We start from the raw sequence: 106,865 nt of genomic DNA, 5'->3' as shown, positions 1-106,865 counted from the left end.
TGAGCTGTCCCCTGGGTGCTGGGCCCGAGCAGTTCCCCTCAGCCACAAACACGAGGTGGGCAGCGGTGAGGCTTAATGCAGCACCAGAGTCTGTCTCTATCGTATAAAACAGTGTGCGGGCGGAAGTTTGGTGGTCTAGGAAGCCAATGACCTCGCTGAAGATGAGCTTCCCACTGCCGTCATCATTCGATGCTGCCAAGACTCGTTCACCCAGCTGCAGATCCTGCATGACCTTCCTGCTCCCATTCTCCAGAATGACCAGAGCTCCTCCCGGAAAACAGCCACCTGTCTTTGCAGCCACAGAGTGTTCTTATAAAAAAAAGACAGACACATATTTAGAAATTTGTATGATACTCCTATAAATCAACACTTTGGCTCAAGGATGCTATAAAAACCCTTCTTAATTTATTCTAAGCTCAAAGAGCAATCTGTTCCATCAAGCAATGTTTGTTAATGTAAGCATGCTGTGATACTGAAGCACACACTTCACTCCGTCACTGTCTCCCTGATCCTCTCTCACTCGTTGCAAACACGTTAAAAAAAGCAATAAAATTGAAAGTCAGATACAGTGGCAAAACAACGTTGTGTGCAAGCAAACATTTTAAACGCCATTCTTAAAGCTAATGAGTTTTCTCTTTTCACTCAACTTGAGTCACAGCATAAAAATACAATATAAGCTAATAAATAACTGCAAGCCTTTAACACAGACTCTGCTTCCCTCCTACAGAATTTACTGTGTCAAGCTTTGCAAGATGCTATAGAGCCGACAACGAGAGTCAAGTCTCCGTAGAGCTGAACACAAATATTTGGGAAAGGTGAGGACCAAGGCCAGGTGATAAGACATGGCTGAGATAAGAGATCTTAGAAAAGGAACAACGGAATAACCGTCTGGAAAACAAAGGAGCAGGTTAATCATCTCAAAAGCACTTTAGTAACTTGCTCTACTTTTAACATTCTGTCTCACTGAGTCTCTCACTCTCCCAGTCTGCCCTCTGCCCTTTCCACACCTACATTATAGGACCCAAAGGTACACATTATGAAACTCAGTTTCCACAACTACAAAGGGAGAGATTTAGAGGTCAGTGTGCTTTTACTGAATGAGTAAGAGGAATTCTTTTAATAGTTTTTTCTATATCACATCACCACAGTTCATCTCGATAGCATACAGTAGGTTATACTTTTTTGTAAATTTTTCAAAATGTTGCAGTTCAACATATAAAAATAAAGGATAAAAGCTAACAGACCCTACAAAAATCCTGTGCTGTGATCATTTTTTAGTAAGCATCATAGTTAAGATCATAAATCCAATCCAATATCATAAATATTTGTTGTACTACTCAAAAATCTTTTAGTTCAATATGAAACATGCAGTGGTACTGCTCCTTGCAGTGGTAAGGCAGAACACACCTATAAAGGACTTTGATAAGGCAAGCGCAGACAACAGGGCTTGCCTTTGTTTGCACTCCCTATCAGAGTGATAACAAAAGTGCTTCATAAACGTCCACACACAGAAGTCCCATTCCTCAAAAGGGGCCCAAAAACTGACACATTTTTTCAAACTTAAGTGTTGCGCTAACACAAAAAAGTTATAGGACATAGGGTCAAGTTTTGTGTGTATGTGTAAAAAGAGTGTAACAAGAGGTCAAAATCTATTCATGCAACTTTGTTTCTGACTGAAATGGATAAATCACCCATTTCAGTGTCACAAAAATATACAAATAATAAAAGTATGGGACGAGAATACACAAGTAGATGGGGAATTAGGAGACAAAGTGCCTTCCTTACAAAGTTAAGAATTAGCTCTGATTAAGTCAAATATTACTCACAGTGTACAAAAGATGATTTTGATAACACAGACAATAGAAGAGTTATAACTAGAAAAATTCCTCTCTTTCCTTCCTGGTTGGTAATTTATTCCCAGATGACATGAGTATAGGGAGGTGTTTATGGCCTAATGATGTGGTCTGTTACCCGGTCATCACCTACCATCCAAGTCTCCCACTTACCTCACCTACTAATGAGAAAAGATCCTAATCCACAACCGGACACACCTGAGCACTGCTGCTGAACCGGTCACACCCATGAGTCTATCACTACAATCGTACGTGTTTCTTTCGACTGTTGTCATTGAATCTGGTGTGTGTTTGGTCGCGTAATATTAGCATGACTAACAAATCGTGGATGTAAATGCAAATGAAAAAGAACACTTTCCAGTTCACAGCCAAAATGAGTGAAAATCATTCAACTTCACATACACAGTCCAGGATTTTCTAGCATTTTGTGTATTGTACAGTACGGATTTCACCAATTAGCTGCCTAGTAATTAAGTAAAAAGTGCAATTAGGACTCTTGTTACAAACAGGTGCTACCAAGGTTTACTTTAACTCTCATCTAAGAAATCTGATTGCTTTAACATGACAATTTCCCATTTATAAAATATTATTGATTTTTTTTATCTTAAATCAATACTACAGTACTGTTTCTAATCTAAGAACTGCACAAAATGTGATATTTATATGCCCTTGCCAATCTTGATAGAGTGAAGTGCGAAGTCTTTTTCCTACCTGACTTCACGCTGCAGTGTACATGTGCTTTTGACTCGTAGTAAACCCAGTCAAAGCCAGCCTCAACCGCCAATCGTGCCAGCATGCCGTATTTATTACGGTCACGGTCAGAGGTGGTGATGTCCACTGCTCTGCCTTCATAGTGCAGCGATTCCTCAAGGTGATTCCCGTCTTCATCCCAGCCCTCAGTGACCCTCAGCTTCACACCTGGCCACATGTTCATGACGGAGATGGCCAGCGAATTCAGCTTGTCCTTACAACGCTGCAAGATCAGACATTTCACATCAAAATTATACACATAAAAAGGCAAATGCAGCTTTCTGAAAACTAGAGCACTGCAGGTCTGTTTCATCATTACTAATACTAAGCACTGGCCTAGTTCTGTCCAGATGAAAGTGTATGGATAGTGCAAAGGCAAATTCTGGATGCAAAAAAAAAGACAGTCATTAATGTAGCAGTATATATTAGTAACTTCATATTTGGTTTTAACAAGGAAAAAATTAGGGACTATAACACAAAGAAAATACATCTTACAGTAACAGAGCAAAATACATTGACACGCAATCAACAAGTGATCATTAAAGCACAAAGGTAACTGTCAGAGATGGTCAAAGTTTATGATCATAGAAACACATAGAACATGGCCTTTCTCCAACAAATGAAAAGTGTTCACGTAGGATTTATTTGCAGACCTTTCATACGGAAACATTATGCAAAGTATTTTAGAAACATCTGCACATCTTTATACATGCTCTCTAAATGTCTAACCTAAAATAGACATTTATATCTCTATAAGAAATATTATATCTCTATAATAAATTCCACTGAAGTCAATAAGTAAATGTCTTCATTCCTTATCCTACTCTTCAGAGAACTGTACTTCGTTTCTGGGTTAAATCTTTGTGCCAAATGCCAAGCAGTTACACATTTTTACTTCCTCAAACACCTGAGAAAAACCACAGTGTCAGGATGATTTCATCAAGGTATAACAGTAGGTTTGTTTTTCCCAAAGACATTATTTACAATGTCACACATTTATTAGTTCATCATTTAAAAAAAGGAACCTAGGAGTCTGTTAAAAAATACTAACCAAAAGTTTTTTGCTTTTGACATTTTAATCACATTTTCGAGTTTTTATATTCCTTGTATATTAGTCATATTTTTATTTTTATTATAGAAACAAGCAGACACTGCCAACACACAGAACACAAACAGGGCAGCCTGCTATTTTCAGCAATATTTGTTCTGAAAGCAAAAAAACCACAAAGACTTTTTTTCAATTCTTGACGTAAATGTCGGATGGTTTACGGTTTCTAAATAAGGCATATAAGATGCTCTACAATGTTGTGTGTAAAGGTGTTTTGATCGGTTAGTGTGCAGATGAAGTTAATACAGGTTTTTATTGCTAAAATACATGTCATGGAAAAGCACCTGTTACGCCCTTACAGGTGACCAACCTACTTAGGTATACTACATAAAATTCAATAAAATCACTTAAAACATAATCAACATGGATGCATTTAAGGACAATAATAATGAATGTGATGTTTAAGCAACTGCACTGGTTATATGATACTCAGCTATATTGTTGGTTTCAACCTCCTTTTACATGTGGTAGATATTTGAAAATTCAATTCCATGTAATTCAATTATGTTTATATATAAAGTACTTACTAAACAAATAAACAACTGTAAATATTGCCTGTAAGTCGTGTTAATGAATTAATTCTTCCTGTTATAACGCTACAACTACATAAGTAATAATAGATATAAAATAATAGATATAGTTTTTTCTGATTGCAGGTTAATTGAGCACAACCTTTGAGGGGAAGCATTCAAGAGAGTAATCTCAAATTAAACTATAAACTAAATTAGCTTATCTATTGCAGCCACACGCAAAGATTCTAATGTTAACAGTGCAGGTGTTTACTCAGTAAAGGAGATTTGCAGTGTAAAAGTATGAAGTCCAAAAAAGTACTGTAGTACTTAGTGAAATATAAAACAGAGACATGACGCCTATGTTCCACTGAAAATGACAGCTCTGGTTTTGACTGCTTTACTGGTGCCCATGGTGCCTAATGAACACCGCGAATGAACACGAGTCAACGCTGTGACTGTGAATTCAGCACAGGGGTTTTCTCTGTACAGAAGCAGTGTTCAAAAAGATCAATCCTCCTTTAACGTGGCCCAGATGAAAGCAGCGGCGATCGATTGCAGCGCTTTACTAAAGCCTTAAACGCGGAGCAAAGGGCGAGGAGAGAGAGAGAGAGAGAGAGAGAGAGAGAGAGAGAGAGAGAGAGAGAGAGAGAGAGAGAGAGAGAGAGAGAGAGAGAGAGACGCGGAGCGGTGCGCGGCCGCTCCAAATGCGCCGTGTAACCGGATCCCCGGCGCCGAGCGCATCTCCTAATGGGCCCGTAATCGAATCGCTTACCTGGGTCATGAGTCGGTCCGCGCCCGTGTTCTCCTCATCCTTGAAGATGATGTCGGGGTTGTAGTTGGGCGTAAGCTCTTTGAAGCGCTCTGAGTTCCTCGTGATCTTGCCCTCTAGTCTGCCACTGGCACCCAACGTCTTCTCGGCCACGTTCGGGCTGAAGTGTTTGTAGTTGAGCGGTGTGAGTTTCTTGGGAGGCCGCCGCTTGCCGTAGCCCCTGCCCGGGCCGCACGCTTCGCTCACCGGGGCGCAGATCAGCGCGCAGGCGACCAGGAGCCCCAGCACCGCGGGAACACGCATTACCCCCTCTCAAAACAAGAAAGCCCCCAAACACGGAGTGCTACGGGGGCCACGGGTCAAGGGTGAAACTCAAACTGTCCCCCTTCCTCCGCACTCCCCTTTTAGCTCCTTAATCCCCCAAAGGGGGTGAATAAATTGAGGGATATTTAATTCCTTATTCCTTTTATCCTCGTCATCGTCTGTGCGTAAAAAGTACGCGCGGTCTACGGCGAGGTTGTCATGCGTCGCAAGGGGCAAACGTCAAAACAAAGCAAGATCCAGTGGTGCCGAGAGGACAGTGCCTCTCCATACGCACTGACGATAAACAGCGAAATGAAAATGAGAACGAGTCCATTTATTTAGGGAATATACGGGAGTCCTGGTAAGTCCGTTTATTTAACTTAGCGGAAAGATTCGTAAAGCGGTGCGCAGTGACAGACTGCTAGGGTGCACAGTGAAGACTGAGAGCCGGCTGCTGAGAGGAGAAATCCTCATGTTCTGCGCTCGTCTTTGCTTTCTGGCGTACTTCGTCCACTCGTCTCTGGAGCAAGAGTGATCAGTAAAGAAAGCTGTAATGACCGCGCCCTGGCGCTCCTGCACTCCTACTCCTATGCTGCCCGCCTGCGCCACTCCTCCTCCCCCGCGATATACACCGGCTCTGCCACGGACCGCCGACTCGGCCGCTCTGACACACACACACCCACACACACACACACAAACACAAACACTCGCGCGCACACACGCACACAAACACGCCGCTGATGCAGCAGGACTGCTGTTGTTTCCCCACTTTGTGTACTATACCACAGTTTTTCCAACCTCTACATTGATTACTGAAGTGCACTTGGTTTCATGCGCGGATCGGCGCGCAGTGTTGTGGCCCTGAGTCACCTCAAACCTCAGACTAACAGCAGCCTTCGTTTCCTCCTCCTCCTCCTACACTGACCCGGTGAGCGTGCGCACACGTGAGTAGATATACAGACTGCATACACACACACGCACATACACATATTGATTGCAATAATCAAAATAACGAGGTCCAATTTTCATTTCTAATAATTGTATATGTATTTAAATTAACCCATTTCTCCGTGCTCTATGTCACGAGGTGACAAAGTTTGGGTATAAGCAGACTAAGGGGTTGCACTATTCAAATATGTGTAGGACATGAATTGTTTCTTGGGTGGAAATTTATGGCGACATAATTATATTACTGTACTAGCTAAAGTACAGCATTCATTATGGCGATTTAAACAAAGTAGGACTGATTCATTAAGTCTACACGAAGTCTGCATACACAGGATTAATAGACCTCTTAAAGATGTGGTTTGAGGTTAGAGCAAGGGTGTAATTGGGGTCATAAGGCTGATTTACCCTTACCTAATGTCACCTATGTGCTCATTACTCTATGAAGAATGAATCTGCCCTTGTGTTCAAAGTTTTAAAATGGGAACAGATTAGGTTACTTTATATTTCTTACCAAATAACTTGCAATTCATAGAAGCAGCATTCATACTCTGTAACATACCTCTAATTTGCCAGGTTAACAATCTACATTCCACCAGCCCAGTGTAGCAAAGTGCATTTAGCAGTTATCCACAATCTCCAAAGTGATTGCATACAATATTGTTCTGTCTTTGAGACTGAGAATACTGTCTAATTTTATCTTCCGTCACAGGGCTGCAGTCTGTGCCAGGCAGTACTCAGGTGATGGACAGTGGCACGACTCTCCTGAGGGCTCCACTGTTCTAATTGCAGATGGAGCAGGTAAGGGGGAGAGGGCAGAGTATAATTAGGAACAAGCTTTCACAGGCGCAGCTCTTATTTTACCGCACTGAGAGAGAGAGAGAGAGTGAGAGAGAGAGGATGCTCCACTTACACAGATGGAGGACTGTGTGCCTCTGTCGATGAGTCTGCCTGTCGGTCGGCCGGTGGCGAAAGCCTTGAGAAAAGCTAGATCTGTGACACTTGCACTCTGTTAGCTCTTTCTTAAACGAGCAAGAAAAACAGCCGCACGTCTTCTAAATTAGCTCCTCAAATATTTGCCAAAAAGAAGCTTGTGGTTTTGTGCCCATTTCAAAAGCAAATTTTACCAACGATTGCGGTCTGGCATTGATTTATATTTTTTATTATTTGTGTGGATAAAGTATTTTGGTTCACAGGAGTATTTAATAATATGATATTTTGGTTCTGTTTAGGTCTGTCTGTCTTCATACGGGACAGAGAAGTAAAGAGTAAAATCAAGCATTGCTATCTCATTCTCATTCACCCTGTCACCAAAAAAATGCTGTTAACTTGTAAATAAATATTGATATATTTATTGATAAAGATTTCAATGTACATTTGAACATCTGGATAAGGGTGTCTGCCAAATCCTTTAAATGTAAATGTAAGAAAGACTGCTAACTCATTTTCATTTGCTCATTCATCAAAAAGACTGTTATCTCATTTTCATTCATTCTTTCACCAAAAGAAAGTCTGCTATTTCATTCTCAGTCATTCTTTAAACAAAAAGCTCTTCGATCTTATTCTCATTCACACTACCACTGATGTCTTTATACTTCTGATCCCTAATAATAAATTGTTTCTTCAATAAATGGAAGTGGTGTTAATTTAATTTTAAATGCTTATTTTCTTATCACATATCACTGCAGCAGAAGATGCAACATGAAATATGTTTGTGAGAGAGACTTGGGTGAAATAAAAGCAGCTTTATCATATATGTACATAATGTATAGAACATACGGATGAAATCGTATGGCAGATAAAACTGTAGGTCACATACACGCGATTACAGAGTGTGTGTAGCCTATGGAGTGTGACCTTGTTCTTTCGGGTGAAATACATTTAAGTGCATAGATGCCTGATGCCCAGCCTATTGAACTTGACTGCTGATTGTACTTAAGATACTTCTGATGTGTTTATATGCAATCAAAATTCCCTTGTAGCCTCAAGAGGAAGAGCCCACAGCCTGAATGGCTATTAGTGCTACAATGGTCACTGAGCATCAGGCATGCAAGAGAAGCAGACTATTGATGTATCAAGAGTTATTAATTTTCCATTGTGAAATGAGAGGACATGAGGGATAAACCAGGAGGAGATGGGGGCCTTTCACATATCAGCCAATCAGTGACAGTAAAGTAATCGAAGGGCTGTCACATGAATACTAGAGCTACACAAGGACTTAACCCGCAAAAGATATAATGCGGGAGAGGGGGAGATGGGAAGAGAAGGAGGAAAAAGAGAAACAGGGAGAGAGAGCATTGGTGTTTTTCTGGTATTAAATGGTAAACAACTCTGTTTTTAGTTGTTTTTATACTGCAGGACTGGCGTTCTTGTGGGTTGCGGTGGGATTCGGTGTTTCAGACGGCCTTTCGTTCTCCTCAAGGTAATAGTTGCTGCTTTCTTGCCCTCACCACTTCCTGCTGTCCCCAACAGCCTTATAGAGAACTAACTCTCTCTCTCTCTCTCTCTCTCTCTCTCTCTCTCTCTCTCTCTCTCTCTCTCTCTCTCTCTCTGTCTCTCTCTGTCTCTCCCCCTCTCTCTTTTCCTGTCCCTTCATACTAGGAGCCTTAATCACAAATTTAAAGGACTCACTCTGCATCAGTTAATTCATACTGAAATCGGTGCAAAGGTTAGAGGTTTTCTTGGAGCAAAACCAAGAGATGAGACACATGTCATAGATTTTCTGCATACAGGAAGCATAATGTCAGTGACTGATAATTTTGTTCCCTCTCCAAGCACTTGGGCTCCCTGAATGGCTGAGGCCATCGTTGGAGCGAGCAAGGAAAAAATAATACCAGAGATGTCTAAAAGCAGAGGCTAAAAGCGGCCTGAGCTAGCGGCCTGCTAAAAAAACAAAGCACTGCCCAGGGGAAGAGCAAAGGGTCGGGCAGCGTGGTCCAAACTTGCCACAGCCGCGTCTCTCTGCGTAAGTGCTCCTGCCAAATAGCTGTAATTGAGGCCCAAAGTCCAGAGCCCTGAATAACTCAATGCATCAATGGCAGCCTGTGAAATCTGCCCCCTTGCTTTCTCTTTCTGTTGCTATACCTTTAGATTCACCTTCACATTTTTCTTTTTTCTTGTTACCCAAAATCCTTCCTGATCTCTGCTGGCCTAAATCCTCTCGGCTAAATATAAGACCGTTATTAGGCAGAGCAGTTAGGTACTGTAGTGTCAGCATTTAATTTCGAATTTATTCTTCAAAACTCTTATTGCATCACACTAAATATCGGTCCATTCACAAATTAACTTAAATTTAGATGTAAAGTTTAGACATCTCTCCCGAAACCACAAAGTCATTTAAAGTTGAAACAGAAGGAATCATCAGCATGTCAGCGAAGTTGTTTATGAATGTGAGAGGATGCTCCCAGTGTTTAGGACAAATATGCTGACTCTAGCAATAAATATGGAGCTGAACTGCATATTGCACATCTTTGCCTGCTCCTTGCTCCTCTGGCTCCGTCTTTCAGGCTCTTGAGGCCTGGCCTTTTTTTTTTCGTTCCTGCACGTATGCCACAGCTGTGGTCGTTGTGGTGATGTTTCACTGCTCAGAATGGATACACCAGCTCAAAAACGTTCTTATTATATTTATATTTTACTACACCGCCACTGGCCCTGCCAGTTGTGTGCTGGCTAACAGCCCGTTTTCTTTAACTAGGCTGTGACAATATGGTTAAAACAGTTAAATCCTGAGGTAACATAAACAATGATGGGCCAGCGTTAACATAAACAGCCTATACAAAGTCTGCTTATGGAGTGAAAAAGGAAGGAGACGATAATGGAAAGAGAGGGATGAGGAGTTGTCATGGTGATTACTGAAGCATAGTGATTGTTTTTTCATTTGGGTTTGGGGTTTTGGGCGGCACATGTTTCTCCACATCCATCTCCACAGCAGCTGTCTAGGGCTGTTTCGCACATGTACTTGAATAGAAGCTATAACATGAACGCTATACAAGTAATTTCCTGTGTGTACTAATAGAGGAAAGTAGACAGGGATGAGAGGATGTGAGAATAAAACAGGAAGTGAGAAAAAGTGTGTTTATGGATAAGACAGAAATGCATAGGAATCATGGGACAGATTTGATGAGGTCGCTACTCCTCCCTTCATCCCCGGCCCATGTCAGCTCGCTGCTAGTGAAGCGTGGTGTGTGCACTTGCGCACACTTTCCGCTAGCTTGTCCCCAGCTCCAGGCAGGGACCCTCTAATTAGGGCTGTGGGCAGGCTTGCACTCTTTGAAGCCTGCAGCAGAGCAGCTAGCCACAGCCGGGGTGACAGCGGCATCCCGCAGAGGATCACGAGACAAGCCCATACAACATGGACACGCAGGACCCATTCTCTTCTTTTCTCTCTTGCTTCTCTCTCATTTGTTATATCCACCATGGAGCCTGGAAAAGGTTAAAAACATCTAGCACATATGATGAATTAAATGACTGACACATGGAGAGGGCAGACAATTTATCAGACGAGACTGTACCTGAATGATGAAGTCATGCGCAAAGGTTTTTTTTTTTGGTTTTTTTTGTTTTGTTTTTTTTTTTTGGAGGGGGGGTGTGTTCCTTCAGATGCTTCAGTTGTTTTATGTGAGGCTCAGAATCTAGCAAACCAATTAAATTAGTGAATGAACACCCTGGTCATTCCAACTGGTATTTTGTTTATGACTGTAGCGCTGAAAAATAGTAGGGCCTTTTCTTCTAATTTTAACTTTTTCCGCATCTGTTTTCAGGTCCACTCACTCCCTTTCTCACCTATATGTAGACGAAGGCTCACAGCAGGGCAGTATAGCAGATCTGACCACAGGTAAACATGGCCACACCACAAACGTGCTCACCTAGCACCATAATGGACAAAAATACCGCACTGCAATGAATGCAGTCTCACATATCATCAAGGGGAATGCTTGAAGAAAAAGTTCTTAAAAGCAGCAGACTGACTGGAGTTCGTTATATCATCCAGAAACCACAGTCTGATTTATAGCTGATAGCTTTTCTGTCATCACGATTTGTGTGTGCTGTATTTGTACCTCAGCTAACAGATATGTGTTGTGTTTAAATTAGTCCAAAGCTCTTTCAGCTCATGTAGAATGCAGAGGTGAGAAAAGAAGGCCTGGTTGAGCACTACTACGGGTCAAAGAGCTGCGCTATGGTGATTATACTGAACAGGATGTTTACAGTAAGGTTATATTTACCCTAATGCTTCGGTTTATAGATTTCAATTCGAGCAGAGTTATAGTCAGTGATTTAGGTTTCATGAAAAGCACATTATCACTCATTCACTTAGCCAACTACTTTAAGCACATGACAGCCATCATTTTAAATTTTGAGCTTTTAATGCCTATCTGTTCATAAATGACTCAGGTGACAGGACAATTTACAAAGTTCCCGGTAAATATCGGAGGATATCTACTTTTAGTAATTAGAACGTTATTTCCACATATAGACATGGGTGGAGGGTTTCAGTGTGTACTCACAATTGAAAGTTGAAATCCAGAGTAGGAAGGAAATTGAAGTGGACTCATTGAACAAACCTCATGTTCACAAAAGATTAAAATCTGAAGGAAGTAATAATGGCAACTCCCACACAGCGCCAAAAAGCAAGAGCTGCTTCTGGTGCAAGCTAGCGTGTGCTAAAGACCCCACCTCAGCTCAAATTTGTCATCAATAGTGATTTAAAGCAGACAAGTGCAATCAGAGACCAGCGTCCAGATGCACCATAACCAAAACACTGTACTCTGATCTTGGAGTTGACGTGTCAACAGCTGGTGCTCAATCACGCTACTTCAGAAGAGCAGAATTCATTGGATTGACTTCCTAATCAGTGGAAATAATAATGCCATTGTCTCCTAAGCTTTAATCATCATATACACTATCTCTTTAGAACAGCCTTTCCGGGACATAAATTAGACTTCTGTAAATTAAGAGAAAAAGAATAAAAGTACAGGAAGACAAAAAAGGGATAAAATCAATGAGAGAGAGAGATAGAGAGAGAGAAAGAGAGAGAGAGGAAAGGCAGAAATATCCTGACACTTAATATGGTGGCTGGCATGTTATGGAAAGCTCTTGAAATGAAAGGTGTAGTCTGAATGGGCGAGTGGAGCGATCAGGGATGTTGTGTGAGCAAAAGCCAGGGTTGCTCACCATCGCTCAGTGCCACGACCCAAAAGCGTACATTCCCACAGCCCAGAGCACCACTTTAAAGAGCACCAGGCCCGCTCTGGTGCGCCACTGCTCAGCCACTCCCTCAGCTCTGAAAAAGCAAATATCAATAAATTCATTATGTACTTTATATTTATATAGTTGTACTCGTGAGCTTTTATATAATTATTTGCAAAAGTTTTTGATATTTTTAGAGAAGTAATGGACTTTGCAAGACCAGTGTGTGTGTGTGTGTGTGTGTGTGTGTGTGTGTGTGTGTGTGTGTGTGTGTGTGTGTGTGTGTGTGAGAGAGAGAGAGAGAGAGAGAGAGAGAGAGAGAGAGAGAGAGAGAGAGAGAGAGAGAGAGAGAGAGAGAGAGAGAGAGACAGAGAAACAGAGAGACAGAGAGAAAGAGAACAAGAGACATGGATGGAGGATAGAAGAAAACTTAAGGTCAGTAAGGCCAGATGTGATAGGAAAATGATCACACCAGCTCAATGCCCAGTTGTGCTGGAACAATCCAGTCTCAAAGGTGTGTTTTCTTAGTGTTATAACTATATTAATCTATCTGTGTACCACTGTTCAAATCTATTATTTGATGCCTGTGTTGTATATAACACAATAAGATGAGAGATACAATGCACATATTTTTATATTAAGGAAGCTCTGCTGACCAACCACGTCCAACATTTTTTTTGGCTTCTCTTCATGTTTTTTATTTCTAAATGTTTATTTGACAAAATCCTGCCCAAAAAGGTTGCACATGAAGCGTTCATGTAAAGATTCTTGGTGAAACCACTGAAAGTTCAACCCTTCTAAATGGTTGTTCCAAAATCAAACAAGTTGGTGGTTTTTATTTGACAAGTTCAATGTTTTGTTTATTTAAACTGGATGTTTTATTTGACAGGCTAAACAAAGATCCCTCGGACCTCAGAAATCACCAAACCTCCTGAAAAAAAAAACAGAGAGAGCCCAAGCAGTTTAACCCAAGATTTAGTCTGAGCTGTCCTACAACTCCAGAATGGACAGGTTTTGCATTACCTGCACAAGTTCACATGACAGAACAGCTTGAACATTTATTGACTGAGTGTCTGTAAATGTTTTACCTGAGAAATAAAAGGGAAGTGAGGAGAGAGAGGAGAGAGAGAGAGAGAGAGAGAGAGAGAGAGAGAGAGAGAGAGAGAGAGAGAGAGAGAGAGAGAGAGAAGGAGGTAAATAGAATGTCTCCTTTAGCCTTTTATTCCCGGATCCTTTCTCAGCTCCAGGTCCACTGAACTCTTGTTGCAACACAGTCATGAAAAAAGCAAACAAAAATTTACATATCTCAAGTATGATGCTGTGTTGCCCCCATTTCCTATGAAAAAGCAGCTAGGTTAATTAGTATTTGCCTGATATGAAACCGAGTTGTCTTAACTTAAAAGGAATACTGACTGTACAGCAGTGCCATTATGAAAAATTACAAAAACTGTTACAAGTTAGTAGTGATCTCTATACCTTAAAGCTCTGCATGCTTGTGCTATTTCAATACATTCTGTAGACATAAGACAAAGGCTGCAGAATATATCAAAAACTTTCAAAATTCAAAAAGCAAACCCTGACCTTTAAGATACTGCTCCTTGACCTGTATGAACATTGTTTCTACTGTTAACAGAACCTAGGCCAAATGATTAATCTGAGATTGTAGCATTAAGCAGCCTGGTAGGTGGATGTAGGAAATTCAGTCTGCTTGAACACAGAAACGTGGCTCCATGCTCCCAGCAGGGGTTCAGTCTTGTCGGGCAGTGGGCATGGACATACATGGCCATGCTTTTTTATTTTTCATGTATTTATTGTGTGGGCACACAATTGCTGCAGGTTACTCCCAAAGATAAGTCTGCCTTTGTTTTGGTTGTATTTCATATAACATAAAGTGGTCCAAGTATGAGTATGCTGTATATATAGTGAGGGACAACAGGGTGTAATGATATATTGTGTGCGTTTGGCTTTTACTATGTAGGAATATTGTGTGAAGTAATTTCTTACCTCCAACACATCATGTCTGTTTAGATCTTATGTGTATGAGTTCAAGTTCATAAAACAAAGAAGAATATTTAATTAGTATTTAAGAAGTTCATCGAAATTGAATCCCATGAGTCCTTGACAGAGCAACTCTGACAGTAGCATGGACGGGGGCTTAAACAGTTTTGCACGTTTGGCTCGCAGGCTGTGGCACTGTGGGGCTTTTGTGTGCTGTGTTTGCTTAAGCCGTGCTGCTGAGACAGGAAGTGTGTGGAGTGGAGACGGCTGAGGTGCACCAGGAGTACAGCACCCTCAATGGGGTTGATGCAGAGTCGACATCACTGGCAGGATGAGGTGATAATAGAAGCTGATTGATTGCACTCATACACCTGTCCTGCACCTCTAGATCTGCTCTATACAGCATCAGCACAGGAGGGTGCTACCATGGGAGCTGACATACAAATAAGGTGGTCATTTTTGGTTTTTACTGTGGTAAACATGATCTGATCTTGTTGTAAGGGTCATAGGCAGGGCTTCCAGATTTTAAACAGAGCAGTATTGGATGTACTGGATCAGTCATGGATCATTTTGTAGCTTCCCTAATGCCAATTCCAATTTCTTTACCTGTGGAATTCTGCACACTACAAAAGCGAACAATCCTGTTCACATTCTCCGTTTTTTGCTTTTGTTCTAATTATCATAATTGGTTAAAGTGTAACTTGCCCCTACTGTATGATAAACAGCCTAAAGGGAAATGCTTTTCCGGACCAAGCTGTAACTCTAGCCTACAAAGAAGTCTGGTCTAATAAAGGGCAGCCAGATTGTCCACCCATATCCCTTCTTATATTGTGTGTAAGAATAAATTTGCAGCCCTGTTTGGGGAGAGGGGTTCATTGGTGTCATATGAGAACAGTGCAATGTTGCTGAAAGGCAGACCACAGTAAACACAGATCTGTACAGTCTTCATAAACACTGCAGTACAGCGCAGAACCGACAGAGAAGGGGGGACCATGTGGTTTTGGAGGGTGTTGGGGTTTAAAACACCCAGCCTCTAATCCTGACACACTGTCTCCACCAATTAGAACTCCTTCAAAAGGGGAAAGGGGAGGAAAAAACAAAACCAGAAACCCAGTGAGAGCATATTTAGTAACAGTTTGGCAAGCTGTAATTACATGTATGGCTAACAGAGAGATTTAACTACTTTTTTCTCATTGATTGACAAGGCAGAAGGGAAAAGAAAGAATTGTGCGTGCCGCTCATGTACAGAAGTATTTTCATCATGACATAATGTCATATCTACAAGCAAACTGATTCTTACATGGAAGAAGTCACATATGAAAAGCACTTTTTGAACATCATGAAGTGAAGTACCATTCATGTAAACTGTAGCACTTGCTGAGTAATATTTTAAAACTCACTAATGTTTTCAGGGCAAACCAGGAGCAGTGTAGAGGTCAGCAATGCAGTGGTAAGGGATAAATATTGAAGTTAACAAAATTAAATTTGCCTTACCTTGATCAGGTAATCTGAATTAGAAAAGCTAGCTGTTGACATATGCCCCACTGGGGTGAGTCATTTTGAGGGAGTTATAATTACCACAAAGGTCAATATTGATCTTTACAGCAAGAGGTGTTAGCTGGAAATCTATTCCTACTCATGACAAACACTCAATTTCAAGAAAACAAAAATTGGCTTAATTTAAGATATATTTACTCATTCATTTCAAAACAATCAAAAAACTCTATCTATCTATCTATCTATCTATCTATCTATCTATCTATCTATCTATCTATCTATCTATCTATATATCAATAAATAAATAAATAAATATATAAATATATATATATATATATATATATATATATATATATATATATATATATATAATATGTGATTTAGAGTGATTCTTCAAAAAGTAGAGGTAGTCAAATGCTTATTCAATGACACATTTTATTTAAAAAAATATAGAAATAAATAAAACCAGCCATCCAGAGGCAAGTGGGCAGTGAAACCCAGACATTTGGAGATAACATAAGGAAGAAATCTAGGTCACGCATTGCTGCGACACTGTTTCAACTGACCTTGCCTCTTTGCACGGGTGGGTAAAGTACACAAACTCAATTCACATCAAAGTATTAGTACTTTGATGTTTTTTTTTAAAGGAACACTTAAGTTTAAGGAACGGTAGTCCTATTAAAGCAACCTGTAAAAAATTGTATTTCAGGCAAGCTCCCCTATTTCTCTGGCATGGTTAGTCAAACGTAAAAGTAAGAAAATATGATTGATGATTCACAAAAAAAAAAAAGGTCACGTCACTGTCAGGAAGGCAACACACAGTAAATACTGAAGTGAAGTGGTTTTGACTACTTCTTGGCATACCCTTATGATGCAAAGTCAGAATAAACTTCAGGAAGAGTTTCAATTGTTGTCGGTCATTTTACTGCACACTGTCATTGAGTCAGTGCTTTCTCATAAGTGATTAATCCCACAGCCAAACTGTGCAGATTACCGTTCTCATAAACACATTAAATCACCATAAACAGCATTAATCACTGACTTGCCACCTCCACACACACACACACACACACACACACACACACACACACACACAAACACACACACACTCTCTCACTCTCTATCCGAGCTTCTGCCATAAGCCCCATACTGTCCCTATTTAAGTCGGGCAGCGTGGGGGCAGACGGAGTCTGGGGTTAACTCTGAGGTTAGGAAGCAGGACACAGAAGACTTAGCTCGTTCTTCTTCACCTAAGGACAAGTCAACCATAGCAAACAACCTGAAAACAAGACTCCTTTTTTCCGCATTTCAGATGGAGGAAAATTATTCTCCATAAATACCTCACAGTGGACTTTGATGGTGAATGTCCTATTTCATCATCTGTGTGCAAAACCATAGTGCAATAGGCTGGCCTAAATGTAGCTAGGTGTTTGTGTTAAGGTCTGTAGAATGAGGATAAGTTTATCATTCGCATAGTAAAGGTGATTCAGAGAAACCCCAAGGAAAAAGAGACTCAGAAAAATAAGCTAACTAAACGACACCACATTACAGGAAGTTAAAATAGACGCCTACACCGTGAGTCACTGATTTCTCAGAAAAGGTTATTTTATTGCCATAAAGATGGTAAAAGGGTCAACTGAAATCCATCTTATAAAGACTTGCTCGAATCTTATATTAACTAATTCAGTGAAATTTCTGTTAAATTCAGTTTATCGTGTAGCACATGTATCAATTAAAATGATCTCAAAGCAGATTTAAGGAAATATAGAAACATAGAATAAAAAAATGTAAAGTTTAAAATTAACTTACTATTTAACTCTAACACCTATCCCTAATGAGCAAGCCTAAGGCAATGGTGACAAGAAAAAACTCCATGAGATGGTGTAAGTATGAAACCTTGAGAGGAACCAGAGAGGAACCTCATCCTCATTTCAGTGACAGTACAGTAAATAATGTAAATGTAAATATGTCCTTTCTGAAACTGTTTGTAGTCAAGTGGATTTGGGAAACTAATAGGTCTGCATAATTTCTGAGTTCATGATAGACTGAACAATAATTTTATCCTGCTACAATGGCAGTTCATAGATGGCTCGGGAGAAGCACATATACTGTAGCTCAACAGAGTCAGAGAGAGAAAGAGAGAGAGAGAGAGAGAGAGAGAGAGAGAGAGAGAGAGAGAGAGAGAGAGAGAGAGAGAGAGAGAGAGAAAGAGAGAGAGAGAGATTAAGAAAAATATTATGTATGTTTTTAATCATGTGATGGTTTAAAGCAATGTACATTATGTACATTACATACATTATGCAGATAGGGACCATGGCAAGCATAACTAAAAGGAACAGACAGAAGTGGACACAGACATGATGTCTTCCTGGGATATAAAGCATCCCGCAACTTGTGAGAGTGATAACATGACAGCATTCAAACATCCCAGTTCACCACATGCTTTACGTCAATGAGCAGTCCAGATCTGCCCCTTTACTATTCATAATTAAAAGTAAAATTAAATAATTCATTGATGTAGTTAATTTAAAAGTGAAAGAATGCGGGGGCTAGTTTTTATCTGCAGATGAATACTGGAATCATTCATTGCCAACTAAGAAAGCAACTACTAAGCATTACTTGTACAGTTTTATACTATATATCTTCTGGACAACTAATAACTCCTAATTATTAGCTATCAACCTGTGTAAGTAGCTAACTTTCTCAGTTTATACACATTCAAGGAGTCAGGAGACTTGTTCTCACATGTGCACATATTTGAGTAATCGGAGGACAATAGCAATAAATCTTCTTTAACACAACATACAGTGTGCCTTTATAATGCCTGTGTTACTACCACACTTGAAAGTCACACTTTCAATGAATTCATTGGAACAGTAGCTTCCAATTACCTTCTCTGTAAAAATAATTACCCTAATGGACCAATACGGTCTAAACCATGGTGTCAAATTCAGGTTGTGGATGGTCATTATACAAAAGACTTGTATTTATAGTCTCCTAACACACTTTTTTCAGCTTTAGTTGATAAAGACATTTTACATCCAACATGTAAAACTTGTGTTTAAGGAATAAGGTTGTATTTAATTTTTATTATGGTTAATATTTTAGAAATTATTTGTGCAGGAATCTGAATCTTGCTAAAAAGTTCAAATACAAAATGTAAATAATAATAGTAAAATATTAATTAGTTACTTCCAATTAACCAAGTTACTACCAAGTTAACTACAAGCATGCTATGTATATTTGTTTGTTCATTATACTGGGTTTCCTTACCCAGTCCAAAGACATTTGTTGTTGGCTAATTGGTATCTCTAAATTGTCCATGGTGTGTGAATGGATGCTTGATTGTGTGTATGTATGTGGTGCATGTGAGATTGTGTCCTGCGATGGTTTTCACCCCATACTTGGTGTCTCCTGCTTTGAATAAGCTCCAGGCTCCTCACAATCATGTGTAGGATAATCAGTACAGAAAATGGTTGGATGTACGTACACTTGAAGAGAAAAACAATAAGTGCCATGTAAATTATTTTTTTCATTTTAGTTGGGGTAAAACAGGGAAAAATATCTGTGAATTATATTTATGTTCATCTTTGTACTCACTGTTTAAATTAAATTATTTATTACTCTTTTATGTGACCACATTTAAATCCAGTAATGATATATCAATCGATTTACAATCCCTTAACCACAAATACATTTTAATCTGATGTTACTTTGCAAAACCTGAATAATTTCCTAAAGAATGTTAGTAGAAACATGTGTAACAAACTTGATATCTAAATGGAATCCAAATGAGAATCAGTATTTAATATCCTGAGACATCAAAGAGAAACTTTTAAGCAAAGAACGCTTCCTCTGGACACACTCGCACAAAGCACTACGTCCTGTAGAAAGTGGCAAACTCTTAGATAAGGCTCGAACAAGGAAGCTGGGGAAAATCAAAGGCCATCTGCAGCCAGTTTGTTTACTTCCTTACAGAATGCCTGACAGCAGCTACCATCAGCAACAGCGTCAAAACAACAGCACACGCCTCACTCGCACATCCCGTAAATGAGCAAAAACACCCATATCACAGAGAATTCCTCTGCTCCCCAACCCCTCATTTCCTCTGGGAACTGACGACCTGTAATCACACTTGGAGAAACCACTATACTTCATTACTGCAGTGATTACACCAATTAGCAGCATGTAGGGAGTGGTCCACAATACCCTGAACTACCACCAGACTGCTTAGGCTCTCCACTGTGGTGAAACTGGTAGATGCAATTTGCTGTTGAAGCAAAAAAGGAACTCTTTACCTGGAGATGGTGTACTTTGATATTCCAACTCTAACATATTCCTTCTGTGAAATGATATGATATTGCATTTACAACATGGAGGTTATTAGAGAAAATATTCTATGATATCTATAAAGTGGTTTGTCATGCTCATTCAAGCACAAACAACACCTGTTACATATTACTACACATAGATGACAAGCTGTTTAAGAAGTAATTAAATGCTCAATCGAGGAGCGGATGTGTAGTAACCGCTCAGCATTTTGCATAAATATGGAGCCGTAAAGAAGCCTCTAAAGATCTAAAGACCAACTCATCTTTCCACAGGCATCTTGAGGATACTGTTTGTGTGTTCCAGAGCAACACATGACACAAATTTGCAAAATCTGAGCATAAGATTAGCAGCTTTTTTCATGCTATAACCCTACCCCTTTTAACATCTTCCTCCCAACAGATGTTAAGTTCAGGAGTGGCATTCCAGCTGGCCACAAGTGAGCGTATTTTCCTACCACAGGCTTCAGAGAGAAGCCACAAAACAGCCTGCTGAAGCACAACATAAAACAAAACTCAGAAGAGAGGGGGAAAGAAATGAAGAAATGTTTTTTAAAAAATAAGGGGAGTAAAAAACTAAAGATTTTCTAATTCAGCCTTTATTGAGGTTGCTGGTTTCAGCATTGCAACCGTTTTATGTGTGAGAAGAGCTCTCTGTAATTTCCTCACCACCACCACCACCACTGGACCGGCTTGTAATAAAAAGATGTCTATTCTGGGTTTCTCTGTAATAATGGATTCTTCTTGTCTTCATGCACTTCTGTCTCTTTCTCCTGTTTGATGAAACAGGCAGCAGGTGCAGATCAATTGATGGATTGATGGACAGGCAGATGGTGACTTGGAATGATGGATGGATGGGTAAAAAGAGGAGAAAAGAAACTCAAAATTTATAATGCTAAAATAGTGCTGTAAAGGGTTTTTTTTTTTAGCAGCTCATCTTTTTGGAATCATCAATCTGTCAACAAAACTCAAAATCTGATATGACAAAACAAAACTCAAAAATAAAATGTAATAAATTAACTGTATAGTGTAATGACTTGTAAACCTACTCTCAGATGTTACCCAGAAGTGGGTTCCCCTTTGACCGTGGTTTTGGTTCTTTCTTTATATCTAAAGCTTTGTAACAATATCTGCTGTTACTGTTCGCTCAATTCTTGATACCCTGGTGTTCAGATAATTAGAGACATTGTCATGAGACTTGAGTCTTGAGAGTCTGAGCTGGTAGGAAGGTAGTGAGTTTAAATCCCAGAACTTTCATAGAACTACTGTTGGGAAAAATACACTGAACTATATTTTTAAGAAATGGGCCACATCTTTATCCATCCATCCATCCATCCATCCATCCATCCATCCATCCATCCACCTGTCTATCCAATTTTGTACCGTGTATCCTACAAAGGGTCACAGGGATCATGGAGCCAATTCCAGTGGACTAAAGGTACCATGCAGTGGACACCCTGGACTTGGAGCCAAATCATTGCAGATCATAATCTCACACACACTCACAAACTCATTTACACACTACAAACTATTTAGAGAAGCCACGTCTTTGGACTGGGAAGGAAGCAGGAATATACAAAGGAGAACCCTGAAGCAGAGGGAGAAAATAAAAACTCCACTCACAATGCAGAGACTAATCAGCCTTATCCCCATTGATATTGGTTCTCTTGATATGATACAGAGAAGCGTTTAAGCTTTAAGCTAATAATGAAATGTCCACTACGATAATGTGCAATAATTAGATTCTTAACAGTATAAAAATCTACATACTTAGGTCAGGTGCTTGATAAAAAACAGACTGAAGAGATATATAACCAATTAACCATTAATGAAAAACACTTGCCACTTACAAACCCAGTGGTGAAGGAAAAATGTGTGGTTTGACTGACAAATGCAGCAGTGGCTGAATTTTTCCAAAAAGTTGAGAAAAAAGTAAAAAAACACAGTCTTGTTGCATGACAAAATCCCTCCCAACCAAGACTTGTCCTTTAATACCAAGAACTTTTCATGTGGCTTCTCTACGATTGCACATGGGGAAACACAAACCACATAGTCGGGACAGTGCTTATTATGTGCTGAGGCTGTGTGTATATGTGTTGCTGTGTGCTCAAGGAATGCTTGCTGTAATCCATGCAGGGCACTTTAAACTGAAATGACACATCTTAATTTGTCAACAAGCTTCCCCATTGGAAAGAGAACGGAGCGAAGGAAGAATGAGTTCCAGGACAGTGTGTAGCTCACTTTTTAAAAACAAATACTGTAAATGTCTCAGTTAAGCAATTAGACGATATGTTTGCAATGAGGCCTGCATGTCCTGAGCTGTAAACAGAAATCTTTATTTATCTTTATTAATCTATTCTGCTTTATCCTGGTCAGACTCACAGTGGATCTGGAGCCTAGTTAAGGATTAGAAGAGCATTGGGCGGGACAGGAATACACTCTGGATGGGATGCCAGTCCATCGCTGGACATCAAACACTCAAAACAAACACGCACACCAATTTACACATTCATTCACACCTAGGGGCAATTTAGAGTCAGCCATCCACATACTGGCATGTTTTGGGAAGTGGGAGGAAACTAAAGAAGAGGAAATCAACACGGGCACAGGAAGAAAATGTAAAACTCTGCACTTAGAGTAGCTGGATCAAACTGGGAATGCTGGGTGGTGAGGTGGCAATGCTGTCATCTGTACTGCTAGCTTACTATTTTATATACCCTGAAATAGAATTGAAATAAAATAGAAATAGTATAGAATCATAAATTGAATCATTCTTAGTCCTGTTCAGGGTCGCAGTGGATATGAAATTTGGGAACACACCCTGGATAAGGTGCCAGTCCCTTGCAGTGTGGAGAACATACTCTTTTTTTTTTTTACCAGTGTGGAAATTTAGAGTCACCAATCTGCCCTCCAAGTACTAGCTCTCAGGATCAAACCCTTTACCTTGAAACACTACGTTTTGTCACCATGCTGCATGTACTGTAATTTAATTCATGTTATTATATATACTATATGTACATATACGTATACATATGACCATAATAATAAAATGCTTTTGGCTATTACAGGTGCAGTAAACACTAAAAATCAGAAAAGCAATGGAAGTATAAGAAATTATAGTTATTACAAAACACATACAGTTTGAAAAGAATATAAAGTTGCACTAGAATGGAAAGTATATAGACATAGTCTAGACATATTAAATATTAAATAATTGTTAAATTCCGACTGAAAAAGCAGTCATTCAAATAGGATCACCAAAATCTATCTCTCTTAACAACACGATCTAATGAAATAAATGTAAAAATGAATATCTTTCAGTTAATTCAGTTGCTGTAAACAGACCTACAACTGATTCATGGACCTTGTTACTCTGGCCTTGTTTGAAGATCAAAGCTAAGAGGTAATTATATTATAGTTGCTCTTTTCCAAGAAGACCAAAGTCTATGCCAGTCTTCCCAGAACTTTAACCTGTAACCATCACACTGTCATAATCTTTGCATTCTGCACCACAAACACTTTATTTAACAGCTTTCTAGACTTCATATCATTGCCTGAATAAGAGTTAACACTACTGCAATAGTGATGCAATATAACAATTTTTATATGCATATCCTAAATGAATATGCGAGAGCAATTTGCTGGCTCTTTACAATATAAATTAGCCTGAAAACCTGGATTTTCCCTTTATAAACTTTATAAGACCATCTTAAGTCTATAAAGTAGACCTACTGGAGGTAAATCACCATTATGAACGGGTGTATAATAAATTAATAGGGATTAAGTTCAAACAGTTAAACTGCTAAATAAGAATAGTATTTACAAAAAAAAAGTGACCTATGATTTGTTGTTATGCAAATGTGACAATAGGCAGGCATCATATCAAAGGAAAAGCTTAAACTTGTCAAAAAATCCTAAAGGAGGATAATAAGTAACATAAATAAGTTAGAATGTATTATCTTATTTTGGAAACCAGTAGGACTTTTTGGGATTCATTTGTGTTCCTGTTTACTTCAGTATGAACTATTTAAAACATTTTTATTTAGTTATTAAATGATTTTTTTCCTAATATATCAAATATCTTAATAAACTTTAAACCATCTTAAACTGTATTGGTCATTAATGGTTAATGATTCATGGCACACAACGATTACACATTTCCACACAGACCTGAATAAGAACCCAGACTGATTCCATTAATAGAAGGTTCTAACGGATAGTTCTGTCTTTTCAGTTCCTACAGGAATCTTACAAGAATTAATTATTTTGTTTCCATAATATGAAAATATGAAATTCTAACTAGAATGACTTACTGGAATCCTGTAGGTGTTTTTGACAAAGGTTTGTTCTGTGAATTATTAACTATTAATGACTAATATGGATTAAGGGTGTTTTCATTATATGAATATGATTTTAGTAATATAAAATTAAATTAAATTAAAAAATATTAAAAATGTATTTATTTCTTTAAAAATTGTGTTGAAAGGCAAAACACACTGAAATCATATTATTACAGCAGGGTATGTAGAGGTGTTCTTAGAGGAACTTATATTAGGATAATGTCTTGCTCAAGGGCACAAAAGTAAAATAGTATATTAGCTTAAAATACTGGAGGAGAGGAGAGGAGAGGAGAGGAGAGGAGAGGAGAGGAGAGGAGAGGAGAGGAGAGGAGAGGAGAGGAGAGGAGAAATGCTAAGGAGACTGAAGAGAAGAGTATGAGAAATGCTGTAGAGAAGAGAGGGAGAAAAGTGAGGAGAGGAGACCGAGAAGGGAGAGAGAGAGCAGACTGAAGAGAGGACAGATGAGAGTAAGGAGAGGAGAGTGAGAAGTCCTAAATTTTATGTGCTCCATTTTCCTTTTTATCTCATCTGTACTCTCTTATCTCCTCTCCTCCATGGTGCCACTTGATTAAGGACGGCAGCTTGGTGGCTACACTAATGGGCTCCAGAGTTGGGTGCTAGGCTGCCTGGTCAAAGGTTCTCAATGCTTTCTCCCCCAAAAATCCGGTCTGCTTGCTGCTATGCATGAATTACCAGCCACAGGAAAGTTAAAAAAGAGGAGGCTAAATTAAGTGCCCTCTCATTCCAGCATTTTCATGGTTTGTCTAAAAACAGGGTGCAAGATGATTCACATTTTATAAGCCCTCTCTTGCGGCTGCCTGCGTCACCCTGGCGCTCGGACTCCACCACTCATTCACACATCTCACTCTCCCTCTATATATCTCTCTCTCTTTTTCTAATTCAGAAACACAGATCTTCTTATATAACGCCATGGCAAGAAATCTAAAGTGAAACCTCAGATAAACTGGAGTGACATCATAAAAATGGAAATGTCTCAAGAGGTCTTTTGTAGTCTTTTGTAAATGTGCCAAAATCACACTCGACCTTGGAAACACACTAAAGAATATCAAGTTTGTTTTGCTAATTTGTCTGCATTTGGCCTACATTGTGGCTGATCTGAGCATTAATCTCAGACCACAGAAACATAAGCACACTGAAACAATCGAGGAAGAAGGCATGTTTTCATGTTTTCAGCAGAAACGGTCAAAGCCAGTAGCTGCCAGCCAGAAAGGATAAAAAGAAAGGCACTGACATTTCTCTAAGCGAGTTTGACAGCTAGTGCTGCTCTGAGCACTGTCCATTATCATTTCCTCATCATGGCTGCCACTGTGCTGGCACCGTGCTCTAGGGAAAACATCAGGCTGCTCAGGGCTGAGAAGTCTTTCTGAAAAGAGTATACAGTCCAGAGAGTGGACAAAAAGGCCACTACTCCAGCAGCTTGAAGTTGACTTCTACTGCCCCCTATTAAGCATTACTGATATTACAATGGACAGCGCTGTGGGTTGGTCATTCAGAAAATCTTTAAATGGGTGCACATTTAAATTCATCTATCATCCATCCCACCATTCATGTCTTACTTTATGAGAAAGATTATATGCATATGAAGGTGTGTCAGGATGCTAAATCAGACAAACGCATACCATATGTCCAGCTCTTAGCCATTCATGTAAACAGAGAGGAAAAAAGCAGGCAAAAAATAACCTTCACCACAAGAAAGCCAAAAACCATTACAATGAATTACATTCCACAGTTACGACTGTTCACACACAGTGACCGTATACGCTCCTCAAGCCTCCATTCATCCCCAAGAAGGAGGAGGGGAGCCTTTGAGCCCTCAGTGAGAAGAATTGGCATGGCTGGCCTGAGGTTTGGAGGAAGAATGGGAAGTATGCTGTTACTGTGGTGCTGGTCAGACGGCAGGCTTTGGGTTTCCTCACCGCAGCAGCCATGACCACAACTCCCCATCACTTGCACTCAATCTCCTTAACCATTTTAAACTATAAAACGCTTCCTTACTAAATACTGCTCCACCCAGCACTTAAATTCCATACATTAAAAGAACACCCCATTCTACACCCACATAATAGAAAATAAAATAGGCCTGTTGGCCTGTTAAAGCTGAGGGAGCGGACTGGCCGGCTTTTCATTCACATGTTCTGATGTTGTTTGTGGTCCCTGCTGCCCTTATCATGAGCAGACACTCAGAAAAACAAGAGCAGTGATGAGTGAGATTGGGGTCGAGAGAGGCAAAGAAAGAAAAAGACGGCAGTCCGAAGGAGTCACTGAGAATTACAAAGATACAATACACAATTACCCAGTGGTTCTTGTTAATTTATTTCTCTTTGGGATAGACAAAGAGAGTACAACATGTGAATGTAGGACTTTACATACCACAGATCTTCTCCTGATTGGACCAATAATTAGCAATAACTGTCTCCACTGTAATAGATTTATTTTTTTCAGTCATCTGTTTTTAATGATATTCTGATTTTCTAAAATCTTTTTTTTCTGATTGGTCTGAAATTGTTGATTAATTTTCCATAACAGCAGCTTTGACAATAGTGCTGGCTGTTATGTTAATCACAGGTTCATATTAATGTGCTCTTTGTAATACATCATGTAATCTAATTATTATATACACTAGTAATGAAAAAATACACACATTATTATCTGCTGAAGATTTCTGAAACTGTACAGACACATTATAGTATATATAGTATACTTTTATATAACTTTCTCTATAACATTTTCATTATAACATTTTTTTGGCAGTGAAAATTCTTCAGGACAGATGATCTGGTTTCTTGATATGAAGTTATATTTGTTTACCTTATTAACTTGAAATAAAAGTCAGGGAATGACTGTGTGTAGCTGTTGTAATGAAAGTAATACCAGAAATTAACTTTAACATTAAACTTAACTGTGGATTTAAAGTATGGTGTATTCTTTATTTTAAATAAATAAATAAATAAATAAATAAATAAATAAATAAATAAATAAATAAATAAATAAATAAATAAATCGCTGGCACATGTGTTAAAATCTTTGGGTTTTTGTTAAATGGGGGGAAAACAGGGTGGGAAAGGCATCAATTCACCCTGAAACAACACGTCCTAAAGTGAATTATTATTTTCTGGATATGTGTTATTTACCTGTGAAACACCACATATACCCATAAACCTGTCATTTAGTTATGATAAAGACAGGAAGCTTTTATTTAGTATTTCATTCTAATAAATTCTTTAACAGTAAGCTAATTTCTTTTTGGTTTTTAAATTAAATAAATTTGATGTTTATTTTAAGTCTTTATTATGCTTTCTTGTTATTCATTATATGGCCAAACATATGTGAACACTTGAACATCACATCTACATGTAGGCCTTCCTTAAATTGTTGCCACAAAATTGGAACCACACAATTATATAGGATGTCTTTGGGTTCAGTAGCGTCAAGATTTCCCCTCACTTGTACTAAAGGGGCCTGTGCCCCTGTGCCAAGCCTGTTCCAGCATGACAATGCCTCTGTGCACAAGCAACATCCATGAAGACATGTTTTCCCAAGTGTGGAGTGGGAGAACCTGATTTCAGCCCAACTCAAAACCTTTGAGATGAACTGGAATGCAGATTTTGTACCAGGACTTTGCACCCAAGATATTGCCTGACCTCACTAATGCTTTTGTGGATGAATGAATGGGGATCTCTGTACAACTCACTCCAAAGTCTAGGGGAAACCCTACTCAGAAGAGTGTAGAGAAATTTGTGTGCTGGGCTGCTGTCCACAAACATTTGGCCATATTGTATACAGTCCTTAGACCAGTAATAATACTATAAAATAAGCATTTCCTAGAAGTTTATTGTACAGTTTGGAAACATTTTTGCTAACTCACAGCCAAAATATATACATAACTAATTGTGTATGTATGAATGTTGTAAATGCTGTAAGATAGCTGGTAACTAATTTCTGAAATACAATTTCATAGAGCAGGAGTACCATATACATAACGTTTGCAAATGTTGTGATGCTGTGGGACAAGTAAAGGATTATCTTATATCTGTTAAAATCATTCAATTCCATATTTATTAGAGAAAGCATTTTAGTCAGAATTTACAACAGAAACGGGTTCAAATTTTACTTTATCTGATTTATGCATAAAAGGCAAGAAAAATAACACTGGATTAATTCAAATGTGTCAGGATTTTATTATTTAATAAGGACTTTTATTTTGATATTTTTCACTGTACGTCTAAGCCGGAAGTGAACGCAAGTTAGCGCAACCTCACTAAGGACTAGTAACTACTAGTAGGTATAGTAGTATGATGTTGTTTATGTAGCCATGATGGTACATGCTCTTGTTCTTGAACACTTCACTGTGTGAATGTAAGCGTTTTTATAAGATTATTTATGAAAAATTAAACTCAATGTTTATTTAGTTAGAGACATTCAGGAAGCTTTTTGGTGACCAAATGTGCTTTGTTTCTGTGTTAAGTGTGTAAGTGTATAAGTGTTGAGTGTTTTGTGTGTAAGTATTGAGTGTGTAAGTGTTGAGTGTTTTGTGTATAAGTGTTTTGTGTGTAAGTATTGAGTGTGTAAGTATTGAGTGTGTAAGTGTTGAGTGTTTTGTGTGTAAGTATTGAGTGTGTACGCGTTGAGTGTTTTGTGTATTAGTGTTTTGTGTGTAAGTATTGAGTGTGTACGCGTTGAGTGTTTTGTGTATTAGTGTTTTGTGTGTAAGTATTGAGTGTGTACGCGTTGAGTGTTTTGTGTATTAGTGTTTTGTGTGTAAGTATTGAGTGTGTACGCGTTGAGTGTTTTGTGTATTAGTGTTTTGTGTGTAAGTATTGAGTGTGTACGCGTTGAGTGTTTTGAGTGTAAGCGTTTTGTGTGCAAGTGCATCATGGTTTGTTGTAAACTCAAGCTGTGACTGGAATTGATTCATATATCACATTAGGATATTTACAACATTAATTCAGTATTATAGAATTATTTCTTAAAACATGCTTCCAGTTCCATTATAGTGGAGGTCAGGTTTTTTTACTAAGGAGAACCCCACTACTCTGCAAGTAATGATGAGAAATATCCGAATATATTACTCTAAAGATTAAAACTATTTAATTGAATTGTCCTTTAGGCTTCTAACTCTAATAGCCACATTGTAATGATCACCAGTGTGTAGTGTTTAATAAGTGAAAGTCATCTCAACCAGTTGAACATTGCATTAGAACTAGTTGCCTGCTTTTGTACTTTAAATGTGCTTCAACAGTCCCAGGTGCTCTGACCCAACAACCTTCCACTCTGATGTTGATATCCTATTTCCGTCTCTCTGAATCATCCTACAGGCTGAAAGAATGACTGAATTCCTGAAAGCACACCTTTAATATAACAATGAAACTGAAAGAACTGGAGAGTTGCCTTCAGCAAGTGGATGGATTTGAGGAACCAAAGATCCTCCTTGAACAGTATCCCACTGGTCCACATATAGCAGGTAATGATTCATTTACATAATTTGCTTACATAACCTTAAGACAACATCTAAAATAAAAAGAGCCCGTGTTATCTAGTTTATATATAGTTTTTAAAAGGTTTAACAAAAGTGTGTGATGGCCTGGAAAAGCTAACAGTGAAATGCTGACATTCAGAGTATAGAGTTCTGAAATCTACAAGTGATCTGAATTTTATTTATTTATTTATTTTTTGCATGGGCTTAGGCTCCAAAAATTAAAAAAAGATTTTATGATTACATTCGGGAGAATCGCAGACATTTTGAGAACCGGTATTAATATTGATACAGACCTAACTGAAACTTGTTAAGAGATTGCTATAGCATGCAGCAGTTAAAGAACTTGAATTATCACACTTGGATGTGAAAACATGTTAAGTATTCAGTATTGTATATTTTCTATTCCAGGTTGCATGCTCTACACAATCCACAACACATTTGATGACATTGAGAACAAACTGGTTGCTGATCTGGGTTGTGGATGTGGAGTGCTCAGTATAGGAGCTGCTGTTTTAGATGCAGGGTAAGAATATGAACTGAACCTTATGTAATGATTCAAAGTCTTAAATTACTTTATTACTTCTCCTCCTATTCTTCCTCCTTCTTCTTCCCCCAATACACACAGGGGAACAATTGCTTTAATACACTCTGTTTTTTGTTTTTTTGTTTGTTTTTTTTAGTATATAGTGTATAGTGATTTTTAAAATGTTGTCTTTCTTGTTTGTTTGTTTGTTTGTTTATTTTTACACACCAGACTCTGTATAGGATTTGACATTGACAGTGATGCACTGGAAATCTTCAAACAAAATGTGGAGGAATTTGAGCTGCCGAACATCGATATGGTCCAGTGTGACATCTGTTCTATTGGATCCTTATATGCAAAGAAATTTGACACGGTGATCATGAACCCACCATTTGGCACAAAACACAATCAGGGTAAGACAATACTGGAATCGTCTTATCATTAAATGTCTTCAGTTCTTAACATAATAATACAGTCAGTTTTTAGTCATGAAAAGTGATAATCAGGGATACCTACCCCTGAACACAGCTGTGTTTTTTTTGTTTTGTTTTTTTAAAGGTATAGATATGCAGTTCCTAAAGACAGCCCTGTCCATGTCAAGTGGAGCAGTTTATTCTCTTCATAAAACTTCAACACGAGATGTAAGAGGTTCGGGTTTCTTCTTGTTGAAGATATTAAATATGAAAATAGAGAGATTTACAGTGGGGTTTTGACTTTTTTTGCAGCACATACAGAAGAAGGCGAGTGACTGGAAAGTAAAAATGGAAGTAATCGCAGGTGATATCTTGAAATAATTATTATTTAAATAAAATTGGTTTAGTAGTTGGTCAGTAACAGTTTATAGAGTGATAATTTAGATAATGTGGATCATGTTACTGTATTAAGGTGTTTGAATTTGGCATAACGCTTTACCTGGTTTTTTTTCTTTCACAGAACTTAGGTATGATCTACCAGCATCGTACAAGTTTCATAAAAAGAAATCGGTAAGAATTCTTAAATATTTACAAGCCCTGCAGTTATTTAAAATGACCATTAATAACGTATGTACATTTCTCTGTTTAACAAAATATGTTTTGTTTTGAATGTTTTAGGTTGACATCCAAGTGGACTTTATTCGTTTTAGCCCAACTTGAAATCTGAGCTGAAATAAGATGTTGGTTTATGTTTTTTGTGGATATATTTTAAAAGGTGATGTTCTTATGTCTGTTGTACTGTTGTAAGTTTGCTTAGAAATTTCTACATATACTGTGTTTAGATCAGGGGTCCAGTCATATCCAGAAAGCGTCAGTGTAAGTGCAGGTTTTCATTCCAAACAAGCAGAAGCCACACCAAGATCAACTGATGCAGCTCCTGTTTTTCTGATTTGTATAAAAACTTGCTCTCACCAGCGGCCCTTTCAGTATAAGACTAGACTCCTCTGATCTTGATATCCATCCAACAATCCATTTTCTACACCGCTTATACTACTGGGACACTGGAATCTGGGGCCAAACCCAGGAGACTTGGAGCACAAGGCAGGGTACTCCTTGGAAAGGATGGCAATCTATTGCAGTGATCTAGATATTCATTATGCAATCTGAGAACTATTTTTTGTAGTTTATGGGGTTTCCCCCTAGATGGCAGTGATGGAACTGACTTTTCTTTACTACCTTGTCTGGTACTTGTAGGATTTTATTTTTTGAAGGTATGTGTTATATTTTGGATAAGAATAATGACAAGTTCATATAAAATTCCATAATCACACACAAAGACACTAAGTGTGAATTTGCTAAATATTTTATTTGGAACAGCAGTTTATAAAGGTGTGCAAAATGTCTTGTAAAAAAGTCATTATATAATCACAGTCTCAATTAATATACATGGAGGCACTTGATCTTAAGAAAAGTTTGCCATTTCTAAATGACCAATAACTTTTAACATTATTCTGTAAGTGTTTGTGCAGGTCTTGCTTTTTCACAGTACTAAAGTAGTGGGTCAGTGAATTTAATTTACAAATTATTTTTATCCAGTGTAAAGGACATCTTTTAGGCACACTAGGGTTTAATCTTATTTTGGAATTCTTATTTTGGATATATTGTGAGAAAATATAAGCGAGTGAGAAGTTACAGGTTCATGAAATTTATGCTTTCTAAAGTAAGTCTTTTTTCAGCATGTTTTTTAAATAAATTCAACAGACAGATTGAGCTTTTGTGAAAAATCTATGAGGCTAATATCCTAGTACGCATGTTAAGGTGTGTAGGAATGTATGCGTGATCATACTTTTTTATTTAAAAAATTTGTAATTGTCAATCCCATGTGTTGTAGCCTTGAAGAGGTTTTCAATATACAGTATAATTAGTACAAACTCTACAAATACATGACTTCAATCATACATGGCGAAAATAAGATTATGTATATAAATATAATGCACACAGGTTTAAGGGCATGAGCAATAACTCTATAGACAGACCACACCAACACAGCCGTGTGAGCGAGTGGCACTAGGTAGGCTCCCTACTATCTCCCAGCAGTCCAGTTCAGGGTCGTATCGCTCTATACTCTCCAAGTAAGTGCCCTTGGAGTAAGAATAGCCACCAGTCACATAAATGCACCCGTTTATTACTGCAGCTCCACACTCCATCCTTCTTTCCTTCATCATGGCTATCTGTGTCCATTCATCCCTGTCTGGGTCATAGCAGTCTGTGATGGTGCTCTGTCCGCCAACCAAGTAGAGCTTGTTGTTCAGTGACACTGAGCAAAGTCCATACTCTGAAATAGGAAACACAATGACTATGAAGTAGTAAGGTGAATTATACTTAAATTAATAAAACCCATGTAAGTCACTTTTTTTTTGTGGTTTAAAATGCATATGCATGCAGAATATTTTGTGCTGTGTGTTGGAGAGACCTTAAAAAATACTGTCATGAAATTACAAGATATGTGAATTATGAATAGAGTGTACAATTTATTACATTGTAGAAGAAAATGATTTGGCTATTAATATACATGTGCATATGAATGACTAAAACTGAAGTCATTTTTAAATGCTGTGCTTCTAATAAAATATACAGTGGATATTTAAAAAAAAAAAAAAAAAGGTTAAAATTGGGGTTGGGTAAGAAAGTGCATATGTGTAATTACCCTACCTGGGTGGGGACTTATTGTTGTAATGCTCCACTCATTGATGTCAGCTCTGTAAGTTTGTATTTTCTCATACGTGCAGCTCCCTCTGTATCCGTAATGACCTCCGGTCACATAGATCCTATCTTGCACCACACATGCAGAAGCATTTCCAACACCTTTAATTAGTAAACAACAAACCAGATCCATAAATCTTCAAAATCCTGTCACAAGTAATCATTTATTAAAGACATATTTGCAGGCTAATTACACAACAGCTGAATCATTTTATTGCTGCTTCCTTTTATAGACTTCCTTTGTGATTATCTGAGGGAGAGGCCTGTATGAAAAACTCGCTAAATGATAAATAATGACACGCTTTCGTATTTCTACCACTAATGTTCAGGAATTATAATCCTATAATTGGATGTATGTAACCTCAAAGAGGCCTGGGTTCTACATTTTAAGGTCATGTTTGATGACATATTATTGACAGAAACTGGATATGAGGCAGGAATACACCGTGAATGAAACATACACACAAATACACAGGCATCGACATCTTGGGGAAGTTTAACCTAGCAAATTGTCCTACTGGTATGTTTGTGAAAGGTGGAAGGGGACATTACAACAAGAAGAAAATCACACAGAAACTCTTAAAACGTTGTATACTTTTTTTCTTTTCTTTTTTTCTTTTTTTTTTTTTTTTAGCAGTTTTCATACCTTGTATCATATCTGCAACAGGAAACCATTTCTTTTTTAATGGATCATAGAATTCGGTCTCCTGAGTTGGGGCACCTCCTGTGTACCCGCCTATAACGTATATACAGCCATGTAAGGGCACAGAGCAGTGGTAATATCTAGCAGTGATCATAGCGCATCCCTCCGTCCACTCATCTGAGTCAATGTTGTAAATCCAAACTGTATCCAGTGCGTCCACTGTCTCTGTCCTGTATCCTCCTGTCACATAGATGTTAGAGCCCAGAAGTGAAACACTATAACTTTCTCTTGTGTAGTCAGGCATGTCTTTCCTTTGGACCCACGTGTTGCAAATAGGGTCCCATATGTGAATTTCTGACAACGGGTGCCAGTAATATCCGCCAATGATGTACATTCTTGATGTGAGATTCTTAATTGCATAAGTTCCACAAGGTTTCACAGACTGCCTGATGATAGATCGTATCTTGTGCTCATTACATTGTTTGTGCACGTCCAAAGCCGTCGTAAGATACGCGTCATCCACCTCGGGCTGAATACAGTGCAGTAGATCCAGAATGTTTTCTTTACGAGAATCTAGGTCAAAGGTCACCCACTTCACAACTGCTTCTAAAAGCGTCTCCTCCTTCCAAACGTTAACATTCTCAGCAGACAGAATAGAAACAACCTTTTTAAAGTCAAGTCCCCAAAACTCCTCTTGACATATTAGCTCTTCAAATCTGCTAAGCATAATCCTCAGTGCCTCACGCTCCAGCACAGGACAGACATGACACTCTGCAAATGTATGCATCCCAAGGCAGTTATCAACATCCAAAAACCGTATCAGGAACTCCTCACAGGCCGCCTTTACTGAGCTGAACTGAAGGAGGTCAGCTGCTTCCAGGAGGCTTTGCACATTAGCTTGAGTGATGCTCACTTTGGATGTATAAACATAGTTAACCAAAGCACTCATTATCTCTCCATCTATGGCAGGCAGGTTGATGATGACATTCAAGCGTTCTCTCATATCCGAGGTGAACATGACTTTAAAGTACGCACTACGGGCTGAAAGCAAGGCCTTGTGACAGTGAAACGTCTGTCCTGTACAACACTGGAGAGTGATGTCTGCAAAAAGGCCACAAGAGTAGAACTCCCAGAGAGCTCCCAGGGTTTCTGATGGATGAGCTTCGTCACAAAATTCATAAGTGTAACTTGCTCCATCCTTGGACGACATGATTTAGAACTGTAGTAACAGAGAAAAAAGAATGAGTTTGTTGTAATACATATTATCAGAATATTTGTAGACATATTTTACAGAATACAGCTACCAGTGTATGAAAGTACGGGACAAGAGCCCTCTAGATAAATGCAGTCACTCAACATATTTCGCTGTACAGTTGGGGTCATGACTTTATATACAGAATTCGCAAAATGTTAATAATTAAAAAGTAAAAATAAGGCGTATGAAAATTGCATTTTGTTTTTCATGTAGAGCTGCCATGAATTCCATATAACATGTTTACAGCTACTCCATCCAGGGTGTATCCTGCCTTGATGCCCAATGACGCCTGAGATAGGCACAGGCTCCCCGTGTCCCGAGGTAGTTCGGATAAGCGGTAGAGAATGAATGAATGAATGTTTACAGCTAATCCAAAAGACACAGAATTTACACAAGAATTTATACAAAATAACCAGTTCAAAAGTTTGTAATGTGATATTTTTGTGTATATGATTTGTGATAGTTAATTTGTGTTTTGTGATTTGTAATTGTCGTTTGTGTTCATTTAGTACTACTCTTCAGAAGCTGCAGATTTTTATGTCTATCCCAGAAGACAAAATATTTTACATTGAACATTTCTGTTTTACATTGAACGTTTTCCTCCATGTTCAAAAGATTACAGCCCTTTTTATTGCATCTTTTGTAATAATTGTGTACAAGATCCTCAGTTGTCCTTAGTGTGAAAAGATCTCAATATCATATAGCTGCAGTTGGAAAGGGGTCAGATATGCAGAAGATAGTTGTGTAGGCAAGACATCAGGACAAACAAGACTCATGTACTATCACAAAATACCAATTCAGTTAATATTTGTAGTTAACATATATTTAGTTATTTACATTATATTAAATTTTGCATTCTATATGGAAATCTCCGACTGTATGCCTAAATATTTTCTGATATATTATAGTTTTAATTTGTGTTCTCATAAACTGTATTTTGAGAGCTGCATTTTATTTCGTGTATTTCATGCATGTTTTAATTCTCATAGATGATTGTTTTCTCATCATTTTTGTCATTCATGATTATTTTTACATGCGATTTGTACATGTGATTAGTTAGTTACATGGATACATTAAAGGCATTCATAAATTAATTTATATGAATAGGCTCTTATACAACAATGTGTATTATACAATAACATGTATAATACACATGTTCCCACAACATGTATAAGAACAAATTAAAAATGCCTTTTCTCCTGTTCTTCCTTAACACCAAAATCAGTTTAGACTACAGAGGTGTTCTGAAATGTTCAGCTGCTACAACACAGAACACGATACCTTGACCTACATATTTTTAGGACAAGAAACACCTGCACAGAGGAAATCTGTATCAGAGCACAAATTCTAACTTACCTGAAGTAGACCAGTAGATTGACACGGATTGTCTTCTTAGATTAAAAGAGATTTAAAGAGCATGATGTGATGCATGGACTGAGCTCCTCGGATCTCTCTCTCTCTCTCACACACACACACACACTCACTCTCTCTCTCTCTCTCTCTGTCTGACGAAGAAGACAGATGGCCCCTCCATTTAGACTCCTATTTTGGTATCTGTGTATAGTTGGAGAGGCCAGCCGGCTGTCACATGGCTATACACAATCTCGCAGATAAATGTCTGCCCTTAAATAAAACACATACTAAATAACGGTATTAAAAAAACCTAGCATACACCATTCCTCTGCTCCCATACACAGCAAAATCGGATTTAATTTTAATTCATATACAGCAGTTTTTGTGCTGGGAAAAACAATGAAATCAAAGCAGTGTGTTATTTCGCACACAACATTGCTCTGGCTAATCCCTGTACACTGGCATTATGAATTTTGATGGGATTATCCTATTGTCCCCCTCACGCACACAGCGCACTGTAATGAAAAAAATAACCCAGCAGTTTCCATAGAAACAGATCTTGCTCTACAAAATCTAGCTTTTTTTTTTTTTTTTTAAATAAATTCCATAAACACAAAACTATTTTTCATATTGTTTTTAATCATTCAAAATCCACATTTCATGAGAACAAAAGAGCTTGTTATTGGACTATTTAGTGTTAAACTTTTTTACATTCTAGTAAAACGTATTACAAAACTGTCAGATGAAATGTAGTCGTGCAGTATGGTGATTTTATACTCATCACATCAGGTCTATCAATTAAGTGTAGAGTTAAATCAATTGTTTATCTTCATTAAGGGCTTTATCATAGTCAGGTAAATCCTGAGCCTATCCCAGGCAGGAAGTGGGAATACACCCTGGCAATCTTTCACTCACTCATGCATTGGCTAATACACTTACAGCTTGGGTCAAATTAAAGTAGCCAATTCACCTACTGCTATGATTTTGTGAGGTGGGAGAAAATGAGCGAACTCAGAACAAACCCAGATGAAGGCAAAGAGAAATACAAAATATCACCGCTGGTGACTTGATCTCATAATATTACTCAGCAATGCTAACAGCTGAACCATGGAGCCATAAGGACTTACAGGAAAATAGAGTTTAGGATTAAGAAAATCCTGTTTTGCAGAGAAAAAGAGTCAAGCAGCGTAGTGATTTTTCTACTCCAACACATCTATCGAATCGGTTAATACCAGTCTGGGGACACTAGGTATCATCCATGCATTTGTTTATTAGTTGCTTTTCTAGAAAAATATCACTGCTTGCTATTGTCAGTAGCAGTTCTACATAATGGTTTAGAAAATTCAAATGTAGCTTACACACACAGCATGGAACCTAAATTATGCTTATGAAATTATATCTATATTGCACTAACACAGGGACTAAACCATGGTCCGAGTACAATGTCCTGCACATTCTAGTGTATTTCCTGCTCCCAGCACTATTTCAACTAGTTGACAGAGTTGAAGGGTGTGTTAGAGTAGGGAAAACACTAATATTGTCCAGGACATGGGAAATTGCTCCTGACAAACCCACCCCCGATTTGAGCAAAGGTAAAATTATTCCTCCAAGATACTTTCAAATAATATCCTCCTAGAGCATTCAGAAGCATATTACCACAACCACATCATTTCAATACATTTACTTTCTCACAACTGTTCTTGTCTATACTAATTGCACCATGTTACAAATGCAAAAGAACAGGTTTGATTAAAAATGCGGGTGTATTCCTTCAGGAATGAGCTAGATCAATTATGTTGGGTAGCCCCAGGACTAGAGAAATACTTTCGAATACTTAGATATGTAAGAATGCTACAGATGATTCCCACAAACATGCAGTTAGCAGGAGCTTATACAGTAAGTTGTGCTGCCTCTTTCACCAGGGGCATGAGAGTGCTGAAGTCTTTCAGCAGACATGAAACCCCCACACAATACCAATGATCTCCACCAGAGGTACTGGAGGCACTGAAGTGATCAATCTCAACACCTGCTGCTGCCAGCACACCTGAAAGAGTCAAAAATAAGGTGCATTGCTGATTTAATATTAGAGATGAAAACATTATGGCTTTTCACACCTAAAATAGTTAACACTCGCTCATTCCTAAATGTTCTTATTTGCAGTTTCAAAAACTATGACAGGTAAAAATACAGAAAACTTCGAGTTAAAATAATGACTTGTTTTGCACTTGCACATCCACCAAGACACACAAATTACTTTAATTTCTTCCTTCCTTCTTTTTTTTTTTTTTTAAATCATATCACACTGGTGTCTTCGCAGGGCAGGCTGTCATCAGGTCAATCTGACAGATCAGGAGCAATGTCAACAAGTATGGTAGGCTTGACACTTTGCTGATCTTTAATAATTAGGTATAAAATTTAAGGGCAGGTCTGCTTATTCACAACACACTGGGTTTTTGTGACTGTACAAAGTATGTGATATCAATTCCTGATTGGGTATCTGTTGCTAAGCATCTATCTACAATGTGCAGTTAAGAACAGCAGTGCTAATCCTGCTTTGGAGCAGGGTTTCATAATCATGGGTAAAAGGCAATGCTACGAAACGTTGCTCTACCCAGGGTGAGGTTAAGAATGACAATGAGCCAGGGTTAAGCACAGTGTGAAAAACCCTACACAGTATTAACAGTCTTGGATAATTCAGCTAGGACCCAATTTATTTAACTGATCTCAGATAACTTACCAGTAACAGAAGGCAGGAGCTGAGGACAAGTTGCTGCCCTGAAAAACAAGAGGTTTCCAGAGAGAGCCACTGGCTGTCTGAATACACTGCCATTCATCTCCAGAAGAACTGGTACTGCGGTCTGCACCGTGCCCAAGGCTTTATAAACACTGCCATTTACAGAGGTCTCCAACGTGCAGGTGGCTTTAGATTCATTCCCATCAAGGTGATCTTTTTTAATCTGTTGAAAGATTTCATGTGGAATGTGGCTAAAATTAAACATGTGATTAAACATTCTCATAGTAGGAAATGAGATGCCAAATCCAGAGCTTTTTTTTTTTTTTTTTAAGTAAATTGAAGTGAATACAATTAAAAACTTTTCAGAAACACTGATGCAATTGTAGTCATGTGATGCAGTCATGGCCAATTCAGATAAGATGGCAGGTGACACTGGACACAATTTCTTTTGTTAACTCTCCATTTTGAAAGCCTTGTTAAAGATTAATTTCAGGTTGCACATACTCCAGATTGTTTTTTCTTATATATAAAAGAAACAATAAGTAATTATAAGTAAATAAACGGCAGGTGGAAATCACGTAGGTCAAAGCATCTTACATTTTACACATGCACAGTAAAGGGGCGTAAGGGTTTTCAGACGTTTCATTGTGGATGACAAACTTTCTGAAACCGACTGAAAATGGTAATGTGGACGCGGAGCGCAATTAGCCAAAAATGCCATTTTTAAATGAATCGGATTAGTGTAGACGTATTCCTAATCAATGGTCATTGCCTGCTAGCTGTGTTAGTTTAAAATTTCAGGGCAAAAATAAAGAATCAAATCCGTCACTATGCTTGTTGTTCCTGACGTTTTGAAATACCCAAGTTAGATTTTCTACAAACCAGACTTTAGGCATAAAATACTACACTTTATTCACTTATGCAGAACAATATAAAACCTAAGCCTACAAGCCTTATGGACCTGCTTCCCAATAGGACAGCCAGGAGGATCATGTAGGGAACAAGTCCTTACTGTCATTCCTGTCTCTTCCGCTAGCGTGAGAGCATTCACCAGATTAAGGCCGTTCTTAGAGCTTTCAGCCAAAAGTCCAACAGCAGCAGCTGAGCTCAGGAGCTCAAGTGATTTCTTCAAACATTCACCTGAATGAAAAAATAATAAAACACAGTGATCAGACCCTTTCCATCCTGATCTTCAAGACAGTATAATATGCTAAAGGAAGAGGTTGACTTTTTCTTTGAATTTCCATTTTATTTAAAAAAAAAAAAAAAAAACATTTAGTATATCTTTATTACACTAGAGGGTGATAAGCAGCTGCTGAAAGAACATGGTACCACTTGGGTACTTTAGAGCTGTAATCAGTATCCTGGTGTTTCATGTTAGGTGTACATTGGTGCACTTGGCCCACCTTGAGTAATGATGTTGACTTTGTCATAGGGCTGTTTAGTTGTGTTGCAGACCTTCAGCAACTTGCCCAAGGCCTCCCCCAGCCTGATCCATTGCTGTGACTCAGGGGTAAATGTGCTAGCCAGAACCTGTGCATTCACCTGTGCATGCAACAGGGAACTATTACACATGATGTTAAAAGATATGTAAATATAGTGCCATACTTTATATAAAGAATTGCATTTGAAGATCCTTTGGATTCAGCCTGGTTCACTAGGAATTTATATCATCAAGGGACATAATCAACCATCATGGGAAACATAAAACGTATTAAACCATTGGCTGATGTTTTCACAGGGCTTAAAAGCATGTTAGACAGATACTGTATGCTTTAGAGACACACTGTGCATCTGACTTAACACTATTAAAAATTCTGTATTAAAAATTCCTAACAATATGTGTGTGATTCGATTTACATTTTCACATTCCAAATTTAATATGGTGCTATTGTTTTAGGAAAAATCTCACCGCTCCCACTAATGCTGTCCCTTTGACCATGTCCACAATCTGCAGTGCAATGTCTTGGCCACAGCGAGCCTGGGCCTCCGTCGTGCTGGCTCCCAGATGCGGGCAGCTGATCACATTAGGGTGGTTCACCAGGGCCCAGTCCTTGGGAGGCTCCTAAACCAACATCACACATCACCAACACTTCTCTGTATTTCCATGTCGGCTTTAATATCCATGAAATATAGAATCAAAATTTTTACCACAAAAGGTTAAGTTTTAAAAACATTATAGATTGCAGAGTTTTACAAAAAGCAGTTTCACATCTTATCTAGTTGCTAGCATTTCATTTATAGGATAATAAGTTGTACACAAATTGATAAAGCCCATATAATGGAAGACTACACTTGGGTTACATTGTTTAATCTTATAGCAGGGAAGTGTACTAATGCTCCTTAGGTCAAGGCCTCACCTCTACAAATACATCCAGACCTGCTCCTCCACACTGACCAGACTCTAGAGCTCTTAGCAAAGCAGCTTCATCAATGATCCCTCCACGGGCACAGTTTACCACCTTCACACCTCTCTTACATTTCGCAAATGAGGCATCATTCAGTAATCCTGCAATCAATTAAGGTTGAAAGACAGATAAAGAGAGAATAAGCAAATGAGATGAGGAGGAGAAAGAAAAGTGCATTTTTTTCTATTTAAAAAGACATTAAACAAACTTATTTAAATGTATCTCTTTAAGCGCTACTATGTAAAATACCCAAGAACATAATCCGTAGTGAAACAGACTTTTTCCATCAAAATAAATTAAAATGTTTACCAGTTGAACTACAAGGCAAAGAATCCTCTGCAAACTAAGCCAATATCAGGTGCAGACAACAATTAGTACAACATGCTGTATTAGGTGTCTGTAGTCATCATGTCATTATGTTTAATTAAATTCTTTAAAAAGAAAAAGGATATTTAGTTATAATTCTCAGTTTTTGAATAACTAGAATATATTCTGTAACCTATTATGTATTATACTTACTGCTATAATAATAATGCTCAAATGCCATGAATGTCAGTGTAAGCTAAATAAAGGTTGCTATTTTAGTTTAGTTTGTTATATCTGATTATATTTTTATACCTAGAATTATAACAAAGCTTCTCCTACCACCTTAATGACACTCTCACCTGTGGTGGAGGGCATGAGAGGCGTATGCACGGTGATATAATCACACTGAGGCCACAGCGCCTCCAGAGACATCTGCTCCACCCCCCAGCTCTTAGACACCTCTGGGGGAGTAATGGGATCATAACCGATGGTCTGGCAGGAAGAAAAATATATGCCACATCACTACACTGCCCTTGGACAATGCATAACACCCTTAAATAAATCTCCAACAGAAAGATGACATGGAGGAGCTCATTATACCTTCATTCCAAAAGACTGCATTCTAGTGGCCACCTCTTTCCCGATCCTTCCAAGACCAAGTATACCAAGGGTTTTGCCGTACAACTCTGTACCCATGAACTGCAAAAGCAACAAGACATTCATTAAATTGCTTTGAAAGCCTGAGGCATAATGTGCCCAACGGATCCGATCTCATTAGTGATGACTGAATGAACAGAGAGGACACAAAATGTCTGTAATTAAACATCCCACATTGCTCAAACAGAGCTTACACAATTCATGGCAAATTACTCATGCCAGCACCTTTTTACGATCCCAGTTTCCTGCCTTCATCGACATAGCAGCTTGTGGAACTTTTCTACAAAAAAAAAAAGATTTTCAGGCTTACATTACATACATACATACATACATACATACTGTGTGTGTAATATATATATATATATATATTTTTTTACGGATGTTTTTATTAGTAGCCCTGTTTACTTGTGCAAGAGGTCTTACCTTGATAAACTAATCACAAGGGCACAGGTCAGTTCAGCAGCACTAATTGTGTTGCCACTTGGAGTGCTGTAAAATTAATAACATACCCGAACATCAACTAGATGCCTCAAAAGGAAGTATAAACTCTCAGTGGTAAGCATAGACACCTGTATAATATTGTTCAGTGGCATGTCCAAAATTATTCATACCCTTCTCAATAGTCAATAGAAAAGCCTTTATTGGCTATTACAGCAATCAAAGGCTTACTATAATTGCTGATCAGATTTTTGCATGTCTCCAATGGTATTTTTGCCCATTCATCTTTAGCAATGAGCTCCAACTCTTTCAGGTTGGAGGGTTTCCTTGCCATAACCCTGATCTTTAGCTCCCTCCACAGATTCTCAATCGGATTTAAGTCAGGACTCTGGCTGGGCCACTGAAAAACATTAATGTTTTTGTCTGCTAACCATTTCTTCACTAATTTTGCTGTGTGCTTTGGGTCGTTGTCGTGCTGAAATGTCCACTGGTGGCCAAGGCCAAGTTTCTCTGCAGACTGCCCGATGTTGTTCTTGAGAATTAGAACACGTTTACTGTGATTAGGTTCCCTGGTCCACCAGCAGAAAACCACACCCAAAACATTAGGTTTCCACCAACAATTTTGATAGTGGTCTATTTTGATGGTGTTCTTAGGGTTGAAGGCTTCTCCTTTTTTACATCAAATGAAAGCTACATAATTGTGGCCAAACAATTCATTTTTTGTTTCATCTGACCATAAAACAGAAGACCAGAAGCCTTCTTTGTCCAGATGAGCATTTTGCAAAGGCCAAGCTGGATTTTGTGTGCCTTATCTGGAGAAGTGGTGTCCTCCTTGGTCTGCGTCCGTTGAACCCAGTGGTGTGCAGTGTCCGTTGTACTGTCTGCCTTGAGATGTTGCCACCAGCAGAGCCCGGATTCATCAGGATGGCCTTAATGGTGATCCTTGGATTCTTTTTTACCTCTCTCACTATCCTCCTGGCCAGCTTCCAACCACATCCTCAGATTTTTCACAGTGCGGAACATCTTGAATTTTTGAATAATACTTTGTACTGTAGCCACTTGAACTTCAAAACATTTAGATAAAAGGTCTTATCGCCCTTTCCTGACTTGTGAGCAGCCACAATACACCACCACAGGTCCTCAGTGAGCTTCTTTGTCTTAGCCTTGACCATCCACAAACCAACAGCAGAGGGCTTCTGTTTTTCACCTGATGAGTTTATTAAAACAGTTGTTCCCAATGAATCAGGGTAATTAGTATGCTTTACAACAGCTTGGACTGGTATAGATCTTTGGATTTTCCCATAGACTGTGACAGTTTGCAAAGGGTATGAATAATTTTGGACATGCCACTTTTCATTCAAATGTAAATAAAAGATGAGTAATATTTTTTCCACAATGATGCCTCTTGTTCTGTACATCGTACAAGAAAAAGCCACATTTCTGTCTACTCAATTCTATAAAAGGAAAAAAAATAATTTCCCTTATTGTTTTATACCCAAATTATGTATAGCTAAAAAAAACTGCTAATATACATTCAGTACAAATGAAATCAATACTCAAGTAAACCTGAGTGTTAGTGTTATTATGAGGCATATTTCAGTACAGTGAAAGTCAGGGCACGAAAAGGTAAAATGTCAGTATTAATCCCAGCTAATGCTTTCATTACTTCATGACAATGATGCCTTTCTTGGTGGCCGCGTCCACGTCCACGTTGTCCACGCCGGTTCCGGCTCGTCCAATCAGCTTCAGGCTCCCGGCGGATTCAATGACGTCAGCACTCACTTTAGTAGCTGACCGCACAACCAGACCATCAAAATCCTAATAATGATAAAGAGGAAAGTTCACTATGACATATGGCCAAGGGTTAGTGGTATGGGTGATGCAGTACTCTGAGCTTCTTAAGAGAAGTAATCTACAGCAACAACAACAACAACAACAACAACAATAATAAATCCGTGCAAAATGTAATAAGTGTTGTGTGGGATTTTATTTTAAACGCACGCGCTAAAGAAACCATGCAACTGCGCATGCAATAGGGAGCGAATCTGTATGCAAGGCGGCTCTGTAAGTGTTGCTGATGTTACATCAGACTCTGTGGAGTGGAGGAGGTTGCAATGGCGGATAAACAGGCTTTGGGAATTAACAAAAACATGGAATATAATCTATTGAACATAGACCTTGAACATAGTAATAAAAGTCAAACATGTAAATATAAAACCAGTTACCTTAATCTGTGCTTTCAGCTCATCTTTGTTCATATTTGTTCTTTCAGTGACTTCAATTCCATTTTCTTGCAAAATCTTCTTGCAGCACGGATCCACACTTTCGCTTATTAAAACGCGCTTGATTGCAACCGGAGCCATTTCTCTAATCTTGCAGAACTGGAGCTTCTGGGCACGTGTATGTATGTGTGAAATGATTTTGCGTCTAGATGACTGGGATGCATGGGGGAGGTCTGAGATTGTAGCCACGCCCCTAACTCAAAAAACACCAGCCAGACTAGAGAAGTTGACTGGAGGTTGACTGACTGGTGATGTTCATTACACCATGAATCACGTGATAGATAGTGAGACAGAAAATAGTATCTGTGAGATCTAATAAAAGGCACTAATATCACATGCACAATCAAAACTGTATGGACTGCAATGGCCGACACCAAATACACACTCTTCCAATTTTACATCCATGTCTACAGCACCATCATATCAAACTGTTTACATGCTGTTTTGCACTGTTTTTGCTCTTTGCACATGCTGTCTCACATTTCAGTTGATTGCTGTTTTGCACAATACTTTACAATACCTCATGTAACTGCTGCTATAATACTAATGTGTTCATTCTAGTATTTCTGCACACGTAATGTTGTTTGAACATACAATATTTACACTGGCAGGTGCTGTTTTTGTGTATTCTCTCGTGTGTCTTTTGTCTCACACTGCGTGCACCAGGTTGTACAGATGCACTTTATGTGACTAAGACTAACTTACTAAGTCCTTATAGCTCTGTCTTTGTTTTATGTAGCACCCTGGTCCTGGGGAAACGTCTCATTTCACTGTGTACTGCAACAGCTATACATGGGTGAAATGACAATAAAAGCTTTTTGACTTGACTTGACAATCAAGTATATGACAAATTAGCCTAATGAATAATAGTGAATAGTGTTTCCATGTCATATGTATACACTCAAGATTTCATTCCATTACCAACATGAAAAACACAAAATGTTTGTTAAGATTTATAATTCATAGGGTTGATCAAGATCAGGTCAGCAAGATTGTTCTTGGCCATAACTAATGTTCATCACACAGTGGAGATGAAATAATGTTTCTCCTGGACCCACGCTACAACATACATGTACAACACAATCAGAATAATAGGACATCAGAAAGTACAATATCAACAAGGTGAGCAACTCCCAATGTCAGACATTGTGACTATCCCCATAACTAAAATCACAAAACATGCAACTTTACAAGAGCGGCATTTCACTAGACACTGAACAAGGTTTTTAGGTGCAAAGTGATATTTTAGCTGCCAGTATTGTAGATTGTGCACAAAGTGTCAATGTATTGTAAACAGTGGTAGGTACCATATTAATAATTAAATCATCAGTATAAAATTACTTAAAAGATTTGCAGTTCTCGTTCTGAATGTTATATTTATTTTCTTTTATAACTCATATGTTTTGCCCTTATCATATTTGCATATTAACAGCTTTGGAAATTCCATTTTTCATATTTTGGCCTCATTAGAAACAGATTGTCATAACAAGACTTCTTTCTTTAGTTGTTTTAATTAAAACTGTTTTCTGTTTCTTTAAGCTGTCTCAAGTCTTGAGATGTGAGCACTGCATTAATTAAACTAGTTCTGCAAGATGCTCCCTATTGTGTCTTGTACAAAGCCTTCAGTCTACAGCATTCTGTGTTACTAAAAATAATCTAGTGCAAGTTGAGACTTTGTGTTATTGTGTGAAAGACACTTACCAAAAGGAGAATTTGCAGCAGAGTAAAAAGGCAAAAAAAAAAAAATTAACTATAAAGGAACAAAAAATATTACTAGTTGAAATAAGAGGAAGAACACCAGCATACAGTTAATTGTGGTTTACAATAGGCTTACTAAAGTTAATCTAGACCTAGATCTTATTTCACTGTCACATAGTGGAATGATGTGAAATGAGCAGCAGACGTTAATCCAAACAGATAAATAATTTCCTTATTTGTAATAATATTACAAAGATGATTAGGTATTCAATTGTGATGTTTTTTTTCTCAAATTGTAAATATTCTCTTGTAACTTTTCTCTCTCACTCTCTCTCACTCATTTTCTACCGCTTATCCGAACTTCTCGGGTCACGGGGAGCCTGTCTATCACACCCTGGACGGAATGCCAACCCATCGCAGGGCACACACTCTCATTCACTCACGCAATCACACACTACGGACAATTTTCCAGAGATGCCAATCAACCTGCCATGCATGTCTTTGGACCGGGGAGGAAACCGGAATACCCGGAGGAAACCCCCGAGGCACGGGGAAAACATTCAAACTCCGCACACACAAGGCGGAGGCGGGAATCGAACCCCCAACCCTGGAGGTGTGAGGTAAACGTGCTAACCATTAAGCCACCGTGCCCCCTGTAACTTTTCTTATTTAATATATTTTTGCACTTTGAATATTCATCACAGTCTTCATTAGTTATTAGTTAAACCATTAGTTAAACCATTAAAAGTTCTAAAGGATTTGTTCATCATCACTTGATCATTCAAAGGCTTTATCCTTGTCTAGCTCACAGTGAATCTTGAGAAAATTGGACCAGGTAAAAGAGATGTGAGGAGGCACCACTACACACTGTGCTACTCTTCTTAGGTCATCCTTTGTTATCAAAAATAATCTTGTTTACATTTGTAAACCATTTTATATGAACTAGAAGTGTTCATATGTACTATGATTTATGTTCCACCATTGAAAGTCACCATTCACTTAGTAGGAACACCTCAACACCTCCACTTCTGTGCAGTTATCCAATCAGCCATTTGGCAGCAAAATAATGCACAAAACCATAGAGATGTTGTTCAAGAGATTAAATTAATGTTCATATGAAAAAATCTAAATGGGGAAAGAGGGTGATCTCTCTGACTGCTGTGTCATGATTTTTGGTGCCAGGTAGTTGGTTTCAATATTACAGAAATTGCTGATCTCCTGGGATTTTCACACTGATGTGAAAGCAAAAAACACAGAGTGACAAACAGTTCTGTTGGTGAAAAAACTTTGTTGATAACAGTCAGAGAAAAAATGGCCAAATAGGTTGGACAAGACTTATAAATTAGTATTAAAGTAAACACTGTATGTATATTAGTGCATATGCGTGTACTGTATGTGTATTTGTGTGTGTGTGTGTGTGTGTGTGTGTGTGTGTGTGTGTGTGTGTGTGTGTGTGTGTGTGTGTTTATGTGTATTTGTGTGTATGTATGTGTATTTGTGTGTGTGTAATTGTGTGTCTTTATATATTTGTGTGTATGTGTGTGTATTTGTGTTTAATTGTGTGTATGTGTGTAATTTTGTGTATTTGTTTGTGTGTATTTATGTGTGTGTGTATTTGTGTTTAATTGTGTGTGTGTGTGTGTGTGTGTGTGTGTGTGTGTGTGTGTGTGTGTGTGTGTGTGTATTTGTGTGTGTATGTGTTTAATTGTGTGTGTGTGTGTGTGTGTGTGTGTGTGTGTGTGTGTGTGTAAATAATATGATATTATGATAATTTTTATCCTTTATTTGTTTTTGTTTTTTTTATAACGGTTATCAGTTTGCATGAGCTTAGATGGTATTCCATGATGATGTATTGATAAATCGATACAATCTAAGCGTTTTTAGTGATTTTTAGATTCAGATGTCTTTATGTAATGTACTCTTGTGCTTGTTTGCTCTGCTTGCGCTTTCCGTGACGTGTATGTTCATGGTCTCGTGAGGTTGCCAGTGGATACCGAGTGGTTTGTAAACCTCGTTGCTAAGTAACATCAAAAGTCGGATAGAAAACGCTTGGTAGTGTTTAAACTTCTTCCTAGCACAAGAGAAATAAATAAATAAACGTTACATGCCATGTAGAACTGTCTTTTAACGTGTTTAATTAAAATAAACGTTTAAAATGTCAGTAGCTTCTGCGTCTGTTGTGCAGTACGGACGAAGAAAAGGGTCAACTAGAAAAGGTGAGTGAACAGACACATGCTAGCGTAGTTAAGTTAGCTAACCTGTTAAATTAGTGCTACTGTAACTTAACCAACCTGTGGCAATAGACCGCAGTCTAATTATTTATGTTATTTATTCAGACTATTTCTTCATAGTTATTATGGCATGGTTACTAGCTGCATTATATAACGCTAGTTTTCCCTAAATGAATGAATTCCTGCTAGTTAGCAATATAAGTTAACATATTTGTCTGTTCAATCAACTATACAAACTTTGTAAGATTGTAGCAAATAAATTCATTCGTTAACACAGTTTAATTCGAATTAAAAAGATGTTAACACCCTAACATCCCTCATACCATTCAATCTGCTGTGTATAACATAGAGCAATGATGTTCTGATGTAGGTATTTAAAAGTGTCACTTATATATGTATTTACACTACTGGAGAAAAAATGTTTAAGTCTCCTTCAAAGGAACATTCAATGTTAACGCCCAACATTTGGTTTTATTCTTTTTCATTGTTAAAAAGTGTATATAATTAGTAAGGCCCTCACAAAACCTTTTGTAGTTTACACCTTGACCTACAGTACATGTTATTCTCCAACAGTTAACTCAGCAGAGGTGAACACTAAGCCAAATTCACCTGTAGACCTGCGCAGAGTGACTGTGTTGCCCACATCAGAATGGAGACGTATCCAGGATAGTGTGAATCGTGTGAACAAACAACATGAACGTCTCATTGCAGCTGCAAGAGAGCGTGAGGCCATGCACCTGCGCTCCAAAGAAGTTGTCAAAACCTGGCCTAACACCATTGCTGTAAGTCAAACATCCTCAGCTTCGCTATAATATTAACTATGATATTGAGAGAGTGTCTAGCACGTAGGAGTGTCTCAGCCACAGCAGCAGTGCAGTGCGGTTTGTCACAAAGACTGCACTAATTGGCCACTTGTTAGCCACAATGACATTGTTGTTTTGTCTTTCAAGCATACAGTGTAAGATTTTTGTGCACAATTTGTGTTAATGCTTCCATGTTTCTGACTGCAGGGCTCACAAACTGTATACAGCAACAAATGGGCTACAGTTAATAATTGAATAAGTATAAAGTGGGATTACCTAATACAATTTTCATTGATTGTATGTTCGGAATATGTGCAGTAATGAGCTGCGTAGGAGTAATGTGTATATCCATGTATCTAGAGTGCAACAGATCGAATAAATGTTCTCTGTAAAATATCCATGCAATGTTCATGCATTTTCAGGGACAACGGCAAAAGAAGCTGGAGTCAAAGAAAATTAGAGACGACATTGAAGAGGAGGAGAAAAAGCAGATGGACCTAGAGGAAGAAAAGTTTCAAGAACTGAAAAGAAAGGAGGCGATAGAGAGGGCAAAAACCCTTCAGTACTATCAGATTGACAGAGTGAAAGGATTTCATGTTAGTATATTAATATTTTTAGTTGAATTTCTTAACATGTATTTCAACACATATACTCTATGCAACATCATATTCTATGTGATTTCTTTCACAGAAATATTGTGTTAATTTTCTTATTGTTAAATTAATTTGTCCCACAGAGTGCCTTGTTGATGTCTGAAGTCCTAAAGGAGAGGGAGGCCCAGATTGAGCTAAAGAAAAGAAAAGAAATTGCCTATAAACATGTAGACAGAGAAATCTTGGCCATGATTGCACACAAAGATGCTCTAGCTTTACAGCAGGAGTGGCAGAAAGAAATGGAGAGGAAGCAGAAGTGTCTTTCTGTTGCTGAGAGTTTGAAACAACAGTAAAGTATCAGATAAATCAGCATAAGTGTAATATTAAATGCTATCTTTTACACAGAATTAGTCTGCATTTTGTGATAATCACAGTTAGTAACATATTACCTCTTGCTGCCCAGTGAGGAGCACATGTGTTCTAATAGTGTTCTTGTTTATTAGGATTAAGAAGCATGAGCAGGCAAGAGAGGAGGAGATAATGAAACAGAGGAAAGAGGCAGAGGAACTTGAGCAGTTCCAAGAGCTCTATAAAAAGGAACAAACCACATATGAGCAGAAGAAGCAAGAGGAGAAGAGAAACATCATGAAGACTTATCAAGTAATCAGTTCTCAAACTAGGGGGCAGCAATAACAAAAAGGTCAATTTATGAAATTTAGAGTTGGTCAAATATAAAAACAAACAAACAAAAACCTATGGGGGTTGGGGGTTCCATTCCCTCCTCTGCCTGTGTGCTCACAATTTGCATATTCTCCTCCTACTTCAGGGGTTTTCTACCCAAGTCCAAAGACATCCATTGCACCTTTAAAGTGTTTGTAGTGTTTGTAGTGTGTGTGTGTGTGTGTGTGTGTGTGTGTGTGTGTGTGTGTGTGTGTGTGTGTGTGTGTGTGTGTGTGTGTGTGTGTGTGTGTGTGTGAGCACTTCGTCCAGGGTGTCCCCCAGTTTGTTACCCAAGTCCCCTGGGATAGGCTTCAGGTTCCCTGTGAGCATGTGTAGGATAAGCTTTACAGAAAATGGTTGGATATAATGAATATCATTAAAATGAAATATGTGGCAACTACATATCACACTCATGACCAGCCAACCCCAAGTTAGCACATCCTTATTAGATGTAATTTATCGCTCGTACATGCCAGTGAAAGTTATTTTTTCTTAATTGTATTAATCATATTATGTAATTGAATACTGATCAGGAAGCAGAACTGCTGGTGTAATGCGCATATATACTGTCAATATTGTGATACTGAGATGTGTCTTTAAGCATAATGATATTTTTGCCATCTTAACCATTTCTACATTGCACTAAAATAATCTTACTACTTACTTTTTTCCTGTATTTTTTTGTAATCTTTATTCAGGAACATCTTACTAACAAGAAAATCACCCAAGCGGCTGAGGCTGAGAAACAAGAGTTGGAAGAAGAGAGACAAAATCTTTTTGTAAAGGCTAAAGGAAAGATGATGAAACTAAGGAAAGAAAAAGAGGCAGAGATGTTCAGGTACTCAAAATCTGGATGCTTTGAAAATTTGTATTTCACACTTAAAGTTATAATACCGCTTTTAAACCTCAACTTGGTACCGTCTCTCTGCCCCTTGGTGTATCAGATGCTTTTTGTCAGTCATGGCTGCTAGTTTTGTGAAGTCAGGGCTCTGTGCAGGCATCTCAATTTCTTACACTCCAGCCTTAGCAAATCATGTCTTCATGGAGCTCACTTTGTGCACAAAGGTATTGTCATGCTGGAACAGCTTTGGACCTTTTATTTTATTAATGAATTGTAATGCTGCAGTATACAAGACATCCTAGAAAAAAGCTTCAAACGATGATGGTCAGGTGTATAGTGTACCACTGTATATTTGCTTGATTATCATTTATTGAAACAGAGAGGTTCAGAGACACAGGGAAGCCCTTGTTGGCAAACTGGCAGCATATCACCAAGAGCAAACCACCAATGAGGAAGAGCTGATCTCCAAGGCAGCTGCAGAAGCTCTGGCCAAGCAGGATAAACAACAGCGTGAGAAGGAAGAGAAGAAGGCAGCCATGTTGAGGAGCATTGCTGAACACAGAGAAGCAGTGGTAAACTCCAGTTTTGGGAACATGTTAAACTTTAATGTGTCGAAAACAGTCAGTATTTTTCTTTTAATGATTTGATGGTTTACATTTCAAATGGTTCCGTTAATTTGTTATTTGGGGGGTATTTAAGCATATATTTTTTCTCCATTTACACAATTTTAGCAAAAAGAGCTGAAGTTCAAGAAGCAAGAGGAGAAACAGAATGCTATCAAGATGCTTAATGCAAAGAAAGCATTAGACATCATTTTCCTTCAAAAGCAGCATATCAAAGCCCAGAAAATGAAAGAGGCAGCCAAAATGCTACAAGACACTCATGTCCATCAGATGGTAAGTCAATTCAGATTTTTACCTTAGTTTACATAAAGACTATTTAACATAACTACATTTCTGGTCACGTTTCTTTGCATCTAGGCTGAGAAACACACACAGGAGCAACTCATGAAAAACCAAGAGCAGGAATTTGAGATGAGGAATGCAGAGCTCATTGCAGAGGAAGAGAAAGAATTTCAGAAGTATACCAAGGATGTGATTCAGAAAGCTAGCGAGGCTCAGAGAAACACCTCCCTGCTGCACAAGGCCTCAAAGAAGGGCATTGGTGGAGGACTTGGTCCTGTGTTTGGAGGTGTTACACCGAGTTATCTAGTTCAGGATCTATCAGGGGTTCAGCTGCCCAGTTATGTGCGCAGTAGTACTCAGGGCATAAAGGAACTGAATGAGACTACTGACATTCAGGAGGCTAATAAACGGCTGGGATTTACTTATATATTGTGAGCAGTATTGCTGATTTCATGGAAAATAAACAGAACTTTCAGATGAATTCAGTGTCTGAGTATTTATTTAATGTTTGTGTGTTTTTTTTTATTTAAAAGAGCATTATAAACTTTTAACAGTATAAACTATTCATTCTGTATTGTCAGGTGAATCTCAGTTATGTTGAAAACATTCTCAAGTCTTCCCTCACTAATCCAACGTAAAGGATCTTTTCTGAAGAGGAGAAGAATTGGTCAGTTTCAGATGGGGTCCAGAGGTAAAGTGTTTGGAGTTTTCCTGAAGTGTCTTAAGTTCTGGGCTAATATTTAATCATGCAAACTACACCTTAAATAGATATTTTACTTTAAGACTTTGTTTATTATTGCATCATGATGATTTTGGTTTAGTTCAGTCTTATTTTATCTATATAAAACAACATTGAAGACTGTGTAGATAGAAATAATAATTATTATACAGATATAAATGCAAAGCCATGTTTAAAAACACATCCATCCCCTTAAGTCTGAGATCTATCTATCATCACTGTTTTTCCCATATAGTCACAAGAACCAAATGTTGCTGTTTATTTATTTGCTTACCTGATAATAATATATTCTACATTCTGTAGAGCCTTTTGCTTTGAACTATGGAATACAAAGCTGTTGCGAATAAAGGACTTTTATTTTGAAATCCAAAAAAACTTCTGGCTGTTGTTTCTGCTGAGGTTCTTCACACTGTGAATCCGTAAGCAAATGGTCTGAAAAAAATGGTTCCTTTGGAGACATTTAAAGACAATTTTCTTGTTTTAATATCCTGGCGTTATCCTTCTGACACTGTGGTTAGTGTAAAATAAAATTAATGCCATATACATGTATTATATTCATCTACTCTGAGATTAGAAGATAGCTAGCTAAAAAAAAAAGTCCCCACGTGAGGTCACACATGCCTGGTAACATTAGGAAGTCATACTATGTCTTTCTGAACCACGTTTCAGTGTTTCATTTCTTTTTTGTTCAATAGTTACAGAACATTAAACATATTTAATATTTGATAATTTCTCCCCGTATGGGATGTGACAGAGTATAAGCTTCCCTGTTACCATGACGACCCTTCCATATACTCATATATACTCATTAATATATAATGGTGTATATTCTCTTTATGTTCAGAAAAGAAAGTCTAATTTCTAATAGTAATTCCAAGAGGCACATAATCAGCAGAACCAGAGTCCAGACCCTGTGAACTTTTTCTCACGTGGCCCTTAAGGAGACCCAGTTCTGAAGCGTGTAATATGAAGAGCAGGTTGCCTTTCTGACCTGCCCCTGGACTCTGGTCATGCTCAGGCTTTGTGCCCTACGATGCCCCCCTCACAGACTATTTCATCATGGTATTGTGTGTCAGGACCATGTCCTGGGGCAGCTCCGTGCCTGCACAGAAGAGGACCAGCTTTTTGATGTAGTGAACAAGAACAAGGCAAAACTCTCTGTAGGGCATGTGGGCTTTGCCGTGGGCCTGCTATGGCAGTTTCAGAGGGAGAGACCAGAAATGCTGCGGACTGTCAAACTGATCCGGGGTCATCCACAGTTCCTTACGCTTCGAGTTCTTGCTGAGAACAAGATCAGCATGATGGACGATGCAACGCTGGTGGACATACTTTATGGTGGACTCAGGTACATCACCTATAACAGAGAATTGTCAGTTGGACCCTTTACACACAGATTATGGTCATGCACAGAGCCGATAATATAGACGTAGATCTTGCTTCATTATGACAAGTAACTAAAATGATCCTGGATTTGCTGCTGCTGAGTGGGGGACCATATGGACAATCTAAATATCAATGTGATTACTTATGAAATCATAAAGATGATGTAGGATTCTGTGATTGCTACAACACAGCTTTGCGTCACTAAACACTTGTTCGACAAAATCAACTTTAATATTAAAGCTCTAATGAATTCAGAAACAACTTTGGCACTTATATCGAAAAGTTTTCATTAGCTCAAAAGTTCCTTGTTATACAGCTGCAAATTTTGATCAAATGGGACACAGTTATAGACAGCAGATAATTATTATATTAATCTCACTATCCGGTACCACACAGATGAGGATGGCTTTCTTGTTTGAGTCTGGTACCTCTCGTGGTTTCTTCTTAATATCGTTTCAGTTTTTCCTCATCACCGTTATATCTGGTTTGCTCATTAGAAATAAATATAAATAGACTTTTGACCTTCTTTTATCTCTCTTCTTTTGTACTGTGATACTCCAGGATAGAGCTCATTGTGTTGTGTGATATTTTTGCCAATAGATTGCAAAAGCACTACATTTTCTTCTCCTCTCTTTCTCACTTCACACTCCATGAGTAATGCATCCGCTACATACGTATCTGTATAAAACAACTGATGTGATTGATTTCATCTGTTCATCTTTTCATCATCCACATTGCTGTGTTTCTCTTTTGAAAGACTTCAGATTGAACCACATGACTCTCTCATCCAGCAGCTGGTGGTTGAAGCATGGAATAGATTAGAAAGGTATTGTGAACCTTGAGTGTGTAAAATATATATTGACACTTTAATAGTGGTTTGTGATATGCATTGTCCAGTATTTTAAATGACATGATGCTGTATTATATTTGGTGCCAGCAAAAGTATCCCCACAAAAAGCATTTTATAACATGTCATGCACAAAAGCAAGTTGGTAAATGAAATCTGTTGGTATAAAAAATATAATTTAATGCTTAATCATATATAAAAATGATACGTGGCTCAGTGTTGTAGATTTGTGGATTGTAATTGACTAAAATATCAATCTATTTTCTGTTTTATTTATTTTCCAGATTCCCTATGACAACTCTGTCCAAGTTGTCTATTTGTTTAAATGACCTGGGGCTGCACCACAGCCCACTGATGGGTCACATTACTGAGATTGTGAATCAGAGACTGGATTCAATAGTAGATGCCAGGTATTGATGATCTCTGTTTCAAAAAACATCTGTTCCATACAAAGTCCTTTATTCAGATAGAAATCAAATCATCTTTCTTTTATCTTTCTCAGAGTGTTGACTACGCTTATGATCAGTATGTCGTCACTGCTGTCAGCCCGCTTACGGGCCGCACTGATCGTAAAAGCTGAGATACTTCTGGACACGATGGACACATTCCATTACAACAACCCTAGGAGGGTAGTGCAGTTCCTTCGGCATATCAAGTGCATCCATCGGCCCTTACTGGAGAAGTGCAGCCGCATTTTCCTGAAAAATGTCCCTAATCTGGACGTGGAGAACCTCAGTATTATAGTGACGCTGTATCAGTCGTTGTCGTTCAGCAACTGGGACTTCAGACAGGCTGCCATTCAGAGGCTGGTGGAGCTGATGCCCTCGTGCACGGACCCAGAATCTTTTACAAAGCTCTTTATTGCTTTGGGACCCCTGGCAGGACCTGCGACCAGAGAGAGGTAAAAGCAGGAAAAATGGACCAGGACCTGTTTCAGAGTTAATCTCTAGAAAACAATACACTTAATACGCTGGTTATATGCTTGCAAAAGTTGATTCCTTACATTCCTGTAAAAAGAAGTAATAAAAAAATAATAATAAGGACACAGATGTTATTTGATTATGACAAGTAACTACAATTATCATGTTTTTTTTGCTGCTGAGGACGATCCCCTTATGTACAACCTTAATATCAGTGCAATTACTTAAAAACCATAAAGACAGCTTAGGATTCTGTGATTGCTTTGCAACTATAGCAGTTATTTTTTTCTATAGTAACAGCTCACAGCGGTTGCTTCACATAATATACGACTAATAAAGAGCAGGAAGGCTTTAGGAGAGGCTTTTAACTAACAATAAAGCATTAAATGGCACAATGTGCTGCTCTTCAGTAACTGCTTTATCTTAGTCAGATAAGGAGGGAATATACCCTGGATTTGGGTTTAATTAGTGCTTGTGATATTTAGCTTGTACTGAATTTGTGTAACAGGTTGGAAAGCACAGCGCTGCTGTTGGCCGATCAGCTGAGTGCTCACCAAGCTCTAGTGATCACTGAGACACTGGAGGAGATGCAGAGCCGAAACTTTCAACTCATTAATAAGTAAGACCTTCATTCTCACTTTTCCTGGGTTTATGGAAAAGTGATCTCTGTACATAATGTATCAGTGAGTTCAAGTACACATCATTATGTTGAGACACAGCTGGTTAGGCCATAGTTTATACAGTATATCCTATATTGATGCGTGTGATGACTGATTTATTGATGACTGATTTATTATTTTTTTTTTAGAATTGCATCTGTGCTGCACAAGAATCTGGAGGTGTATAGGCCAGTTGAGATTGCAAAGATCATCCAGGCGCTTATACTGCTGCACTGTCAGAGTCCTGAGCTCTTCTCCAGGCTGAGGAGTATAGTGCTACGGTGAGTCTCACCCAGGCCAAAAGTTGATTTATTGGCATGACAAATATTAACATTTGTTATTATCATCCTTTGATTGATTAACTTGTTTGTGGCGATTAACCACAATAATTAATCGTAAAGGTACTGTATGGTCATTTATCTACGGATACATTTTTCTTCACAGTATTTTATTAGTTTGCTCTCAAACTAATGTTTATAGACTAAACAATGTTGATCAAAGCCAGAGATAACTGTATGAGCAGTAGAGAGAGGAGCATGCCATTACTTAGGACTCAGGGCCTTTAATAATTACCATTAATTCGTTATAAAGGTATTTTATTTGAATCCCATTATTTGTGTCTTTATTAGTTACTTGCAGGTCTGTGTGCACATATACGAGGTGATCATGCTGACTCGTGTGCTCGCCATGCTGCCCTCAGCACGTATCGAGGAGCCTGTTTTATCTCGCATCGATGCCGTGTTGCCTCAGTGCAACCTAATGGGTCTGAGTTCACTCACAACGACCGTTGCCAAATGGATGCGAAATGATCCCTCCTACAGCCAGAGCACTCACAGCAAGTACGTGTGTCTGCTGCAGAACCTAAACCGACATGCACATGAACGAGTCCATGCAGCCAAGAAGCTGGACCAGCTCTTGGAGGAGCTTAAATTCATGTCAGGGGAATGGTTTGAGGAGATGCTGCTTGAGGAAACAATTACAGTAATTCAGAGTTTGGCAGAACAGATCACCTTGAACAATATGCTAGACCTGGTCCTGTTTTTGACCAGGACCACCTACCGCTCGACTACACTGCTGGACCGAATTGCCAGCATAGCCTTACAGAACACACAGAAGGTACGTTGATTTTTTTTTAAAATTCTTACATTTAATATCTGTGCCTAATTGTATGAATGGTGTTTCAAAGTGATTATAGTTATAGTCTTTAAAAGCCTAAGTCCAATCAACTGGTTACTTGATTTATAAATCTAAAGCTCAGTAAACTAAGGATAAATAATTTTATTCTGAAGCTGTAATTTAAAGCAAATGCTGTAAATATGATACAAATTTGTTCTGTATACACATTTTAATGGTGATTTGAGGTGTGGGCTTAAGAATAAAAAGCTGTAAATAAATATAATTGCAAGCATCTAGAGACTGTTCAGACAGGTCTCCTAGATGTTTGCACAAAATTTAGTGAACAAAACCTCAGTGACTGGCAGTTACGGAGTGGAAAAGCTTTGTTGAGGGGAGAGATCAGACTTGGACTGGAAGGCTACAGTAACTCACATAGCCAAGAGCAGAAATCCGAGGCTACATCGTGTACAGTCGTCCCTAAATTGGACATTTGAAGTATTCTCATCTTCATCTGTGTCTAGAAACTGTATCTGAATAATATTTAGTGCATTTACTGCATTCAGATACATATTTGATATTTTTTATCCCTTAGATTCATTACTCTGCAGTTTATGTCACTCTGCTTCCATTTGCTGTGCTTAACTACGACTCTCCAAAGGTGGACAAGTTGTTTGATGCTTACATTCATCATTTCACTCCAAAAATTAGTGAGTTCTTTTTTTGAAAGCTTGAACCATTTTGATTATTAGAAATTGAGCTAGAAGTAGACTTAAATGCCTTGTGCTTTATATTCCCAGGTTTGTTTGACCCTCACATGTTGGTACTGTTGGCTTATGTCTTGGCTCTGACCAGCCGGTTCCCAGAGCCACTGATTAGAGAAATATTCAGAGTGGATTTCTTGGCCAAGCTGGACGCACAGCTTGAGAGTATGTATAGTTACTAAATGCTTGTTTTCAGGAAAATTAATCGTATTACAGATTTTCTGACAGATCACAGATTAGCCTTTTAAACTGATAACATATTTATTTATGAATATTACTTTTATACAACCTGTGACTTAAATGTGTCTCAGAAGTCATTAAGTAGTTTAGGAATCAGATTTACAACTGTTTGAAATGAAATCTTTAATGGATGTAAGAGATACTTTATGATTGAAATGGCCAGTTGTAAACAGGACACTTATTAATATATCATGTAAAAAAATTTACTGATGCTCAACTTCCAATACATCTCCCATTAACAGCACTCTCAAGCACTCAGAACATGCGAGTGCGTTCTCGCCTGATGCAGCTGAACCGCGCCGTGTGTCTCGAGTGCCCGGAGTTTCAGGTGCCCTGGTTCCACGAGCACTACTGCATGCAGCTCCATAGGAGGGGTGAGTAAAGATACTTGTCTCTTATTGTAGTGCAGCTGATTTTAGAGCACCAAAAGTGAAACAACAGTATGTCTGCAGTGATCATGATGACTAAAGAATTTTTCTTTCTGAAACACCCAGACAGCTACATTAATCTAGCCCAGCAGCAGATCCACAGGATGCTGGGAGAAGTGCTTGGAGGCATTAACTGTGTCAGAGTGGGAGTGTTGACTCCATACTACTACACCGTCGGTGAGGATCATTTTCAACTACATCCTTCCCAGTGAGTAGTTGGAATAGTTTTACAATTTTGAATCCATTTCACAGATTACGAGTGCATCCTGGATCCCAATCTGCAGGCACTGCCTTACAGTACACTGAGTGATTTGCAGATCAACAAAGATGGAAAGGTGCACTGGGACTCCGGGTCAGAGAAGGAGAGGACAGAGCTCCCTCCAGGTGCTCAGCGGTATGTACATGTTGGAATTGGGATGCTTGGTTGGGTGAATAAGAACATAATTAGGTATGCTGTTATATGAATATAATTAATGATCTGGGTGTTATTGATGCCACTGCCCTGACAAAAATGACAAGTTTTTATTTATTAAAGTCTATCTCTCTCTCTTGCTCTCTTTCTCTCTCTCTGTCTAAGTCACTCTCTCTTCTTAGAGAAAGCTTCAACATATCACCATATAAAAAAGTTTTTATTATTATAATTTTTTTTATACTTTAATTTTTAATATTATTGTAGACAGCCAGCCCTACTGATCCCCTTTCTGGCCAATCACATTTGAGAATTCAACAGCACTGATATACAGAATTTTGTTTCCTTAGCATTGCTGTAGACTTCCTGAATTCTAAGTCCTTCTGCAAAAACTCACAACATGTGAAAGGAGATGTCCTGATGAGAAAGAGACATCTGGAGATTTTAGGGTATCAAGTTCTGCAGGTGAGAAAAAAGGGAGATGTTCCTTTATTACTATCTAGTTTCAAAAACCGATAAGACTCATGGACCGTTCTCGTTTACAGATTCCTCACTTTGAATGGAATTCTATGGAGCTCTCAACGCCTGATGCCTGGAAGGAATATTTGAGAAAGAAGTTATTCACTGAGCTGCACTCAGTTACTTAAACTGACTGAACACTTTATGATTATACAAATATTACACTCTTCTCTGGATATCCATGCTGGTATGTTTATCTGGAGGTGTGTGACTACCGATGGACTGCATATCATGTGCAAGTGCCCCATTTTTCTTTTTATAATAACTACAAGAATACAAAGAAATATCACACTGCCATTATGCCTCATGTGTTTTTTTAATATCTGTATATTTTTGCTGTAATTTATTGAATGTAAAATTTCATTTTGCAATCTTGAACAAATACATGATTTTGAGCTCAAACTTTAAAAACAAAAACATCATTTGTGTATAAGAATATCTTCAACAGCTTTGTGAAAATCCAAAATTCTCAAACTGTTGTTTTAATGCACTATTAAATTATATCTGGAATCATTAGACTAAAAATAAACTGTTCCTTGACAGAGAATGGGCCATTTTTACAGTTTGGGCATTTTCACAGCATTTAGTCGCATGGAAACGCAGGAAGCACCAGCTGCATAACGCATCTCTCTCAAAATTCCAGACCACTGCTTCTTGTCCTCTTCATACCTATCAAAAAAATATAGTCCAAAGGTTAACATCTTGCTGCAGAAAGAGCAATTAGGCTACTGGCTTTGTTGTAATGCTTATAACAAGATTCTGATAGTCATTACTTACTGCCAAATGTCTATGATCTCTGACGGAACACATTCTTTATCTTGCTCTACCATGGTAAATCCCCCGACTGAAAAAAGCTCGCCATCAATACTTACAACATTTACTGAGCTCCTCTCCTGTGCAAACTCAGGGAAGGATTCCCACCTAAAAGGCAAAATGTTTATATAGCATGATTATGTACGTAGCGATGTGCATGTAGTTGGTGTACTGGGAATCTGATGTATAATTATATTATTCCAATAAAATGTGTAAAAGTCCATTTACGGAAAGCTATCTACAGTACAGTAAGCAACTATCATGACTGAATGGCATCAGTGGGTACCTTTCAGTGCTTGACAAATAAGACATATTTTTTAAAACCTCATTTTTACCCAGCATCAAAATAGATAAGATATCTTTTGAAGCTAACATTGGTGGAAGATATACTTCCAAAAAGACGAGCCTTGTCGTCAGTTCTTTAAAACCTTTGAGATTCAAAAGCAATAGGTGAACATTATCCTGTTTTTGGACTCCTACAACATAGGTCAAAATATATGGACACCTGACCCTCAGACCTATATGTGGTTGTTGAACAAGCAAATTCTATGGCATTAATATGGCATTATCTCTCCTTTAGCTACCAGAACAGCCTCCACTATTCTGGGAATGCTTTACAGTAGGTATTTTTGTATGTCTTGTGTGGGGATTTGATTCAGCCACAAGAGCATTAGTGGAGCTGTGCTATATAAACCATGATGGCTTAGAAAACCAAAGGGATTGGTTCAGTCTGCTGAAATATGTCTACATCTGGACCATGATCTGATAGTTGATGGTGGCTGGTCTAAAGTATTGTATCACAGCAGTTGTGTAATAAAACAGCTACCTGTACATAATAGCACTTACTTGTTGGTTCCAAAGTCATAGGCTTCACATGATGCTAAGAGATTGTTCTCGTTGACTCCTCCAACCACAATGATTTTTCCTTTATGGACAACTGCCCCAAACATGGACCGTGGTGTTTTCATTGCAGCTAGCTCCTTCCATTCAGACTTCTTATGATTATATGCAAACATTTTGCTGATGGTTTTGCTATTTTGTACATACAGAAAAAAAATTAAACACACTAGATTATACAAAATTCACAATTTTATGATAAGTATTGCTTTAACACCAATTTACTTGTCATCTGTCTTTCCTCCTATACAGTACACCAGGCCATTTTCTGAGATCACACAGTGCCCGTGTAGCTTCAGGGGAAGCTTTTTTGTTTCGCTCCATTTCATCTTGCTGTAAAACAACAAACAGGACTCATGAGAGTTTTTGTTAATTGCCAGGCTCCTATTAAGTGGAAACAAAGTAATGGATGTCACACTTACTTAGTATCATAACACATTACTGAGTCAAGAGACTCATTGGTCTGTAAATCTTTGCCAGCAACAGCAAATATGAGATTCTCAAATTCTCCAAGAGCAAAGAGACATCGGGGAGAAGGTAATGGAGGTATAGCAATCCAGTCCGCACTAATGGGATCCAGCTGTAATAAAGATCAGGCTTATATTTACGTTTTGATTGTTAAGAATATTAACCATGTAATAAAAAATATTACATATATAATATATATACACACACACACAGAGAGCCCTTAACTGTTGATCTAAATTGAACTGAGCAGGGTGAATTTCCAACTATTTATAATAATGGTAATACTACTAACAACTGGTTTCTATATAAACAGCTACTTCACAGTGACTTGTATTGGCAAATTTCATAATAATCTAGGGCTAATAATAACTAGATAATTACTGGTTAACTTTCAGGAGTTGCATGGTTGCAACTTTTTTGTCAGATTAACTTCAAGAAAGACAAGTGAGAGATTACAGACAAGACATGACTTGTAATTGATGGCATAATTGCCTTTTGTATAAGAAGAATAAACCAATTTGGTATGTGCAGTTAGAGCAAAATAATACACTTCAGTGAGTAAATAGTAACTCTGCTTTATGTCAGACTGCATCACATTACTCAGCCATCGATTTACCTGAAAACAGTAGCACTGTAACGGTGAGTCTTTATTTTCCTCATCCACAAACAATCCACCTACAACAAAAAGTTGATTCCTCTTTGTTACAATGCTGCCATGATTTCGAGGTATCTGCTCAGCCATTGCCGCCAGTGAGCATTCATTCTCAATAGGATCATAAGCCACGGCCGCTGTGTCATTAATCATAACGATAAGGTTCTTGGTGTACATGCCAAGCCTTCGGGTGTCGTTCAGATATCCAGGCATTGTGCTCTCTTCGTCCTCTTTTCCTTCTATCTTTCCTGGAAGTTTTCCAGCAAAGGCATCTTTGATGACCTTAAGCTTCTTCACAAGCTCAGGATCAGCTTTGATAATATCATCCTTTTCTACCTTTTCATTGAAATATTTTTCTGGGAGCAGTCGGAAACGAATATGCTCAAAGGCATCACCTAAATGCTTTGCACGGTTCTCTTTGTCCTTCCTGATCCACTTCATTAGCAGCTCAAACACCAATTCCTCTTTCTCCACGTGGAGGGAATCACTTCCTATGATGGCAAACAGTTCAGGAGGGTTGAACTCGAGAAAATCTTGCTCATTGTAAAGAATCTCGAATCGTTCAGCAATGTAGTCTCTTGCTGCCATGGCCAGCCTTGGACAATTTAACAAGAGCCCCAGTCGGAAGATTGCCAGACAGTTTCCTAGAGAGAGTTGCTTCTGCAGGAAGTTTACACACACCGTGAACACAGATGGAATCTGAAAACGGTTGGCTACCGTGAGAACATCTTGCACGTTCTCATCTGTAATATCTATTTCTGCAGAATAGAGATAATTCACGATCATGTCCATTATTGATGGATCCACATTTTCCAGAACTACCTCCTTGCCTGTGTTGCTCTTCTCTTTGCCATCTTCAGAGAAGTAAATTTCTCTAAAGTAAGGGCTACATGCTGCCATGATGAGTTTGTGACATGGCAAACTTCTGTCCCCTACTTTTAAAATGCAGTCAACAAACTTGTTCTCGTTCAAAAGGTCTTTCAGACCATCTTGGAGCAGGGTGCTCTGATAGAGCTTCAGGTCCTCTTTCATGCTTGTCGGTTCCATCTCTACTGAGTGTGTGTGTGTGTGTGTAGATCAGGGAGGATGTTGGGATTGCAATGCTTCCACTTCTCTCGCTATCTTGGTAGTAATAGTATGTGTTGACGCAGAGCAAAGACAGAATCTGATGCGGTTTAACCCTGCCTCTCTATATTTAGCTCCTTTCACAGACAGAAAGAATTCAGGTTGGCCAGATTAGAAAAACGGTCACATTTGTCAGCTGTCGAAGACACGAAGCAACAACTGTGAACTGTGAGCAAAGCAATTATGTCTGGGCTACTGGCATTCTCATGTGAGGAAGTACATTTGTCAACTTTTCATCTATTGTTAACCTAAAATTGTATGTCATTATGTTAATCATGAGTTTTGATTTTTTTTTTTTGGTAAACTTATTTATGTGTAATGATCTCAAATGATGTAAAGATGATTAATGGCACAAGTATATCCATCAGCTTTTCCTGGTGCTGACTCATTCAGATGCCTTTTCTGTGTCCAGGTTTCTATTTACATAGTGAATGCGTTTCCTACGAGCTGACCTTCCCCATTGTACAGGTCAGCAAAGAGCAGCTGTTGGAACTGTTAATCTCTGCTACTGAGCTGTTTGCTAAAATCCTTAGCAATACTGACACATTTTAAAATAACTTCATGATGCCTATTGTTTAAAATAACAGGCCACATAACACTTCAGCAAGGAATTCTTACATGCATTAACTCTACCTAAAAATACACTTAATTCAAGGTGTTGTTCTGGTATGTTTATTACACCCTAGTAGCAAAAATATCACATCTTTTTGACAAAATGTGACAGCATACAAATATCTCATCCAATTATTTCTACCATAAACTGATAATATGCTATATATTTTCATATTATTTACAAAATATATAAATTAAGTCTGGAAATAAATAAAAACACCTAGGTACAAATTACTGTAAATAAACAATAAGAATTTAAACCATAAAACCTTTCCTTTCAGCCTTTGAATACACTCATGGTTAACAATTTACACTGATCCAGTTAGTACAATTTCATCTATTCAACCCATGACCTCCCAAAGTCCTTGAAGCGTGAAGCCATCTTTTAATTTCTCCACCGCTAAACCAAGCTCCTCAGAGAACACCGGCTCTCGATCTTGTTGCTTTAAAAGAAAAATTCATATCAAATTACATAAAAATTTCACAGATCAAGATGAGTTAAAGAGTGATCGAGGAAGTCATGACAGGTAGGAAGATGTACCTTGTTGCCATCAGCAAAGTATGCCTGTAATAAGAAAAAAATTAAATAAAATGTTTTGTAATACATGCATATGAAAATGCACTTCAGTCTAAATATGTTTGAAACCAAGCAACAACAGTGATTGCTGATGTGTCATCCTGATACCTGCTTAAGCATGGTGTTATTTTCAGTGTGTGAGAGAGAAAGCCCCCTGCTAATCATCAGAGGTGATAAAAGAGCAACTAATCATTCTGATATATAGTCTTAAAAAAGTACAGCTTGAAACTCATAACTAAAATTTTAGTCAGTGCTTTAAAGATCTTTAGTATGAGGAAAAGAGGTTTTTTATTTGATTGCATATTTAACTTTAATATATAAGTGAAGTTGGGCATTGGAGAATGGAGTTCAATAAGTGCAACCTTTAAGCTATCCAAGTTGATTCATTTTCTACAACAGAGACTCAGAGAGAGAGAGAGAGAGAGAGAGAGAGAGAGAGAGAGAGAGAGAGAGAGAGAGAGAGAGAGAGAGAGAGAGGCAGATACAGAAAGAGAGAGAGAGAGAGAGAGAGAGAGAGAGAGAGAGAGTCAGAGGCAGAGACAGAAAGAGAGAGAGAGAGAGAGAGAGAGTCAGAGGCAGAGACAGAAAGAGAGAGAGAGAGAGAGAGAGGGAGGTAGGGAAAGGGATTATTTAGTTTTTTTTTTTTTATAAGTTTTTTAGACCACATTTCTTCTGCTAAGACGAAGATGGTTCACCGATACCCTTTCAGGTTGTAATAATGTGTTGAACAGTTATTAATCCATTACATTATCTTCAATCATCTCCTTGGTTGTTTTGTATACTTGATGCAGGTCAACAATTTGACCCTTTTGAAACAGAGTAACATCTTCCATAAGCTACTATGATAAAGTTTATTTAGTGAGAGCTAGATTACAGTTGTTGTATTAAGACTTAATATCTGTTATCACCTCTGCTGACGTTATGGTGTATTTTAGTATTAGTGTAATATACTCACTGTAAAAGCATCAGTCTGTTCATCTGGTTCGATCTCTACATCATCAGGAAGCTGCTCTACTGTTAGCTCCTCCAGCGGCTGTGGCTGTGTTCACATCGAACATAAAGATACATTTGTGAAAAGACAACATAGCAATATTTAGAACCTAACATCACTTTTTCCACCCACAAATCTTTTTATATTTACCTTTTCCTCCATCTCATATTCCACACCAAAGATTGGGTTTGCAGAATAGACTTTGTGAAGAGAGTTCATTTCCTTCACTGCATCCTGTAGTTTGTCCAGTGGATCGATCTTAAAACCCAGTACATATCCACCTGTCTGAAAGAGCAGTCTGATTTTCAGAAAAAAATTCAACTATTTTTATACATCTGAATTGCTGAGTTTATAATCAAACCCACCTGCTGAGAGCTCTCGATCACGAGCGCAAGTCCAAACTTAGAGTCTCTAATCCTTATTGAACGCTTCACAAAAGACGGGCAAGAGCAACAATCAAATCTATTCTAACAAAAGCATTTTAACAGCCATTACTGATTACTAGACTAAATACTTACTATTTGCAAGTAAGGAATGCTGACATTGAAACTTTCGTTCATGTTGGCGTGCCACACTATCCTCACATTAGTAATGAAGAAAGTGCCCAGGTTACCCTGAAACACAAAGCAAACTAAGCATCAATCATCAGATTTTATGGGAAAAAAAACAACCCAAAAAGAATCCAATCCCATTTTTCAATATAAACGACAACTGTACCTGATCGCTGGATAAATTCCAAACTCCATTGATTTTATCATACACTTGTTCACGTGGTAGTAATCTCAGCTGCTTATTCTGTATCAAAGCTGCTCTTAATTTGAGATCCCGGTACATTTTAGAGGTCTCATAAGCTCTGAAAAAAGTTATAAATTTAGATATTTACTTAAATGGCATTAAACACATTGCTGATAAGTTCTCAAATCTGATTGGTCAGAAGATGTTGATTAATATTCTATAACATTAGCTCTCACAGTTCCATCTGCAACACACTAATTTCTATACTAAGTTATTTTCTTTGTTTTCAGGTTTGTGTGGTTAGCATTTTTAGAAGGAGAATCTTGTTTTTTGGTCTATTTTTTGTACTCAATTCAAGACAAAACAGAGAAGTTAGTGAGGGAGTAACTGCTTATATCCTACACATGGTCATGGGAATCTGAAGCCTTTCCCATGAGCCTTTACTTAGACCATGTCTCATGGGCACAGGGGGTGGGAGGGGTGAACCTGGACAGGGAGCCACACACCCCCATTCAACTTCAGACAATTTAGAGATGCCAATCAGCCTACAAAGCATGTCTTTGTATTGGTAGAAAACAGGAGTACACAAGGAAACCTCCAAAGCACAGTGAGAACATGTTCTACTCCAAAGGCTTAAATCATTCTGTAAACCCAGAGGTGTGAAGCAAACCTGCTAACTTCTGATCTACTGTGTCCCTGGTGTGCTCTATCATGGAATAAACCACTTAAGGTCATTGCTGTTGGTAGTAGTACTGGGGAAGCACCACACCACACCACGTTGTGATTTATTCATTAAATATCCTAAAAGGATTAAAATATCTGGGTGAGATGCTTGAATGAGTCACAGCGGATTAACTAAGGGTGTAAATAGAATGTGTGACTCCATACCTGTGTACAGCAATGACAGAAGTGAAGAGTCTTGGACTTCCAGGAATGACATTAGTGAAGATAAACTCAAATCTTGTGTTATTTGATTTAGTCAAGATGTAAAGAGCTTCAGTCTGCCCCCTCAGTTTCTGCAACAGTTATAAACTTCAGGTCATACACAACACACTATGAAGTCTAAACCCAGGCTGACTGATAAACAATGTAAACAAGAATTAAAATATTCTTACTGAATTTGCTGTTCTTGTAGTGATGTTTATGACAGAATTGTATCCCACAGCTGTAGATTAGTTAAAAGAAGGGTATACAGTTAGCAATTCTTATGGAAATGGATGGGCTTTGTTTATATTACATATTTATAATAGATAACACTTACACAAGTTAACCCTAGGCAAGGCGACAGAATGCCAGATGATTCTTAAATTGGTCACCAGGAGTCTTCCTTTTGCAATATAGTGAACAAAAAGAGAGTCAGTGTCTCCTCATGAAAACGACTTTATTCATAATGGTCATATTGTTCTGCACCACTGATCTGCCTTTATGCATTATATAAAAGAGACACTGTATATATGAGATAAGCACCTCTATCGCCGTTATTTCCTTTAGTGTCTTCAATTGAATCCAGGCAGTCGATGAGTACCTCACCTGGCCTGGTTTTCATCTGTCTGAAATCAAGCAAAAATTCAGTTCTATTTATGGTTGGAGTTATCCTGTTTGGTCAATTTAATTGAACAGGGTTAATACAAAGCTCAATAACAGAAACAAGTGGGGCTACAGAAAAATAACAGCTTGACTTAAGGTGTTTTGTTGGTCGAGGAATTAAAAAAAATACTAGGGTTTTGAGGAATGTTCAGTATATTATTGGAAATATATAGGTTATTATTATTATTATTATTATTATTATTATTATTATTATTGGTAGTAGTAGTAGTAGTGGTAATACTACCAACAACATTAATAATAATTATTATATAGCTGTTTTCATTAAAATATTCTGAGTTTGTGGTGACTCGTAATCCTAAGGTTGTGGGTTCGAGTCTCGGGCCGGCCACGACTGAGGTGCCTTTGAGCAAGGCACCGAACCCCCCCCAACTGCTCCCCGGGCGCCGCAGCATAAATGGCTGCCCACTGCTCTGGGTGCGTGTTCACTGCTGTGTGTGCACTTTGGATGGGTCAAATGCAGAGAACGAATTCTGAGTATGGGTCACCGTACTTAGCCGTATGTCACGTCACTTCACTTCACTTTATGGTTTAGTTAAATGGGTCTCTGATGTAAACAGTTTGAGAAGCCATTCAAATACCATTCAAACTCAGTATTAGGCAAACCTAGCTAGTGTGCTAAAGACTGAGCTTTAAATTGTAGTCTGATACAAAAATCACTACCTACAGTAATGTTAATAACATTCTATAGTGATGTTGCTGATTTTAATTGAATACACTTTCGCTGTAGTTAGCTTTCTACGCTAGCGTTGCTAATGGGCTAACGCTAGCGTTGCTAATGGGCTAACGCTAGCGTTGCTAATGGGCTAGCTCTGTTAATGGGCTAACGCTAGCGTTGCTAATATTCTAACGCTAGCGTTGCAAACGGGCTAACACTAGCGATGCTAACGCTAGCGTTGCAAACGGGCTAACGCTAGCGTTGCTAATGGGCTAACGCTAGCGCTGTTAATGAGCTAACGCTAGCGATGCTAATGGGCTAACGCTAATGATTGTCTGTTAGCTTACTGTGGTGTGATGTCGAAGCGAACATCTCTGTCCTCCCAGAGTGCATCCAACACTCCTGCCATGTTCGTCCTTTAACACGCTGTACACAAAGCAGCAGGTCTGTAACCGAGATTTCAGCTGCTGACTGTCGATACTGTAGCTTGCGGATAAGAGGATTTAAAGATCAGCGTCTCTGCATCACCGTGGTAACGCTGCACAGCACGTCATACGTACATTAAAGGAGAATGAAAGACATTAAAGGAGAATAAGCTGATTAGTGAAAATCAATTAGCGTTTGAATGCTGTATATATAATTACTTTTGCTTTTACAAATTCCAACAACAATCATCATTTTAAGACATTTAGGATTCTGTAATGTCCTTCTAACTAGAGATAGGAATTAACATGCAAAACTTGTGAATGCTGTTGAGCTGAAAAACTCATTGTAAGTTCTAGTTTTTGAGAACAAGGAAAGTTGTATAAATCTGTATAATATAATAACATGTAAACTGACTAACACGCACACCAGGAAACTAGCTTTGGTATATGACATGTGATACATGCCGTCTCTGTGCTGAGTGTTTATAAGTTAAAGGTTGCTATGATGACAGGGTGTGGAGCTGGAATTATTCATCTTAATTGAACTTCACCCTCATACCTAACACAACTACAAACCCGATTAAAAAAAAGTTGGGACGCTGTACAAATTGTGAATAAAAACAGAATGCAATGATGTGGAAGTTTGATTTTTTTTATATTTTATTCAGAATACAACATAGATGACATATCAAACGTTAAAACTGAGAAAATGTATAATTTTAAGGGGAAAATAAATTGATTTTAAATTTACCTTTCAGCATTGATGGTGCCTTTCCAGATGTGTAAGCTGCCCATGCCACACGCACTTATGCAACCCCATACTATCAGAGATGCAGGCTTCTGAACTGAGCACCAATAACAACTTGGGTTGTCCTTGTCCTCTTTAGTCCGGATGACATGGCGTCCCAATTTTCCAAAAAGAACTTCAAATTTTGATTTGTCTGACCACAGAACAGTTTTCCACTTTGACACAGTCCATAAATGAGCCTTGGCCCAGAGAAAACAGCTGCGCTTCTGGAACATGTTTAGATATGGCTTCTTTTTTGACCAATAGAGTTTTAGCCGGCAACGGCGAATGGCACAGTGGATTGTGTTCACCGACAATGTTTTCTGGAAGTATTCCTGAGCCCATGTCGTGATTTCCATTACAGTAGCATTCCTGTATGTGATGCAGTGCCGTCTAAGGGTCCGAAGATCACGGGTAAACCAGTCAACCAGTATGGTTTTCCGGACTTGACCCTTACGCACAGAGATTGTTCCAGATTCTCTGAATCTTTGGAGGATATTATGCACTGTAGATGATGATAACTTCAAACTCTTTGCAATTTTTCTCTGAGAAACTCCTTTCTGATGTTGCGCCACTATTTTTCGCCGCAGCATTGGGGAAATTGGTGATCCTCTGCCCATCTTGACTTCTGAGAGACACTGCCACTATGAGAGGCTCTTTTTATAGCCAATCATGTTACCAATTGACCTAATAATTTCAAATCGGTCTTCCAGCTGTTCCTTATATGTACATTTAACTTTTCCGGCCTCTTATTGCCACCTGTCCCAACTTTTTTGGAATGTGTAGCTCTCATGAAATCCAAAATGAGCCAATATTTGGCATGACATTTCAAAATGTCTCACTTTCAACATTTGATATGTTATTTATATTCTATTGTGAATAAAATATAAGTTTATGAGATTTGTAAATTATTGCATTCCTTTTTTTTACAATTTGTACAGTGTCCCAACTTTTCTGGAATCGGGTTTGTAATAAGCTGACTGGAACCTGATGTACTTTTCTGCTGCTGTGGCACATCCATCACACGGTTCAATGTGCTGTGTGTTCTGAGATGCTTTATTTCACCATGGTTAAGTTACATCAAATTACAATAGCCTTTCTTTCAGGATAAACCAGTCTGACCTCTCTGATCAAAAAGAGTCTCCATTCACATAACTTCCTCTCACTTGATGTTGTTCTCTCCATTGTACTGTGTAAACTCTCTACATCTCTGTGTAAACTCTAGACACTGTTTTGTATGAAAATCTCAGGAGATCAGCATTTTCTGAAATACTCAAACAAGGCCGTCTGGAACTAACAACCATACCACAGTCAAAGCCACTAAGATTGTATATTTTCTTCATTTTGTTGGTTAATGTGGATATTAACTGAAGCTCTTGCCCTGTATTTGCATGATTTTATTCATCGCACTACTGCTAATTGATGGACTGATGACAATTGTATAAATAAGCAGGTGTACAAATTTTCCTGTTGACTGTTGAGTGTATATACAGTAGGTCTTTTCAAGGCATGCATAAACAACTTACAGAAAACTGCATAACCTTTGAGCTAAACAAAGTCACACATTCTAACACCATTATTGAAAACATTTACATTTATTAAAAAAGTACAAAAGCATCAGTCATACATGTTGTACTCACAGTGTACCAGTTTCTAACATTAATCACAGTTAAAACTTTACAGTTAACAACACTTGTATTTAAAAAAGATTTTAAAAAATTGCTTTATCCATCATATTGATCCTATCATATCAAGTAAAGAATGCAAAGCCTAGATTTCTATAAAATCATAGCAACTTATACATTCTGCATGACAAAGTCTAAAAGGTAACTTTGTATATGATAATATATTTAATATTTATATGGTACTGCATATGACAAAATGTAGACATACAGTTCTACAACTGAAAAATATTAATGAAACAGTGCAGAAACCCTATAGGGTACAAAAACGGAAGCTGGATTTAAAAATTGAGGTATATCAGGAAATGAGTTATTTGTGCTTTATAGGAAAAGAGAACAGGCAGATTTACTTCATAAGCACTGCACTAAAACAGAGCACATAATCACAGTAATCTTTTTTTTAACCTATTTTCTCTTTCTTAAACTTTCATTAAACATACTTTCTGAAAATGGTGAAAGAAGTATAATGTTTCAGGGCAGATGGCGAACAGTAAAAAAAAGCAACAGTCCATTTTTTCTTAAGTGTAAAAATATCAGTTCTGAGATCCAGCTTAATCTGCTGTGGACAAAAAGAGGAAATGTGGGTTAACAAATATATACAATGAAAGGAATATGGATGAGGATGTCCATCATAGGTTGTGTGAATAACAGTAATGAAACACAATTTAGGATTTAGCCAATTAACATGTTCAGCAAATGTGCCTAGTATTGATTATGTAGTAGTTTGGGGTAATTACCTATACTTGTAAGAACACATGTCTTCTTGCAGTCACCCTCAGTGTCAAATCGGTTCTCATTGCCTTCACATCCTCCATACCAGAACTGAGCACAAGCGTTTGCCTGTTTGTCGTAGTACCAGCGGATGATGTAGTCTCGGCAGGTCCCCTGGCTCAGGACAAGGGTGCAACGAAGATCCAAAGGAGCTGAACACAAAGCGTCACACATCATTCATTCATTCAATTTCTACCGCTTATCCGAACTACTCGGGTCACGGGGAGCCTGTGCCTATCTCAGGCGTCATCGGACATCAAGGCAGGATACACCCTGGACGGAGTGCCAACCCATCGCAGGGCACACACACTCTCATTCACTCACACAATCACACACTACGGACAATTTTCCAGAGATGCCAATCAACCTACCATGCATGTCTTTGGACCGGGGAGTGTTTGAAAAACTAACCCTGCTTCATTTCCCACCCATAATGCAGTTAGGCTGGTGTGAACTTTGTGTTGGTGTGTGCTATATGATGTAATTTATTTGTCATTATTACCTGAGACTACAACAGGACGAGGCTGGGGCTTTACGCCCACCGAAGTAGATATAACAGATCCTGATGAGGAAGAAGAGGACGATGTTGATGATGATGATGATGGCAGTGATGAAGATATGGTGTTTGTGTAAGATGATTTGCTGTCCTCATGCACAGGCTGTACAGGTGCAACCTCAGTTTGGGCATCAGTTACTTTGTGGCCACCTTGAACATGACTTTTTAAGTCTACATTAATCTAGAGAAAAAACAAATCAGAGAAACACCTTTAATTCCAAAGATTATTATGGTCTGTTATGGTCAAATAAACCAAGTAAAAATTGAACAAAAAATCATGTTAATTTTATTCTTTCATATTGTTCTATTTAATTTTTTTTTAAGGAAAGTTTCTCATTAATATTTCTCTTTCTAGACAGTCTACAAACCTTAGCATTAAAAGGAGCAGGGTTGGTTCGTTCAGAGTAGGTTCCACTCAGAACATTAACCCTCTTGTCAAATTCTAAGTGATGACTTCCATAGCCATTATTCCCATTTAAGACATTATTGTGGTTATCATAGCCATTATGCCTGTATCCATTGTGTCCGTTGCCACCATTGGTGATGCGATTGTAGATAAGTGCTCCATTCTCATCCTCACAAAACTGACTTACGAGCTTAGATTCCAAAGCTGCAGAGGAGACACAATATTACTCAGGTCACAATGATAACTACATTTTGTACCACCTATTAATTGTTTTTTTTTTTTTAGTATCTTGTTAGTCTTTTAAAGCTGAGTTAATTAGTTCATGTGGAGTTAGTACTGAAAATCAGAGTTCTATTTTTGGGAAATTTTTGTCAGTGAAAAATCTTTTTTATAATCATTTTTGTGAATTCTTCAAGCCATATGTTTGAAAATAACAAAATTGTTTATCCACAGATTTTATATAGTGCCACACAGACTCACCAGTTAAGGTGTTAAAGTCATCAATGAGGTACATGTGCTCGCTGTCTGGGTCTGAAGCTATGAGGTTAAGCTCCCTGAGAAACTCAGCCTGCGTAGGGTCTGATGTGTTAACGATCCCAAGAGCATACATTTCAATGTTGGCAGCATGGGCTTCACGCACTGCCATGTCCAGCTTCACAGGCTCTCTCTTATCCGCCTGTCCATCAGTGATGACGATGGCCACTTTGCTGACTCCATTGCGAGCGCTGTAAAAAGCCTCTTGAGTAGCCTTGCGAATAGCAGTGCCAGTGTAGGTTCCCTCTCCCATGTAAGGCATCTTTCTGATAGCCTGCTTGACGTCCTGCTTGGTCATGTAGCGTGCCAGGTTGAACTCCAGATGGACATCCAGGCTGTATAGGACGAGGCCAACGCGTGTGGCATTTCTGCCTACTGTGATGCGGTCCACTAGTGCTATTACAAAGTCTTTTATGATTTCAAAGTTTTCAGGCCCGACACTTTCAGAGCTGTCAATTACAAACACCAGCTCCATAGGCCTCTCTTTACATTTAATGCCACAACCTAGATGTAGGAGTAATGCGTACAAAGCACATAATTTGGTCAGATAATGCAAAGATTCAGCATTCAGCATGTCCAATTTCTGTTACTTACCACAGATCTCTTTGATCAGTTTAATGATGTCCTCTCTCTGGAAAGTATATCAGATATTCAGAGGCTGAAAGAATTTCAATTATTGCATTTCATATTTAACTAATATTTTAAGCAGTACTAAGTACTAATACTCAAGAATTTTTTTTTTCTTATTTACGTACATTTTCATTTTGACCTCTCAAGTATTTCAATTTTTTCAAACTTCAAGAATTGCAAGTCTGTTTATTAGTCTCAGTTATTATCTCATAAAAAAAAGTCTAATGAATTTGAAGGAGTAAAGCATGGTTGAATACAGTTAATAAAAATGTACAAACTGTGACCCTGCCTTCACCGAGAAGTTCAATTTTATGTTCATATGAGTTATGAATATGAGGTGTCAATTTCCAATTTTAAGACCACGTTGAAAAGAAGTTTATTTCAGTTAAACCCATTTGTTTTATTGTAAATTTGAATGTATGCTTAAAAACACACGTCATTTTAAATTGCTACCTTCAACTTTACTTAAGATGTTAATAAAATACATATATTTCCACTTAAAATATTTCCACCCATATTTCCACAGAATTTAAATATTTAACCATTTATCAGAGTTTATTAGTGGTTTCAAAAACTTACTGTGAGGCCCATCTGGCCTTTTTCTCCAGGTCTTCCCTATGATAGTTAAAGAAAAGGAAACTTGTATCAAAGTGCTTCATAGTTTACAATATGTTCATCAATTCTATGTTCTGTAAATAGTGTATGATGTGGTGGGGTCATACAGTATCTAGGTCTAAAACTCATTTAAGTTCATGTTTAATATATAATTTCTTCACTCACAGATTCTCCAGGGAGTCCAGGGTCACCCATTTCACCTTTAACTCCCTTCATTCCTCTCTCACCCTGCAAGCCTCTATCGCCCTGTAAGAAATAGAGGAGCAGTCACCAGTCAAGCAAAACTAAATGTCACATTTTATTTGATGAAATTAACATAAAAAAGTTTACCAATGTACATATAAAACAATTAATAATCTAGACACTTCACCTTAGCACCTGTGAGTCCCTCCCCTGTTGGTCCTCTTGGTCCAGTGACACCTGGTGGACCCTGATCTCCCTGAATCATTCACATGACAAAATATTTAACTCCCTGATTCAGATATATCACTTCAATCATTGTTAGATATAGGCATATTTCATGAGAGAAAATGTATTTAACTTACTTTATGGCCTTGAATGCCCTCTCCTGGGGGCCCGGCTGGTCCTGGCAGTCCTGGCCTTCCTGTGTTGCCCTTAAACAGCAGGAGAAAAGGGTTAATTATAGAAAGACAGACAGTTTGTCTTTCTTAATGTCCACAGCAACTGAGCAACATCACCCACACATTTACTTCCCAGATATAAATCCTTATTGTGTGGACATGTGGAATGAAGCAAAAGTTTCATTGGCTCAGATTCTCATTAAAGTGGGGTAGAACTAAAGGCTATTAAACTGAGTTACAACTTTACATAAGCTCTCATAAGCTGCCTGGACAAAAGCTTAGTAACATACAAAAAGCCAGGATTTACTATCCAATGTGTGTAATACATTGTGTATCTTGAATTATTTAAACTAATTATAACACAGATGACATTATCACTTTCAAAAGAATAGTACTGTTGTATGCCTGTGAAAAAATCTGCATGTGTAGGGATGGAATACTGCGACTTTCAAAAATCACTACACCTCAATGGCATAGAATACTTGTGAGATTATTTAGCATAGATTCTGAAACGTCACAAAATCTAGCTGCATTATGTTGATCTAATGAAATAGTGGTCTAGAATTGACAGGAAATGTCTCAAAACAGTGTTGCCATCCTTATCTGAAAGAATTGGTGGTGTTCTATGGAGACTTATTTATTATTTTTTATGTAGCTTAGTTTGTAGAAGGAACCATGTGCATATCTCTTGAGGTAAGTCAAAGCAAAATGTAAAAGTGAAGTATGGGCTTACTGGTTGTCCTTGAATCCCTTCACCTGGTGGGCCTGGCAAACCTGGTAAACCTCGGAAACCAATGTCACCCTGCAACAAGTATGTTAAGCTGAATTTTACACTAACATCACATAATTCTCTATAGAATTCCTTTAGTAAAATGAGCTTTGGTCTACCTTTGGTCCAGGGAAGCCAATGCCCTCAGGTCCAGGCTCTCCAGGCAGACCTGGGAGACCAGGAGGACCCTGCAAAAGACAAACAATTTTATCATGTGTGATAGATGTATGAGAGTGGTAATGTTCTTTGTGTTTATTTAATAATATACTCACCATTGGTCCAGGATATCCTTCGCCTTTTGGTCCAAATGGTCCAGGAGGGCCCAGATTGCCACGATCACCCTAAATATTAAAGTGAGAATACAGCAAACATAAAACATTGGGTGCTATTTCTGATTTTCTTTTACAAAGTTTAGAGTATAACTCATACCTTTGGACCTGGGAGCCCATATCCTGTTTCTCCAATTGGTCCAGGAGGACCAGCAGGTCCAACATCACCCTAAAGGAACAGAGAGATGAAGTCATATCATTCCTCTGATGTACTTCATAGCTGAGTATGATGATGTATACCACAGTACTGAACACTGAAACAGAGTTTCATTTCACTGGCAATGTGCCTGTTCAGTAAAGGCTTGCCAGAACATGTGGCATGGTTTGGCATTTTGGATTTTTTACCTTTGGTCCTGCAATAGCTCGCCCAGGAAGTCCTGGCATGCCCAATCGTCCTGGTGTTCCAGGCTCTCCCTACAAAACCAAGAGTTAAAGATAAAATATAGACATTGATGGATATGTATGCTGACATCTTCATGGTTGGTTCTCACCTTGGCACCTGAAGGGCCAGATATGCCAGGTGGGCCTGGTAATCCTCTGACACCCCGCTGACCTTGGTCTCCCTGGTAGTAAAAGAGTAAATATTATTTTACTCATAAACCATCTGGATAGACTAATATATGGGGTTAACTTCATGGCACTAAGAAGCATTGTCTTATGATTAACCTTTTCTCCTTGTGTACCAATTCCTGCTACTCCTTCAGGTCCCCTCAGGCCTGTTACACCAGGCTCACCCTAATGAAGACAAAAATATGCAAAGAGCACATTAATTAATTAGGAAGAGGATATTAACTAGCATCTTGATGTGTTAAACTACATTCAGGTTGCCAGTTCTACCTTTTGGCCCGGAGCGCCATCCTCCCCAGGAAGTCCAGGTAAACCTGCCAGTCCTGCAGCACCAGGCTCACCCTTGTAAAATGAGAAAAATATGTTTGTAATTTCCATAAAACAAGAACAAGCCCCAACAACACTGTTTATCTGGATTTTGGTGGAGGTTTTTTAGGTTCAACTGCTTTACCTAAGTTTCCAATAAGTTTGATCGCATGCAATTAATAAAAAGAACATCCACATAGTGGAACCTTTGGTCCAGACTCTCCGATTCCTCTGTCTCCTGGACTGCCAACCTCTCCTGGTAATCCTTGTTCACCCTAAAACAGGGTGCAGATTGATATTAAAATACCATTTAATTTAAATTAAATGCAGGTTAGTATTTGTAAAATAAGCAATATGTTTTCCTTGGACATTGTACATTTAGAGACACTAACCTTTGGTCCAGGCAGACCCTCTCCTGGTTGCCCTCTTCCTCCTGGAGGCCCTCTTGGACCCTCCACACCCTGTTTATAAATGAAGAAGCTATTAAAGACATTATTCAGCAGTCAGTTTGTCGTGAATGCTGAAATTATACACATTACTGCATTGCTCAGATAGATACCCAGAAAGGAACTTTGAATATCTACTCTACACCACTCAGAAATTCCTGTTTTCACCAGTCTAAATACATACAAATCTGCACTATTTCTGGGCAATTTAAGATGTTAAAAAATTACATTATTTAATAAATTATATCATACAAACCAATCAAGATTCTGTAATTCCCATTAACAGACCTTAATCATTCTGGTTTTAATGGTATTGGTAACACTGAAAAAGAACACTCAAGTTTCTAATAGGAAATCCTTTGATCTTTGGTGTGTCAATGTATGAGTGGATGTAGTGAATTATAGTGGATGAAGCATTATTAATAATAAAATCCTGGTACCTTCTCCCCCTGAATGCCAACTCCAGGAAGCCCAACTGGTCCAAGAGGCCCTGCAGGCCCCACATCACCCTAAACATCACAAGACACATGATTTAAATTAAAAACTTAAAACAATACATATACAAAAACACACTGACTTGATAACATGTGGCTACAGATTTTATAGATGAACTTAAATACATAGAAGAATAAAGAATAGGTATACAATAAGTCTTATTATGTACAGTATATCAAGTCAAGTCAAGTCAAGTCAAGTCAAGTCAAGAAGCTTTTATTGTCATTTCAACCATATATAGCTGTTGCAGTATATACTAAGATAATACTGCTTGTTAGGGTTCTTTAAGCCTTTCCCACAGGGACTCAAGATTTCTTTTACCATCCCATCTGTTATATCTATTCCCCTGCCCCCTCCCCCAACATAGCTAATGCCTCCTCAAAGGCATTTACCCATCCTTTATGTACTTCATTATGCCTTTTGTGTGGCAAGCATGGTGTGTTTGTGTGAACACCATTCAGTAGCTGTTTTATTTATAGCCCACCTTTTCTCCTTTGATTCCAGCGCCTTGTTGCCCCCTTGGGCCTCTCGGTCCATCCGGCCCCCGGTCTCCCTGCCAAACAAAAGCAAGGCCATCAGCCCTTTTGACCTTGAAATGCCCCTACCCACCCACCTCCATTAGCACTAATTCGCTGCATAGCTGGTATTGTGCTTCAGCATAATCTAGCACCATTTCCTTCTTTTGGAAATTTTTCCTAGTTCTTGTTCCTAGTTAATTCTTAAACTCTTGGTGATGGGATTTTGACAAACACAGAGAGAAGATTGTTAGCAGTTCAACATTCTTTTACTACTAAACTCAACTTATTTTGCTGGGTGGAGGATAATATGGGATTGCTAACATTATATTATATTACCATAATATGTCAACTCATGATTCACAAAATAATTGCTGTGCGGAATAGTCATATTACATCATATTACACAATTTTTACACTGTTAGGAGCATCCCACTGGTATTCTAGGGTTCCTAATTCAATCCTGAATATGAGTTACTGTTTGGAACTTTTTAGGCTCTCCTCACCTTTCCAAAAGATATGTTTATTGTCAGATTGATTAGACTATTAGATATCCCTGATATGGATGTGCATTTGTTATGATCTGTAATGGAAGTACATCCCATCCTATCCCATGTGCCTATTGAGTGAAAATGCAGGAAACAGTAAATGCTGTTTTTTGTAGCATAATCGTCGTAACAAGTTTTTTCATCTTCTTTTTGATTGCATTCTGAAAACCTCACACACCAAAGCATGTTCCATTTCAATTACCCCGGAAATGAGGTAAAATGTATTTGCATTTTTGGTGGAAGTAGAAAGATCGGATTGATATCCGATTCACCAAAGACGCATTTATGTAAATGGAACAGTTTTAACAAATCAGATAGCTATCGGATCAGAGAAAACATGTGTGACCAGGCGTAAAAAGGCCCTTACACTCAGTCTTCACCAGATTCAATGAATTAATGCACTCTTAAAATGAAAATCCTGAAGGGTTCTTCAGTTGTGTTTCTGGAGAAACACCTAAGGGCTCTATGAAGAGAACTGCAATAGTATAAAGTATAGTATAATAGTTTATCCCTAACACAAATAGTTCCAAATAGCTAATTTTCTTTGAATGTATCAGAGATTCCTCAGGCAGCACTTGAAGAACCATTTTTTGTTGTGTACTATGGGCAAAATCGTTGATAATTATCTTTGCTTCTTGAAAAATCAGATTCCTAAATCTCAAGGCTAAGTAAACAAAGGTTAGCAAATATTCTTATCTTATTTGTTTTGTACGATTCCGGCCTTCCATACACATTCTTCAGTTTTTGAAGTAAATGGAATCATTGGGGTGTTGAAAAAAAAACTTTTAATTTCACCTTGCATGTTCTAGCATGGAGAATAGCTCTGCATTTACTGTGGATGTATATGATGTACAGGAAGGTTAATTACAGTGCAGACAAGATGTCTACAGGTGTTTCACATGTATGACCTGAAATGACTTTAATCTCAGCTATGTTGCACTTATATTATGTGTAGCACAGACTTTATGAATTACTTTAGAAATCTTTTTTCTCAGTGTAAGATAAAAGGAATTTGTATTTAACTTTTACAAAAAAATCTGTGTGCCTGTGTAAGTATCAATTGCCTTTTGCAAAATAAAAGCTTAGTCTCATGAATTAAGAATTTACATGACAAATAATAGGTGTATTATTGTGAATGCATGTATGTGTACTGTATGTGCTTTTACTTTGTGAAAATGCTTATGATTACCTTAGGTCCTGGATATCCTTCTCCCACTGGTCCCTTTTCTCCTTGAACTCCTTGTGGTCCTTGAGGCCCCTAATTATAAAATATATATTGAGTTTTACATTGTTATATTAGAAAATTGCATATGGCATGGTTCGATACTATGCATGTACAATCATGTTATTTGCTGACAAGAGATATGGATTTATCGGATCTTGTGACAGCCTGGAAAAGATATAAATTACTATTTTATAATAGACTATTGTATACTCACAGGTGGTCCTGGTTCTCCAATTCCTGTTGGACCAGAAGGTCCAGGTCTGCCCTGAAATCCCATATCACCCTACAGATAAAAGAACAAAATGATAAATGATGGTTATCATGTGTACATGACACATGTGTCATTTTTTTTTACTATAATGTACAGTATTTTGTAGTAACTGATAGTGGCAGGCCAATATAGCCCACAGTAAGTTCTTGTGGTGAAGAAAAAAAAAACCTTTTGCAGGTAATTATAGGGAAAAGGTGTGACAACCTGGGGGGATCAGTAAGCTTAATATAATCCTCATATATATTTTCATAGATTTTTCATATATAATATTTCAAAGAGAGGAGTGTTGAAGAATTAGGAATGAAATCATAAACCTAGTGAATAAGTTGGTAAATGTGTGTGAGAAAAACTCTGACCTTTGGCCCTGGTAGTCCAATGCCAGTTTCGCCCTGAAGGCCAGGTGGACCAGGCAAACCACGCTCACCCTGTCACAGCACAAGAGGAAATTAACGATATTTTAAGTCAAAATACTCTAACTGAAATGCAATACTTCTGCATGCAACTGATTTCATGCAGTTTCACATCTGCAGATCATTTCATTGCCCTAACACATACGTTGGTCTAAAATATAAAGTGGAAAATCTGACTTTACCAGTGTACAGCTTCAGAGGTATGCAATTACTCAGTCATATCTTAAATCAGTTTGAATCAGTCTGCCCTTCTTTACAGTGGTAAAGTATTTGGCGTTGTAGATCTGAACAAGTCATAGCTCATCTCTGTCAGACATGATGCCTTGAAAAAAAAACAGGTTTATCTTTGACTGCTGTACATCTTGTGTCTCACCTTCTCTATTCTGTGTCTGTGTGCTGCTACATGTACAGAACCCATTTGAATTTTTTCTCTCTGTGAGAAACAGCTTACTGATGTTATTAACTGTCATGGCTGTCATTTAGAGTTGCTGTTTAAAAGAAAGTATTAAAAAATATAGGTATGTTCTTTTGTTTGTGAGAGACAGTGAATAAACATAAAACAAAGGAAATCTGGGTAATAAAATTGGAAAGTGAAAATTGTACAGAAGGCTTTAAGTAGGGTTTTTTAGGAAAACTATTACAGTAAAGTGGGTTTTCTGAGGGTTTTCTGTGATTTTTTGTTTTTTTCATACCTGATAGACCTGATTGCCTGCTTTTTCAATCTGGCTTCTAACTTGTCAGTCTGTCTTTATGACCTTTTCATTTGCAGTTTACCTTGAAGGTTACAGTAAGTTGCAGTTAGCTAACGAAAATGCATTTGTCACTCATTTTACAAGAGCATCCCAAACATGGCTTCAATCCTCATTCCTAAACCTGGTGATATATTTATTTAGTTGTATCTCCTTCTGATGAGGTCCAGGATGAGAAGCACATTTTTTTTTAATCTTTCAGTGTATTCCTGTTTTAGCTTGCTTGGTTATACAAATATCCTTAAAAAAAACAGGTTTATCTTTGACTGCTGTACATCTTGTGTCTCACCTTCTCTATTCTGTGTCTGTGTGCTGCTACATGTACAGAACCCATTTGAATTTTTTCTCTCTGTGAGAAACAGCTTACTGATGTTATTAACTGTCATGGCTGTCATTTAGAGTTGCTGTTTAAAAGAAAGTATTAAAAAATATAGGTATGTTCTTTTGTTTGTGAGAGACAGTGAATCCCTACTGGGCATGTCTGCAAGACCTCTCAGGATACTTCCGGCAGTTAAATTAAACACAAAGCCAGACTGCTCAACACATACCTCAGCGCATACCACCAAAGAAACCTGGTGCAAGCATGTAAATATGGTGTTTCCCATGCATTTCCTGTCATATACGAGTTTTCTCCAGGTGTGCATTTTAAAGTAACATCTGTGTGCTTTACGCAGCTGTTGGTGATTAAAAGATACAGACCTTCTTGCCCAGTGGACCCTCTGGTCCGATGTCACCCTGTGGGCCCGGTAACCCCTGCAGGTGAAAAACAAACAGGTGTGCTTTAATATTATAGTGTTCTTCAAATTAAAATTCACTTATGAAAATAACATAATCATAGTATAGTTCACTCGTGATGTGCAGCCTTGATTTACAGCACTAAACCATGCAGGGACATTTTACTGTACTTTACCATTTGGTGCCTCATATGGATTTGACTCTGTGTGTTATTATATCTTTATTCTCACTCACCTGCAACCCTCTGGATCCTCTTATACCAACAGGACCCTCAGGACCCTATGAGCAAATTTAATAACAGATTATGGTGAACAGATTAAGTTTTTTTCGAATGTATAATACTTTGAAAAATGAATACATAAATCTTCACATTTATACACACCCTGTCACCCTTGATTCCTGGTGTACCACATTCACCTCTGTTTCCCTGCAGACAGATGAGACTATACGAAACTGATGTATATTATCATATAAATTTATACCGTTAAGCTTTTAGGTTAATATTCAGGATTTTTTTCTTAGATCATATTGATCATTAAGTGCTATTAATTATTACTTTTTTCTTTAACTACATTGAAACCTGAATATGGACCTGTCTTTTAAGGAACAGAATAAAGAATAAAATAGTGAATGAAAAAGATAAAGTCAATTAAAATGACATGCATACCTTTTCTCCTTTGTAGCCAGGTTTACCCTAAAGGAAAGGAAAGGAAAGGAAAGGAAAGAAAGAAAGAAAGAAAGAAAGAAAGAAAGAAAGAAAGAAAGAAAGAAAGAAAGAAAGAAAGAAAGAAAGAAAGAAAGAAAGAAAGAAAGAAAGAAAGAAAGAAAGAAAGAAAGAAAGAAAGAAAGAAAGAAAGAAAGAAAGAAAGAAAGAAAGAAAGAAAGAAAGAAAGAAAAAAAGAAAAGTTTATTAGACAATATTTCTGATGAGCTATTTGGCTTATTACTAACACTACATTACATCAATGAATGAAAATGTTTCTGAAAATCAATGAGCCAGTGTTGCATGACAGCCAGTCCAGGCTCATCCCGTGTTTTCTGAGCCAGTCCAGGCTCATCCTGGCAGTTTTGGTGGACTCACCTCTGAGCCGTCACGACCAGAAAGTCCGTTCAACCCACTTTCACCCTGGAAAGACAGGATAATAAGTAATTCCCTTACTAAAATTTAGATTTTAAGGTTTTTAAAACTAGACTTACATTCAGGTAGGCATGTGAACAAAGCCATTTTATTGTATGGCTTAACATTCTTATATATCTTTATTATGTGAATGTGAACTGGATGACAAAATTTCCTTGAGTTGACTTGTCTGTTACTGTAGATCCAGCAGCAATCCATAAATTAGATGAGAATATTTTTTCCAACACAAATTGTGTCACTTCTATCCCAAAGAATGCAAGCTGTGCAATGATTTTAGGAAATAGTCACTTTGCCATTACATGCATACATGTACATCAGCAAATATGACACAAAGACATGTGATGATAAATGGGTTCTGACCTTTTGACCTTTAGGCCCAAGGGCTCCATCATCACCTGGGCGACCTTTTTTTCCCTGTGAAATTATTTGGAATATCTATGTTAGTGGAAGGCAATACACACATTACATACTGTAGGTTTCTGCTAAATGAATGAAAAAAAGCCAGTGACCTCATCTGTCTGAAATCTGACTGATATAATGCCAGAAGCAGAGAGGAAATATTGTATAGTTCTATTAGCTTAAGAAAAGAATGAAAATCTGATATGCAAAGTCCCCGTGGGCAGTAAAAAAATCTATAGAGAATAAAAGCAATATGGAATTATATAGGAGACAGTGTTTTGTGTGTGTGCTTATATGCAGCCCACATATCCCACTTGATGTGTGTTTAAACTAATGATAGCAATTATGCGGTTAAAATATTTGCAGTCTTCATGAAGAATGCACCTGGAAAATTTACTCACACGCACACATTATCCACTCTTTGCTTCAGAGGGAACAGATTATATTCAAACTCCATTATGTTGAAATCGTTATGCCAGAATCTACCTTACTCTGTAATTGTGTGAGGGGGAAAAAAGTTGTGGAATGATGATTTTTTTGGTGTTGCTTATAGCTGAATAAAGGGGCAGGTTAATAGAGTATGAACTGCTTGTACGAAACCAATGAAACCTTGACTTCCTGGATTTTCAACGCATCCCTTATACTATTATGTTGCTTCCTTATCCTAAAGATTCTTTAAATCATATTTCTTTTAAGTTTTACCAATAGCTATGCATTTTACATCACAATTTTTCTTTCTGTACAATGCTGAAAATAGTTATATGTATAATTATTTTATGTATTTTATATATTATATATTATACGAATGTCTTAGGTTTTGATTCACTATTGTGTGCTGCTTTAAATGTTACACGGAAAATATTCTAAATATTTTTACAATTTTTAAAAAAAAACACATGACTGGCTTTGTGAGTATGAATGGCTCTTTTATAATAGTGTGCAATATGTATATCTATCTATTGGTTCTAAGAAAGATATGGAAGTAAACTATCACATATCGGATTAACAAAAAGCAAGAAACAATTATAATTATTAAAAATATTTAAACCTTGCATATAGTCTATACTTTGAGAAGTGAAAATACTCACTGCTGGGCCACTAGGTCCTCTCTCACCCTTCTCACATGTACATTTCTGAGATACAGGGCACTTAAAAAGATAAAAAAAAAAAAAAAGGGTAAATGTGTAAATTAAATAAATTGAACTGTATGTCAATCATTTATATAATATGCAAAATACTACATACCCCATCTTCTGCTAGTTGAGCCTGTGAGGAGGCAAAAATAAAAATTAAATTCTCTCAGTTAAAATAAATACACTTTGATTTTTGATTAATGCTAATGTAACTTTCATAAGCTCCTATCAGCACTACCTATCAGTCTTGTAATAGTATGTACAGTAAAAAAACAAACAAACAAAAACATATTTCTAACATTGCAATGATACATACAATGTTAGTATACCAAAATATTATATGTAATAACATATCCCTAGTGCATAGCCCCAGTGCATTACTCTGGTTTCTGGATAATTATAGTCCATTAAACTGCTTTCATTTGCCCCATTGTGTTTGTGCATCAGACGATGACATTTATAGCTCTGATTTGTCCTGTTATTTCTTTAAAAAACACAAATGAAAAGAAATAATGGGTCACACCCAACCAAGAGGAATGTAAAGGGGATTACACCAGCTTTAAGACAAGTGCTGACAGTTTAGGAATGATTTGGGGGGAATATCAAAGAAAAAAGTGTGACAGGAGACCAGACAGGAGATTTTCAGGCTTCTGCCTGGCTGTATTTTTGTTTAATGAGTTTAATATCAGACCTTATTAACAATAATAGCTGAATATAATAGCCATAAAGTTCTGACAAAATTGATTTCTGAACAATTTTGATGAAAATGAACTAAGTATTGTTATATCTGGACTTAAGGATGTCTTAGTGTTCTTTCACTCTTTGTAAACTTAAAAAAGGTTTTTAAGATATTTGTAAACTTTGTAAAAGATTAATGCTCGATGACACTGATGAGAATTGACAACATGTGTTCTGAATTTTAACACTACATTGTCCATGATGGAATCCATCTAGCACCATAGTACACATTACAACAAAGCATTCTGTTACTCTCATTTGACAGTCCCGACTAAACAAAAGAAAGGTTAAAAATGTGCTCTCATACTCACCATTTCAGTAAGGATCTTCTCAGTGATGTGCGTATCCTGAAGGTTATGAAGAAAGCGGGAGGGGGGAGTGCTAGCTAGCAGCCTCAGACGGTCGATGTTTGCAGGCTCATTGGCAATGTGTGTGATGCCAATGGTGAAGAACGTCACACCCTGGTTTTTGGCATCAGCTATAGCTGAGAAAATGTCAGGATTCCTCGGGTGGGAGACTCCGTCTGTAAGAAGCAGTGCGATTTTGATGCTCCCTGATTTGGATTCCTCAGAAAAGATCTTTGTCATGTTAGTAATAGCGTAGGTAGTGTAGGTGCCATGGCCAATATAGCTCATAGGACTGATGCTGCTTTTGAAGTTCTCGGTGCCCCTCCATTGTTTGAAAGTTTGCTCAATGATGACATGACTGCTGTACTGGAGCAATGAAACTTTCCAGTTAAGTTTGCGCCCAGAGTTTAAACGGATGCTCTGCAGACCATCAACAATGTCCATGGCAAACTTCTTTTCCTGCTGGTGATGGCCCTTGGCACTCTCTGAGCTGTCCACAAGGAAGGCCAATTCAAGACCACAGTCTTCATCCAAGATGGCTGCTGTAAAACAGAATAAAATGCTATTGCACCCTTGTGTGTGTCTCTGTGTAACCTCTTGTTCCCTTACATGATTTCAAACTTTGCAGATCATAGACAATAAAGTCTTGGATTATTCTAGCAGTGCCATGTTTGCCACTTGGCTTGGCACTTGCCAGTTCTTAACACTTGGCACACAACTGTTCAATAAAACAGAAAACCCAATTGTGACCTGTCAAACACATGGACATAGGTAGCATGACTATGAGGACACAGATGTCCGAGCCTGGATAGGTTTCATTTTCACCTTTTATGTAGAGTCTTCAGTTGTCAAATTATATAAGGAAACATTAATCTTGTAGTGATACATTATAGAGAATAAGAAAAACTGCTTTCTGAGACAGCATTTTCTATCTAGTACACTTTAATGGTTCTGACCACAGAGCAGATGATAATAGCCGTTTTAATTTGCCCTTGCACTGAATCACCCATTATGTTTAGCTTTCACTCAACTGTACAAGCATGGTCAAGCCAGCATGCTTATGTGCAGGGTTTTAGGGTAACCACCAGATGTTTGGTGAATGAAGCTGTTGCTCAACTGATTTAGTAAAGATGTAGACACTCAAAAAGTTATGTTATTAATAACTGTATGTAATATATTTGTCCTAGAATAAACTGTTTATTTTCAATGCATGAAGCTGATTTCTCAGGTTTATGATGTACAATAACTAGATACAAAAGCTTGTGGAACTCAAAAAATGTTGAGCCTGCTTAAGGCCCTGGGCTAACAGTACATCAATGTCAGTAGGAATGCCTTAGGGCTAGCTTCACAAGGCGATAATGTATGTGTGGCATTACTGAGAAAATATTTTATACATAAAGTTGGATGTGCAGACCTTTCATTTTGGAGATTCCTTTTGAATTGCATGCATAAGGACTGCATAAGGAAGAGTACATTACTGTCAGCCTTTAATATTAATATTTTCTTGATAAATCTAAATATATTAGTGATTTTAATTTTTTAACTAATTCTAGTACTCTAAAATCTATACTTATATTGAAAAGACAACAATATAACACAGCAGAAGACATGTCTTTGCATCATCTTACCTCCAACATGTTTCAATACATTTGCCGTTTGACCATTGAGTCTGGTTCTCCTCTCTCCTGTACCTTCCTTGTAATAATCTTGTGTGTATACCCCCAACAGTCCTGTCAGGAAGAGGAGCCAGCTTAGCCTCTGACCCATGGCTCACTCTTCTGCAACAACATAAACTCATCAGTCCATTCATGAATCACTTTTTTTAAAGTGAAAATTCAGTGGTGTATAGTATAGTATAGTATATATTAACTTAAAACATTAACTATCCTCAGATGGATGTGGCCATGAGAATTTAATGTGCAGGCAAGAGATTTTTGCATTGTTAAGACCTTTTCTTACAGACTTTTTTTAGATTCTTCAAAGTCTATAAAAGTGAAATATGGTGTAACACAAGGTTCAGCTTCTGTTCCCCTATTATTCTTTCTCTATACACAACCTCACTGACTATATAATTTGCAAACATAATGCTGGTTTTCATTTCTCTGCAGAATTATTAGCTAGGTTTATTTTATTTTTATTTTATTTAAATAGCTATAAAAGTCTGTAGGCATAGAAAGTCAATTTTGTTGGGTTCTAAATCTGCCTGCAATGTTTTGATGTTTTCTCCTTTCAATATGATTGGCATTCTGTAAACCAAAAGTTGCACAGAATTGTGAAAAAAATGATATAATCCCAGAGATGGGTTTATTCTTGATTTGAGATACAACTCTGAAATCATCATATGATATCATTATATTTTTTGCTATCATAACTATCAAAGACAGACTAACCCTAAATGTTACATGAAATTTACCAGGGCCCACCAAAATCCATCCTAGAATAATCTCATTTGACCATCACTGCATAACTGCACTTGATAGCGATTAACATGTGAACTGTTTTAAATACTTAGAGAAATGGCTGATTATGCTATTATGAGACACATTCCCCCAAACTTGCTGCTACTATCAACACTATTCCATGATCCTGACACTACTGGACAGTTTTGCTAGTATATCACTGGTCATGAGCTCATTCTAACTATTAATGAGCAAACCTAACCAATATCAAACTTATTCAATATTGTTTTCATGCTATGTGTAGTTACTTTGCATAGTTTTGTATAGGTGTTGCATTTCTTGTGCTCATTTTGCACAGTTTTTGCAGTATATGTTGTCTTGTGTACCTCAGTACTGTGCTTCTGTATTACTGGGTGTTTCCCCATGGATCTGTATTGTATTCATTCTAAGATACATGCAGCAATGTCAATAAAATCCATTTGACTTGACACTAGTTTAAGTTTTTTTAATGCAACAGCTCCTTCATTGGACAGTATTTAATGTTTGTCTAATTCAGTGTCAACATTGACTCCAACGTCCAGCTAATGGAACTCTAAGGCAATACAGCCTTAGCACATCACTCAGTTTATGCAGGATTACTGTTAATCTTGAAGATCACTTGCAGCTCAGATTAGTGAGGTGTTTAAGATCTCTTGAAACAATATTATCCATTATTTTGCATCTCAAAAATCTTTGAAAAATAAACAACTTTCTTGTTTAAACACATAAACTAAGTCATAAGAAAACACTTGCAAAATAATTGTTGTAATAACACAGTAATTTTCACAGGTTTATTTTATATGTAAACATATATACTTAGAGCTATGTGAATAAAGGTGCTTATTATTATTATTATTATTATTATTATTATTATTATTATTATTATTGTTGTTGTTGTTGTTGTTGTTGTTGTTGTTGTTGTTGTGGTGGTGGTTGATATTTTCTGAGTATATCTTGGCATTTATTATTATTATGTTTAGGAAACAGTATAAAGTACAGGAACAGTATACAAGTACAGAAAAAGGGAGAAAAAAATCTGCACAAACATCTCTCATTGTCTTGGGTTTCCGTGGTATCACTTTGGCATGCAAGGCAAGGCACATAACACTTCAATAAAGATTGTACAACAATCTCCACAGTAAAAGAGAAAAAGGTTTAACACTCAAACGTCCAAACCAACACAAACACTGAGCTTACACAACACTTAACAATTATGGTGTGATAATAATAATAATAATAATAATCATAATAATAATAATAATAATAATAATAATAATAATAATAATAATAATAATTATTATTATTATTATTATTATTATTATTATTATTATTATTATTCAAATTGTAATATTTATTATAAGTATTATTGTAAATGCAATTACCCACTCTGTCTTGTCTGGAAAGCTCCTTGAACAGAATTATCTGTCCTGGTGTGTTCTGTGTCCTTGTGTGACAGCCACCTGTGTGTAGATCAACTCCAGCATCAGTTCCAGTCAGCTTTGTGGATGCACTGCAATGGTGAGCATCATGAAATGAGAAAGATCCTGCTGCTCTCTATCTCTCTTTTAAGGGGAGGAGGGATCTTTACATTGGCTTATCCAGAACTCCCACACAGCCCCTGGCTATGGAGGAGGGGAGAAAGGTTAAACTGACTTGGGTTTTGGTATTGCACAGTAGACAATTCTCCTTCACTTGCATCAATTACCTACGCATATACGGAGGTTATGTTATTTAAATATATTGATGTCATTCAGAAAGGGGAGGGGGATCGCATTTCATATTTATGAAGCCTTTTATGGATGTGTCATGTGATGCTCCAGGGTTTGATACAGAATCTGCAATTTAATGATGTCATGCTTCTGTTTAGTTGTAACAGACCAAAACTCTTAAAATTGATAGTTATAAATCATAATATATTATATAATAAGCTATTTTTTTTGTAAATTTAATGTAATAGCACAAAATCCTTAGTGTTACATGAACACTACAATAATGTATTGACACTTAAAATGTTCTTTTAAATACAAGAGGAACAAATATATTTTGTAAGAATGCACTCAAATGTTTTTATGTAGTGTAATATACTTTCTCTGGATAAATCTTTTCAGACCTGATCTTTTTAAAAATATATATATCTGAATTCAAATGAACATGGGTAACGTGGATTTATTTCTGTTTCACTTAACAACAGATTCTAACCTTGTGCACAGTTATAACCTTAACCTTTACTATCATAACTCATAAATATAAATATGAAGTGTTAGACACGGACCAGTGTTCGCATTCTGTTCTAATCTTTGATTAATTTATGCTGGTTTTGACACAAATGGATAGTTTTATTACAATGATAATTTGACTGAAGGCCAGAAGCAGTTAATCTTACTACATGCAGGTGTTCATGATGTTTTATTTACATTTACATTTACATTTACAGCATTTGGCAGACGCCCTTATCCAGAGCGACATACATAAGTGCTTAAATCTCTAACATTGAATACATTAATGCTGGCTCATTAGGTTACATACTTAAGATACCATGAGTTTAAAACATTTGTTCAAAGTTACAAGTGTCAAAGGTTGTTTTTTGTTTTTTGTTTTTTTTGTTTTTTAAATTGCAAAAGATAAGGAAAGAAGTGCTAGTTGAAATGTTTCCTGAATAAGTAGGTCTTGAAAATAGCCAGTGACTCAGCTGTCCGGACCACTAGAGGAAGTTCATTCAACCACCTAGGTGCCAGAACAGAGAAGAGTCTTGTAGTATACTTGCCTCTTACCCTGAGAGATGGTGGAACCAGTCGAGCAATGCTGGTTGATCGGAGGTTGCAAGGTGCAGTGCGAGGAGTGATGAGGGCTTTGAGGTAAGAGGGAGCTGGTCCATTTTTGGCTTTGTAGGCCAGCATCAGTGTTTTGAATCTGATGCGTGCAGCTACCGGAAGCCAGTGGAGGGATTGCAGCAGTGGGGTGGTATGCAAGAACTTTGGCAGGTTGAAAACAAGCCGGGCAGCTGCATTTTGGATCATTTGCAGAGGACAGATTGCATTCATAGGTAGACCTGCCAGCAGTGCATTGCAGTAATCCAGTCTAGAAATGACAAGAGACTGAACAAGTACCTCAGCAGCCTGTGTGGACAAAAATGGCCGAATCCTTCTAATGTTGTAGAGAAGAAACCGACATGAGCGAGTCACATTAGCAACATGAGAGGAAAAGGACAGTTGATTGTCCATGGTTACCCCAAGGTTGCCAGTTGTGGCTGAAGGGGAGATCAGATCATTGTGCAAGGATATAGCAAGATCATGACCTGGGGATGTATCACCTGGGATGAACAGCAGTTCAGTTTTGCTAGGATTGAGCTTTAACTGATGAGCAGTCATTCATGATGAAATTTCTGCCAGACATGCTGAGATCCGGTCAGAAGCTGTGGCATCTGAGTGTGGGAAAGAGAAGATAAGTTGTGTATCATCAACATAGCAGTGGTAAGAGAAACCATGTGAGGAAATGACTTCACCAAGAGAGTGAGTATACAGGGAGAAAAGAAGAGGACCAAGTACTGAGCCCTGTGGGACGCCAGTGGAGAGTCTGCGTGGAGCAGATGTCACTCCCCTCCATGTTACCTGATATGAGCGTCCTTCCAGGTAGGAAGCAAACCATTCCCAAGCTGATACGCAAATCCCAAGACTCCTGAGGGTGGATGAGAGAGTCTTATGGTTGACCGTATCAAACGCTGCTGAAAGGTCAAGGAGGATAAGGATGGATGACAGTTTGGCTGATCTAGCAGCATGTAGCTTCTCAGAGACATCCAAAAGGGCTGTCTCTGTGAAATGAGCTGCTTTAAAACCAGACTGGTTGGGGTCTTGGAGGTTGTTCTGGGAGAGATAGACAGACAGTTGATTATAGACAATGCGTTCAAGAATTTTTGAAAGAAATGAGAGAAGTGATACCGGTCTGTAGTTACTGATGTCTGATGGATCCAGAGCAGGTTTCTTTAGGATGGGAATAACCCTTGCTCTCTTGAAAGTAGTTGGTACCTGACCAGATGCTATGGATCTATTTACGATAGTGGAAATGAAGGGCAGAAGGTCTTGTGAGATGGTCTGGAGCATAGTGGAAGGGAGTGGATCCAATGGGCAGGTGGTAGGATTGCAGGACTGGATGAGTTGTAAAATCTCTTCTGCTGCCACAGTTGAGAAATGTGACAACGAAAGTGTAGGGGAATCCATACACTGAGATGTAAGTGCAGTCGGGGCTGAAGTGAAGGTCCGGCAGATTTTTTAACTAGAAAAGACTGAAATATTTTTACGGAAGTATTTCCACTGTGGTCTAAGATTTTGGATCCTATCATAATTCTCTAGATCATAGCTTCGGAAAGTTCACCTGTTATTTGCATAGTGATGATATTCTGCAGCACAACAAGAAATCATGACTGAGTGGGTGTGTATGGCTGACTTGTGACCTGAGTGAAAGTATGATGCAAGTAGTTGCATGTCTGGGGCAAACTGTGGAGCCAACTAAACCCTGATGCACCAGGAGACAAAGCTGTATGCTCTGATCCCTTCAAGGTACAGACATGAAGAGCTGTCACTAGGGAATGCTCCTCCCTGAATCACGCGAGTAAAAAATCCCTTAGAATGGAGGGACTATATTTTTGTCACATTCCAGAGATGAATCCTGAGATGTTACTTTGCAAAGATTGCATTTGCAATTGTAGATGAGATTTTACAGTGAACATTAAGAAGAACATGTTGACATACTAGAAAATCTCTATAGCCTGAGTGCTCAGTGTAAACCAGATGAATCATACAAGGCCCAGCCCTTTAGCACCAGAAAACTTTCTCTGAAGTCAAGTATAGACATGAACCAACTCAGTGTTCCTGCATCCATAAGATATTATATACTTTTTTATTGTTTATTAAAGAATTTTCCACACTTTTTCCACACTTCTGAATTTCCTACCATAACTCTTTTTTCTATTGAATATTTGTTTCTCAGGTAACCATCTCATATTCAATCTTATTATATTTGTTACATACACAACCATACACAGTTTGTGTTATATAAGTAGAGTAAAAATGGAGAGAATTAGAACAAAATTAAAATGATATGTTAATAATACAGTATATAAACAATATAAAAACTTATATGAATATTATCTGTGACAGGACAATATGACTATATGACATTTATTAATTTAATGCAATTATGTGTAACAATTTTGGCTGAGGTAGTCAGTACTGCAAAAAAGTCCAAGCTTGTTTGAGGGAAGAAACACGCGTCATCGGTTTTATGTATGTTTTAATCACAGGAAATCTGCTATATTTCTATCAATTTATGTGAAATTGATTATGCAAACTTTATATGAAATATAAAACTGTTTATTTGAAATAAAAACAGACCTTTACTGCATACTGATTATATACAGTATGTAGTGACAAATGGTGCCTAACAGTGTACCAAATCAAATCAAGGCACTTATAGCTTAAGAAATGCAAAACCTCATTTTATTTTTGTGCCTAATCATGCTCATTTCCCCCCAAATTTACAGTGAAAAAAGTGTGCACACACACAACTAATCATAATCTATTATACTATTTTATTATCTATTATTTGCTGTTATAACACAATCAGGAGAACTAAACATAGCATACATACAGGAGCAACGTATTCATGTATCAATTAAAGAAAGCCTAAGCAGTTTCTAATTCCAATGTCAATGCAATCAATGCCATTCTTAGGATTTTTGAAGAACAGATGGCAAGGTCAGGTGGAGTTGATGGCTTCAGAGTAACCAGTGAGAGGTCAAAGAAGTAAAGGGCAGGATGAAAAGTCACTCATGCTGCAGAGACAAACCTGCCTGAACTTGAAGAATATATTCAACAGTAACAACTGCTGCACACTTATGTGCCTAAGAAAGTACATGCTTACGGACCTTGCTGGTGGCTTTTCAACACATTGTTGGAATACCGAGAAAACACTTTAATGGCGGTCCGGTAGTAAATAACTGATATGCAGGTGTGCCAGTCACTAACAGAGTAAAAAGGTAGTCAGAAATGATGATAGCACAGTAAATGGGAGGTTGACAAATGATAGTAAAACAGATGCAGTACTTACAAAAATAAATAAGTAAGTAAGTAAGTAAGTAAGTAAGTAAGTAAATAAATAAATAATGATGGACACATGAAAAAAAAATGCTCTTTTTACTTTTGACATTTGACAATGCTATTTCCATTCGGGTCATAAAAAGATATATTCTTGTAGACTCTTTATAAACAACATGAAGGCAATATACTACTTATTACTGTAGGTTGCTAAGCAAAAGTTTGAATGTTGTGAATGCATCCAGATGTTCCACATAATAAAACTAACTTTAGGACAAAATGAATGCCGTGCAGTTCTCTGTAATTTGAGTTACCTGCCTAGGTATTAGACTGGAAATCAACCTGAAATTACTAAAATGGACTACAGTCTTTAAACAATGTATTTTCCATGCAGCAGGAAAGTACCGAGATCATCTGTTTTAACATGTTCACTTGTTTCTGCTAAACATACCTGACCACAGGCTTACAGTACAGGTGTTTTCCATGAACAATGTAATTATCATAAATATGATTATTGTAATATTACTGTAACTAGTGTTTGTTAAAAAATAGTAGCTAGTGTTTCCTTGTTTTGTGACGGTAAGACATACAGTTTTTAACAGTTTTTGCTGATACGATTCTGGGTACTATCTATTTTGCATGCCCTCCCCATGCCTGGGTTTTGTCTGGAATCTTTGGTTTCCTCCTTCCCACCTCCTAACAAGCATGGCAATTGCTACACTAAATTGTGTGTGTGTGTGTGTGTGTGTGTGTGTGTGTGTGTGTGTGTGTGTGTGTGTGTGTGTGTGTGTGTGTGTGTGTGTGTGTGTGTGCGAATTCCTGCCTTGTTCCCAGTGATTCAGGGACTGGTTCCAGATCCACCCTGAACTTGAGCAGTCAGTAATGAGTTCATTTTATTTACAGTTTTTGTCCAGAAAAAATAAAACAGTATTAATTCATTCTACTTAATCTCCATGTATATGATCAACTGAACTCAACCTTTTCTAACTTTTCATATTAAGGCTTATACATTAGGCTTATTATTTGGTAGCATTAATTTATTATTTGGTATCTATATACACGGCTGTTATCAAAGCTGTTATCTAAACACGTAACTATTGGACAAGCAGTGTGCTTGCCCTCTAGTGGAGGTTAAGGGTTATTTATCTATCCTTGGGACTCGTTATTGTAACACTGCTTTTACAAAGATGGAGAGAGAACTCAGTTGATCATGTGGCGAAGTTTGGCATTTAACTCCTTTTCCTGTGCCAGCAGGTCACTGCTGTACTTCTTATATGCCTCAAACTCCTTAAAAACAAACAAACAAACAAACAGAAAATAATAAATAGATAGATAGATAGATAGATAGATAGATAGATAGATAGATAGATAGATAGATAGATAGATAGATAGATAGATAGATAGATAGATAGATAGATAGAAAGGGAGACATGTAACTACTGTTCACTTATATCATATTGTGTCAGATAATCCCCCCCTTTGACATATCTTTCCCAGTTTTCCCCTGTTGTAAAAGTACAGACCTTTTTGAGATCTGTGTATGCCTGCTCTGCTTTGTGTAGAACATGCTGAAGCTGCTTTACTCTCAGCTCTGCATTCACTGCTGCAGCTTCTCTTTCAAACCTGAAAAAAGCACAACACTACAGATTACAGTGTTATAGATTAAGTTTATTATATAAAACATTACTGCAGTGATGCTACTAAAACATGACTAAATGAAAGTATTATGTTTTGAATTCATACCTGTCCTCTGCTTCCTGTTTAGCACTTTCTGCTATTTCCTTATTCTTTTCTAACTCATGAATTTCCTCTTGTTTATCCTGTAATATATTGTAACCAAATGAAAAAAAAATAAAAAAATAATTTCCTTCTGTAGAATAAATTAACATTAAATTCACATGATCTGACACAAAACGGTCTAACAAGAGATCTTTACAGTTTGTTTTGGAATTTAAAATGCAAGTTCAGCGTCATGAAACCATGAAAGCAATTTTGGAAATTCAACAATAAAAACAAAATTAACAAATGAAAACAAAACAACAAATCAAAAGACAAACAACAACAACAACAACAACAACAACAACAACAACAACAATAATAATAATAATAATAATAATAATAATAATAATAATAATAATAATAATAATAATAATAACAATGAACAGCAAGTAAAATAATAAACCAGAAATATAATTAAAAATCTTGGAAAAAATACTATAAATGCTTCAAATATAAATCTTCAGTCCCGACAGTCACAGGTTCTATACTACTATATAATTATGTTATGCCCTGTTTTGATGTTTTCTGCTTCCACAGTTACATACTTTTCCAGCAATGCAATTTGTTTCTTTATTTTGTGTATCACATCTTGATTTTAATCTGATTGTGGCAAGATAGAGATTAAAAATAAATAAAAGAACCCCCCCCCCTATTTCTTTAAGTACAAGTGTCAATAGAAACATGATAGATTTTCTCAAACCATGGCACATTTTAATTTGAATTTTGGTGTTTTTTTTTTTTTCATATTTATATAATCCTTTATTTTTCATTACATGACTTGCCTGTATAATTTTCCCTCTTTGCATGGACAGTTCCAGTAGTTTTTCCTTCTCCTTTGTAAGTGCCTTTATTCGCTCTTCTGCCAATGTTTCTTTCATTGTTTCTCGTTCCTGGCTTTCTTTAAGTTTTAAAGCAACTTCTTAAAAAAATAGAGACAGAATATAAACTGAGAAAAGGCAAAGTAGAAAATACAAAACTGAACCAAAGGCAGCTCTACCTGCATGCATGTCCAGTGTATTCTTTAGCTCTTTCTGAATGTTGTGAAGTTTATCTTGCAAAGACATCTCCTTACTCTGATGGAGATCCATCAATTCCTTAAATTTCATCTGGGAAATTGTTGCTTTATCACTGTTTATTAAAAAGATTATAAAAATAGTAAAAGGATGTTGTATGAAAAATGCATTACATGACACCCAAAATTATAACTTTTTCTCGAAATGACATCTGGGATTGATCTACTTACTGGTATTCTTTTTCTGATTGTCTGTGTTTTTCATTGAGGTCATGCATCTCCTGGCTGAGGTTGTGAATGATCTCCTCTTTCTCTTGCAGCTCTTTGCTAAACAACTTTTCATTCTCCTCTCGCAATCTCTTGTTCTCCTTCATCAGCTCAACATTCTTCTGCTTATATTCATCTTTGAAGTTGATCAGCTCTCTGTGATTGGCAGCAAGGTCCTTGAACCTCTGCTCCTGCTGCTCTGATTTCTCCCGTTCATTCTGCAGTTCTGTCTGCATGTTGACTTGCAGGTTCTGCAGCTTGGTGTTGAACCGTTCTAGAGTCTGAGAGCGAAGCAGCATCTCATCAGCTCGCTGCTTCAGCATGCTGATCAAGCCAGACTGTTCCTCTATTCTAGAGCGCAGCATCCGTAACTCAGTCTGCTCCTCCTGCGACAGTCCCCTCAGCGCCTGGTGGACATCATCCATGTCCTTAGATGCCCTACTCTTCTGATTTCATTAGAACAGTAAAAGTTTAATAGATGTATATATGAATATACTGTATATTCACAAGGGATTTTATGAAATAATATTATTTTCAAGCACAACCTCAAAATTCCAACCCCACTGGGTTGCTTTCACATTTTCACATTTCAGCTCAATGACACTTTTCTCATAGTGGGGGAGATTTTATAATCCCACAATTGATATTCTCACTATATTTCTATAAATAGTGGTGATAAGAATTCAGTAATCGAAACATGACAGATTTTCCCAAACTACCGCATTTTTTTATTTTCATTTGATGTTTTGTTTTCATATTTATATTGTCCTTTAGTGTTCATTATATGACTTAACTGTACAATTTTCGATCTTTGCATGGACAGTTCTAGTAGTTTTTCCTTCACCCTCAGAAGTGCTTCTATCCACTCTGTTTCTGATTTTATAATCCCCCAATTTATATCCTCACTATATATAATCCCTCTACTCAGTGTCATCCAGGGAAGGAGAGGTTTGGTTCAAACCCAATTTGGTTCTGCTCATGATTTTGTCATCTTCCTTTGCCACCATCACCTGTGTCATACTCATTAGAGATCTAAGGTTAAGTTGATTTGTCACATTACTAATGGTGCTATATAAAGAAAATGTAATGAATTTTAAACAACTATAAAGAATTTTACATTTTAAAATAACCATCACCGACACCACAAAGCAAGAGAATAAAGATGTAATTTACACAGAAGAAAGCTTAGATGTGTTTTTATTTTATAAGAGATGTTATGGAGCAGATGAGAGTTTACTGTTTTTTCTAAAAAAAATTTTTAAATTTGTCTGTATAATGTTAAATACACCTATAGAATAGACTTGCTAAACAAATGAAATATAAATCTAAGAATAATAGAAAATACAGCATGTTTGTTATTGCAAGAAGAATCTTACCAAGATAAGAAAGAAAGAAAGAAAGAAAGAAAGAAAGAAAGAAAGAAAGAAAGAAAGAAAGAAAGAAAGAAAGAAAGAAAGAAAGAAAGAAAGAAAGAAAGAAAGAATTCTTGCAAATGACTTGGACAAATGTTTCAAACAATGAAAGCTAGTGAAAAATATTTGCTGTAGATAGTATGAAAACCAGAGGTGGGAAGTAACGGAGTAAAAATACTTCGTTACTGTACTTCAGTAAATTTTTCTGGTATCAGTACTTTACTCCACTATTTATTTTTCGGACAACTTTTTACTTTTACACAAATATCTGTACTTTTTACTTCTTACATTTTCAAAACGGACTCGTTACTTTTAGTATTATTTCTTCTCATTGAGCGCTGTTTCCAGCCTATCATCCTATCATTGTGCGGCTTTTCCCCCATGTGACTGGTGTACTGTATTATTTACTGGCTATCAGACATAGACTAAGGATAGCGGAGCTAATGAGCAGCACGCCTACAAAAGGAATGGCTAATGTTAATTCAGAGGGAGTCACCGATGTTAAAATAACTAACAACGAGGACATTCCTGAACACACATGGCCATATATGAGGGAGATGTTTGAAATAATCGCCGTCACAAAGGATTCCTGGCGAATGCGTTGCAAAGTGTGTCAACCAAAAGCTATTTTTTTTTACTTTGCTTTTATCCCATACTTTTACACGCGTGTGTTGTAGTCTTTCAAAAGTACGTCTTCAGCTGTCTACTTTATTTGAACGGGAAAGCACAGGTACGCGCAGCGTGCACGCGCAGTCAGAGCTGGAGGCGTTTATCTATAACGTTAATCGGCGGAAAGACGTCAACCAAAAGCAGTGAAATGTCACTATTCTTATTACCAGAGTTGTCATATAATATATAATATAGAACTCTTCTTGTTTTAAATTCTCACTGAGGGCTAAACCCCCCTAAAGACATGGGCGTAAATCACGGGGGGGACATGCCCCCCCCCCCCATCCGAGGATTGCCCCCCCCCCCCCAAAAAAAAAATTATTTAAAAAATATCGCACTCTCTATTGTGAAAAATATATGTATGTATACCTAAATAATTGTGTAAGTAGAAAAAAAACAAACGCAAAAATGCATTTAGAAACAGTTCAGTCCCCCTCCCCTTCCTCACAATGGTTTGACCCACTGCCTGTTTTCCCAGGTCATCTCACCTACTCTGTACACAGGAGTCAGGTGTGTGGCTGCGGCTCAGTTAACTCCATTAAGTCGGGGATTTTATGCACTTTAAATAAAGTGATTCTCTTTAATGTAGTTGATGCAGACTCATTCATAATTTAGTTGCGCCAAAAATGCTGATTACGGATGTAATTTTCCATGAATCTGCTATATTAGCGATTACAATATTACTTAGTTAACGTTAGCTTGTTTACTTGCTTGTTGTATAGTGCACTGTAACTAACACGCCAAAGCCGTTTCCCATGCATTGTTTTATTTGGGACGACTTGGCATAATGTTAACTTAACATTAATGGCCACAATTAGCATATTGTTTAGCTGTTTAGCATATTTACTAAATGAGCACCGTGCTGCGTCCGAACTGACCTCACTGTATTTTTTTGTATAATCAATTTCTATGGTTATTAAGTGTCTTGATTAATTTTAAAGAAAATGTAAAACCTTTTTTAATTCCGTTTTTATTGTTGTGATTATTTTTATGTTTTACTTTCTTTGAATAAAAACTTTGAAAATACCCATAATGACGCGTCTCCATGCTACAATAATAATCTTTATAAGTACAATTAGAGTATTATTTGTGTCCCCCTTCAAAAATTGCTCATGAGAAATTTTATATTTATTGCCCCCCTTACTGTTAAATGAAATTTACGCCCATGCCTAAAGATGAAATCCTAGAACCGCCCCTGGTGTCAACCCAAAAAACACGAAGTGCTTAATTTAATTAACATTAATTTTGTCATTTGTAAAACATCACAATAATTTTGAGTTGTTTTCAAGGACAGAGCTGGAATCTCCCTACAGTAGTCAGTGGTGTAGTCTACGTGATACGCAGGTATACGCCGTATACCCACTAGGAAATTCCAAGGATTTCCGTATACCCACTAGGAAATGCCAAGGATTTCCGTATACCCACTTAAAAAGCGTGAGGATACGTAACAATATCGTTTTGTGACAGAACTTTCATTCATAAATTCACCCCGTCTGTGTTGCGAACACAGACTGTGGTTGCGATTGTGAATCACTAACATTTTTGGACCATTGGGGCTTCCGTGGCCTGTGACCTGATCTGACGTCACCTACCAAGGAGGAAAATTAGTTGCTTGGCGGTGTTTTGTGGCGCAAATTAGAAATTAACTAACTAATGTAAAAGAAGATATGAAACGAAAGCAGACTCAAACTACACTCTGTGTGTTTTCGGAAGCCTGCGCCTAAAGCTACAGCAGCTTCGGGGGACATTTCACCCACAGCCCGAGTCCAAATGTATTTGGAAAGCTTTGTAAACTACCAGTTATCATAATATTCTGCAATGAACAAATGTTTTTTGTTCACCATGAAATGTACATTGAAAATGTACAGCTGATAAAACCTGTGCTCCAGGTCCCATATTCATATAATATTTAAGGCTAAATGTAGCTCTTAAAGGTACAGTTCACCCAAAAATGATAATTGTGTTATTTCCTCACCCTCAATTTGTTCCAAAACTATATGAGTTTCTTTCTTCTGTTTAACACAAAAGATGATATTTTGAAAAATGTTGGTAATCAGACAGTTGGCAGCACCCACTGACTTTCATAGTCTATATTTTTTTCCTACTGTGGAAGTCAATGGGTGCTGCCAACTGTCTAATTACATTTAGCCTTAAATGTTATATGAATATGGGACCTGGTGCACAGGTTTTATCAGCTGACTGTCTTTTGTTGCTTATCATAAATTGGAATGTTGATAACACATAAGCAGTCTTTAATAATGCTCTCAATTACATGTAGATGCATATTTTATGCATTAGTGAGTGTGGTGGTGCCTATGGGGTGTCGCTCTAGGATGGGTGCGTATGAGGCGGGGGGGGGGGGGGATCACAGTATACTCACTACAAAAAACTAGACTACACCACTGGTAGTAGTATCGGCGACTTTTTACTTAAGTACATGTCAGAGCCCATATTTCTTTACTTTAACTTGAGTAAAAGAGTGTAGTCACTACTTCTACTTTTACTGGAGTCTTTTCAAAAATGAGTATCTGTACTTCTACTTGAGTAAAGGATGTGTGTACTTTTGCCACCTCTGATGAAAACACAGAAACTATATTTTAACAAATATGATTCAGCTGGTTTAATTTTCTAAACATCACACTTTCAGTTTGTGGTCATTACTAAAGTATGAGATAGTTTGTTATTGTAAAATCACTTGTTAACAGCACGGAATGAAGACGAGGCCGCATTACCTGTTTGGTGTCTATAATGATCGGCTTGATGTCTTTCTGGTTATTCTGCGAAGATGTCATATCTTTGGGAAAAACAAACAAAGATATGACAGACACTGGGGTCGCCAATGGTGACGGATTTTCTGGTTTATTACTGTTGTTATGGTAACGCGTCCAGGTTACTTGTGTTTAGTTGTGCACGCGCATGCTGGACTGAATAACAACATAAATAAACTATAAAGGGGGGCGGGGGGAATAAGATAAATAGAAAATATACACGGATATAAATGTGAGATATTAATATTGTCGCTTTGTCCCATTGCACAACTTCAAAAACAAAGAATTACTGCACAGCTTATTTATATTTAGGCCTCTAGATGGAGCCACTTGCTTTTACAGAGAAAAATACAATTATATATATAATACAAGCAATGTGCTAAAGTATTAACTACCTAGTTTAAGACCAGGGGGGCAATAAAGCTAATTATTCGTATGAGATGAATAATGTGCATTGAGGCTTTTTTGCAATAAAAAATAAAAATAAGAATTAAAAATCAGATGGATAATAGTTTCATTATTATGGTCACTTATTATTCCTTGTTATTACTTATAACTTTACACCAACGGAACGTTATTCCCATGATGACATTATGTATAGGATTACAATTATAGGGTTTTTCACATTAAATTCAAGTGAACTGTCAAAAAAGACTAACAATTATCTATTAGGAATTCAATAATAAAAAAACAGCTTTAATAACGGTTGGTTGTAGTTAAATCAAGCAAGATAAGATCAAGCAAACAAACATATGAAAATTACTTATTTAAGTTAATATGTTTAGATTTTGACTGCCTAAATTTAAAAAAATGTTATTAAAACATATAGATTAAATTGCATGTCATCATACATTGCCCAAATACTCTTTCTGTTTCTTTTCTCCACATGTGAACATTTTTTGAACACACATAACTATAATGAAATTTCTTTTTACACAGATTTCAATTTATATCCATGTTTGATTTTCACATGTATACACATTGTAGACATAATGTCTTTATTTATATTCATGTACAGTTTCATGGTCTACCTGCACCTTCACGTGTTTTTCATGCGTATTACATATTGTACACTACAAAATATGTATAATCACATAACATTAAATAATGTTGTATAATCACATGTGGAAAGATACAATCTGAGATGATAAATTTAATCCTTGGTGGGATACTAATTACCTTTTTACATTTCAGCCACAAATAGCTTATACAGACATATGACCATCACCATGTCAGTTTTTCATTTTTAATGTCAACAATTATTCAGTAAATAGAGCATCTTAGGCAGCTTCTTGCTTCTTACTGAGACTATAAACTAGATAGATAGATAGATAGATAGATAGATAGATAGATAGATAGATAGATAGATAGATAGATAGATAGATAGATAGATAGATAGATAGATAGATAGATAGATAGATAGATAGAACTTTATTTAGGTACACAGCAACAAAATGCAGGTTGGCATCTACCAGAAATTGCAAACAGTAGCAATTGTGCAAATTGACAAGTAGCGTA

The 106,865-nt window shown here is 37.6% G+C and overlaps 10 protein-coding genes across 16 annotated transcripts in view; 3 read left to right on the top strand and 7 right to left on the bottom strand.

Moving 5' to 3' along the window:
* The window catches only part of ihha (Indian hedgehog signaling molecule a), a 7,524-nt gene extending 1,379 nt beyond the window's left edge, over window positions 1–6,145 (bottom strand). Inside the window, exons 1-3 of the mRNA XM_027164783.2 lie at window positions 4,996–6,145; window positions 2,565–2,826; window positions 1–309 (exon numbers count right to left, since the gene is read on the bottom strand). The exon at window positions 1–309 is cut by the window's left edge and continues 1,379 nt beyond it. Of these exons, the coding sequence (XP_027020584.1) occupies window positions 1–309; window positions 2,565–2,826; window positions 4,996–5,295 (871 nt within the window). The 5' untranslated portion in view covers window positions 5,296–6,145. The remainder of the gene's footprint in view (window positions 310–2,564; window positions 2,827–4,995) is intronic.
* Window positions 6,146–28,809: 22,664 nt separating this feature from the next.
* Window positions 28,810–31,809, top strand: mettl5 (methyltransferase 5, N6-adenosine). Of its 2 annotated transcripts, none has more exons than XM_027164335.2 (8): window positions 28,810–28,888; window positions 29,926–30,071; window positions 30,495–30,609; window positions 30,841–31,022; window positions 31,168–31,250; window positions 31,335–31,386; window positions 31,543–31,592; window positions 31,701–31,809. In XM_027164335.2, exons 2-8 carry the CDS (start codon window positions 29,972–29,974, stop codon window positions 31,740–31,742), a joined length of 624 nt encoding a protein of 207 aa, XP_027020136.1. In that variant the 5' UTR covers window positions 28,810–28,888; window positions 29,926–29,971; the 3' UTR covers window positions 31,743–31,809. The 2 variants fall into 2 exon arrangements, with proteins under 2 accessions (XP_027020136.1, XP_027020135.1); XM_027164334.2 differs by having other exon boundaries at window positions 28,831–28,966.
* Window positions 31,810–32,919: 1,110 nt separating this feature from the next.
* Window positions 32,920–37,565, bottom strand: klhl23 (kelch-like family member 23). The gene is made up of 4 exons (XM_027164330.2): window positions 37,040–37,565; window positions 34,432–35,647; window positions 33,735–33,887; window positions 32,920–33,357 (listed from the first exon to the last, which is right to left on the bottom strand). The coding sequence occupies exons 2-4, from the start codon at window positions 35,636–35,638 to the stop codon at window positions 33,047–33,049; spliced, it is 1,671 nt and encodes a 556-aa protein (XP_027020131.2). The 5' UTR covers window positions 35,639–35,647; window positions 37,040–37,565; the 3' UTR covers window positions 32,920–33,046.
* A 90-nt stretch (window positions 37,566–37,655) lies between these two features.
* phgdh (phosphoglycerate dehydrogenase) lies at window positions 37,656–46,037 on the bottom strand. The gene is made up of 12 exons (XM_027164332.2): window positions 45,805–46,037; window positions 45,246–45,397; window positions 43,565–43,630; window positions 43,367–43,421; window positions 43,085–43,183; window positions 42,844–42,976; window positions 42,131–42,279; window positions 41,683–41,835; window positions 41,177–41,315; window positions 40,783–40,910; window positions 39,774–39,993; window positions 37,656–39,080 (listed from the first exon to the last, which is right to left on the bottom strand). Exons 1-12 carry the CDS (start codon window positions 45,940–45,942, stop codon window positions 38,926–38,928), a joined length of 1,587 nt encoding a protein of 528 aa, XP_027020133.1. The 5' UTR covers window positions 45,943–46,037; the 3' UTR covers window positions 37,656–38,925.
* A 3,363-nt stretch (window positions 46,038–49,400) lies between these two features.
* On the top strand, window positions 49,401–54,133 carry cfap210 (cilia and flagella associated protein 210). 2 transcript variants are annotated; one of them, XM_047814521.1, is made up of 9 exons: window positions 49,401–49,775; window positions 50,364–50,572; window positions 51,016–51,189; window positions 51,330–51,535; window positions 51,690–51,846; window positions 52,605–52,744; window positions 53,127–53,367; window positions 53,479–53,643; window positions 53,728–54,133. In XM_047814521.1, exons 1-9 carry the CDS (start codon window positions 49,715–49,717, stop codon window positions 54,085–54,087), a joined length of 1,713 nt encoding a protein of 570 aa, XP_047670477.1. In that variant the 5' UTR covers window positions 49,401–49,714; the 3' UTR covers window positions 54,088–54,133. The 2 variants fall into 2 exon arrangements, with proteins under 2 accessions (XP_047670477.1, XP_027020132.2); XM_027164331.2 differs by having other exon boundaries at window positions 49,412–49,775; window positions 53,127–53,319.
* A 639-nt stretch (window positions 54,134–54,772) lies between these two features.
* fastkd1 (FAST kinase domains 1) lies at window positions 54,773–61,970 on the top strand. Of its 2 annotated transcripts, none has more exons than XM_047815134.1 (15): window positions 54,773–54,904; window positions 55,468–55,736; window positions 56,532–56,600; window positions 56,906–57,031; window positions 57,124–57,522; window positions 58,050–58,160; window positions 58,350–58,481; window positions 58,830–59,316; window positions 59,909–60,023; window positions 60,114–60,242; window positions 60,560–60,691; window positions 60,812–60,922; window positions 60,998–61,139; window positions 61,505–61,619; window positions 61,700–61,970. In XM_047815134.1, exons 1-15 carry the CDS (start codon window positions 54,833–54,835, stop codon window positions 61,799–61,801), a joined length of 2,511 nt encoding a protein of 836 aa, XP_047671090.1. In that variant the 5' UTR covers window positions 54,773–54,832; the 3' UTR covers window positions 61,802–61,970. The 2 variants fall into 2 exon arrangements, with proteins under 2 accessions (XP_047671090.1, XP_047671091.1); XM_047815135.1 differs by having other exon boundaries at window positions 54,791–54,904; window positions 55,236–55,736.
* On the bottom strand, window positions 61,971–65,663 carry klhl41a (kelch-like family member 41a). Its single transcript, XM_027164329.2, has 6 exons — window positions 64,468–65,663; window positions 63,806–63,963; window positions 63,609–63,716; window positions 63,333–63,518; window positions 62,451–62,594; window positions 61,971–62,342 (listed from the first exon to the last, which is right to left on the bottom strand). The coding sequence occupies exons 1-6, from the start codon at window positions 65,548–65,550 to the stop codon at window positions 62,231–62,233; spliced, it is 1,791 nt and encodes a 596-aa protein (XP_027020130.2). The 5' UTR covers window positions 65,551–65,663; the 3' UTR covers window positions 61,971–62,230.
* A 621-nt stretch (window positions 65,664–66,284) lies between these two features.
* bbs5 (Bardet-Biedl syndrome 5) lies at window positions 66,285–71,374 on the bottom strand. Its single transcript, XM_027164140.2, has 12 exons — window positions 71,154–71,374; window positions 70,011–70,093; window positions 69,805–69,870; window positions 69,659–69,708; window positions 69,432–69,559; window positions 68,526–68,661; window positions 68,327–68,422; window positions 68,174–68,236; window positions 67,959–68,093; window positions 67,773–67,856; window positions 66,782–66,805; window positions 66,285–66,683 (listed from the first exon to the last, which is right to left on the bottom strand). The coding sequence occupies exons 1-12, from the start codon at window positions 71,213–71,215 to the stop codon at window positions 66,582–66,584; spliced, it is 1,029 nt and encodes a 342-aa protein (XP_027019941.1). The 5' UTR covers window positions 71,216–71,374; the 3' UTR covers window positions 66,285–66,581.
* A 2,220-nt stretch (window positions 71,375–73,594) lies between these two features.
* On the bottom strand, window positions 73,595–92,890 carry col28a2a (collagen, type XXVIII, alpha 2a). Of its 3 annotated transcripts, none has more exons than XM_027164147.2 (36): window positions 92,734–92,890; window positions 90,542–90,691; window positions 88,878–89,455; window positions 87,941–87,961; window positions 87,784–87,843; window positions 86,657–86,710; window positions 86,240–86,284; window positions 85,826–85,852; window positions 85,541–85,585; window positions 85,393–85,437; window positions 85,123–85,176; window positions 83,621–83,689; window positions 83,208–83,276; window positions 82,958–83,026; window positions 81,190–81,258; window positions 80,651–80,719; window positions 80,157–80,225; window positions 79,971–80,039; window positions 79,729–79,800; window positions 79,558–79,626; window positions 79,383–79,454; window positions 79,237–79,305; window positions 78,992–79,060; window positions 78,835–78,903; window positions 78,682–78,750; window positions 78,527–78,595; window positions 77,758–77,826; window positions 77,583–77,651; window positions 77,378–77,458; window positions 77,177–77,212; window positions 76,562–76,598; window positions 75,914–76,471; window positions 75,396–75,637; window positions 74,974–75,208; window positions 74,438–74,623; window positions 73,595–74,259 (listed from the first exon to the last, which is right to left on the bottom strand). In XM_027164147.2, the coding sequence occupies exons 2-36, from the start codon at window positions 90,678–90,680 to the stop codon at window positions 74,252–74,254; spliced, it is 3,630 nt and encodes a 1,209-aa protein (XP_027019948.2). In that variant the 5' UTR covers window positions 90,681–90,691; window positions 92,734–92,890; the 3' UTR covers window positions 73,595–74,251. The 3 variants fall into 3 exon arrangements, with proteins under 3 accessions (XP_027019948.2, XP_027019950.2, XP_027019949.2); XM_027164149.2 differs by having other exon boundaries at window positions 73,595–74,256; XM_027164148.2 differs by having other exon boundaries at window positions 92,738–92,890.
* Window positions 92,891–98,186: 5,296 nt separating this feature from the next.
* Window positions 98,187–105,750, bottom strand: zgc:172182 (coiled-coil domain-containing protein 89). 2 transcript variants are annotated; one of them, XM_027164267.2, is made up of 7 exons: window positions 105,312–105,750; window positions 100,463–100,944; window positions 100,217–100,347; window positions 100,002–100,138; window positions 99,184–99,260; window positions 98,964–99,063; window positions 98,187–98,727 (listed from the first exon to the last, which is right to left on the bottom strand). In XM_027164267.2, exons 1-7 carry the CDS (start codon window positions 105,369–105,371, stop codon window positions 98,641–98,643), a joined length of 1,074 nt encoding a protein of 357 aa, XP_027020068.2. In that variant the 5' UTR covers window positions 105,372–105,750; the 3' UTR covers window positions 98,187–98,640. The 2 variants fall into 2 exon arrangements, with proteins under 2 accessions (XP_027020068.2, XP_027020070.2); XM_027164269.2 differs by having other exon boundaries at window positions 100,002–100,135.
* Between the last annotated feature and the right edge of the window lie 1,115 nt (window positions 105,751–106,865).

This window comes from Tachysurus fulvidraco, chromosome 6 (assembly GCF_022655615.1).
Source record: "Tachysurus fulvidraco isolate hzauxx_2018 chromosome 6, HZAU_PFXX_2.0, whole genome shotgun sequence".
NCBI classification, from domain to species: domain Eukaryota; kingdom Metazoa; phylum Chordata; class Actinopteri; order Siluriformes; family Bagridae; genus Tachysurus; species Tachysurus fulvidraco.
This window is presented reverse-complemented; position numbering and strand designations above follow the sequence as displayed.

Excerpts from the sequence above, each read along its gene's own strand:
- mettl5 (XM_027164335.2), top strand. The coding sequence starts at position 29,972 with ATGAAACTGAAAGAACTGGAGAGTTGCCTTCAGCAAGTGGATGGATTT. Across the intron at positions 30,072-30,494 it reads CACTGGTCCACATATAGCAG|GTTGCATGCTCTACACAATC; the intron begins GTAATGATTCAT and ends TTTCTATTCCAG. Across the intron at positions 31,593-31,700 it reads AGTTTCATAAAAAGAAATCG|GTTGACATCCAAGTGGACTT; the intron begins GTAAGAATTCTT and ends TGAATGTTTTAG.
- klhl23 (XM_027164330.2), bottom strand. The coding sequence starts at position 35,638 with ATGTCGTCCAAGGATGGAGCAAGTTACACTTATGAATTTTGTGACGAA. Across the intron at positions 33,888-34,431 it reads TGTTGCAGATATGATACAAG|GTGTTGGAAATGCTTCTGCA; the intron begins GTATGAAAACTG and ends TACTAATTAAAG. Across the intron at positions 33,358-33,734 it reads AACAATAAGTCCCCACCCAG|AGTATGGACTTTGCTCAGTG; the intron begins GTAGGGTAATTA and ends TTCCTATTTCAG.
- phgdh (XM_027164332.2), bottom strand. The coding sequence starts at position 45,942 with ATGGCTCCGGTTGCAATCAAGCGCGTTTTAATAAGCGAAAGTGTGGAT. Across the intron at positions 42,977-43,084 it reads TGCAGTCTTTTGGAATGAAG|ACCATCGGTTATGATCCCAT; the intron begins GTATAATGAGCT and ends TCTTCCTGCCAG. Across the intron at positions 41,316-41,682 it reads GGACAGCATTAGTGGGAGCG|GTGAATGCACAGGTTCTGGC; the intron begins GTGAGATTTTTC and ends TTGCATGCACAG.
- cfap210 (XM_047814521.1), top strand. The coding sequence starts at position 49,715 with ATGTCAGTAGCTTCTGCGTCTGTTGTGCAGTACGGACGAAGAAAAGGG. Across the intron at positions 49,776-50,363 it reads AAAAGGGTCAACTAGAAAAG|TTAACTCAGCAGAGGTGAAC; the intron begins GTGAGTGAACAG and ends ATTCTCCAACAG. Across the intron at positions 53,368-53,478 it reads ACTTTAATGTGTCGAAAACA|CAAAAAGAGCTGAAGTTCAA; the intron begins GTCAGTATTTTT and ends ACACAATTTTAG.
- fastkd1 (XM_047815134.1), top strand. The coding sequence starts at position 54,833 with ATGGTTCCTTTGGAGACATTTAAAGACAATTTTCTTGTTTTAATATCC. Across the intron at positions 60,923-60,997 it reads TCCATACTACTACACCGTCG|ATTACGAGTGCATCCTGGAT; the intron begins GTGAGGATCATT and ends TCCATTTCACAG. Across the intron at positions 61,140-61,504 it reads CTCCCTCCAGGTGCTCAGCG|CATTGCTGTAGACTTCCTGA; the intron begins GTATGTACATGT and ends TTGTTTCCTTAG.
- klhl41a (XM_027164329.2), bottom strand. The coding sequence starts at position 65,550 with ATGGAACCGACAAGCATGAAAGAGGACCTGAAGCTCTATCAGAGCACC. Across the intron at positions 63,964-64,467 it reads TACAGTGCTACTGTTTTCAG|CTGGATCCCATTAGTGCGGA; the intron begins GTAAATCGATGG and ends TCTTTATTACAG. Across the intron at positions 62,595-63,332 it reads TATGACTTTGGAACCAACAA|GTGGGAATCCTTCCCTGAGT; the intron begins GTAAGTGCTATT and ends TTTGCCTTTTAG.
- bbs5 (XM_027164140.2), bottom strand. The coding sequence starts at position 71,215 with ATGGCAGGAGTGTTGGATGCACTCTGGGAGGACAGAGATGTTCGCTTC. Across the intron at positions 70,094-71,153 it reads CGCTTCGACATCACACCACA|ACAGATGAAAACCAGGCCAG; the intron begins GTAAGCTAACAG and ends GCTTGATTTCAG. Across the intron at positions 67,857-67,958 it reads AATATGAGATGGAGGAAAAG|CCACAGCCGCTGGAGGAGCT; the intron begins GTAAATATAAAA and ends ATGTGAACACAG.
- col28a2a (XM_027164147.2), bottom strand. The coding sequence starts at position 90,680 with ATGGGTCAGAGGCTAAGCTGGCTCCTCTTCCTGACAGGACTGTTGGGG. Across the intron at positions 86,711-87,783 it reads GAGGACCTAGTGGCCCAGCA|GGAAAAAAAGGTCGCCCAGG; the intron begins GTGAGTATTTTC and ends ATAATTTCACAG. Across the intron at positions 74,624-74,973 it reads TCGTCCTGTTGTAGTCTCAG|CTCCTTTGGATCTTCGTTGC; the intron begins GTAATAATGACA and ends CTTTGTGTTCAG.
- zgc:172182 (XM_027164267.2), bottom strand. The coding sequence starts at position 105,371 with ATGACATCTTCGCAGAATAACCAGAAAGACATCAAGCCGATCATTATA. Across the intron at positions 99,261-100,001 it reads AAAGAGGGAAAATTATACAG|GATAAACAAGAGGAAATTCA; the intron begins GCAAGTCATGTA and ends AATATATTACAG. Across the intron at positions 99,064-99,183 it reads AAACAGGAAGCAGAGGACAG|GTTTGAAAGAGAAGCTGCAG; the intron begins GTATGAATTCAA and ends TGCTTTTTTCAG.